This window comes from Podarcis gaigeae (assembly GCF_964106915.1).
Source record: "Podarcis gaigeae genome assembly, chromosome: 12".
Classification (NCBI taxonomy): Eukaryota; Metazoa; Chordata; class Lepidosauria; order Squamata; family Lacertidae; genus Podarcis; species Podarcis gaigeae.
In genome coordinates this window covers 32,814,597-32,958,775 of record NC_139688.1, presented here as the reverse complement: position 1 = coordinate 32,958,775, position 144,179 = coordinate 32,814,597, and the positions used below count along the sequence as shown (strand labels likewise).

At 41.9% G+C, this 144,179-nt stretch overlaps 2 protein-coding genes and 1 long non-coding RNA gene across 5 annotated transcripts in view; 2 read left to right on the top strand and 1 right to left on the bottom strand.

The window, feature by feature from the left end:
- Positions 1 to 4,952, top strand: part of SOSTDC1 (sclerostin domain containing 1) — a 5,159-nt gene extending 207 nt beyond the window's left edge. Inside the window, exons 1-2 of the mRNA XM_083705423.1 lie at positions 1 to 98; positions 3,686 to 4,952. The exon at positions 1 to 98 is cut by the window's left edge and continues 207 nt beyond it. Coding sequence (XP_083561549.1) covers positions 1 to 98; positions 3,686 to 4,101 — 514 coding nt within the window. The 3' untranslated portion in view covers positions 4,102 to 4,952. The remainder of the gene's footprint in view (positions 99 to 3,685) is intronic.
- A 3,404-nt stretch (positions 4,953 to 8,356) lies between these two features.
- Positions 8,357 to 14,764, bottom strand: LOC310828245. Its single transcript, XR_014556776.1, has 2 exons — positions 12,694 to 14,764; positions 8,357 to 9,537 (listed from the first exon to the last, which is right to left on the bottom strand). It is a non-coding gene; the product is annotated as an uncharacterized lncRNA (long non-coding RNA).
- A 10,466-nt stretch (positions 14,765 to 25,230) lies between these two features.
- Positions 25,231 to 81,773, top strand: CRPPA (CDP-L-ribitol pyrophosphorylase A). 3 transcript variants are annotated; one of them, XR_014556738.1, is made up of 11 exons: positions 25,231 to 25,770; positions 32,529 to 32,808; positions 48,209 to 48,358; positions 50,259 to 50,363; positions 52,446 to 52,491; positions 59,255 to 59,352; positions 59,954 to 60,046; positions 61,253 to 61,345; positions 62,645 to 62,767; positions 70,066 to 70,173; positions 81,304 to 81,773. XR_014556738.1 is itself a non-coding variant. In XM_083705307.1 (11 exons), the coding sequence occupies exons 1-10, from the start codon at positions 25,286 to 25,288 to the stop codon at positions 70,108 to 70,110; spliced, it is 1,518 nt and encodes a 505-aa protein (XP_083561433.1). In that variant the 5' UTR covers positions 25,231 to 25,285; the 3' UTR covers position 70,111; positions 81,304 to 81,773. The 3 variants fall into 3 exon arrangements, 2 of the variants coding, with proteins under 2 accessions (XP_083561433.1, XP_083561432.1); XM_083705307.1 differs by having other exon boundaries at positions 70,066 to 70,111; XM_083705306.1 differs by lacking the exon at positions 70,066 to 70,173 and having other exon boundaries at positions 25,238 to 25,770.
- Positions 81,774 to 144,179: the final 62,406 nt, after the last annotated feature.

The window sequence follows — 144,179 nt, the reverse complement described above, 5'->3', positions numbered from 1 at the left end:
TTCCCACGTGGTGAAACCCATTCCGGCCAGCTCCAGCAACAACAGCACCTTGAACCAAGCGAGAAATGGAGGCAGACACCCGGGATTCGACCGGACCAGTAAGTATCTGTTTGGAGTTGTACAGATGCGCTCTGTTCGTTATCCCCTCCTCAAGTACACTCCCTGCCCTTTATTTTATTTGACATACGATGTTTCAAAAGTCGAATTGTGTTTGCCATTAAGGATGCACCCCTTTAGAAGTTCTTGTGGAGAATTCCGTCTCAAGGGGGGGGGGGTCCTCCAAGCACGCTTTTAAAAATAAAAATAAAAATGAATGAGTTCTCGTGCCAAAAACGTGGCAGGCTTATTATTAGTAATTCCAAATTAGATCCAGGCTTTTTGCATTTGGGAGTTCTCTCCTGGATCTTGTGCTCATGAGTTCTGAACAGGGAGCAAAAGACCGAATATTAAATGGAGAAAAAGAGAAGTGCTTGGGTTATTTATTTTTTTCTCCTTCCAAATCGGGGGCTACTTGAGATTACCTTTCATTTCTCATAAAGCGTCTTTGTAAGGGACAAAGTACTGTAGTTCAGGAGAGACAATGCCTCTCTCTCTCTCTCTCTCTCTCTCTCTCTCTCTCTCTCTCTCTCTCTCTCAGCGGGCTTTTCAGCTAGCTCACTCGTCTGTGCCCCTTCACAAAGCTAACATTTACTTTCAGCAGCCAAGCTTTGATTTGGTTCCAGCATTTTTGTTTTTTACTTCCTGAATTAGCACTTACCTGCTTAACTCCTCTAGTCAGTGTCAACAAACAGGTTCACAACCTACCCGGGATCTCTGCTCCAACTTGCCTTTGAAAATGCCCCGCTCCCCTGATTAGGCTTTTGGCTGGAAAAAAAAAAGAGGGGCACAGTTGGGAATTTTTTTTTTCCTGGGGGGGCGGTGGTCGAGTTGACTTGAGCCATAAACCAGAACATCATTGTCTCCCAAAAGAGTAAAAAAAAGTTGATGACCACGTTTTTTAAAACAAGGAAAAAAGGCTTGCCTGCATTTCTGCTAAGTGTAGCTTAAATACACAGGAAATATCTTGTCAATGCAAGATTACATGAACAGCCCGGTATGCATTCATTGTCAGTGAACTGTCACTATGGGGGTGGGAGGGGAGCTAAAGTTGTACGCATGCAAGCACTGAAGAAGACAGACAATGCAAAGTGGTAACCACTTCCTTTCACTCACATTCCTGAGCCAGGTGCAGGATGCAAACCTGGATCAAAATTATTTGGGTGAGGAACACTGTGCAGAAATCTATTCCTCTTAAAATAGTGAGTGGGGAATAGTCGGTGAAGCTGCAGTCTCTTCAAGTAATAAATAGTCACACACACAACCTGGGTGGGGACTTCCTGCAGAATGTCACCATAGAGAGGGAATTGGTTGATGGACATGGCATGTTGGCACATTAGCAAATTCAGCTTTGCCTTACTAGAATTTGGAGAAGATCTCTTGTGCGAACCCTATTGGTGCCCTCTTGCACAAAAGAATGTCCTTGCAGAGTGTGCCTTAAGGAATACCTGCTGGTTCTTGAAAAACGGAGTTGGTTGAAAAATCCAGTGTGCATGGAGTGTTAGATTACACCTAACACCCTCCCCCCAAAAAAAGGTTTGGTAAATTTGAGTTGGCCTGTTGTGCCTATATAAGACAAACCTTTCCCATAAGCTCTTCCAGACAAATATCCCTCCATATTGAGGAGACTGCAAAAAAGCCGATATGTCTTCCTCCTCCTCCTCCTCCTCTTCTTCTTCTTCTTCTTCTTCTTCTTCTTCTTCTTCTTCTTCTTCTTCTTCTTCTTCTTCTTCTAAAATGGTCACTCAACTCTACTTGAAATCAAAGCAGCAAACATAAGTTGAAATATCATGGGCGTGACGCTTTGCTCATTAACTATAATTCTGCTTATTTGCATTGCTCTTGAATAACATTGCACAGTTTCCACTTTCTTTAAGAAAGAGAAAGCATAAGAGTGAAAGGTGTGTGTTGAAATTCATGGTGTGTGTTCATTTCAAAGGGTAATTATTAAAATAAGGAATTGTGCTTACTTCGTTGAGGGTATATCTCTGCAGATGTAAGCAGGCACAAACATGTCTGTATTTGCGGCTGGTTCAGTGCCTTGGTACAATGTCAGTTGCCTTTTTAAAAAAATGAAATAATATTGCCTCAGGTTTAGCAGTATTACCTGTTTTAAGTAAGCATACTGGCAAGCAATGTTGCAATACTGTAATACTGTCGCCTGAAGAAAACTGTGTATTTTGACAAAGAAAAATGTATAGAATACAGTTTTCTAAGAATCTTCCTCAGAGCTAGAGTTTTCCTTGAAGATGGTATGCATACATTGAGCTTTTTTGTATTGCTGTTATTTAAATCCAGCATATTAATTTCCTAAACTCCCAAAACAACACACATAAATCTTCACACTAGCTAAACAAATACTTAACATCTTGGATCAAATCCATCTTAGATCAAGATCCAGGACAATGATTTCATGCAAGTCAGGTAGATGGATGGAAGCTTTTAACACAGTATTACTTCTGATACTATCAGAAGCTGAGGCAGCTTATATACAAACAGGCCACAATTAGCAACCTACTTACTCTGGGGCAACCCCACTAGCTTTTAGACCTGCACTATTACATTACAGCTTTAGTCATTCAGTTTTGGCCCAGAACAGGGATGGGGAGCCTGTGGCCCTCCAGGCACTGTTGGACTTCAACTCTTGTCTCTTGGCCAGGCTAGCTGGGGCTGATGGGAGATGTAGTCCACCAACATCTGGAAGGTCACAGGTTCTCCACCCCTGGGCCAGAGGGAGAAGTAGAAGCCAATAATCAGTGCCTGGCCTCCATTGAGTTAGATCAGTGTTTCCCAAACTTGGGTCTCCAGCTGTTTTTGGACTACAAGTCCCATCATCCCTAGCTAACAAGACCAGAGGTCAGAGATGATGGGAATTGTAGTCCAAAAACAGCTGGAGACCCACGTTTGGGAAACACTGGGCTAGATGAAGTACACATCTATAGTGGGAAAATATACCAAATAATCACCCAGAACATCCATGAAACATCAACTGACTGCCAGGGGTCGACCTTTTCTGTGCCCCAGTTCAGACATTTGCCCAGTCTCCATGTGACTGAGGAGAAACATGCTCCTCTCATTCCTCCACCATTCAGATGGTTTAACAAGAGTTGAATGCACAATACCAGCTTCCATGGAAGCCCTGCTGACACAATTTCTCACCCTCAAAAGAGATTTGGTGCCAGTGTTATTGTGGCCGGCGTGTATGTGCAGTAAAATGTGTGTTGCAGGGAATCAAGGGAAATTACAGTGGCTGCTTGGGTGATGGGAAGTATCTTGTGATCACAGAAGTAGCTGCTGCAATACTCTGTGAATCCCTGCATGAGCAGATCCACAAACAGTTACTCTTATGAAGTTGGTTGCAGCAGCAAGGGGGAGGAGCAATAATGTAAAATATGGATGTTGACATGGACTTCCTGGCTTGCATATTACATCATCTACACATAGTGCAGCAGGAAGGAGCTCTATCCCTCTGCCACATGAAGGACATATAAACATGGGTACCAAGGCTTTGTGAGCTACTCTGATGCAAGAAATAAATGTAGGCCATTGGAATTTGAGTGTTGACCTCCATATTCTGTGCCTTTGACAGGTCGAGTTCAAGTTGGATGCCGGGAACTGAGATCCACCAAATACATTTCTGATGGCCAATGTACCAGTATAAACCCTCTGAAAGAGCTGGTGTGCGCTGGGGAGTGTCTCCCTTTGCCGGTGTTGCCTAACTGGATCGGAGGAGGCTATGGTTCCAAGTACTGGAGCAGAAGGAGCTCACAGGAGTGGCGATGTGTCAATGACAAGACCCGCACCCAAAGGATTCAGCTTCAGTGTCAAGATGGAAGTACAAGAACCTACAAAGTAACTGTCGTTACGGCTTGCAAGTGCAAGAGATACACCAGGCAACACAATGAATCCAGCCATAACTTTGAAGGAGCATCTCAAACAAAGCCCGCGCAGCATCATAAAGAGAGGAAAAGGAACAGCAAATCCATGAAGCATCCCCCAAGTTAGAACTCAGCCATGCATCTTAAAATTTGAACTTATCAATGAATTGCCTGCTTTACAGATATCACTGCCTAATGAAAACTCTATCATGTCATTGTTTGCTTCACAGCTGGGTGTACATATACTTGTGGCATTGACCAAACTCAAAAGGGCATTCTGTGCATAAGGACCTTTTTCGGGGGGGGGGGTGAGTTGAGCATCTATATTTTCAAGATGGGCTCCAGACCTGCAGCTCAATGAACTTCTTTTTACTGAAAACAAAGAGCTGTTGACATGGACATGTGATGTTTTATATTGTAGAGAGCTGCTGTTGTGTTTTTATGGGCACATGTTCTCAATCAAGTATTTAACCATGTCTCACACCTCTCATTTAAAAGAAAAGGAATGATTTGGATTTCACACCGGGGGGGGGGGCATTGTTCATGCTGATCATTTTCTTCCAAACCTTTGTATCCATAGAGTTGTAAACAAAAGCAAAATACGCATGACAGCAGCTTCAAAAGTAAATTTGAACAAAAAGCTATTTATTAATGTAATTATTTAATGAGCTTTGATGTGTTTTATATTTTTTAAGACGCCTGTTTTATGTCTCATCACTCCTCTCCCCACATGCATCAAAGTGTTTTCCTATGATTTTTGGTCAGAGTAGAATATACATTTTGTAGATAATGTAAAATAGATATTTTAACCTTTGTAGTTTCTCATTTTGGTTTTCAATTCAAGGAAGCTGAAACGTGGGAAATGTTGTGTAAATACACTGTAAAGTGCATTTGTATTTTTTTATGTGTGCGGTTAAAAAAAGTAGATCTTACTTCATATCAGTTTCATCCATTTTTAATAAAAACATATCAACAACATTGTTATTGTCCTTGGTTTAATAGCACATAAAAGAATGGTGCATCAGTGACATAAAGTAAGGGCTGTTTCTGAGTGGCAGATCACATCAGGGTACTCTGGGTTGGCACCCCATAGCTGCTGGGGTGGTGGACATGTTCAGCCACCTTCCAACATTGCTGCAGCTTACCTAGATCGGGCTGAAGCAGGGCACAGTGGCAGTGAGTCCAGGGTTGGTGAACATCAGTGGAAACGCCAGATGGGCTCTGCTGGTGCACCTACACAGCCTAGATCTTGTCACTGCCCTGTCCTGGTCCTGTCCAAATAAACTCAAGCAACACCAATTTGTAGAGGGCAGCTCCTCCTTACCACACCCAGTGCTATTGTTCAAACCACCACCAGACATTTGTGGAGGGGACATTGATTGTGGCATGGATGAAACTGCCCTTGGGCATTATACAAGAAAATAGATTCACTACTGCAAGAATCCTTTGGGCTGTGCGAAGGGACTCCCCCTGCCCCCTGCTTAATCTGTGCTGGGATTTTCCTCAACCCTCTAGAGCAGATTTGGGGAGGTTGTGCAGAGAGATTGAGAGGAAAAGGCACAAGCAGAAATCATTGCGCTAGTGTATCTATTTAGTTTCATACCATATAAGCACTCTCTTCCTGCCCCACACATCATGCATGATCACCATTGCCTAAGGGGAAGAGCAGGGTGTGCTTTCTGGGAACCCACAGAAATGCCAATGTTCAGCCCCCAGTATTCAGAGGGCTGCATAGGAAGCAGACTCTCAGAGCGTTCCCTAGCTTTCTCCCTTCGGTGACGCCACTGCAGTGTGCGGTTAGTGGCTTGAGGGAAGGGAATTGTTTTTAAGATGGTTGAAGACTGTATTATAACATAGGAATCATCTGGCCTTGGCATACAGCAGTCATCTACTGGTAAACTGGGATCTATGAGTTGACCTCAGGGTAAGTGGCAGATCAGAAAGATTTTCTGACTCTCAATTGTTTAAAAAATAGCAACAAATGAGAGGCTCCCCACTTAGGCTTCTGAAATGAAGAAAGTGTCAGAGGAAAACGGCGTGGAGTTTTGTGTGGAAGGGCTGTGGGTTCAGTTGCAAGGGGGTAGGGTGGGGGAATCCTGGGCTAAGCATGTTCTTTAATTCTAAGAGTCATAGCATATAGTAAACATACAAATGAATGTGCTCAGAAACAATCACATCTTTCTTTTGGAAAAGCAGCCCAGGGAGGACAGGGATATGCATCAGTCATGTATTCTTGTGGGGGGGGGGGGGAGAGATGGCTGTGAGTGCTCACACATGAAGTTATGGTGGCCACCAATTTGGATGTTTTTAGGTAAATTCATGTAGTATGGTGGTTACACTCTGCCTCCATGTCAGAGAGAGTATGCCTCTGTTTTGGAGACAGTATGCCTCTGAGTGCTGGGAATCACAAGTGGGAAGAGCACTCTTGAACTCAGGTCCTTCCTTTGAGGCTTCCAATAGGCAACTGGTTGGCCACTGTGATAACAGAATGTTGGAGTAGATCAGCATTTCCGAAACTTGGGTCACCAACTGTTTTGGACTACAACTCCCATCATCCCTGGCCACTGGTCCTGCTAGCTAGGGATGATGGGAGTTGTAGTCAAAAAACAGCTGGAGACCCAAGTTTCAGAAACCCTGGACTAGCTGCACCACTGGCCTTATCCAATGGGCTCTTCTTAACTTCTTAAATGTATTGTGTGGCTGTGACCCGAGACCACCACTTTGCCCCTGCGGCAAAGCAGTCAGTAGCACTCATACGGGGCTCTCTGGTTAGCTGCCTCTTGCTCTGAGGAATGGTTATTTCTTGAGAGCAAAGCACTGTGGGCAAAGGGTTACACCACTGCCACTTTGCCATGGCCAATACTGTCTAAACTTGAACAGCAGCAGCCTTTCGAGTTGAACTACTCTTAAACTACAGTAGTAGTGTGGGTGCTCTTCAAGGTCTTCTGAACCTGGAAGGACCCGACATTTCCTAGGGTCCTTTGTCAGGGAGGGAGACAATGCCAAATGAGAAGCCCTGGAGAGCCTTGACGCACTGAGACTACTGCAACAGCAGGAAAACACACACAAAAAGAGGAGGTCAGTGGTAGCTCTGCCTCATGTGTGTAGAATGTATTGTACTGGTTCAAAGAATATGATTCATTTCGCAAGCAAGCAGTCCATCCAGTAGTGTCTCGAAGCCACATTCGTTTGCAAACAGAGGAGGTGGGGCAAGCACGTCCTGCAAAAGAAATTAACACCCCATTCCAGCCATGTTGCAATTAACTAGGGAAGACATTTTCTTTATTGACATAGGCACATCATGCTTAAATACTACATGGCAACTTTATGGTCAGGTTCCAGAGATACTCAGAATGAGTTAACTGTAAAATCAGCTGTACACGATACTTGGGCAAAGTTTTGGGCACATGTGGGAACTGCCCAAGGGCTGCTAACCAACCAGACATTTCATTCGATGATTTCCTGGAGGATAAGGCTTTCATAGAAATCATAGAGATGTAGAGTTGGAAGGGACCCTGAGGATCATCTAGTCGAACCCCCTGCGATGCAGGAATATGCAGCTGTCCCATTCAGGGAACAAACTTGCAACCTTGGCATTATCAGCACCATGCTCTAACCAACACCAATGCATATTATTTTATGATAACTATATTACTTCCAGAACCAGAGGCAATATGCCTCTGAATACCAGTTGCTGGAAGCTGCAACCAGAAAGTGTGCCCTGTTTGTGAGCTTTCCATAAGCAGATTGGCCATTGTGAGAACAGAAGGTTGGACTAGATGGGCCTTTGGTCTGATCCAATAGAGCTCTTCTTATGTTCTGATGATTCTTGGTGGCTAAATAAATCTATTTTACATCATGTAAATATACTTTGTCATCATTTTAATTAATATTTAATTTATTTAAATATTTTTGACAACCTTTTAGGGCAAGGCCATCCAAAAATCTAGTAATTCAATGGGTTGGATTAAGACTACATCAGAGGTCATTTAGTCCCATTGAAAACAATGAAACAGATGTATCCATGGGACTAAAGTGTGACTAAATCAGTCTGGATCCAGCCAATATGTGATGCTAAAATGCAAAATCAGTTTGCAAAAGAGAAAAAGAAGAAAAAGGTGCTCCGTTTAAACAGCAGAATCATTCAAAGCCAAGCAATAATCTGCTGGAATATATAATAGAAAAGTCTCCTAGAAAAGAACACAATTCTTTTGTCATTTGGTTTCTAAAATATAGAGTGCCAACTATGTCTATGAACAAGGATATACACCCCCCCCCCTTAACTGATTAATCCCAGTGCTGGCATGAGTCAGCTGAAAAAGCAATATCAATCTCATTAGTGAACTGTTATCTGCTGATGAAAAATGCCTAGAGCCAAGGAGTAATCAGGGTTATATTTAATGAAAGGAAATACATTCTCCTCTGGCATGTTTGCTGTTTTGAGAGCACCATGGAAATACAGAGGAACAACATATGATGATGGTTGGAAGGAGCGAGCTACAATATCTTTAAAAGATTCCCAGTTTGGGAGACAAAGTTTGTGACATGTTTGCAACAACGATTAGAAGCTTAATTTTCATTCTGTTTCCCCTTTCAACTGCCGCCACACACACAACCTGCTAGGCATTTCTCTTCAACTGTCTTTGAAACCCAGAAATGTCAAATCCAAGTTCAGTCACAGAATAATGCTGACTTGAATAACACCCTTGGAAATACCTAAAAGATTTCTGCCTCATAAATAACCAGAGTCCTCCTCAACCTGACCTTTACATCCTTCCTGAAGAACTGCCACATTAATCATGAGCGTGTTCAACACATTCCACTCTGGGATTCTTGTTGCTACAGTGCTAACTTGGAGGATTTCAGAAACTTAGAAGGATCCGTGAGTGCTGGAAAGCATTCTCTTCTCATGATGCATTTCCTTTCCCGCAGGCCAGGCAAGGGGCTTTGATTTTAATTTCATTGACATACTTGTAAATGTAGCTCCAGGTGAAAACTTAAATTTGTCTGCAGATTTATGAGCCGGGCAGACAGTCTGTCACTAGACTTGTTCCCTTTGCTTGAACACCAGCCCCACAACAAGACTTGCCTGAGCATCTTTTTGAAAGCCATCCAGCTTTTCAAATTGTTTCACGTTTTGTCCATGTCAATTTCTTCCAAGGGATGCTGGGAGATCTTGTTGGGTCTGCAATATTAAAGTGAGCTGACTCCATTCACTTTGCAGGCTAAGGTGCAGATTGGAACACAAAAAGCTTTGGTTTTTGCACATCTTTCAATTTTTCAATACAGAACTACAAACTGATCATTCAAAAAACAAATGAATATTGAAATACAGATAAAACAAGCATTTTAGGCTACCATGCACACCAAAATATGTATTTTAGGTTAGAATAAAAATGCATATTTTATGGAGAAAATACAATGTGCATATTTCTGCTGTTGTTTTCAAAATGCAGCTTGATGTGGAAACATGCTTGAAGAGCCTGATATAAACAGAAGCAGACAGATCTGTCCATTGTCATTCCTCCTCTACATCAACCTCTGCAATCCTATGTACTCTTACCTGGAAGTAAATTAAGCACAGTGGGACTTACTTCTGTGTAAATACGCAATAGGATTGCATTGCACATTTTTTTAAAAAAAACAGCAACTCAAGACCTCTCTGTTTTCCCCTGGTATGGAGATATTTCATACTCTAATAAATGGAGAATATATCCATATTGATTACAATACTGAATTCAATTAACTTCTTGCAATGCTCCAAATTTGTTCTTAACACATTTGGGAAATAGCAGTATCTTTGCCACATGGCTGAACAGCCTGTTCTGTTTTTAAAAATCAACCAAGCTTCTCATCTTCCAGTTCCTGAAATGAGAAGCAGGGATGCCTGGAATTTGGAATGCAACTTCTTGAAATGTAGAATGCACTCAGGGGCACCAATGTGCATCAAGTAAATAAGACATTTTATACTGTAACTAATCTGGTTATAGGATGAGGCTATAGGTTCACCACAGCTACCTGATAACTATCTGCTAGGGTAACTGAACCAAGGGTGATGGGTATTGCAGAGGAGATCTTCAAAATTCCCTGGTGAGACTAGCAGTTCTGTGAGGCTGTGACTTTATAGCACAATGCACCAATATAAGAAAATGACCAGTCTATGAAATCCTTGAAAAATGTATGGTTAAAGGCTGCAGGTTTGTGTGTCCACATGTGTGCAGCCAGCACTCATGCATGCTCATATACACACTTCTGAGAGCTTTAGGATTGTTTGCTGGGAGTTATGATGTGTGTGTTAACCCATAACCTTATGCCCACAAGAAGCTCTCACACAAAGAAATAAAGAAAGCTTGATTTATTATATAAAATAGGTGTGACAGAATAGATATACAGTGGTACCTCTGGATGTGAACGGGATCCATTCCGGAGCCCCGTTCACATCCTGAAGCGAACACAACCTGCGTCTGCGCATGCGCGGGTCACGATTGGCCGCTTCCGTGCATGAGGTCATTTTGAGCGCCTGCGCATGCATGAGCGGCGAAACCTTGAAGTAACGCGTTCCGTTACTTCCAGGTCACCATGGAGCACAACCCGAAAACGCTTAACCCGAAGCTACTTCAGCCGAGGTATGACTGTATATATAAATACTACTTTAGACAGCAGAGATACAGTCGAAGCAGGTGGCAAATTACAATACATACGCACTTTAGTTAAAGAGTTAAATATTTCCTAACTATTCTATGAAGCTTACAGAAGAATGGGCATGGCAATTTTGCCATAGACTCACACTAGGAGAGGGGGGAAGGAAAGTATACCTGTCCTTAGAGTTCTGGAAAACACTGGGTAAGTTCTGTCCTGTTGGAGCTATGAGAGCTAACTGCCCTTTGAATTGAATGGGTTTTTAAATACTAATTTTCCAAGGTACACCAGTATAGATGGGAGAGGGCTGTGGACTGAGTGATTCCTGCAGTTTTCATAATCCCTTCCAGAATTTCCTGCCTAGTTCGCTTTGGTAATCCTGTTCCCATTTGCTTAACAAAAAGGGTGAAAGACTTGTGGTGGTTTGCCACGATCTGAACCTGGCTATCTCTTGTCTGCGATCTGGCTTCAGGTCTGAATCTCACTGAGGAGTTGAGTATCTTGTACTTGACAAATATATTTGCATGTGCTAACCTTTAAGCCAAGATGTGTGTGAATTCAGGAGATTCCTGGATGCTTTTTAGCAGGTGGCTGGAATCAGGCTGGTTTCATGGTTACTGGAGTTCATCATGGGGGGGGGGGGTTATGTCATATTAGAGTTACAGTGGTACCTCAGGTTAAGTACTTAATTCGTTTTGGAGGCCTGTACTTAACCTGAAACTGTTCTTAACCTGAAGCACCACTTTAGCTAATGGGGCCTCCTGCTGCTTCCATGCAGCCGGAGCACGATTTCTGTTCTCATCCTGAAGCAAAGTTCTTAACCTGAAGCACTATTTCTGGACAAAAAAATTCCTTCCAGTAGCACCTTAAAGACCAACTAAGTTAGTTCTTGGTATGAGCTTTCGTGTGCATGCACACTTCTTCAGATACACTATTTCAGATACACTATTTCTGGGTTAGCGGAGTCTGTAACCTGAAGCGTATGTAACCTGAGGTTCTACTGTATGTCAATCTTATACTTATGCCATGATCTACAGAGACAAACCGTATCAGAAATTCAGATTCACACACACCTCCCCACAAGGTATGAGTAGCACAGCAACTCATTCAATATGTGTCATTAATTCATTGGCTGAATGAGAGCTAAGGGCTTTTAAGATGGTATTCTAGAACTTTTTGGGATCAAACAGACATGATATTATTCACTCAATTAGTCACTGGCTAAATATTTTGAAAAGCCAGTAGTATATTATGGGGGGGGGGGGGCACAATCCAAACTGGGATTATGGCATGGAGGAGTCTTTAGCCATTTAACTCCAGATTGCCCCTCCCCAAACATCTTATCAATGCAGGAACAAACAGATGAGGTCCCCTCTCCCTGTGTCCCAATCCCTGTTTGGACTGAACACCTTTAATCTGCAATTTTTGCTTTTTCAGATTTGTGGGAGGTTGAGGCTCACTGGGGAAGCAGGCATTGTCCAGTGAAGGCAGGTCAAATCAGAGGGCAAACAAGAACAGGACCTTGGACAGCTCCAAGAGGGCCCTGATGGCTGAAGTGCATTCTCTTCCTAAGGCAGTTACAGGAAGATGGTCATTGAGTTGTATCCAACACTAGTCCTAATTAGAATAGACAATGAATGGGCATGGCTAGCTTAGGTCCATTAATTTTCGTTGGTCTATTCTGAGTAAAACTTAGCTGGAGACATCCTTTTGCAGGGACCTAGACCTATGGAAGTCTTATATAACTTGACAAGATATGCAGTATAACTACACTCTTCCACTTTGGAGGAGGTGACCTTGTGGCTTATTCTATTTATTTATTTATGAATGGATAACCCACACTTTCATAAAAAATATAGCAAGGCAGAGTGCAACATATAAGATAAAATCAGAAAAAGATCCATAAAACACTCCGAGTTTTGCATGTATGAGTGGGGGTGGGGGTGGGGAAAATACACAGGAGAAACAGTTATAGTTTGCTTCTAATGGTGTTCTACTCTCCTTGGCGACACTTGCAGTTATTGTTCATTTACTAATCTTATTTCAAACAACAAGTTTATTGGCTGCAAACTTTATATACCAAGGGACCTCTTCCGTGATTTTCCCCCTCTTTTCTTTTTGGCAGATCAAGTGCATTCCTTTCCTCTCTTTCTCTCTCACTTCCAAAGAAGATGAGAAACACGGTGGCCAACTGAATACTTCTGAAAGGATTAAGGATGTTCGAAGGGTGAGTAAGAGTTGCTGTAAATTTAACACACCAAAAAAAAAAAAAAGCGCCTATGAAAGAAATAATATAAATAAATAATCCTGGCTCATAATGGGAGTAATACAACTTTTGCCAGGGGCTGTTTTCCACGCAAGGATACGGGTTTTTACACATATTCCTTAAATCAGAAATGGCTCCTGAAACTGGGCCAGAAGTTTTGAAAAGATGATTCATAGTGCAATCCTATCCCTAAGGGGGTACCACTATATGGGGATAGGAACAATAGACTAGACTCTATGTGGGCATAGAGATACCCTTATGCCAGCAAAGTCTACCACCAAAGCAGCCTTTCTTCTGGCAGGATACTGTCAGCATAAGCGAGGGAAGAATGGGTGGAGCAGGAGCACAGCAGGGCATGAACAAAGGAGGAACTCCCTGCTGCTTGTGGCTTCTCTCCACCCTCTAAGAAGGCAGTGGAAGAGGTAAAGTAAATTACATACTCCCACTGAAGTCAATGGAAAAACGCAAACCACGACCCCTTTTCTCCCCACCCCACAGCTAAGACTATGCATAGGATGTATCCCTAGGATCTACCCCAAGGCTCAGGAGTTGAACTAATGCTTTCGATCCTTGGTATGTCTGAGAAGAACTGAGAAAAATACATGTCTGAAATCCTGCAGATCCTCTGCTAGCCTTTGCAGACAATGCTCAGTGAATGGGCCAGCAATCTGACCCAGGATAAGCTTCTTAGGGTGCTAAGATTCTCACAGTTGATCATGGCATACCATAATGAGTATCTGTTCAATTTGTGCTCTCAATAAGGGAATATAGATCACATATATAGCAAGACACTTGGTTGGTTGGTCGGCATCCATCCCTGACAAGACCCATGGCATAGGGATATGGAGAGCTGCCTTATATCAGCAGAAGTTTGGGAATATGTGGAATGGCGTATGGGGAATGGAAGAAAATCTAGGAAACAATACCCATATCCCCTCCCTCCCTAACAATACCTGATGAGCACCCTAGCCCCAGAAATGGTCTGCTCCAGCTGTTAAATTCTTCCAAGGAGAACTGAACAGATTGCACCCATTTCATTTCTGCTCAGTCTCACCCCATTCCCCTCGTTACACCATCCCTCATGGAACAAAAAAACTCAGGAATTACATAAAAGGTGATGGAGGTCTCCAGCAAAGCATATTCACTTTGCAAGTAGCCGGGAGAACCACCCCTGAGGTGGTTTTCTCCCTCAGCAATGAGTTAGCAGGCCAAGGGAACAACTGGGCCTTTCAAGATTTGTTTTGAACAGTCAGCCCTTAGCTGAAGAGTTCTGACGATTTGAATGGAATGCTCAAAGGTCAAATTCATGTTGGGGGTGAGCACATGCCAGTTGTGGCAGGAATGGAAGACCATTCTTTTTTTCTTTTCTTTTGAACATTTTTGCTAGGGTAGAGCCCAGAGGCATTCTGATGAAATGAAGATTAGCGGGTGGCTGCAGCCTCACCTATACCCTTTCTTCGCTGCACAGTGTGAATTGTTGCCAATGCACTGTCCTGATAAGAAAAAGGAGAAAGGGATGCTGGCAAACACCTTCAGTCCTCTGGGGCACATGGGCCCCTGCCATTTGCCCTACTAAACTTGTCTAAATTCCTTTTTTAATTGGAAGCTCCAAGCGTCGAACCTGGGTCCTTCTGCAAACGAAGTGTGAGCTCCGCCACTGAGCAATGGCCTCTTCCCAAAACAGTAGTGTAAAAGATAAGAGAAGCAAGATTTTATCAAGATCGCTAACTCAGGGTGATAAATCTTTTGGTGAACTACATTTACATTACTTGAAAGCAAAACTAAATTGTGCCAGTGACACATCAGTTCTTTAGCAAAAAAATTTAAAAGCGCAAACGTTCCCTATGCTTCTAACTAGGAACAGAGTAGCACATTCACATCAGTCATACTGCTATGATCAAACTTACTTACTAAGTGTTCAATCCACTGGGCCATTAAAAAAGCACACACAGAGATGTTTAGCAAGAAAAATAACGATCTCAATGAGTAGCAGACAAGGTAAACATCTCTTGGTTCAACCCTTTTCTTTTCCAAAAAATTCAGATATAATAGGATTTAATAAAAAGAAAACCATTTGGGTATAATTTAATTTTAATGTTTAATAATTATTTATTATTCAGCCTAATAATAATAATAATAATAATAATAATAATAATATTTTATTTATACCCCACCCTCCCCAGCCAAGGCCGGGCTCAGAGCGGCTTACAAGCAATAATAAAAACGAGATGAATGATTACAACTTAAAAACAAAAATAAAATACATTAAAATAATGGAACATTAAAATATTAAAATGTAGCCTCATTGCAGGAGGAGAAGGAAAGGAAAAAAGAAAGAGAGGGAGGGAGGGAATCAAATTGGCTCCAAGCCAAAGGCCAGGCGAACAACTCTGTCTTACAGGTCCTGCGGAAAGAAATCAGATCCTGCAGGGCCCTGGTCTCATGAGGCAGAGCGTTCCACCAGGCCAGAGCCAGAGTTGAAAAGGCCCTGGCTCTGGTTGAAGCCAATCTAACTTCCTTAGGGCCCGGGACCACTAGGGTGTTGTTATTTATGCACCTTGAGGCTCTCCGTGGGGCATACCGGGAGAGGCGGTCCCGTAGGTACGAGGGTCCTAGGCCATGAAGGGCTTTAAAGGTCAAAAGCAGCACCTTAAATCTGACCCTGTACTCCACCGGGAGCCAGTGCAGCTTGAAAAGCACTGGGTGAATATGCTCCCATGGCAGAGACCCCGTGAGGAGCCTCGCTGCAGCATTCTGTACCCGCTGGAGTTTCTGGGACAGCTTCAAGGGCAGCCCCGCGTAGAGCGAATTACAGTAGTCAAGCCTGGAGATGAATGTCACATGGATCACTGTGGCCAGGTCGGGGCGGGAAAGGTAAGGGACCAACTGCTTGATGGAAAAATGTCGCCTTGGCTGTTGCTGTAACTTGCGCCTCCATGGAAAGGGAGGTGTCAAGGATTACACCCAAACTCTTAACGGAAGGCAGTGGCACTAATTGGGCCCCTGCAAGAGAAGGGAGTTGGTCCCTCATCCCCATGCCATCCTGACCCAGCCATAGGACCTCTGTCTTCGAAGGATTTAGTTTCAATTGGCTCCCACGAAACCATCCAGCCACAGCTTCCAAGCATCTGGTCAGTGTGTTCGGGGCCGAGTCAGTGTGGCCATCCATTGACAGATAGAGCTGAGTGTCATCGGCATATTGGTGACAGCCCAGCCCAAAGCTCCGGATAATCTGGGCAAGGGGGCACATAAAGATGTTAAAAAGCATTGGGGAGAGAATTGCGCCCTGGGGCACTCCACACACCAAGGAGTGGCGTGACGACATTTCCCTCCCCAGTGCCACCCTCTGTCCCCGACCAGAGATAAAAGAGCACAACCAGTTATGGGCTATGCCCTGTATCCCCACGTCTGCGAGGCGGTGGTCCAGAAGATCATGATCGACCATGTCAAAGGCTGCTGACAAATCTAAAAGGATCTAAGTTGTTGAATAGTTAAGATCAAGCAGAGCATTTGTCTAGAATTCAATTTTTCTAGAATGTAGGACGTTTTTGTCTAGCTAGGGTGTGCTGGTAACTGTGATTATGCTTTTTGCTTACCTGGATGGAGAGATGTGTGTGGAGGATGTGTAGACTCCTCTGACTTTTGCGTGGCAGGAATGTAGACTACTGAACAAAGATAAAAGTCACATCTATTGCTCCTCCTACCTTTGTGACCAGTTCTGCTCATCACTTGCACGAGTCCCCTCGGAGATTGTACCTGAGGGAATGTGGCCCTCAGACCAAAGAAGTTTCTCCAACCCTTTTCTAGATCAATTGAGAAGTTGCTTGCTAAGCAGCAGATGTAAACAAGATGTAACTCTCAAGCTGAAGGCACCCATCAGTCACATAATGCTGGGCATTTGATTCACTTTTCTTGTCATCTAACTCAGGTAACAAAAAATATGTGTGGCACAATGCATGGCTTATGGCTTGCATTGTTTGGTGGGTCAAAAGTTGTTATTAATTAATGTCCTTCCATATTGATTTCAAAGTGATTCACAACCATATAACAAAATGCCTAGAGATAAATGTTAAACAATATAGATAATTACCCAAAGCAGAAATTTAAAGCTTTTTCATTCAGCTGGAAAAACTTCTCAAAATGAGAATGGGTGCCTGTCACATCTCAGCAGGGATGCTTTCCACAAAACAGAAACAGCTACAGTGAAGGTCCTGCTCCAAATTGTTGCAGAGGGCTTCTGATAGTTTAGGAACTTCAAGAAGAGATTCTTCTGCAGAATACAGTGAGTTACTGGGCATGTAAGAGGCAAGGCAGTCTCTTATGCAACCTGGTTCCTACTTGTCTTAAACATGAGTACCAAAACTTTGAACGTGGCCCAGAAGCATTTTAGGAGTCAGTGCGGATCCTGCAAACAAGGGGTTATATGCTAGGTTGATAGTTTACCCCAGAAGCAAGCTAGCTGCAAACACTGGATCAATCCCACATGGAAAGTATTGTAGTAACCCAACACAATTCTATCCAGCAGTGGCCATTTTAGCTGGTCATTATGTAACAGGATAAAGAGCTGATGCCCCAGTTTGCTTATTTTCGCCTTGCCTCCCTTATGTCATGCCATTTAGACTGCAAGCAGTTATGATAAAATAATAAAATAAACCATCTTGTGTGGTTTGGCAGAAAGGCGATATATAAATGCAGTAAAAATAAACAGTTTTAATTGTTTCAGCTGCCGGTTATGCAAGCACTGCTGAAGCATAAGCCTCCTGGCCAATTGCCCCCAACATGTGTTGCTTACATTGCACAACCAAGCAGCCCACCAGGCTCCCCTCCCGCCCACCACTGCCCCCCTGAGAATTGATTTTCCACATAAACATACAATAATTTGTAATGAAATGCACATGCGTGAAACTGTCACTGTTCTTTAGAGGGCTCCATTTTCTGTGAGAGTCCTATGCCCTGGATTATATTTTCAGAACTGGAATAGTAGCTTGTCTTACTTTAGATAATTTTGGAAAATCAATGCCCCCCCCCCCTTCTCCTAACACCTGCTTTTGTAAGTACAATCCTCAGCAGTAATTGACAAACAGCTGTTGTATGTTCCATGCGGCTAACTCAAAAGGCTGCACAAAAACAGCTGACCTAGACCTCAGAAGAGGCTGGTGACAAGTGCAGCGGCTTCTGGTCAGTTCAGTAGCACTCAGATGTTACCCTATAATCACTCAAGAAGAGAGGGTAACAGCATTAAACAGTAACAGAAAGAAATTACTGCCAAGCTATATGCTGTGAAATCAGTGTGAGAAATATGGAAATAAACATCTGTGCTACACTGGACCCTGCTTAAGAGCCAATGATTGCTAAGAAGTACAGGGATTAAAATGAAGTGTCAGGAATTAATAGAGACACATGGATGAGAACGTCAAACTGCATGACCAGTGCTGGATTTATGTATAGGCTAAGTAGGCTGAAGCCTAGGGCCTCTAAATCTAGGGGGCCTCCCCAGCCTACTTGCCCCCAGCAGACAGTCTCCCCTCTCCCAAAATTGCAAACCCAAGACTTCATGTGAGGGCAGGGCAACTTGGGCCCAGCAGCTATGAGACTCAGGGCCAGCCAGTGGGGACCAATTTGAAACTCTAGGGCCCAACTTGAATTTTTTTTGTGGGGCCCTAGTTCACAGCCAAAGTCTGCAGAATCTTAGAGGTATAAGTGTGCTAGGTCATTTTCACAAGGTCAGCAAAGCCCTTCAGAAATCAGACCTGTTATTGAGTTATTGTGCAAGTTTGTACAGTTCACTTCTGGATTTTTTAAAGAGAAGATTTTGATGAGCATGAGAAACAAGCAAAAGCCACCTTGCCAAATGTTGACCACAAAACAAGGAGACAAAGAGTGAGGAAACAGCAAAGAAATGACAGAAGTGCACCTGATGCCAAGTGGAGTAGCCTAGGGTCTGTCTTCATCTAAATCCAGCCCTGGAAGGGGGTCGGGGGATGGGAGAGAGGGACTGGGGTGGCAAAACTTAAGTTCTTTTATTTAGTGTATGCTTGGGGTTTTTCTGTCAGTGTCACTTGGGGAAGTTCTCTTTCTATTCACTTGTTATGTTTCCTTGATGGTGAAAGAGGTTAGGCTGACCTAGGGTGTGGTTGATCATCTTTGGCTGGCTGCAGCGGGATTTGTTTGTGTGTGGGTGAGTGGGGTTGTCAGGTTAAGTTAGCCATATTGAATCGTATGCTGTCGGTGGGTTATGAGCTCTTGATAGTGTGAGTGGGCATTGTTATCTTGGAAGATGTTGAGTAGGGCCAGTTCTGGGGTGACTTCTAGTACCTGTTTAGTTGTGTTTATTTCTGGTATGACTGTGCACACTCCTTTTCTCACTGGGTCCTCGATTACTTGGTTTGGTGGGATCTGTTGTTTCAGACACAGCAAATGTCTGAGAAGGCCCCACGTGGGATCATGGGGAGGAGGTGCGAGGAAAAAACTCTTGTAACATTGATTTCTTGGGCAACTTGGAAGGGCTGTGGTGGGATCCAGGAACGACAACTTGGAGCCCCACTGACCACTTAACTGCTCTCTTCTCCATCAGATGAGACGCTTGTGGGGTATGATAGCATCTTTTGTCGTTTGAGCATCTAACAGATCTGCCTGCCTTTGATCAGTTGTGCTTCAAGGGAAGCTCACCAGTCTCCTCTGATTCTTTAATTTTTTCCAGCCCAGATAGATGTTAACCAAAGGATCTCACAATAATCATCTCTTTGCAGGAGCAAGGAAGCACAGGAGAATCAGATGCATCACAAGAGCATCTTGGATGGGATGGCTTTCAAAGAGGGCTAGACAATTGCATGGAGGAGAGGCCTATCAAAGGAAACTAGTCGTGATGGCTATGCTCAGCCTCCCGTTGGAGTGGAACAATGCTTCTGAAAAGCACTTGCTGGAAGCAACAAACGCCTCAAACGTGTTTCACAAGGACCCCTTCCTTCCATCTGCCCCAGTACCTGAGGGTCATCACATCTCTCTAGGTATTTGGCTAGAGCAAAGTATCTGTTGGGGAAAGGCTCCCTCCCTGCAAAGAAAATGGAGGAATCAACAGGCGCCTGGCTCCCAGCCATGCTAGCACCAGTCTGGCACATGAGGGTGGGGGACACAGGAAGGAAGCATTCCTATAGTATAGGGCAGGGATGTCCAACTGGTCAATCGTGATCCACTGGCAGATCCCTGCAATGTTTTTGTTGATTGCGGTCGATTGCTGGCCACCTCCTGGCCCCGCCCCTCACCCCGCATTGTTGGAGAACTGAAGATGGAGTTTACAAACCGAGGCGATTCCCCCCCCCCCCAGCGATCCTTTTGTGAGTTGCTGTTTCTCTTTCTCCCCATTTAATAATGTGGCATTTCCCTTCCCTAAATAAGCAAAGCAACTTCAGCCTCCTGAACACCCTCTCTAAAAAAACTCAACATCTGTGACCTGAACCCCAATAAAATGGGGGTAGATCACTGCCAGTTTTTAGTTCTGTGAGTAGATCGCAGTCTCTTGGAAGTTGGCCACCCCTGGTATAGGGCACTCAATTGGCATTTCCACCTACCTGAACTGTGAGCCTTTCCCCCTTGTTCTGGACTGCCACTCTGCTAAGGAAGATGCAAGCTCTTGCTGGAAGCCACGGGTGAGGAGAGTGTTCCTAAGATTCCCAAATGTTTCAGAAGCATCTTTTTGGTCCTTTAGCTCCTTGATATAATCATAGCATGGCAGGGTTGGAAGGGATCCCAAGGGTCATCTAGTCAAACCCCCGGCAATGCAAAGATCCTGCCCACAGCCAGCCCCGGCTGGGCTCCAAACTCTAGCCTTCTGGTTACCATTGCAATTGGTTACCATTGCAATTGGTACCATTGCATGGTGTGGAGAAAGGGGAGAGAGAAATGTGTTGCTTACACTCTCATAACACTGATATGAGATCCACACCATACAGCCTTTTCAATAACTAAAGTCTAAAGGGCTGTCACATGGAGGATGGAGCAAGTTTGTTTTCTCCTGCTCCAGAGGCCCTTAGGGCCTGAAGCAGTGACTCTCCTTCCTTGGAGGTTTTTAAACAGCGCTTGGATGGCCATCAGCCATGGATCATCTAGTTGAGATTCCTTCATTCCCCGGGGTCCTTTCAAACTCTACAATTCTATGATGCTATGTTTTAAAGAGCATCCAATGTGCCTTTAAAGCACATTACTTCCCCCGAAATGATTTGTGCCACAGACCTACAATCCCCAGAACCTCTAACAAACTACAATTCCCAGGATCATTTGGGGGAAGACACCTGTTTAGAACAGGGATGAAGAACCTGCACTTTGCTCACCCCCATTTCTTAGGAACCAGGAATGGGAAGCTCAAGTGCTTCTAACAGTATGGTTATAGGAAGCAGTGTGTATAAAATACTGAATGTAATAGGGTTATTAAGGTAATTGTATCAGAATTATTATGGGAATGTCAAGGAGGGAGGGGAAAGAGAGATTGTGGAATTCTGGTGGTGAGTGATGACTGGATGAAGATTTGAAAGGGAGTTTGAATGCGAGGCAGTTGAGAGTCAGTTGAGAATGGTGGGTTCTGGAGGGGGTGGTTGGGCAACTAAATATTCAGTTTAGGATCAGTAGTCTAGTCGTCATTCTTGTAATAAAGCAGCATATAAGAGAAAGAGAAATACAGTCTCCTTTAGTGAGGGTGCAATACCTAGGATCTGGACCAAACATTGATATTTTTTGCTCTTTCCTAGTTTCATAGGTTTATGTTCAGGTTCTAATGATGTAACAGGGGTGGGGGCTCTTTAAATACTGGACCTAACCCCATTGGTTCAAAAACTGAGAGCACCGAGTAGGTTTCAGTGCATACTCCCTCCTCTCCCCAACATGTGCTTTGCACCAACATGTAACAGCAAGAGAAACCACAGATATTTATTGCTTAGACTCATTAGATATTTAGTGAACACAATAACCATACAATTCAGAGCATATTAACTTTTACTAATTATTAATTACAGTGGTACCTCGGGTTAAATAATTCGTTCTGGAGGTCCGTTCTTAACCTGAAACTGTTCTTAACCTGAAGACCACTTTAGCTAATGAGGCCTCCAGTTGCCGCTGTGCCGCCAGAGCACGATTTCTGTTCTCATCCTGAAGCAAAGTTCTTAACCCGTAGTACTATTTCTGGGTTAGCAGAGTCTGTAACCTGAAGAGTATGTAACCTGAGGTACTACTGTGCTTATTATTACACTTCTAGGAGACTGAAAACTAAACCTCCACTGCCTTGCAGCTAGTCATGAGAAAAGCTTCAGGAGTAAACCCCGAGGACGTAAGGGTGGGGAATCTGTGGTCCTCCACATGCAGTTGGACTCCAATTCCCATCAACTCCATTATTTGGAGAGCTTTTTGTTTCTACAGTGGCCATAGTGGCTTGGATAACTTGTCTTTTGTATTGTATAGGTATACAATTGCATAGGTTTTTTTACATGCTAATAATAACTTCTATTTTACTGTTGCTTGGATTCCCATGGCTTTGTTTGTTGGTTACTGAGAGCCACTGGAAATGTGGAGTGTAAATTGAAAACAACCAACTGAAAGGAAAATGAGGGGCTGAGAAAGAGAAGAAATCAGCCTGCTCATGCTCCCCCTGATAGCTTATACTGTAGTTTTCTGAAGGGCAGAATTAGGTTGGAGGATGCCATTCCCATCTCCAGAACTGCATGGCCCACCCCTATATAGCTATAAAACGCTCAGATTTGGGGTCAGCTGGCAGCCCTTTGGCACTGTATAGCAGAACAGGTAAGGCCCCAAAGTGAGAAGACATACAATGGCATTTTGTTTCAGGTCCCACTTTTAACCATAACTAAATCCTATTCTATTGCTTTCAGTGGAATTTAGTCATGGCTGATTTTTGCTAGATTCTGTCCAGGTCACTAAGTATTTCAGGTTGCAACCCTACAAGCACTTATCTAGGATGAAGCCTCAGTGAACTTAATGAGACTAACATCTGAGTAGACATGCATAGGATTGTGTTGTCAAGTAAACAAATGCATGTCCAGCATGCTATCTCTTAAGGAAGGGATACTAATCTCCACAATGTGTTATATGTGTGCATAGAATGGCAGCTATTGTTGTGGGTTAATAAATGCCTTCTTTAGTAGCTCTTTTAAAAAAGAAAGGTCCAACTGATATATAGAAGTGTTTGCAGTCACCAATTGGTTGGATAAGCAACTTGGGAAAAGGAAGCATTTAACTTCCATCTCAGTACACAATGAGCACCTTTTAGCAGACAACCAGGAACTCTCTCAAAGCTATAATTTTGCCTTGGCCTTTCAAAAAAAAATCAACAGTAGCTTATATTGTTGGGCATACAGTGAATAAGCAATTGTACTGAAATATTTAAAGACAGCTGCCATTCATTGTAGGGCACAAGGACTATTTACATATGTCAAGAGCATTTTAATGGGAAACAAAGAGGTATAGTTAGCTCTATCCCACTTCCCTAAATGTCAGTCTGGAAGTGTCATTCAGATGAATAAAAGTCAGAAACAAGAGTTTACTTCAGGGGTGGGGAGCATCCAGAATTTGCAAGATTTATTCCCATCAGCCCCAGTCAGCCTGGCCAATAGTCAAAGATGTAGTCCAGTAAGGTAGTCCAGGCTTCCTAGCAATGGTTTACATTGACATCCGAACACTGTCATCTTTTGGCAGAATTAATGGTAACCCTATGTGCTCCAGTACCTACATAAGTAGCTCTGCCTCTTGGAGTGTTATCAGTTCTCCTGCTTCAGATGTTAGGCGCTAAATGGCTCCTTAAACCAAGGTTACAGTCGCCAAAACAGAATGCCTAGTTGCCATTTTTGGACCAGACGAAATTTATTCTGCTTGTGCAGAGAAAATATAACGGATAGAGTTCTACAAGATGTGTTGCTAGTGTCTGAAAATAGTCAAGATCCAAGGATCCCCAGGCATGCACCTCAGCATGGTAGAGACATCAGGAGCTATCCTGGCATCCAGGCATCTTCTCTTGGGTGCAAGTGGCCAGTAGCCAGGTACAAAATGCGCCTGGAGAATTTCTAATGCTGAACTTGGGTAAGCTTTTTATAAATGCTAATTTATTTATTATGTTTATTTCCCATATCTCATCCAAGGAGCTAAAGATTCTCCCCTGCTTCATTTTATTTTCACAAACCTCTGAGTTACTTTAGGCTGAAAAAACAGTAGGTTGTCCATTGTCACCCAGTAAACTTTATGGCTGGGTTGACATTTGAACTCAGCAATGTCTCCCTGTTGCTAGTCAAACACTCTACTAATGTCATTAGGGTCAACTAAAAAATCACAATACAGTGAACAAGCTTTTGAAGTTCCCAGAACCACCTTACTACCTAGTGGTGTTTTATTTACCTCTAAGAATGGTATTATTCTATAATTCCTTTGGGCTTTTCAAGAATAAATTAACACAACTACTTGCTACAAGTTAACTCTGAATTAAGTTCCATTGATTTAATTTGGGTTTCCTCTGCAGCATTTATCTTGGGGACTGGTGTCTGTGATCTAGTACCCGACCCTGTTGGTGCCACTTAGCAACAATTTGCACTGATCCCAAGACAGCATTATAAAGCTAAAACCATTAGAGATCTTGGCTGCAGCTTGTGGTTAGTAAGAAGAGCTCACCTGTGATGGCCGTTTCAATCAACATGCTAACCCTGGAGTTGTCATGATCCATGGCATGGGCATAGTCAGGATTTTTTTTTGGGGGGGGCAGGCTTTATTGGTCAGTTAGTTAAGTATTTTTATTTACTTGATGGGGGTCAGCTGCCTACTCAGCTACACCCATGGGCCATGGTGACTTCCGGAAGTTGCTGGACTCCAACTCCCCTCTTCTCTAATCACTGGTCATTCTGGCTGGAACTAAAGGGAGCTGGAGTCCAGCAATATCCGAAGGGCACCACATTCTCTACCCGTGTGGACAGTGCATGTGAGGAGGCAGCACAAACGGCCAGGGAGCAGCAAAGTAGCTAGAGCACTCCTCGCACGCCATAGCTAGCCTTGTCCTGTCCTGCAACCCAGGCTACTGAATTGCAGAGTGACACAAAGCAAGTAACTGGTCTCTGTGCTGAAACATTACATATGCATCGAACTGTAGTAAAAAAACTAGGGCAACATCCTTAACGTAGACAGTCTACAAGATAACCATGTCTAGCCACAACGTCGCAGGCATTAAACTGAAGGCAGTGTGACGCCCTAGGCAGCCACGTGGCTTCCGCTTTGAATCCCAGCCCTTTTTTAAAAAATGGCAAGGCGCATGCGCAGAAAGAACGCAAGCGTCGCCCTCCCACCCTCGTTTCTAAGAGGGGCAATTTAAAGGGCCAGCCAAACCCACTTAAAAACAAAGTAAATTTAATAAAAAATAAAAAAAATGCCGGGGGCGGGAGAGGATCAACAAGTAAAAGGATGGTGGCTTGTTGAGAATATGTGGGGCAAGAGATCAATTCAACGGGGGCGAGCTATCCAGGCAGCCGGCATAGCGCGCCCGATGGTTTTTACGACTCACAGCCAGGCTTGGGGGTCAAAAGTGAGGCGGGCGGCTGCGGCTGCTCGAGACAAGCCCCTTCTCCGTCCCTGGCGCGCGCGCAACAACCTTTTCTTCCGGGGTGGTGGGGAAGGGAGAAAAGGAGCCACAATTCGGATTTCCACCATGGAGCTGCCGGTGACTGACCTCAGGGAGAGCAGTTGTGGCGGCAAGGGCTCGGAGGCGCCTCGGGAGCGACGCCCGCCGGTGTCTGTGGCGGCGGTGCTCCCCGCCGGAGGAAGCGGGGAGCGCCTGGGCGGCTGCACTCCGAAGCAGTTCTGCGCTCTGCTGGGGAGGCCGCTTGTTAGTTACACGGTGCGAGCCATGGAAAGGTAAATAGCCGCCGCCGCCTCCTCTTCCCTCACGCCAGCCTGACTTAGCGCGGCCAACGGCCTTTTCCCCTTCACCCACGCATGCGCACACGCTTTCCAGGGCTGACAGGAATGGCGCGCTTACTTCAGCCCCCCCCCCGCCTTCTGAGAGAAATAATAACTGTCAATGTGTAAAATACAAAGCAAGCAGTGTGGGTGTATGAGGGAACCCCCCCAAAAATATCGCATTTGGGCAACGTTGGGGTCGGTCACAATAAGGGTTTTTGCCAAAAATGCGGGTCATAGTCATGGCAACAGCACTTCACGCATCTGAGATTTTCAACAAGACGCAGCTCTGCCTGGAAGCTTACAATTTTACCTCCTTATAAACATTTTAAAAGGAAGGGGAGTCAGAAAATCAAATTCAGCTCTGTATTATGTGCACACGTGAAAAGACCTATTGATTTCACGAGAATTCGCTTTCAGAGTCGTGCTTACTTACCTGCTGAATACAGGGGTGTTTATTCTGATTAGACACTAGGAGTTTTGCAGCCTTGATTCCACGGCTTTATTGCTAAGATGAGGGAGATGTTCAAAGGCAAGAAGTTGGGTCACAAGCCCCACCTCTTGGATCCCTTGTCCTATGGAGCCTCAGCTAGTAAAAAGTATTTGCAGTTCTGAGTGCTCATGATCACTAATGGAAGCTTAAGCATGTGTCGTACTTATTTATCTTTTACACTTACACCCCACCTTTTTTTCTAAGGAGCTCAAGGTGGTGTACATGGTACATGTTGACTTGGAGGTCCCACTAACTTCAGGGAAGCTCTTACTGTGTTTTGAACTGCAGCTCTGGAATTTGATCCTATGCAGCTGGGTACACCTAACCTGCTTGAAATGAGTAGGACTTTTCAAAGTATTCACAGGTTTGGTCTGTAAATGATCTTGAGTATGTAGCTGTCTATATCCCAGGTCATTTCATATTCCAGGTAATTCCAAATCCTAAAGTTGTAGGTTTGATGGGAAGAAAAGAAAAATCATTGCAAGTGATGTGGTATTTTTTTTAATTAAAAAAATTGAATTGGAATAATCCCTGCGGCGGGGTGCGCTCCCGTTGTTCGGTCCCAGCGCCTGCCAACCTAGCAGTTCGAAAGCACCTCCGGGTGCAAGTAGATAAATAGGGACCGCTTACCAGCGGGAAGGTAAACGGCGTTTCCGTGTGCAGCTCTGGCTCGCCAGAGCAGCGATGTCACGCTGGCCACGTGACCCAGAAGTGTCTCCGGACAGCGCTGGCCCCCGGCCTCTTGAGTGAGATGGGCGCACCAACCCCAGAGTCTGGCAAGACTGGCCCGTACGGGCAGGGGTACCTTTACCTTTACCTTTACACTGGAAATTTTTATGATGTCCTAGGGAGTAATCTAATTTAGCATAACTGTGTTTAGTAAATAAAGTTAGTGGCATTGCCTAATATTTACTTGTAGTTGTAGTTGACATCTATTTACTGTTACTAATGAAATTATGAAATGGAAAAAATTATGTGGGGAAAATACAGCACTGAAACCCCTACATCAGTAATTGTAAGCATGTAAATAATGTGATGAACGGGGCCATAACTCTTTGGTAGATCACATATTTTGCATTCACTGGGTCACAAGTCCTTCTCCCTGTCCTGGTATGGCTGGAAAAAGAGGCCTGCCTGAAAAGTTAGAGAGACACTGTCAAAGCCCACAAAGAATAGACTCCATGCTGTTGTACTCTTCAACTCCACAGTTAATATTTTGGAATAGCTACCGTCCCCATCCTGTATTTCCCAGCTATTCATGGCAGGCCTTTATTGCTCCAGCTCCTCCAACTGTCATTTTTCCGAACTGTCAGAAATGCTGATGTCAAAGCCTATACCCAGTTGGTGTAAACAGGGAGCCCTACAGTCATGGGGCAGTACTTTAGTCTGGACTGCTTTCAGTTATGGATACCATAAAATTTGGACTGCCATGGGTGAATATATAAAATAGGAAGGTATCACTTAGATACATTATTGTGATTGGCATTAAATCTGTTCCATGGCCCTGATTACTTACAAGCATCTCCCCACTAACCTGTGTTCTGCTTGCATGGTGCTGGGAAATAAATAAATAGAATCATACTGTACCAGGAAGTGGTGGGAGAGAGTTGGAGAGTCCTCGCAGCTTACAAGGAGACCCTCCCCAGAACCTGAAGAGGGCGGAGGAAGCCCCAAAGAGACCTGTGGCACAGTGGGGTTTTGTTTACCTAATAGCTGACGTGTGGGGTAGCACAGCAGCAGCCACCACTGCCACTTTCCTGTGTGTCCTCCAACCTCCAGCTGGTCCCAGAGCTTCTACTATAGATATTTTGATCTGGGTTGGAGAGGGAACTGGAGAGCAGAAAAAAATAGACGTTTAGAGACTTTTTAGAGGGTGCTCTGCACTTTATGCAATTTTATTTACGCTTGTGGGTGAAGGATCATAACCCCTGCATAAGTGAGGGGACGCCTGTACTCTAGACTCTAGAGTATTCCATTGAGAATCAAGCCTACCCCTGTTTTGTATAGCTTTTCTCTTTATCTGCATAATCCAGTCCAGGGTTCTTAGCCCCACTAGTGCAATAGTCTTTCATTAGCTGGTCAGGACTCAAAGCTGGATTGTATCCTGACCTAAGGTGGATCAGCCCAGTGGCATTACAGCATTACTTGCATATGGAGGTAAATTAAGGATCAGTGCTGTACTGCATGTATGGGCTAATGGAGCTTCTGAGTCTGAAAAGGTTGAACATTCTGCATGAGAGTCTGTTGGAATGTTGGAAAGGAACTGGTTTATATGTGACTGAGGCCATGCATGCTGAAAATAGATTCCAGGACTGAGCCTGAAATAACATTGACTTAGGTTAAGTTTATTGTGTTTTGAAAAAACGCAGTGCATGCTTACTACCCCATCTGTTGAATTCAATCTTGCCTTCTCATGTTCATTTTTAATAACATTCTTTCTCCCCTGTTGTGTCCCATTTATGTTGCCTACCACCCTTTGTGGCTTGCCCTTAGCTTTTGTTGTTCCTCATAGACTGAATGTGTTGTCTTAATAGTTTGGCAGGTGCATAAATTGTAATTCTGCACACCACTACCCTGTGTTTGATTGTGAAGAATGATTCGGTCAGTGACCTTTTTGCCATGTGCAAATGTGCAGAAAAGAAAATGACTTGGATATTTGAAGAATGGTTGTACTCAGCAGTTTTTCAAACTGTGTTAAGGTGGGCAATGGGAATACAGAGTCAGAAAGTCCCAGGGCTTAGCCCTGGAGATTGTTTCTAATACAATGGCTGTTTATGTGAATCAATAAAGAGGTGTCTGAGTTCAGGAGTGGAGTGTTTTTCTGTTCCAGAAAGGCTTCACACTTGGGCAGAAGAGAGTACTTGCATGTGAATTTGTTTAAAGATACAAAATATACAGAAGCTGAGTTAAAAATACAGTTTTTAGAAGGGAACGGAGCGATGCTGTCACCCACACAAAATCAACATGTTGGTTTAAACTGACTGTGATGAACCCCTGCAAGTGTTCCCTATTACATGCCAATGGTGCCAGAGGAATAGATTTATCACCATTCTCTCCAACAAAACCCTGTGGTGGTAGTGGTGGAAAAACTAGTGTGTGTGGTTAACACTGACTAATATTCCATTATCTCTAATTAATGCATATGTTGGTATTTATGCATGATGAATGAGCATTGTTTTGGCACCCCAACATATGCTCATTCATTCTTAGCTGTCTTAGCCCCCCACTTGTGCCACCCTGCATGTCCCTTCTCTCTTTCCATCTGTATTGGGTCTTTCCAAGAAGCCTTCTCTGACCCCATCCTGGGTGGGTTGCTTTCATTCTTTACAGATGCCAGAGGATTACTGTGTCTTGCTTTGAGCTTTGGCAGCACTTTATACAGTGTCATGCTAACAATTTAATTGGCTCCTGCCTCAATCTCTGGGACTCATCAGCAGCTAGTACCCTTCTTAGAAAACATATGAAAAGACCCCCCCACTCCAATCATTTGTGGCTTCCTTGCTTTCCAGTATATTCTAATTGCAGACTTTCTTCCCTTTTCAATAGCTCTTTGATGGCATATTGCCCCGAACAGGCATCATCTAGTCCTTGGTCAAATTTAAAAAGGTGTCTTTAGCTGGAAAGATCAAATATCCCATCACCCCTGAAAGGGTACCAAGTGATGTACCCTTTCTGAGAGCTGGCGTCTTCTAAAATAAGGGACATCTGGAAAACATTTCAGCACAAAGTTGCAAGTTCCATTATGTTCCAGAATCTTTTTTTCTTTTCAAGGAGTTATGACCCATGATTAGCTTTGTGATATATTTGGATCTACGTCTTGATGAAGTCTGCTAAAAGACAGAAATTGATTCCATCTATTACTTTTTGCTTCTTTGAATGAAGTTATCTGCTTCATCGTCTTGATAAAACTAGTTCATGAATTCTTTCATGAGCACCACACACTGTATTCTTCCGTCTATTTCATAAGTGAAGCGAGCACTGAGTAGTACTGTATTGGGTTAAAAAATAAAAATATTGTTTGTTCTATATTCTGCCTTTTGACCTGCTTTCCAGAGCTTAATTATCACTCCTTAATATAAAACATTCAATTTAGCTTCTGTTTCAAAATAGAATGCATTCTGAAAACATGCAAATGTTGTGATACATTTTAAAGGAAAACTAACTATTTTTTTTATTATAAATATTCTCTTTTAGTGTAATTTTTGAGCTTGCATTTTGGTAGAAATAACATCTACTTAGAAGTTCAGCTCTATCCAGTGGTGGTTTTACCTTGGTGAAAAGTACTTCAGCTCATGCACGGTCCCAGTTTTCACCAATCCCCTTTACCCACATAAGGCTTCCTAAAAATATGTTTCTGAGGGTTGGGTACCATCTGGAACAGCATGGGTTATGGCACTGGCAGGAGATTTCTGCTGAAAATGGGTTCTGTGAATGAAAACACTCTCCACTACAGCAAACTCACTGGGAAGAAGGATTAATTGTTAAATCACCCTGGGAGCTGTTGCTGTGTGAGGGAAATAGGGGTCTCCTAACGTGGTTGGCGCTGTGGGTTAAACCACAGAGCCTAGGACTTGCTGATCAGAAGGTCGGCGGTTCGAATCCCTGTGACAGGGTGAGCTACCGTTGCTCAGTCCCTGCTCCTGCCAACCTAGCAGTTTGAAAGCACATCAAAGTGCAAGTAGATAAATAGGTACTGCTCCGGCGGGAAGGTAAACGGCGTTTCCGTGCACTGCTCTGGTTCGCCAGAAGCGGCTTAGTCTTGCTGGCCACATGACCCGGAAGCTGTACTCGGCCAATAAAGCAAGATGAGCACCGCAACCCCAGAGTCGGCCACGGTCAGGGGTCCATTAGGACCTTTACCTTTAACACCTCTTAGTACCCGTAGCAAACATTAAGTTCCCAGAATTGTTGGGGGGAAAGCTATGGCGATATAAAGTGATATCTCATTCTTCTTTGGTGATCACTCATAGCCATGTAAGATTGTCTTCCATGAAAACAGTGACTGTGGAGGCCAATTCTGGATCCACACGTCCTTCCACAGTGGGGACATAGTTTTCTGGGTGGGAGTTGATCATGATGAGGGTTTGCCAAATGTGCCTTCCTCTTAGCTCATTTCTCCTTATCACCCTGAGTTTGTGCATCTTCAAGGTCCACAACAGCTTTGGTAAAGGCTGTTCTCCAATTGAACACTCACAGGCCAGTGTTTCCCAGTTGTTGGTGTTTAAACAGTACAGTGGTACCTCGGGTTAAGTACTTAATTCATTCTGGAGGTCCGTTCTTAATCTGAAGCACCACTTTAGCTAATGGGGCCTCCTGCTGCTGCTGCGCCGCTGGAGCACGATTTCTGTTCTCTTCCTGAAGCAAAGTTCTTAACCCGAGGTACTATTTCTGGCTTAGTGGAGTCTGTAACCTGAAGCGTTTGTAACCTGAAGCGTATGTAACCCGAGGTACCACTGTACTATATATTTTTTTAGATTTGCCTTGAGAGAGTCTTTAAACCTCTTTTGTTGACCACCAGCATTACACTTTCCATTCTTAAGTTGGGAATAGAGTAGCTGCTTACGAAGACAGTAATCAGGCATCTGAACAACATGACCAGTCCAACTAAGTTGATGTTGAAGAATCATTGCTTTGACACTGGTGATCTTTGTTTCTTCCAGTACACGGACATTAGTTCACCTATCTGCCCCAGTCATGTGTAATTTTTTTCAGAGATACCGTTGATTGAATCGTTCAAGGATTTAAATATTTAAAGTGGTATGATACTGCTTTAAATGTATAGTGCAGATGGGGCCAAAGTTGGCAAATTCACTACAGGTTTCCCTAAGGCCATACCCTATTATACCCCAGTCATAATAGGAGAGAATCTTCTTATCCCTCTAGTAAATAGTATATGTCTAAGAATATTTTGTGTCTTAACAAATAGATTGCAGTTGTGAGTAAATTCTGGTCACAAAGTTGGTTATTTAGTTGAGTAAATGAGAAGATTTATGATTCAAAGATCTAATGTAGAAGTTTCAGTTGGGTAAAACATAGTTCACTATTGTTCTGAACATGTGAATTGTGTCTTGCTTTTTTTGCTAGTGTTCCTAAATGGCAAACAAGTAAAATTAAAGAAACACTGAAAGATACTTTTACCATTTTTTTTACATATTTAGAAAAAAAAAATACTCGAATATTTAGACATGTGCATTAAATAATTTTATTCAATGCCTTATAGAATCAAATGGATATCTGATATTGTTGTGGTGGTGTCTCCGGAGAACGTTGAAGTAATGAAGTCTATTATAAAAAAATATGGTCACAAACGAACAACAGTAGCCGAAGGTGGAATGACTCGTCATAGATCGATCTTCAATGGATTGAAAAAATTTGCAGAGAGCCACCTTCTCAGTTCACCACTTCAGAAACCAGAAGTAGTAATAATCCATGATGCCGTGAGACCATTTGTTGAGGAGGACATACTTTTTAAAGTAGTTATGGCTGCCAAAGAGCATGGGGTAAGTACTGTAAAATCACAGAACTCTAATGCTGAGATAGTAGGTGGTAACACAGAGACAACTAACAGTGCTCTGAGTTTGGATGATCTCAGTGATCAGACTGCGATATAAGGGCTCAGGCACTTCATAAGGTATCCTGGACCCAAGTTTTTAAGGGTTTTCAGTATCCTGAACCTGGCGTGGTAGGATAGGATTGGTAGGATAGAGACAGCAAGTATAGATTTTCTAGGAGAGATGTCACATGCTTTTACCATCTGACCTCACCAGCAGCCTAGCTCCTGCCTTCTGTGCCAGCTGGAGCTTCCAGACTAGGCTAAAGGGCAAAGAGCACATTACAGTAACCCAACCTTGAGTTTACCAATGCATGGACTACAGTGATCTGGTTATGGTGATCCATACAGAGAAAGACTCTGGAAATTAAGTATTCCAAGATATCCTAAAATGAGTTAAAGAACATTTAACACTTATTTAAATTTCTATGAAAAATAATGATTTCCTTTTACATTGTGTGTGTAGAGACTTCCTGGTTTCCTTTCCTTTCTTTTTCATTAAAAAAAACACAACCTGTCTGAAACTTCATACTAAATCACTCATGCAAGGAAGATGATGCTAATTTAGAGTTCAGGTTCTGCATACCATAAAGATAGCATAATTGTATGAAGTTTTAATGTTCTTAAAATGGCAATTGATCAAGTAGGATATTGCACTCCTTAATTCCACTTGTCAGTGGAATAAATTACTTTATTACATTTACTAATCAGTTTGTTATTTGCCTGAAGGATTCAAAATGTGCAACTTTCCAGACCTTCCAAATTAGGCCTTAATAAATTAATTATATGAAACAATCTCCTGATAATGTTAGAATATAATTTTGTAACCAATTAGATTCCATTTATGTTTTGAAGCAATTTATAATTAAAATTTTACATTTCTAAAACCCACTATTTTTGTTGCCAATACAAGTTGTGGAAAGTAGTGGAAACAGAAGAAGGCAGCATTCCAAAGCCCCTAGCAAGTTTTTTATTGCCAACAATTTAAACTACACCACAAAGAAAAATGCTTGCAGCATGTTTTCTTTAAATTGAACTTGTCAGTCCAGCTTGAAAGATAGAATTGAGAGACAGAGTCTCTATAATTACAACAAGTATTGAATTAAGTCTGATTCTTTCCTTACAATTATTGCTGTTTATAAGTAAAAAGTGACTCAAAAACTTTCACGTTTTCAAAAGTTAGAATTTTCCTGATTGTTTTTTGGATTTGGATTTCACATGAAACAGGCAGCCAATTGAAAGATGAGAATGATGCTTCTTCATGCTTTCAAATAAACATTTAGTGTTAAATGTGAAATTGTACATTTTGAAAATAAATATTGATTGGGGATATAACAATGTGATTAGTTTGAAAAGAGTTGACTGCCAGAATACCCAGGTGTAGAATCTAGCTTCTGTTGAGTGAGAATTCAGGATGTTGTTGTGTTTGTGTTCAGTGCCTGTGTACTTTTACTTAGACCAGGTGTATGTGTATTCTAGGGCTAGAAAAATCACCTTCAGAGTTGCCAAACTGCAGAATTACAGAATTTGGACTGAAGGATCACATAGATAAATGGAAGCTCCATTGCAGATGAGCACAGTATATAGTATATATTGGCCTTACATGGAATGGAATTGCCATGCCCATAACTTCCATGCTTTCGGTGAATGAGTTTATAAGCATCTTAGCCCCAAGTTTTCTCGATCTTATAATTTCATTGTATTTCTTAAAAGAAATTCACTGAATGACATAGATCACCTTGGAGGGAGGCATCCATCAAAATCTAACTTAATTGTGGCTCTATATTCATTAACATTTATACTGTGATTTGACGTGTTGAAAATATTTATTTATTTATTTATTTATTTATTTATTTATAGTAGTAATCTCTACATCAGTCCTCTAAGAGTATTTCTCTTAGTTTTTATTATCTTCCCGGTATATCTTGTAGTTTAAGAAGTGTACTTGGCATACTGTAATCTGTTGTTATCCTCATGTTAAGGGAGTGGAAGGTGAGACAGTGTGTCTATTGCAGCCCTAGAATGTAGTCTGCTGCAGTTATCAAAGATTGCAAATTGAGAGCATGTGACAAAGAGGTGTAAAACAGGTCACTCAAGGAAGCTAAGCTTAGCCAGAAACGGCAAATCAAGTGAAGCCATAGCACATCCTTGCACACACAGGCAAACACACAACAGCACTCTAAGGTGCTCACATGGATCTGGCAGTGTTTCACATATAAAAACAGACACAGCACTAATGTTACCTACCTCCTGACTTTTGTTCAGCCTTTTAGCCTGATGATTACCTTTTTTCAGAGGGCAGAGTGTTGCTATCAAAGGGTTAAAAGGTAGCAGAAACGCTCTAATCACTGAGCAGCTGGAGGTCATTAGGCTTCCAGGAACATGAGTTTGTATAAATAGTCTCCTGTGTGTTTGTTCTTCCCTTCCCTTTCTCCCCTTTTTGGGCGTGTTTGCTGAGATGTGTGGTTCTTCGCCAGGGTTGTTTTTTGTTTTGTAAATAAACCTTATCTTTGAGTTACAAACCGCATGCTCCAAGACTCCTCTTTGAAAAGATACTGCCTCTCCTGCCCTTCTTCAACTGCTGTGCGAAATACTCTGCTGTAGTGGGACTTGTGACGATGGAAGCGCACTGGGCATTTACATTAAACTAATTAAAGTTTAATGGGACAGGTTATGGGTGTTTGTACGTCAAGAAGGAGCTAAGGAGTGCAGTTCAGAGTGATTTATGCAAGGACTGGAGCGAAGTCAGAAGCGGTTGCCGACAACGAAAGCTTTCAAAGCAGCTTGAGTCCTGCAATGTGCCTAGAAAAGTTTTAAACAGGCACTGCGCAGTTTGTACTCGCTGGAAGACATCTTATTCCTCAAGGAGCCACCTCAGCAGCTGGGAGACGGTCTACAGGTGTGTGAGTATCGTTCCTAAGCCCCAGGGAGGATGGCAGAGTCCCAGGAAAGTTTTTCTGTCCCGTTTACGCGACTCAATGGGAAAAATTGGCAAGATTGGAAGGCTAGAGTGAGGGTTTGGTTGCAAGCAAAAGAGTTGTGGAGTTGTACTGAAGCACCGCCTTTACAGGCACCTGCAGACGCGTCTGCAGAAGACAAAGCAACAGCAGCAGCTTCACAGAAACGTGACAGGAAAGCCCAAGGTCTACTAGTTTTGGCAGTGGGACCAGAACAAATGCCTTATGTTTCTGAGTTAAAGAACACGCATGAGGTCTGGACGGTTCTGCAGCGGTTAAATTCCAGAAACACTGCGGGGGCCAAGATCCATGCTACAAGATGTTTGTTTGATTTACGTCTCCAACCGGGAGCGTGTGTGAAAGAACATATTGCCAAAATGGTGTCTGCCTTTAATCAACTAAGACAGCTGGGCATTCCTTTCTCTATGGAGCAGCAGTCATACATATTGTTGTCTTCTCTTGATAAAAGCTATGAGACTCTAGCTCTAACTTTGGAAGCTATGCCTTCAACTGAATTAACCCTTGAATACATTTCATCTCGGCTTGCAGATGAACAGGATAAAAGGCAAAGAGAAAGAGGTTTGTCTTTAAAGGGGAGTTATGCTGTGCCTAAGAGTGTTGATGCTGAGTTTGAGCACACAGTAAATGCTTTTGCAGCTAGACACTGTTTTCGCTGTGGTTCCCCTTCCCATTTAATTAGGAATTGCACACGTGAACCTGGTCAAGACAGCACCAAGGCCGTTACCCCTAGTTACCAGACAAGGAGTTCCAGGGGACGTCGAAGAAGAGGAGGAGGTCGTGGCTACTCCCACAGCACACAGCACATGGCTTCAGTAATGGCGTTGATGCAAGGGCGTGGCCAAGGCAGCAATCTACGCTGGTTGATCGACAGTGGTGCATCTCACCACCTGGTGGCGCCATCTAGTGTCCGTTTGCAGAATTGCAGACATTTGCAAACCCTTAAAGTTGTGACAATGGCAGATTCAACTAAACGTTCCTTAGAGACCGTAGGCACAGTGTTCTTGAAATGTTTGCAAACAGAAATTGATGCCTTCGTGCAAAAGGGATTGAAGGGGTGTATTTTGTCTGTGTCAGAACTTGATAGAAATGGGTTTAAAACTGTGTTTGAAAATGGGGTTTGCACTATTTCAAAGAATAACGTATCTCTTTTGCAGGTGGAATGCAGAGATGGGTTATATTATTTTGAGACAAGTCCAGATGAAGTTGAACAGGTTCATGCTGGTTGTGTGAACACGCCTACCCATAATTCTTGTGTCCATTTATGGCACCGCCGTCTGGGACATATTAATTTTCAGTATGTTAAAAGGCAACCTGAATTATCAGAAGGGTGCAAAATGAACAAATGTACTAAGTATTTGGATTGTACTGCATGCAAAAGGGCGAAGGTTCATAGATGCAGCTATCCCAGTTCAGATAGGAAATCTGACAAAGTATTCCAACTTGTGCATATGGACCTATGTGGCCCAATGCCTGTTGCTAGCATGGGAGGTTCGAGGTATGCACTGTGTCTCTCGGATGACAAAACAAAGGTTACATGGTTTTTTCCTCTCAAAACAAAAGCAGATACTGCAGAAACAGTTAAAAATTGGGTTCATGCAGTGGAACTTGAATTCGGTACTAGAGTACTTGCTTTTCAGACAGACAGAGGGTCAGAATTTACCGGGTCTGTGTTGCAGAATTTCTTTAAGAAAAAGGGAATTAAGCATCGTCTGTCTACACCTTATTCCCCCCAAGAAGGAGGCGTGGCCGAACGTAAAAATAGGGTTCTGCAAGAGTTGGCAAACTCTATGTTGTTTGATGCTAAACTCCCTCAAAGTTACTGGGCGGAAGCCTGGCAGGCGGCTACTCATATTCTGAACCAAGTATATAATTCTGTAATTGGCACTACCCCATATTTTGCTTTATATGGGAAGAAGCCCAAAATTAATTACTTTCGGGTGTTTGGATGTCCAGCCTATGTACTTATCCCAAAAGCGTTAAGGAAAAAGGGAGGTCCAAGGGCTAGGAAACTCATCTTTTGTGGGTACGAACCACACGCCAAATCTTGGAGGTTCGTGAACCCAAATGGGGATACTACAAGAGTGGTCCTCAGTAGGAGCGCTGAATTTTGTGAGCAATCTGGATGGACTCACTTACATGCTAACCCTGACATTTTGAGAGATGATTTAGGCATTTATGCTGAGAATGAAAGTCCAGAGAGTAGTGAGCCAGAAGAGGATGGTGCACATGGTTCAGATGCAGATTCTGACCAGGCACAAGGTTCTTCTCCTAAGGTAGAAAAGCCAAAATCTAGGGGTGTTCCAACATCGCCAGTCAGTAGGCCTAGCAGACAGCAAAAGCGAAGCAGGTCACCTGCAACACCAAGCCCAAGGGAGGTATCTAAACGGAGGTCTTTATCCCTAGAGGCACATCCAGGTATAAAGTCTGAGACAGATTCTGACAGCCAACGGTCAGAGGGGGCACAAGAGGAACAATTGCGCAGGTCAAATCGTGCCACAAAGGGCAAGCTGCCAGAGCGGTTTAAGGTGACAAGTGTATACGTAAATATGGCACAGTGTGAGCCAGATAGCTATATGGAGGTACAACAGCTTCCAAGCTCAGAAGCCGTTAAGTGGCAGGAAGCAATGGAAAAAGAGATGGCTTCAATGAAGTCTCTCGGTGTGTTTACAAGTACAGAGCTTCCGAAAGGGCAACAAGCTGTAGGTTGTCGATGGGTATATCGTTTAAAGCCCACAACTACTGAAGAGTTGCAATATAAAGCCCGACTAGTTGCAAAAGGGTTTTCGCAGCGCAAAGGTGTTCACTATTCTCAAATCTATGCCCCAACTTCAAGATCGGAGTCATTAAGAATGCTTTTAGCCTCTTCAGCTAAGAAGGGAAATAAGCTGTTTCATTTTGATGTCAATGTGGCTTATTTAAATGCAGACTTACAGGAGGAAGTCTATATGACACCACCACCAGGTTTTGAAGGAGACAAGCCAAACCAGGTCTGGCGCCTACACAAATCCATTTATGGGTTGAAACAGTCCGCCCGTAATTGGAATTCCTGCTTAAACGATGCTCTAGAGAGCATGGGGTTCAGAAAGAGCGCAGCAGATGCGTGTCTTTATCTAAAAGGCTCGGGATGTGAACAAGAAGCAGTCTTGATATTCGTTGACGATTTATTATACAGTGGAAAGGATGATAAACTTGCACAACAATTTGCCACAAAGCTTGGAGAAAGGTTTCAGATAAAATCACTAGGCAATGTATCTGTTTATCTAGGAGTTAAAATTCAGCAAGATGAAAATGGGAACTATTGGCTCAGCCAAGAAGCTAAGATCCAGCAGTTGCTGGAAAGGTTTAAAATGGACAACTGTGCTGGTGTTAAAACCCCAATGGAGCTAAGTTACATAAAGGATGCTCAAGCCGAGCAACAGACAGAGTTCAGTAATCCCGGGGTTTACCAGTCAGCGATAGGCAGTCTACTCCACATTGCACAGTGGACTCGGCCCGATATAACATATGCTGTCAACATGCTGTGTAGACAAGCTGAAAAACCATCAATGCATGCTTGGCAAGGAGTAAAAAGAGTTTTAAGGTATCTCCAAACTACCAAAAGGTTTCGCTTAAAACTATCATCAGAGGGCAGCACACAACTTGAATGTTGGGCCGACAGTAGTTGGGCAGATGCTGGACCAGATAGAAAATCAGTGTCAGGAATGGCGATAAAATTTGGAAATGCACTAATTGGTTGGAGATCAAGAAAGCAATCACTTATAGCTTTAAGTTCAACTGAATCTGAGTTCAATGCATTATCAGATGTATGTAGAGAACTGGAATTTTATAAGCAACTGGTACAAGAATTGTTTGGAGAATGTTCCCTACCTATCAGAGTGTGGGAAGACAATCAACCTTGTATTAAACTAGCTAAATCAGGTCAATTCAAGGCCCACACAAAACACTTGGATATCCGTTATCAAAATGTATGCCAAAGTGTAAAACAAGGTTTAATTGAACTAAAGTATTGTCCAAGCCAAGAAAATCTCGCAGACGGTTTTACGAAAGCTTTGGGTCCGCAATCTCATAAATGTTTCTGTTCAGGTTTAAATTTGAATTAAGGTTGGTACAGCTCAGTGTTACGAGCGAGAGGGGGTGTTGCTATCAAAGGGTTAAAAGGTAGCAGAAACGCTCTAATCACTGAGCAGCTGGAGGTCATTAGGCTTCCAGGAACATGAGTTTGTATAAATAGTCTCCTGTGTGTTTGTTCTTCCCTTCCCTTTCTCCCCTTTTTGGGCGTGTTTGCTGAGATGTGTGGTTCTTCGCCAGGGTTGTTTTTTGTTTTGTAAATAAACCTTATCTTTGAGTTACAAACCGCATGCTCCAAGACTCCTCTTTGAAAAGATACTGCCTCTCCTGCCCTTCTTCAACTGCTGTGCGAAATACTCTGCTGTAGTGGGACTTGTGACGATGGAAGCGCACTGGGCATTTACATTAAACTAATTAAAGTTTAATGGGACACAGAGGAGGGACCCAACTTTACCTTTGTTGTTGTTGTTTAGTCGTTTAGTCGTGTCCGACTCTTCGTGACCCCATGGACCAGAGCACGCCAGGTACTCCTGTCTTCCACTGCCTCCCGCAGTTTGGTCAAACTCATGCTGGTAGCTTCAAGAACAATGTCCAACCATCTCATCCTCTGTCGTCCCCTTCTCCTTGTGCCCTCCATCTTTCCCAACATCAGGGTCTTTTCCAGGGAGTCTTCTCTTCTCATGAGGTGGCCAACTTTACCTAGGCAACATCAATCTGGCAATGAGCATGTACTGAATTAACTTACACTTAACTTACCCCTGTAGTATCTCTTTTCTTTTACATAATTTAAACTAAAAAGGAAAAATGGAAGGTACCCCAAAATTGTAGAAAACACAGAATCCTCCTGCACTTCAATGATAAAAAATTAACTGCTTTAATTCAGTCATTTTCCTTTTTGCGCTTTCCCCCCTTTCTTTCTTTTTGGTAATGTGGCTAGCTTAAACCCTTTGCCAGGTAGATTCGCTATGCCAAGTTGCATAGTGATAGGATGAATCATCTTGATTTTATTATGAATGGAATTCTGAAACAGCTGTTTTAACTATACAGCTGCTCCTAGAGCAGCACAATAAGAAATTTATGTGTATAGATTTTGTTATACTTCAGAATGAAATTTTGTTGTTGGATATCTAATTTTGGCTGCATAGGTGACTGACATGTAAGATGAGACATAGTTTGGAGACACTGTTTCAAAACCAGCTGCACCTGCAATTACAATAGAACACCAGAACAATTGCGTAAGTGCTGCATTAAAGAAAAGGAGAGGCTTTGTCAACCTCACATAAAGATACCCTTGTGCATATGTTTAGGATGAAGTTTCTGAGAATGCTTACTAAGCTTGTGAAGACATTTTTCATCCCCTAATTAGGAATGCTGTATGTTGGTTGCAGCAGGCAAATGTGAAAAAAAAAATTGAGCAGTTGTCCACTGAATCTGTGGGACAGTTACCACTATATAGCATTCTAGTGAAAGATGGCCATTCTGCCATCCCTTCTATCAGTTGTTTATAAAATGCACTATTCCCTGGAATAAGCTCTAGATCAGATATATACTCAACCTTTTTGAGCCCAAGGGCATGTTTAGAAATCTTAGGGTGGTGTCCAACAAAGTAGTTCTGCTAGGGCATGGACTTTGGCTGTGAAACAGAATTTCACCTCTTGCTCCTCTCCCTGCACCCATCTAAATCTGTTCTGAGGTCCCCCCCCCCCCCAGATTTACACATGGGGAAAGGTGTGGAGGGAAAGTTCTGTTACGAAAGCAGAATCCTTGTGCTAGCAGAACTACTTTGATGGTTACCACCATAAGAAACTGTCATGGGTCTCACAAAATACTAGTTTCCTAGAATCACAGCTGGTGATGCTCACAACCCTCTACAACTCACCAGAAACAAAACAGACAAAAAAGCAATCAACATCCCCCAAACAGGCAATCAAATAACCCAATGGCTGCCATGTTGGGGGCCCTAGCTTTAGATCATGGTTGTCCTAGGGTGGTACACTGTTTCAGGCTACAGATGAGGGCATTTCATAAAAATAAAAAAATCACCTCTGTGAAATGCACAAACAAATCACTCGCTTAAAGTAGAAAAGAATCTATGAGGTTGTTCTTCTCCCTTCTTTTTCTGTTTGGAGAGATTTAAAACACAACAACCTTGACATGGTAGAGTTCACTCTACTACTTCATTTTGCTGAACACGTAGAATAATAACTAGATGAACTCTATAAGAGCCAGCATTTTCTGGTTGTTATGCCCGTTACTGTTTTTCAGAAAGTTAGTGCTCCGAGGACTATTTGCTCCTGGGTTGACTTCAAGAACACCACTTAATATACAGTCTCAGTGAAGGGTTTTAAAAAAATTGCTTGTGGGTGAATTTCATTGTTCTTTTAGATACTATTTGTATGACTGAAGGTTCCTTAGAAGCAAGGTTTTCTGCTGTGCTTCTTTTTTCTTAAGCTGCTTCATGGCTTGCACCGCCCCCCTCTCCAAGCCATACATGGAGGCTCCAGGGACTAGTTGAAAACATTCCTAATGCAATTAGTGCATGTCATTTCATTGAGAAGTGCAACTTTGTAACTTAAATGATCAACATCCTTAAGGCATGTGCCTTTCTTCTGATTTCTAATTTGCCTTAGTGCTATCACAAAATGAGCTACTGTGCTTGCACATACCTGCAGCAACTTGTTATCGGATAGAAAATGCAGCAAATGTTCTTGTGCAGTATTGAAAACTTAGGGAAAGCTTTCCTTCTTTCTTCACCAGTTGCAAGAGAGACAGCAAAATTGCTCTGCTTTGGTTTTGTTTGACATAGCAGAGTGGGCCCCTGCAAAATCCTTGAGTGCTCTATTGCTCCCCAAAGCTCACTGATCTCATGCAATCCTTCTCGTGCAGTATATGTTATTCGGTGTTTAAATTTTCAGGTATGCTTTGAACCTTCTAGTAATGTTTTGATTCTCTTGACTTCCTTTGTTGTTGGGCAAGAAGCCAACAAGCTGTGGGTTGAGACGGAGGAGGTCTGGTACAGCCTCTGGATCCTATTCCTGGCTTCCTTCAAATTTTAGATATTTCATTATAGTGCTCATTAGTGAAATATTATTTCCCCCAAGGCAGTCTAAAGGACTCTCCCAGTGATTCATAACTTGTGGGACACTATACACCATTCAGCTATAAAATTATGACTACCTCAAATCAGGCTGCAGAAAAACAGTTTAAGTGGTACTGTTTTTAAGTTATGACAATTCCAATGCTCTAAGAAATATTTCTTGTACTTGGACTCTCCCCTCCCCAATAACTTATTGTGCACAGAGAGCACAGTAATGATACTCATTGTAGAGTTCTAAACCTTTACAACTTCAAAATTCCTAGATGCTTCTTTTTAAAAGATAATGAAACCCTTCCTAATGGACTTTATGAACTGAAACCTATTTTTTATTCTGTACTTTCACCTTTTTAACAGGTTTATGAATCAGTGGAGCAGGTAGTATTTAAGGAGACCTGTGTTTCCGAAACTTGTTACTGTAGAAAAACTTTCAACAAAGCTTCTTTGTGCATGAAAGGATTTTGTTGGGTAAAACTAGGCTGTAAAAGCCAAAAGGAAACATTGGTTAATTTAGACTTAATACAGTAGAAAGTTGGGAACCTTGAATCCTCAGGAAATAATGCAGCTACTGACTAGAATCCAGTTTGCTTGTGTATCTGTTTTTGATAGGAATAGGAATTCTTATCTAATATGAACAGATCTTTAGAAATAAAGTTATGTAGCTTAAGAAAACCACTGTTTCTAAAGATATAATTACTGCTCCTTAAAATGAATGCTTTTAAAATTTAGGATTTGATTGTAATTTTTCTAGAGTATCTTGACAGAATCAGGACATTTCAAGAAATTAGAGGTGTCTTTGATAGAAATAACAAGTGAATAGCCCTTTGTACCTAAAAAAAATAAAAAGGATTGTTTAACTTTTTAAAAAACAATTTAAGAATTTTTAAGAAAGGGACAATTTTTTTTGGCGTCCTACACTTAAATCCACATTTGGAAAGTAACAGAGTGAGAGAGGGGGCTTGAACTAAAGCCAGAAAATTGAAGCAGGCAGAACAGCTTTGTTGACCACACAATGGCAGATGGTCAGGCTTCTAGTATATGTACCTTGTTAATCCAGAGGTGAAAACTACAGAGGTTGACATCCCTTCATTTCTGGGCTGAACTCCAGCCTTCAGTCATGAAGTTTCTAGCTCAAGCCCTAGAGTTCCTGTTGGATAGTGATTCCTTTTGCTTCCCTTCCTACAATGAAGCATTAATCATTCACTACCGAGCAAATCCCCTTCCGGTAGCTCTAAGAAGCCAATGTGGGCAAGGGGCAAGGGATTAGGCTGCTCTTCTCTAAGCACTGGTCCACATCCTCAGACCACGATAATCAAAATGATCCAGTAGAGATAGAACAGGGAGGGTTCTGGACACTTCCATTGGACTTGCTCTAACTGGTATCTGACTGTCCAAATCTGAGTGATTTTGCCCCTAGCCTAAAGTGCCTTGCAAGTATACAAAAGGCTGCTAAAGGGTGTCATAGCAATGCTCTCTTGGTCATATGGCACAAGCCCATTCACCACTTGGAAGAGCTCTGCTGGACAGCTACTATGGACATAGTGATGATGGAGAAGCTAGCTTTCTCCATTGCCATCACCGTATGCTAAGTGCCGTAATGCACTTTGGCCTGTGCTCAGTTGAAGCAGGCACATGTGTGTGGAACTTTTTATGCATAACTGTAAATTTAAGGCCAAGAGAAAAGCAGTTTTAACTGGAAATTAGGATTAGGATTTTCAGAAACATAGTAGAAACTGTGTAAAGGAAGAAATTTTGAAACAAAGACTGCAGTGCTAACCCCACCCACCTGAGAGTAAACCCCACTGAATTCAATAGAAATTACTACTTAGTAGACATCCAATTTTGTAATTATGCATTATAAATTTACATTGTGTACATTAAACCTTTGTTTTTAAAGTCTGCTTAATATGCACTATGGTGTCAGGTGTCAGGTCATTAATTCAAAGTTTGCTTTAAGCTTCTGATTATCTATTCATTTTGCATTTCGGAATAAACAGATTAAAACTTCCTTCCTGCTGACCTTATTCCAACAAGTTCTAAAACTGGCCCCTTCCAGCTGGGTAAACAGCCTTAAGGATCTAATTTGCCCTCTTCTCTTTAATTCAAAATTATGTTAAATGTTCTCTTCAGTGACTCATGACATCATTCTCGGTTTTCACAGAGTAGTTTACACAGGTTCAACAGTTCATTCTCAGCATTACAAATTAAGGAATTTAAGACTCTGGGTTGTACTGTCTTTTTTAACATTCCAAAACCACTCTAGTGTGTAACCATTCTGTCTAGGCCTGTTTTGTAGTCCCAATCGAATACCATGGACTATTTATTTATCGCCCACAAGTTTACCTTTTTACTGTACAGTGGTACCTCGGGTAAAGTACTTAATTCGTTCCAGAGGTCCGTTCTTAACCTGAAGCACCACTTTAGCTAATGGGGCCTCCTGCTGCCACTGTGCCACCGGAGCATGATTTCTGTTCATCCTGAAGCAAAGTTCTTAACCCGAGGGAATATTTCTGGGTTAGCGGAGTCTGCAACCTGAGGTACCACTGTACAAGATAGACAGACAAATCCTGGGCCAGAGTCTTGATACCAGCCACATTGGACTCCAAACAAGCACAAAGTATTGTTACCGGAAAGACAGCTCAGTTTTTGTCCCCACACTGTCATTTTGTCTTTTAGTCCTTCTTGAACATTAGTTTGTAAAGGCCAATAAAGGAGTATTTGTAGGTCCTTTGACAACCTCTCCTTGACATGGGAAAGAGAGGTTCCCATTCTTTCCCTCACTTGCCAGGGGAACTCCTGGATGCACTAAAGCCAAATCTCAATTTCTTAAATTGATCAAGTCAACGCTGCACCGTTTATCAAGCCCTGAGTTCTTGTGTGACTTTCCAGTTAGTAAAACTGGGGATGGGGAGAAGCTGTGCACCTGACTACTGAAATGAGCTGGAGAAGAATTGTGGGGAGGTGGGTTTTGAAGAATCCTAGAAGCTTCTTTCCAAGCCAGGTGTGGACAAATTTGTTGGCATCCCTGACATTTACTTGAATGGGATGGGATGGGTTTGAGGTCTTACAAAAGAGCATAATGAAAGCATCAATAACAGGCACACGAATTTTGTTTTGGTGATTAAGTTGCTGTGAAGTAATCTTGGATTTTGTTGGCTACTAAATTAGAATAGTTTTTTCTAAAATCAGTTTAACTCTAAAAGAGTAGTTTAATACAGTATCAGTTTAATGCTAAAGAGTAGCTTAATACGGTATCAGTTTAATGTTCAAATATACAACAAAATATTTTTTGGAAATAGTTGAAATATTTTAATCTCATAATTGCTGGTGGTTGCTTTATCTTTGAAGGTGGTATTCTGTAAATTTAGGGTAAGTATTCTTTTAAGACAGTTCTGCTAACAGAAGTGGTAATTACAGTATGTGGCTGAAGCATGTTGATTACTAGAGATATAATTGGTGGGAGCGCAGATGTCTGAATAGAAGTACATGTTTCTACCTGTTAAAAACATAAATACACAGGTAATTCTTCTACTTTAGTTTAGAAAATACATGTGGTTTTGAATGCCCACTAATGGAAGTTGTTTCAATGGTGTAAAATAATATTTTCTGTGCAGTAATATGTGGAAAGAGTTTGATTAATTAGGATGTGAAGACATTAATCATATTCATTTACAGAGCAATACTATCCCTGAGTTTATTTATGCCTCCTGGGCAGGGAGAGGTTCTCTTCTAAGGTCCTGTGCATTTGCTCAGCCTGAAGATACACTGGGATAGATTTCAGTCTCAATATATCACATCACTGCTGCCCTTTCCGTTGGCACCAGTACAAGGGACAAAAAGTGGGTGGAATAGGGAATGGCAAGGGAAGAGCAGAGCTTAATCAGTATTGTGTGCTTTCTCAGGTCACGCTCCTGTCTCCTTCAGTGGTGTAATATTATGCCTGTAAGTGAGGAAGTGTATTATAATGCTACCATTGTTGTCAACGGTCAGCCCTAGACAACTGCCGCGTCTCAATTTCTTTTCTGCTGCAGTAGAGGACAAGATCCCAACTAAGACATGCTTATTTTCCTAAGCATAAGTCATGACTATCTCCATGATTATTGCTGGCATTTGAAGCCAATCAGAAGGAAGTTGAGAACTGAAAATAAGACTAATTGGGTGAATAGCCAGGAGACTCTGACAATTCACCAAATGGTGTGTGTGTGAGAGAGAGAGGATGGACAAAATGAAACTAATTCTGTCAAAGTTGAATTATCAATGTTTATTGAGCAAGAGACAGATGTAAAGACTGTTGCTTAGGAGTGGTCTCTGCCTAAAGTTCAAAATACTTAATCACGCAGTACATATTCCAGTGTAGTGTTGTAGAATTGTTGGCTAAATTTAACCTATTGTGTCATAACTCTTACCTGATTGCTTGTCCTACGAATTCATTCACTACTTACCATCAACGTTTGAAACTAAGATATTTATAAGCCTATGAAGGCAACACAGCAGAATTTCACTAACCATGTTTATGAAATAGTATTAAATTAAAGTAATTTGGTTTGATTTGTAATAATTTGGAAAATTATTTAATTATTATTATTATTATTTTAAAAAGATGCCGCTAGAGTCTGAGTCATATTTAATTTGATGGCTTGGGTCATCTGATTGTTTCTCCACATTCCCATTCTCATGGTTTCAAGTATAGATCTGGATTTGGTGAAGTGGTCACATTAATACTTTGCCATTTATCCACCAGAGTATGGTTACACTCATTCCATATTTCAGAACAATCAAAATAATTTGTCAGTTGGTTCTTCAGCCTCCATAATAAAGTAAGTTTTTTGCCTCCCGTAAATAGAAGATTCTGAAAATACGATAGGTATGTGTGTGCTTTAGATAGTTTTTCACAAATATGAAAGATTGGTGCTTAACATTTTTGGGAAACGTTTTAGTGTTAATTTTCACTGTTTGCTACAACATGATAAAAATAATGCATGCAGCTGTCTATTCCCATAGTATGAGGCTCAACTTTCATCAACATCATACAGAATAGGATGTGCAATATATATCAAGAAGAGTTCAATGGCTGTCTGGATCAGGCCAACAGTGTATGTGGAAGTCAAAATATTAAATTTGCTTGGACTTGTTCTTTAAGCAGAGATTAACTAAGGTAAACATGTAAATCTGTGTTTAAAATCTCCCCCTTTTTTTTCTTGGTTCCCAAGGCAGCAGGAGCAATCTGTCCTCTTGTCTCCACTGTTATTGCTTCCTCTGCTGACGGATGTTTAGACCATTCACTAGATCGTGCCAAGTACAGAGCAAGTGAAATGCCTCAGGCTTTCTTATTTGATATAATCCATCAAGCATATCATCAGGTAAGAATTTTGGCAATTAAAAAAGAAACTTACTCTTCTCCTCACACCCCCACCCCACACCCCCATACTGTAAGAGGCAACTGACTTGCATGTGTTATTTGGGGAGTGAATTAGTAAATATTCATTTTAATAAATTATATTTTTGGTTTTTTGCCACCAAATGGTAGCATTTTGTATAATTATGTTATGTTACATAAACTTCCACACAAAATGGACAAAAAGGTTTATGTGTTGGGTGTGTACAACCTACACCAGTCTGTGTAGTTGATTCTGCAGTCAAAATGGACAAATGCTTGTTCTTCTAAGTGTGCCTTCTCTTTGTTTTGATTGGGAAAGGTGAAACCTGAAACCACCCTATGTGGGTGCATAGAAACCTCAGACTTGTGCATGGCTGGGATACAGCTTATTGCACAATGATAAAAGTCACAGCCAAGGCTCTGATCAGTTTTACCTCTGCCCACACACTCCACTGGCAGGTGGCTTCTGGAAATTTGCCCATGATGGAATTGCCCTCTGACTGAAAGAGGGACCCATTCAACCTGCCTTTAAAATAGTTTTTAAAATACTGGTTGGAGTTATCCTCTACTGAGTTTCTGAAACACAAGCTCACAGCATGACTGCTAAACCTATTTTCACATCTTGGCCACTGGATTACACACATCTAGTTTCTCTTTGGTCATGTTTGATTTTTGATGTGGTGCATCTTCCTTTCTTGTGGAAGCACACCATCTTGGTAACCAAATGTGAAGACTAACAGACCCTGCATTTAGGAGGAGGCAATCTCCTCTTTTCTGCTTGTTCCTATTGTAGCATCTCTCACAGCTACAGGAGAGTTTGACTTGGTAAACGACAGTATCAAACAAGAAATCCTGTTTGCAGGAAGCTTTAGCTTATTTCCCTCTCTTACTCCTGAAAACCAGTACTTACTGCTATCACTAAAAAAAAAAAAAAAGAGGTATTGAAATTCTGTATTTGTTCCAGGTAAACTTAACTACTGCTCACCATCTCAATCTACCTCATACTAATTTAAATTTTCCTAGTTATTTTTATCTTAAGAAACATTTTGAGGAATTTATGGACAGCTCATTTTCCTGTTGCTTTTTTGTTTTTCACCCCCCCCCCCCAGTTAAGAATGTGTAGAGGGAAAGCTACTAATTGCGACTGGTGAATTTGCATTGCTTTGAAGTATTCCAGAATGTCTCAGATGCATTACAGAAGGGATTCTACCATTTTAGTAGCTATACTGTGCTTACATAGTATAGTCAGAATTGAAAGGGCTTTAACTCTGACAATTCTCCACTGGCACAGTTAACAAAGGACAGAATTACAGAAGATCTTGGCTCAGGAAATAATCTAGCCCTTTCTTGACATAACACTTTCAGTTTATTGAGAGTAAACTGGCAAAGTTACATAATGTTAGGTTACTGTCCTGTTGCTATGAGGCATTATACTAGAAAATACATGTTTAGGAGAAGTACAGTTACAGCTGTGCAGCACAGTAGTACGGTCATGGTGTGTGCTTGCAATGTAGGCCGAATCTGAAACAGATATGATAATCTCACTATTGATGCTGTTAGCTGAGGAACTGCTATCATCATCTGATGTGGCATATAACAGTATAAAGCAGAAAATTACATGGATCAGAATGGCTTATTTGGACCTCTGCAGTGATTACCATGGTGGCACAACCTGATGTTGGCAGTAACATTTCATCACGCAAATGCAACTGATATAAGTCTATTAGCCAAACATTGACTGCACCTGGACTAGGGTGCTCAGTCAATCTGTACACAGTTGTGAATTTGTATATTTGTAAAGCTTGAGAAACAGTAATTTAAAATGCCATGTTGCATATAAATTCCGTAGGCTACAATTATTTTTGTTTCAACATTGTCTACAGTGCAGTGACTATGACCTGGATTATGGAACAGAATGTTTGCATCTGGCACTAAAATACAACAAAACAAAGGCGAAACTTATTGAAGGGCCCCCTGACTTATGGAAGGTAGGAGCAACATTTTTCTTTAGTAAATGGGAAGCTTTGGAAAGTTGATGATAGTTACATGATTGCACTTCTGGAAAAATATTGTTCAAATGCTACAAACCATGAATGCAATTTAATTATAACAAGCTGTATATCCATGCTGGAGCTTTTAAGATGCCCAACTCGCTTTTCACTGCCACAGATGAATGTAATAAATCTTCTGCAATGTAGAATTGAGATGCAGGTTGTTCCTTGAGATGCCTGTCTCATCAGCCTGATCGAGCTTTTCTTAGGAAAACCCATTCTCCTCTGGTTTTAAGTACCTAGGCAGGATTCAAGAAAGGAAGTTTATGGAAATGGCTCAACTTTGGTAGACTTCTCTTTTAGCTCATACAGAACGATACTCTTCAAATATTATTTTATATAATATTCTATTATATACACAACACATTTTGATGTGTTTATATCAAATACATCAAACATATATATTTTAATATGTTGAATAGATGTAATAATACATAAAAGCACAAGTTACAGGAGAATTCAAGCCTCCCTGTTCTCCATCCTGGCAAAGTCAGCTTCCTGGCATGTCATTCTGTCCGTGTGCTACTCCATTCCACCTGCTGAATGTGTGGATGGACAGAAGTGTCAACAGCAGCTCGAAACAAGTTTCCTGGAGGGGTTAGGGCTGGGCCAGCCAAGTATTGTTGGATCCCAAGCCACTCTCACTGCATCCTATAATCGCCTTGGTTCTATTTCAGGCCCAGTTGTCGCTTCAGCTCTAGGCTGACACAGGCTTCTCCCTCCACCACCTCCTGCGCTTGCCACCATGTAGGGGGATTTGGATTGTACCCTTAATCTCTAAAAAACAAGGATTACTACAATATCATTAAAGTATGTGACATAACTATAAATGAAATGGAGATACATTTTTTAATAAAAAAAATAGTGTATACATCTTGTGTTAAAAGAATTTCTAGGACTTATCCTTCCACTTTTTGTTATTATGTCTATGCTAAAATCATACTGTGACAACTGTTTTATATATCATTCTGTATCACTATGCAGTATATTCAGTTTATACAAGACATTTGTTACTACACACATACACAATAAATAAAATCTGTTTTGGTAATTTCTCTTTATTTTCTGGCGTCAGTTTTAAGCATGTGAGGTTCAGAGCAACCTATTCATTTCACTACCAAAACTGACATAAGAGCTCTCCTCTTTGAGGTGTCTTGTTCAAAGAACACTCCTGCTCCAAAGTACTTTTTAGATCAGAACTAGCAATACATTCAGAGTATTACAGCAAGAGGAATGTTGTTTTTTAAAATAAAAGATGTTAACTCTAGATTTTGGGAAATAATGTAATTATCATAGTAAGGGAAGCAATATAATTATCATAGTAATTTAGATGAACTTCTTGACATGAAGATATGCAAATGGTAAATTTACTATTTCACTAAAACAGAATAAAGGTGAACACTCTTAGAAAGAATATGGTAGACATATGTGGGTAAACCAAATGTAGCCATTTTAAAAAAGAATTATAAAATTAATACTGAACAGATTTTAAAGCTTAATACAAATACAGATTTGGAAGATCTTCTGATTTACATTTTTTCTCATGGCTTCTAGTGCTTTTTATACATAATTTAGATATAATTTAGATATAATTAAATATAATACAGTAACTTGGAGCAGAGCTTTCAGTATGGCTGTCCCTGTTCTGTGGAACAACATTCCTGTCAAGACACAACAGGTACCCACTATCTGCACTTTCTGGGAATAACTGAAGACCTTTTTCTCCCAACAAGCTTTCCCAGCTGAATGAATAGGTCTCTGCCTTATGCATACATTCTCTGTGTTTTTTTAAATCATATTTTGTGTTTGTGTGTGCTTTAACAGTTTATTAGTTCATCCATTAGGCTTTGTACATAGCCTTGAGATTGAAGGCTACTAAAAATAACAACAATAATAAAATGACAATTTTATGTGTTGACAGTCTTTGAGTGTGGAAAATGGTCTTTAGGTACATTTTGTGTGTGTGTGTGTGTTATTAAAAACTTGTGGAAGAACTAATTAGGTTTATCTGTCCTTTAGGTGACCTACAAGCGAGATCTGTATGCAGCTGATTCTTTAATTAAGGGTATGTGCTTGTCCTTGAGTCTGCCAGTTCATATAGTCACCAAGAAGAAACCACATTTTGTGTGTGAAAACACTAGAAATTAAAGTTGACTGGTAAAATAATAAAACCACATAAATAGCTTTAGCTTATTCCTTTAATCATGTAAAGTTGCATAAAGGAACCAGGCAAATGGAAAATAGGCCTTGGGCACTGTCTCTGATTCAAGTCAGACAATGCTGACCTTTCAACCAAAATGAAAGGGGAAAACAGAACTTCAGGAAGTACATAATCAAGACATTAGTGAGGCCTTCATTGTTCTATGTATGGGCATTGCACCAGCAGGGAGATGCAGTGTGTAAGATCCATATGGCTAGTGACAGTACACATCATAGTTGCTGCTGCACAGATTCAACTTGTATTGGCTTCTGTTTCAAGGCTCTAAAAGTGCCTTTACAGATTCTTTCTTAGTGAGAAGTGTAAACATTCACCTTGCCATCACCTTGCACCTTCACACTTCACCATGACAGATTCTCACATCTCATTTAGTGTTGCACTCCACATTTATTTGAGACAGATCTGCAGCATTAGGGCTTTGATTCCGACTGCTTTGGCAGCAAGTCCCAACTCATCAAATCCCATCTAGCACTGTATTGCCAGCTCCATCTCTTGGAGGGACCTGTCTTTGGGGTGTTAGACTACATACAGCACACAGCTTGCTAAAGTCAAAGCAGGATGTCAGTCCATGTGGAGAATCAAGGCAAGCCAAGTAGGAGAATCTAGGTTCAAAATTCAGTAACTTCCCAGGGGGCAGTGCTGTGGAGCTGGTCTAAGAGTCACAAAGGTCTGCAGCCAGGAGGAGGAAGAAGAGGAAGAAGTCCTAGCTGACTGGTTTGGATAGAAAGAGATCTCTCTTTCTGTCTCCAAACTCCTGACAAGCTGCTGCTGTTCCTCATAGGATATGGTGATAGTAATCAGTGTAGCTTCTTAAAGAAACAGTGGAAGAGAACCAACTGAGCCTGACTGAGCTGCTTTCTCATCTGCAGTGTCTGTAGGGACTTGTTCTGTGCAATTCCCTCTCCCTGCATAGGGAAACCAGCCCTGGGAGCCATTAGTCAGTGGATACACTATGGTTCTGCCACACTGCGACCTTTTATTTGCATTCTGAAAACATTTGGACCTGATTCTTCAAGTGGTTTAAATTTTAAGTCTACTACTCTGGTTTTCAGTTGAATGGCCGTCATTGAAAGTTAATCATCTGTGTGAAGGAGATACTCAAACTTCACTTACAAATTAGAAGCAAAATTGGATCCTGGCTCCTCATTTTGCATATATTTGTTCACTTAGAAGATTCACGGGAAAGTGTGATTTCTGGTGCACTTAGGTATCTAAAACAATTGTAGCTGCTTAAATATGGGGATTTCCTATGTCAAGGACTGATTTACAAATAAATACAGAACTAGTTACAATGAGCTAAAACCACACTTCATCTTGTATGTTTACCTATGTATTTAGGGATATTCTGTAAGCAAAGCAACATTGTATTTGTTGTGCAGACTTGTTTTGCCCACCCACAGCTGCTGTGCAAGCTCAGACTAACAAGTTTTAAACTGGTTAACAATGCCAAGACTAAAAAACCTGAATTTAATTTACATAAACAAACCAGTCTGAAGCGATATGGATTTTCTTATTCTCTACAATGAGCACTTCTTGGCACATGCTCTACTAGTCACTTTAGTAGAAACTAAAAATATCCAGACATCTTATGTATTCTATTTTCTTCTTTACCTTCTTCTTTTGGTACAATTGGGTAGTACATTCTGTTCAAATACTGACTCTATAAAATATTTTCTTAAGTCATTCAGATTTTTCTGCTTCTGTAGTATAAATGTTATACCAGTCAGTAATCTATGATGTCTTCACACAAAGGTACTTGACTATTAAGACTATTGAATTTTGAATACAATTTCTTCTTTTTTCTGTTCTACAAATATTTCCAACAAAGTTATCCAGCTGTAAAATATTCATTTTTCTCTGAACATCTTATGGAAGTTAATGACATTTAAATATATTTTTAATTGCTGAGAAATTATATGCTAACTTAAGTCAGTTAATTGCAGTTGATCTACACTGAGTACAGCATAGTAGGAGAGCACCCTTTGAAATTATGTGAATGACTTCAATGCATATAAAGTAACAGATGAGATTAATATAGCATATTCCCTAGGTTGCTTGAATTATTCCAGATTTGTGTGTATAGGGGAATTTGTACATAGTATAAAAGGAAATTTGTATATGTCTCAAGCCACCTTTCCTCAATTATTCCGAGCATATGCCTATACTTATTATAGCTCCTTAGGTGACATTTTACATAATGGCAACTTTCTTAGAAATGACTGTACTTAGGTAGTATAGCTGCTGTTTATAAATCAGTAGGTGTGACAACTTCAGTAACTAGCCCAGCTGCAGTCTCACTGAACCCTTGATGAGAATTATGAAAATGCAAATATTTGCACAGCAGCAACGTTACATGCCAACCCTAAATATAAATTGACCACAATGGGGCTTCTTTCCATGTAATATATTTAGGAATGGGATTTTACAATGGTATGCAAGTGTTTGAAGTTGACCCATTTCTGTAGGCTATGTTAATGCAAATGCATGCCACTGTTTTATTGATTGAATCAGTGGTTGTGAGCTTCTCCTACAGAATTAGGATTGTACATAGCCAAACTATACATCTTATCTTACAGACTGTATGATCAGGTATAATGAAAGGGGATGATATTTGGCTCTCCACAACTTGGCCAGAACTTGGATAAGAGACCACAAGAAGAATGCCATATATGTCATACCAGGGCCATGCTAATATGACATATCCATGTGTTTAAATCCAGCTTGCTTCAATCATGTAAAAAGTGAGGATGTGGGAATCCAATGTAAAAAGGGAGGTCAGTTAGGAGAGGCAGGGTTAACATTATCTTTATAGATGTGTGATCATATTAACTTTGTGATTTAATGACCTCTTATTTTGCATAATATAGTAGCTGATCAGTTTTATAATAAAGACTCTCCTCCCTGGAAGAGAGGGCAGTGGTTGTGGGCGGGAGCCCGAGCACCACCCCTAGCAGGGGGCGTTAGCCCCCTGCCTCCACCTCTCCTGGCTGGTGCCCACGCCCCTCGGCAGGCACCCAACCAGGTGCCTCCGAGGGGGCGTGCTCAGCAGCCTTTTGCTGCAGTGCCAGCCTCTCCCTGGCCTCATTCTTCGCCGTCGTCTCGTCGCAAGTCACCCACCCTCCACTCCCTTTGAGTTAGGGCTTAGGTCATTGGCCTTGCTGTGGACCTTAGGTTGGTCGCCCTGGTTGTCCAGGGGGCCTGGTAGGAGTTTTTCCATTTGGCATTAGGCCTTTTGGTTTTTTCGCCTACCTCGTAGCAATCGTCACAACTTTTGTGGTATTGGTGGGTAGGTTAGGCATTGGAATAATGTGTTGTGGTGTGTCGAAGGGCTAGGTGTGGCCATCGCCTATGCCTTCAATTTTTGGGTATTCCGTTAAAGGAATCTGACGGTCGTGTATTCTGTCCGATGCCTGCTTGGCGGGAGGCCATGGCACGACCCTCGGTGACATCAGGGGAGAGCCTATAGTTGGATTAGCATCAACAGGCTCCACCTACTGGTGAATAAACCCACTTGTTTTAGAGATCCAATGCCTAAGCCAATACCTTTTCACTGCTGTCATCAATAAAGTTGTGGCCTTTCCTTGCCACATTTAACTTTGTGATTTAATGGCCTCTTATTTTGCATAATATAGTAGCTGATCAGTTTTATAATAATCAAAGACTATTTTGTATAGCAGTACAGTGGATAAAACATTTAAACATTAACCTGGTTTAAGTATATCCATTATCAGAAGATAAGAGCTGTCCAATGGTACCTAATGGGAAGCTAAGCAAGTTAGAGTCTTACAAGTATCTGGGTGGAGAATGGCACTGCACAATTTCATGAGTGTAAAATTTGAAGGATAGCTATGTTTCAGTTCACATATTTGGTAGGTTTGGCTTTAAATGCAAACTGAATCAAATTTCTCTCCCATTCCTGTTGGTGAGCCAGGATTAGGGAGAGTTATCATAGCAAGGATGGGAAACCGGTGGCCCTCCAGAGGTCCCTGCCAGTCATCCTTGACCATTGGCCATGCTGGCTGGGGCTGGTGGGAGTTGTAGTCCTACAACATTTGGAAGGTCACAGGCTCCTCATTCCTGTGACTCTGAGCTATGACCCAGGAAATCCCTGAGCTGAATCTTGTCTCTGCCATAAAGCCACTAGGTGGTCTTAAGGGAGCCAAATTTCCGCTCAGCTACTCGTAATATGGGCATAATTATACATGGTAGTGGTTATAAGGATTGCAGTAAGATACAGAATATGAAGTACTATGACCATCTGAAAGCGCCGTGCAAACATTAAGTTGTTATTCAGTAATATTTCCCTAGACATTTGAGCAGCAGTTTACAACAAATAAATGCAAATAATACCTTGTTGTTTCCCAATGTGATTGATCAAATCACAATTAAGATATGACATTAAAGAGTTTAAAAGAAATTAGTATATCATCTGCTTTTAATTATGTGAGCAGTATTTGGTGATCTGTATTACAAATGTAATCCTACCTATGCAAATACAGCTAACAAGTTCCAAATGCTTTAGGAAAGCTTAGCTAAAGTTTTGTGCTGTAGGCAATATAAGCTGTTGATAAAGGACACATTCCATTCTTTTAAACTGAGCACTGATGTAGGTAAGAAAAATATAATGATCATTCAAGTACCAAACAATGTGGTTCCAATATGTTAAACATTTGATTCACTGTCTTCATAAAATGATTTCTTAAAGTGTAATGGTGTTCCATTTTTTATCTTTGTCTTTCTTTAACAACCAATGTTGGAAAAATAATAGAACATGTTTAATAATAAAAAAAGCATTCCTAATGCTCTTGAAGTAAAACAGGTAAGAACTTGCTGGATGTGCAGACAATGTGGCGCATGTCTGTCTCTCTCTCCCCCTTCTCATATTATTAGTCTGCAAATAGGGAAACCTCATCCTGCAGTTAGGATGACTCATTTAGAAAAGTAGTTAGAACCTGGATAGTACAAAAACATCCTGAAAAAATCTCTTTAAGGATTTCTTCCCCTAGGGCAACTATATATTTGAACCTCCAGTTGAAACATGTAAAGCTTCACTCTCCCTTTCAGGGATACCTTGAAATGTGCATTCAAAAATAGGTGAAGAATGAACCTATAATTTTTAGAACTATAGCTCTAGCTTGCACACTTGCTTGACTACTGAATTATGTGATCCCAAATTCTAGCAGTAATGAGAAATTAATGTTTAGAAATTAATATATTCACAGTGGGGCTGCCGTCAAGGAATAAATCACTTATTATGCCCTGCTTAATGCCTCATTGTGCAGCCACATGCTCCTCCATTCAAATGAACATATTCCTTTTATGTCTGTGGTATCTAACTTACCCCTAGTTGCACTTGCATTGACAGTAGCGCCCTTTCCCCCTGCTCCTTTACTGGAGGGTAGGTAGCTTCTGCTCTGCTCCCACATCACAGGAATAGAGTGTGGGTGCTCAAATCCCACTTGAATTAAGTGAGTTGTGTAACAAAGGATAATCATATATCTAAGTTTTTTATGCTAAATACACTTAGGGCTTTGCTCATTAGTATTTCTTCACATAGAATGCAATCCTAGGTAGCCAATGAACAGATGGGATGAAAAATGAGTGCACTGAAATTATTATTATTTGTTGTAGCTGGTCATATAGGGGAACAGATCAGTTATCTGGGCTGCCTGTTTTTTCAGTGATGGGATTCTATTAAAATGTCCTTTGATTATGTGAATGCTTTGCTCCTGCATGCACTGTTGGCTGCTTAATATTGCACCCAGTAGGCCAGTTCATATGCAGTGCCAAAACATAGTTATGCAATATGGGAACAAGCACACTAACTCTTCCTCTTGCACACTCTGTGTTACTTTCCTGGCTTGAGGCAAATCATAGTATGCTCTTTGCATCCCAACTGGTTGGTGCTTGCCTTCCAAACCAAAATCATAAAGCATGGTTTGAAGCTTGTTTGCAAGCCTGATTTTGGAGGGCAAATGCAAACAATTGTTTGCTGCAACAGAGGGAGTAATTAAGTGCACTGTGCAGTAGAAGGGTGCATGGAACACAAGGCTTGATCATGGGATGATAGATGTAGTGGGAGAAATGGATACACAACTACACCAACAGAAATAGAACAAAGAAAGCTTATTATATTATTAAGTTCATTTTTATTCCAGAGTTACAGTGGTTTTTGAATCGTGGTTTTTACACATGCAGTGGTTTGCCAAACAACACAAAAAAGAAAGACTAGGGAATACCCTTCCTCCCAAAGGGACCCATGGGATAAAACACTGGGCTGTTTATGGTCAGTTCTTTTTTCACAAACTTGAGCTGTCTTTGAGTTGGATAGGGATGGTATCTGTAATAGTAGCAAGGAAGTTAAATTTAACAATCCTCAGGTTGGGGGGAGGGAGTATTTTCATGGTAGTTGATGATATATCTAATCCTGTATTTACCCATATATAACCCTTGTCATAAAACCGTTTTTCCAGGTGCAGAAAACACAATTCCTCTTTCTATAAAAACAAACCTTGTCTAAAATAATTGTTTACTGAAATAAGTTAGAGAATTGATGATTATGATGATAACAACAACTGTTCCCCCCTCTGTTTTAAATTTTCTTTATTAGACACCATATCACAACAAGTTTGTGTTCTCACTAATATGAAGGAAGATGCCGTGCAAGTAGGATTTCTCCTTCATGAAACACTGAAGAGCCATGTGAAAGTAAGTACTAGATTTTGATTCTCAACATCATCAACATAAGGAGAATTCCAATGTGAAAGATATGTACAAGTATTTTTTTTTTAGCATGCCACTAAATGCAGTGGCCTCTGACAATTTTTTTTCCAAGGGGTGATTATAGCTTGGGTTGAATTGGCATCCTGAGTTGGTTTTCCTTTTAGATTCCCAGAACACATGCAGCTGATCAATCACTCCTTGTACCAGGGTATTTAATACAGTGCTTCGTTCCTTGGGTCTTATTAGAGTCAGTCAGATCAGACCAGTATTTTGAAAAGTGTTCTGTTTGGACTGGCTAAGGAGGCCTATAGCTGGGCATGAAATGAGTTTATGGCCTGGTTCCCATTAAGCCATAGTTTAGAAATTTCCCACAACGAACACTTCTGGTTCACATCAAACCATTGCGGGAGCTGGGCCTGAGTATGCTTGTTCTGCTCATGAGTATGATGATACAAAGTGTTACTTACATAGTTTAAAAGTGGTAGTTAACACATGGATTCTTCGGTGGTTTGTGGTTTAAGATGTGCAGGATAACAACATTGTTTAGGGGAGTATTCATTAATACAATCTTAATTTCCCTTTTCAGCTGGTTAAAGCTATATCAACTTCCCTTTGCAAAAATGAAAGTCATCTACAAAATATATTACTAGGACAATGCTACAACTTTATTTGCATAAATGTAAGTATTATGGAAGATCAAAGGCAGTCTCCGAGCACATATTTTAACTTTACAGCATCACTTAGATGCATTGTCCTTGGTAAAATTGGCTTCCTTACAAGCTTCATGGTCTGTTGTCAAACTGATGAAACTCAGGCCTGCAATTGTGAAGGACAGGTTTTAGTTTAACAGAGCCATATGTCATATGTAGACATCAGTTCTGTCAGTTTGATACTTGGACTGTTGACTCAGGCGGAGTAATGTTGATATTATTTTACAGCCAGATACATCCCATTTAAAATTGTATTCATATTCTTAATACATTGTAGAAAGTTATTCCTAAATTAGAACAATTATTGTCTTTTAAATTTCATTTTTTACAGTATTTCCACTATATGTACTGCTTTATGTTCATAAAGCCATAACTTTAGGGAACACGGTTAAGTACATTTGAAAGAGTATAACACACTTCACAAAATCTTTACTGCTTTTGATCCCAAAGTGTCTCTGTGATTACCTCAATTGTAATCAGTAAGACATTTTCCCCCAATCAGGCAATCCTGTTTTTTCATTAGGCTGCAACTTGGCTTGTTTGTATGAGATTATTGATTTTTATCGGAAGTTATTTATATGATTGTTAACATATTAGACAGATTGCTATTTAAAAATACATTCTTCTATTTGCTCTGCCAACACATTTCTTTGATGCACCTGCTGTGTTGCCAAGGCAGAATTTATCTCTTCTACAGTCAAGTTACATTTGTTTGTGGCTCCATAAAGGCACTTTTCTTTCCTTATGGAAAATTTCACTTAGATTATTTTTTGTCCATTACGAAACCTGAGATTCTGTAACCCTACAATGCACAGGAAAGGGGAATCCAGTTGTAATATTAGTGCAATACTACAAATGTATTGTTATTTTATTGGTCATATAGCACCACTTCAGTGGAGATCAACTTCATAAAGTACAAGGGGATAGGTCCTTCCCCTGAGGGATTTACAGTAACACAAAAAAGACAACAGAAGGAAGGGGAGAAGGTAGTAAATTAGGGAATAATATCCTTTTATTTACATTACATGTGCTTCATTTGTTACAGTAGGGTATAGGCTTGAGGGAGGTAGGCCACAGCCTCCCTGAGCAAGAAAAGTTGATAGTGTACAGTAATTAAATAAGTACATTATGCATCTTGAAAGCATTCTTCTTAACTGGAAACTTTTTTTTTTTAGGATAACCTGTCTAACTTCCAAGAAACACATCAGTTAGTAGAAATACTTGAAAACACAAATGCTTCTCTTTTATACTCTGTGGTTCTTATCTCGGTAGGTTAATATATTACATTATTATATTATAAAGTAACTTTTCTAATACATCAGACTACATATGAGATTCTGTTTTTAAGCATCAGTGTCACCTCTGTAACATGTAATAGATACCAAGTAGAGGCAAGTCAAAACTATATTATTTATTGAATACTTATTGTAAGGGTGCATGGGGTTTTAGGGGAGGGGTAGTGCCCCTGGCAGGGGACATATTGTGCTCCTTCTGGGATAGTCTGTCCACCTTTGGTCCACACCCTGCACTCAGCTCTCACCTGTGATTCCTCTACAAAAATCTAGAGTGAAGCCCTTAAGAAGGTTGGATGGTGCCCTTTACGCCTCCTTCCAGCAACTCCTGCAGCCAAGCTGGTGCCAACCATATTGCTATGTTTTCCTTTGGACCACATCAGCAAGGCTGGAAGAAGGGTCTTGTCATCTGGGCAGGCCAGGACCTCCATACACACTGCCTAGACTTGTGCCCCGGGGATGTCATTTTGGTCCTTCTAACATAGTGTTTGAGACAGATGAATGCCAACAACTTGTTGTAAAATTCCATGCTTTTCCAGATTAGGATTGTCTAATCATGTTGGTGGTGTGTATCTTGTCACCTCTAACTCCAGCTGAAATTTTAAAGGGAAATTTCTGAACCAGAATAACCTTTAAAGCAATGTACTAAAATAGTAAGCAGGGTTGGTATGGTACTTTTCTTTGATAGTATTGGAGAACCACACTATCTGCTTTGCAATTTTTTGCATGGTAAATCAGAAGTATGTTTTACTGTGTCCAGTCAAGCTTGCTCCCTAGGAAGTGCGATTATGTTTGCATCTGTTGGCCAAACTAATCCGACTGATGGTGGTGGTGTGAAGATCTGTGGCAGACCTGTCACACTTTACTAAGTCCAGGTGGCAGTGGAACCATCCTGTGGAAGCTGGTCATGTGTATCCTTTTTGCTTCCTCCCATTGACGCCAGTTGATGGGCATTAACTATGCTAGATTCAAGCTCAGTTTAGAGGCATGTCAGTGAAATAAGAGAGCTTAAGATTCTGTGGGTCTTTGGTCACTCATGATGTGCCTCTAAACCACCCCATTTTTCATTCCACCACTGGTGGAGCACCACCAGCAAAGCATCAGGAATAGGAGAAGGTTTCACTGTGATCCAGGAAGGACCTCCCTCTCTGCCAGATGTCCTTCTTTTTTTTTGCCTGCAGATACTATTATGACCATTCTTTACTTTTTTATTTGTTTCTTGGGAATTTAATTAATTTTTTAAAAATTAGTTTTTCTCTTCTCTCCCTTTGTTAGGTATACTTGGATTTCTTCGAAAATGTGTCTTTTATCAGTGCAATGCAAAGATTCGCTAAATTTGCAAAGGAAGTGGAAAAGAAAAATATTTTGCTATATGGTCTCAGTATACATTACCAAAAGGTATGTAGCAGAATGAATGTGAAGTATCTGTGAATTACCTATTTATGAATGCATTTTTGTGATCCACCTGATTTGATTTTTTTTTTAAGTTTTAAAAAACCTGAAAGGTGACAAAAATACAACAACTGATTTTTTAGATTGGAAAGGTTCCTGTCCATTTTTGTTGTTCTGCAGAATCCTTAATGTGGTTTACAGATATTAGTAATAAAAAAAGTCCCTGCCCCTATGTTTACAATCTGAGAGACTTGATGCAAGAAAAAAAAGGGTTTAGGAAGGAGGAGAAGCCTGAACATTAGGAGGAACACCTTAAAAGTGAGAGCAGTTCAAGAATGGAACTAATTACCTGGTCTACAGGAGTACAGTTCCTTCTGGCTCTGTTTATATATCACACTCTGCATTGGGGAATTGTCATTTTAAATGTCAGTCCTTGAATAATTGCCTGGAGCCATTCTTGGTGTCAAGTAAGTATAATTCCATGTATAATGCCAAGAACGTACCTTGTGTGTCATAGCAGCACTTTCTGTGCGTAAGAAACCAAGAAAGACAGATCTTCACTAAAATCTATGCTTTCAAATAAAATCAACTGCATTGCTGTTGATGACACTTGCTGCATTTTCTTGTGAAATGCATGAGGGCAAATCTACGGTGAAACAATAGTGCAGAAGCAGAGAATAAATCCTAAAAGGATCCAATATCAGCCTGACCTGATCACGTACATAGCAATATCGTCAGGGAGTGCTATAGGACTGGTTGACACATGAGGCCCTGTGTGATTACGCTGAAAGGGAAAAGGGTGTGAGGCTCAAAGCCAGGACATATGATGATATTTGTGTGGTTTATGTGAATTGGCACCTCCACATAGATGGCATATTGTCAGCTTGCTAATGCCAGAAATTGTAGCTGTATCTCACAGAATTCAGCTATGCACATACTGGATGTGTGACTACCAGTTCACAGAAATTATGCTTCCAGACAAATCCAGTTGTTACCTTGGCAGCTTGTCCACCCTCTCTTTCACAGTGAATGGTTGAAGTTCAATGCATATGTGAATCTAGTCTAAATCATTAGGTACTTGTGCCAGAGGGCCGCTGAGCTCTGGGTTTCCCTGTGAATCTCCACTGCTTTTTAAAGGGCATGTTCCTACCATTCATGCTACATGTTTGCTGCAGGAATTGTCATTTAAAGGGTGATGTCAGGGCTTACATTTAATTGTAGGTAAACTTGGTTAAGAAGAATACCGACAGCAGATGTGTAAAAGCTTTTTGAGTACATTTTTCTTTCAGTACAAACTAAAAACTGGATGCCTGATTTAGTAGTTCTTGTAAATGAAAGCTCTAGAAAGGCTAATCTCATTAAAGCTTGAAATGCTTATTCTAAAAAGGCAAAGTTTCCCTTTCTCAGTCCAATTCCAAGCGAGGGCTGTGTTTGTCATTAAAAAATTCTGATGTTTCATCAAGGGTGGTATTTTGTTTTCAATTTGTGGGAGAGCATTTAAATTTGTGGTTAATTTTTGAAATTACTTGTGTGACTACTTCAGGCATTTAAATACTGGATGATTCTTCTCTAATATTACCTTACTTTTTCTGCTTTTGGCTGGGAAAACATTGAGGATTTTTTGTTCCAGAGAGATAAATCAATTAACTGAGAGAAATGTTTTGCAAATAATCCTTCTCCAAGTGGACTTTTTAAACCTATCCCACCTTTTCTTCACAACAATCCTGTGAGGCATTTGCCGCAACATCGCCTACAGTGTTTAATGGATATCTCTCAGGCCCATATCCAATGGTTTAGGAAACATATACAGTACAGGCAACTTGCATTCTGGGACATTGTAAGCCCATTCTGCCCCCTTCTGAGGCCAAAAGCAGCACACATGTCAGTGGTCGTGTGTCAACGGGACACTCAAAATAGTCGCTGCCTATACTTTTATACAATAATGTACAGTACTTTTCTACTGAATTGTTACAGTGTGAATGAGGTCTTCTTTCAGAGTATTTCTGACTCTTATGATTCAGTGCCCACATTTACATGTCATGATAAAAAATTGTTTATGACTATAAAGAACAATCCTAGCTCAAGCGCTTCCCATTCCCTCTCCTCCTCCATTAATGTTGGAAAGCTTTGCTTCAGATTAAAGCTAACCCCTGCTTAGTTTTGTGTTCAAACCTAGCCAAACTATGGTTAACCATTGGTTATGAAGCTGATTGTTTCAACCAACTACTGTTTAGGGCTTGGCCATAACACTAAACTGTGGTTAATTGAAATTGGAAGCAAACTATTCAATCTCATCATGACTATGCTAGCAAAGAGAGGCTTTGTGCCCAAAGCTGTTAAGTGCCAGCCCACTGTTTATCATTATATGCAAACCATGAGTCACAGACTGTGGTTTGGGCAGTTACTTGGGCCATGATGCAGAGGAATGTGAGCAAGGCCAAGCAGACACATTAGCATGGCAAAACAAACCCTACTTTTCTAAATCTGTAAATTCTGGTTATTCAGGTGCTAGTTAAGAGCCCCCATCTACCTCTGGTGTGGCCATAAATCTCCATTTTAAGTGCTGCTTAATCCTTTAGGTTGGAATGACTGTTATAATTTGACATTCGGAACCTAATGTTATTTACTTGGAAGCATCTCCTGTTGATATCTGTAGCTGATACCTGCACATGTGGCAGATCACCCATGCTTAGAAATCAGTTTAATGCACTGAGAAAGTTCCATTGTATGCAGGCATGCATGTGCATAAAGTTGATTAGTGGTTCACTACAGATTTAGAAAAGTAGGGTTTGTTTTGCCATTTTATAAAGATTGTTTCCCTTGCACCTGTGCTTGCTCCTAGAAGGGGTTAATCTTCAGAATTATGAATGTAGTTTGTGGAAGAAATACATACTGGTCTGCAATTGTATTTGAGTTAGAGTGAGAAACATTTTCCTACCATATGGGTGGAAAAGAACAATCTCATAATGTATCAAATTTCCATTTTTGACAGTCTGAACCACGTATATTTGATTTTTACAATCTATCTGGAAACCTAATTTTGCTTTAGCCGTTAAATGCTTCTGTTTACTATTTCATTCCATGAAGTATGATTTTGTGCTAATTCTGAAAGGGGGTTCTTTCTGCTAAGTAGCAGCAACAGACAATATGTAAAATAAATATATTGTACTCGGTCCATAATTGCCAGCCTATAAATTCTTGAATTTTCCACCACAAATTCAAAAGGAATGCAATTACTTGCATCTGGCTTGAGTAAACCTGTGTTTACTCAATAAGATGAACATATCCTGGCAATGCTTCTGCCTTTGGTATTCTTAAGCTGCATCCTGCTAGAGAAAAAACACAGAAGACTTACATATTCACTGTGTATTGTATATTAGAAGGATTACACTGTAATCTAATATGTGCATACACCTCTGTCCTATTTACCAGTTTCTTAAATTTGTATCCTGCCTTTCCAACATTAAAATTCCAAAAAAATCAAATTACTTTTAGGCACTAAATTATTCTTTTTTAAAAAAATCTTTTTTTCTTTGCTTTTCTGTTTTATCATATCATCAATGCATACTGTATTATATAATGAGGATAATAAGAAAAATAACATAAAAATGACATATAAATAAATATTACTAGTAACATAGCTTATTCCTCCAATTTGTTTTACTTACCTAAACTTTGTCTTTAATTCCCCTTCCACTTTTTCCTTGGTTTCCTAACTGCTGTCTTTTCAACTGCGTTTTCTTACTCTTCTCTTCATTATCTTATATTATCCCACATTATAGCCTCTACTGCTGAGTATTTTTGTCAGTCTGTTACGGTTATTTTTTTGTTATAATAGTTTTCCACATACCGTATTTTTCGCCCTATAGGACGCACTCCCCCCCACAAAAAATGAAGGGGAAATGTGGGTGCATCCTATGGGGCGAATACAGGCTTTCGCTGAAGCCTGGAGAGTGAGAGGCTCTCACTCTCCAGGCTTCAAGAAGTTCTGCGTAACCCTCCGGAGCACGGCACCAAGCCACGCCGGGCTCCAGAGGGTCGTGCAGAGCTGCCTGCCCTCCTGCGGTCCGCGCAACTCTGCGCGACCCTCCGGAGCCCGGCACCAAGCTGCGCCGGGCTCTGGAGGGTCACGCAGAGCTGCCTGCATTCCGAAGCCTTGGGCGCACTGAAGAGCGCGCCTGGGCTTTGCACAGCTGTCCGCAAGCCTGGGGAGACCGGTGCGGCTCCCTAGGCTTGCGGATAGCAGGCTGTTCTGGGGGCTGGGGTCATGCCTGGGGGAGAAATAATTTTTTTTCTTTATTTCCCCCCAAAAAAACTAGGTGCGTCCTATAGGGCGGTGCCTCCTATGGGGCAAAAAATATGGTAATCTATATGTAATATCCAATCCTCTTTAAAATTCTTGTCATCTTTATCTATTTGTCATGCTGGCCAGTTCTATATATTCTAAAAGCTTAAGATGCCATTCTTTTTATGTTGGTACTTCGTCCATTTTGTGCTACCAGAACTCAAGCGTCTATGGTCGCATACATCCAAAGAGTAATTTGATTTTTTGATATTTCTGTTGTTATTATTCCCAAAAACATTTTGGGAAATGTTCTTCTAAACATTTTCTTAAGTTCATTATATATCATCTCCCAAAATTCTTTTATTATTCTACAGGACCACCATGAATGATAAAATGTACCTGATGTTTCTTTACACTTCCAACATAAGTCATCCTTAGATCTAGATTCTAGACATTTTGGCTAATTTACTTGGTGTCAAAAACCACCTGTGGATCATTTTTAAACAGTTCTCTTTTAAAGCGTAACAAGCAGTAAATCTTAGGTTTATTTTTCACAATTGTTTCCACCGCTTCAAATCAATGTTGTGACCCACATCTTGTAGGCACTAAATTATCCTTATAGTGATGAGGGTAAGTCACATTTGAGAGGTGAACACATTTTAATTGTAGTCAGTGACTGATGAAACATTGCTTTCTCCTAGCTTTTTAAAAACTTGTAGCACTATGAACTACTCTGCTGTTTCCTCTTTTTTCTTGCACATTGCCATGTTTTGTTATGCAGGGTAGTCAGATGAGGGAAGAAGAAACAAAAGAAAGTTCTGCTGTACCCCATCATTGTTCAGGAGAGTCCCTGATCCCAGTAGAGTAGATTTGGAGGGCAGAGGGTGAATTGGTGAAAATTGCCTTCGCTTTTTCATTAGTAGAGATCTCCTCTGGCTCAAAAGCTATTTCATGAATACAAGGGCATCACCGGATACAATCCATTTTACTGCATGTGATTTTTGTCTGTTTTCGGTTTTTTCAAGTTTTCAACCAGTGTGCCGTGGCACCCTAGGGTGCCTTGAATGATGGTCAGGGATGCTGCACGCAACACTGGCCTCTGTCCCTCTTTCCTTCCCTCCCTCCTCTGAGGCTGTCTTGCATCCCAAAGGCTTGTGTGGCTGTTTGTTGCAACAGCCCTGGCTACCTGCTCCCCAGGCAAATGTTTCCTCAGGGGCTGGCCAGGGAGTGCTGGATTCCAGGAGCTGAGGTGGCCTCAGAGTAAGTAAGCAAGTAGGTGAAGGAGCCTAGCCAGCCAGTCCCCCAGCCCCTGCTGTTGGGAACGGACAAACATGTGGGATGCTGGGCAGTCAGGCAGGCACCACACTGGCCTTTCTTGTGCTTGATGGGAACTGAGTGCCCGGTGTCGAAGGGGAGCCTTTCCACCATGAAGGCCCAGCGCCACCCTCTGCTGTCACTGCTACCTGCCAAGGTGAATAAGGTGCTGGCCTCAGGCTTCTAAGGCTGAAGGCAACCTCTGCCCCTGTGGGGCAGTGTGAGGAGGCACCTCTCTTTGGGGTGGGGGGCAGTGGCTCAGAGACCAGGGGCAGTGGCGGCGTCTGCCTGGAGGACTGCCAAGGAGAGGGGAGAGGAGAGGAGGCTGAGGGAACACTCCATGGGAGGGTGTTCAAAAAGGAGCGAGGGGCTGTCAGCTCTGCAGGCAAGGGGTGACATAATTGGTTCGGAGAGCGTTTCTCCACTGGGGAGCTGCAGAAAGAGTGCAGTTGGTCAAGGGAGATGTGGACTCAAAAAAGTTGAAAGCCTCTGCTCTAGCCACTCAATTTGGAAGTAGTGTTCAATCATTCTGTTATCTTAACTGCCCCTCATTTTTGGTGTAATTGAATTATTATTCATGGAGTTAGAACACAAAATCTAGGCGATGTGCGTTTAGTTTCTTTGGACTTTTGATTCACACATGTATGTAGTTGACTTCTCATCACTTAATGACTTGCAACTCAGTATGTGAATTGCTTCCTTTGAAAATTAGGGTGATGAGATGATATAAAAGCTCTCCCTCTGGAGTTTTATCTTTGAAGACTGTTTTGCAAATGCCAACCATCAATTGATACTGCAATTGCTGAGTGATGAATAACTATGTGTAATCAAGCAACTTCATAAAAGTGAAATAATGTTATGCTTTAGAACAGAATCTAGACCCAGTTATTGAACATATTTTTAGACAATTAGGATTGTTTCGCACTTAAATACTGCAGTCAGAGATACAGCCTCTTTAGGTTCGTTACAGAACACTAGAAATCTACAAAATATAAATGGCATGGGTAAGGCTGGGTTCTATCCCTTTTTGTTTGTGATATCACAGGTACAATCCACACCATGTAGCACTTCCAATAAAAACACTCGTTGAGGAAATATTAAATTTTTCCAGCAGCACAATAATTGCATTTTGAATTTCCACCTGTATGCAGGAATAATGTCTTTCAGAAACAAAGTGATATTTCAAAAAGACCATGGAAATTGTTAATATCCTGTGTTTGCACTACCACAATACCCACATTATTGTGGATTTTTTTATTGATATGAGATGCTAATAAAGGTTCTTTATTCCAAACATAAAAGGCCAGCCACAGACCAGGCATCTTATAACCAGCTCTTGAAATGAAACAAAACAAAAACCTCACCACAAATACATCAGGCCTCTTTGAAAGCTATTACAGACTTGCTGTTTTAAACATAACAGTGTATAAAGAAAACACTACATGAGTATGCTGCTAATGGAAACCAGCATGTTTGCCAAAACAAGTGAAAAGTACACACTGTGTCAACTGATTCATGATCAGAGACAAGTTGTCAAAGACAGGGCATCTGAATTACTCATTCCAAAACTGACTTAATGTATTTTGTGCTTCTTGCATTGTTTTATAAAACATAGATTCTGATGAATGTTTCAGTGTTGATTGTTATGATTCATATCTAAGAAATGGATTGCTAGTGAGGGGATAACTTCCATGCTTCTAAACAGGTCTGCAATGGTGAGACTTCTGGAGGTACACTGAGCCAGTTCTGATGTAAGTGCATGAACCATGATGAGCACTGGGTTTGAGTGCTTGCATTCTCTGGCATGTGCCAGGTGAGAAGTTCGGATACATTTGTTACTGGTTTTAAACTAAATGGAATTCCTTATTATGTCTGAACTGAGGGAACTCTAGTTAATGAACAAGCCAGGGTCATAAATCAGAGCTCATTGGGTTTGAAAGGCTGTGATAAAGACGAGTGACTAAATTTATCTTCTGTTACCAACCCTGCAGGCACCACACACCAGCAAAGGTTTTCTTTAGTGCTCCCAGAATGAGCCATAATCCTCAAATAGTTTTTTAAAGGGATTTCTAGCATTTTTAGAACTTGGGATATAAGATTAAATTTACAGACACCATTCTTCTCAACTGTTGTGAGAAATTAGCCAGTAATCTCTTATATTTGCATTTCAGGTTTTGTTTTTAATGTGCTGAAACATTCAAAATATTCCATCCATGCTGCTGAGTTTTGTGGATAGTTTGATATCAAATATGTTCAGCTACTTAAATGCCCCTCCATTATCTCTTTAATGGACAGCACTTCTGCCTTGACTTCTCAGTTTGATTCCTTTTCACAATTCATCAGTTACATCAGTTTTACAGATGGGCTTGCAGCCAGATCCCAACTCTGAAGTATGTTCTGGTGATTCCTATGGGTCTTATTCCCAAGTAAAGGAAAAACTCCATGCTGCAACAGCAGCATATATCCCCTAGTTTGCAAGACTTTGCACTAGCTGCCCATCTGTTACTGGGCCAAGTTCATGCTTTTGGTGCTAACACATAAGCCCTATACAGATGGATCACTCCCAATGAAAGAATTTTTTTTACAATCCCAAATGCAGACTTCAAAAGTTCTTTATAATCAGTTTAAAATTATTTCTTCTGCCATCTATACTATTTTACCTTCTCTGGTTCATTTCCACACATGCCCTGATTCCCTTTAGTGATCTCTCAGTAATTTGCATTGATGTAAGAAGCCTTCTATCACTCAAGCAAACATCTTTTGTGGTTTAAGCCAAAATGCTATTCTAAACCCACTCCTTCATTAATCACATACGGTGAAATGTATTTTATAACCAAAGGTAAAAAACTACACTGCTCTTTGTTTTGAGTGTAGCAAGTGTTTGCTGTGTAAATAATGTCACTAATTATAAAAGTGCCAAAACATTTTTAAAAATTGCATTCAATTGCCATATGAACAAATAATAATTATAATATAATTGGCCTTTCAAATACGTCTTATACTTGGAATGTAATGGTTAAATCAGTGGTAACTTGTATCAGAACATCAAGGCAAATGGAGCTAAATGATATAATTATTGCTTTCTACAATAGATAGGCAATAATATGCTGGTTGCGGGTGTTTCATAATGATGTACATGTAGATTTAGTAAAAAAGATGGTGTAGTATAATTATAATTAACTAAATTCAATAAAGATAAGAAGTGAGCAATTTTCCTGATACATCAGCAGTTCCTTATGCAAATTTTGGTTACATTCAATTAATTCTAGTTCTCTAAATTATATTTATTTACTTTGCATATCATTTCCAAAAAGATATGCAGTCTAACTTTCTTTCCCCAAGACAATCATGTAGGCCTGATCTGCGAACTAGCTCATAGATGTGCTTCTGGTCCCACTGAAATTGTTTCTTCTTGAACCTGAAGCTATTTCCACCAGGGAAAGGGTGGTTGTTACTATTAAAAATAATAAAGCTTATTGGATGACGGGTGGATGATGTGTGTACTAGAATGATGTGTGTACCAAATAAACACATATGAGGTATATGAGGTTGAATCCATTGAATTAGATTGTGTTTCTTTGACTTCCCTGCTGATCAAAGGTAATGTGATATTACTCAACGTTGTAAAATTTAAAATGCTGCTCATGCTGCTAACAACTCATGGACAGCAAGATGGATCATGACAAAAGTTCAGAAAAACACAACTGTATCCAATATAGCACAAGATATGGGCCACACAACTCGGTTTATTGAACCGTATGTAGGCAACTGTTTCTAGGCTGTCTATGTCTGTTTGCAGGCAGGCAAGAACAGAATTAAGAACAAAACACAGTTTCTGACTGGGGTGGGGCCTAATCATTGGCTCTCCAGACACCAATAAACTCATAAACACCCATCAGCCCCAGCCAGCATGGCCATGGTAAGGTATAATGGGAGTTGTAGTCCAGCAACATCTGGAGGGCCAAAGCCACCTCTGCTTTAGATTATTATAGGAGGTAACGCTGGAAAACATTTACAGCCTAATAAAGCCACCAATACAGTGTTCTTCCATGTACTCTGAGGTCTAGCTTACAGTGTTGATATTTCTTTGAGTAGCATATGCCACACAAAGAGAAGGGAAAGTGAGAGCAGAGTTACAAAAGAGAGATGTGGTATTGGTTAAAATGAAATAAAGTGATGGGAAGAAATGAATGTTTTTTAAAGGCCTTTAAATATGTGACCTACTTTGTGGAGTGTCCCTATGTTTCTCTGTACTTTTTGTTAAATTGTTTTCAGTTGTGCATGGTTCCATTTGCATACTGCATAATGAGCAAAATACAAAACAAACACACAAACGTATTTTATTTGTAGCAATGTGTATTTGTAGCAATGTGTTCTTCCTAAATAAAGGAAAAAAATGATACTTGTCAGTGTCCCTTGACAAGTCAGTAAATTAAAAAAAGTCACACAAACCAGTGCCTGATGGGGGAGGGGACACTTTTTTATTGTCTTACAGTTATATCTTGACATCCTTTCATCATAGTACCCAAGGCAGCATACATGTGATACCTCTTCATATGTAGCTTGTGAGAGTATCAGTTTGTCTAATTCAATTTGCTTTACCCCATGGAAAATTTTACAGCAGCAGCTAGCTCATCAATAGAAATAAAATACATTTTGTTCTTCATTGCAGATGATCCAAGGTGTCTGAACTGTAATACACAGGGCTGGGGGAATGCGGCAGTGCCTTTTTCTTTCTTTTTAGAAATTAATTTGGGAAGTCAATGGCTAAAATAGGAACATAGGAAATTGCATAGTATCAAGGGGTCCATCTAACTCAGTATTTATTGTCTCTATTAACTGACCACAGCTTTCTAGGGTTTCAGATATGGGATGTTCCCAATCCTGTCTGGAGTTGCCAGGGAGCCAAGACATCACTAAATTATTATTTTAATGTAAGAGTGGAATGTTCTAAAATGACTCTTAAAATGAGGCAGATACCATTCTACTCTTATAAGCTGTTTTAGGTGTACTTGTACAGAAAAATGGGGTATAAATAATATTAATTTGCAAACAGTTTTCTAACACTATTTTTCAGTTTAAAGAAGAATACAGCTGTATATACTGGCTAATTAAAGCTCAATGGGGTCAAAGAGATTTTAGCACCAAACTTCTCTTGGAGTTACAACCATTTTGTATTTTTTAATGGAATTGTTCTATTTATAGTCACCATTGTTATATGTTATAATTGTAAGACAGTGAGTCAATTACACAGTTGCCTGTGAAACGAGGCTGTCTAAAATAGGGGGCTCAGAAGAAACCAGAGTTCAGGAAGGGCTTACGTTATCTTTCTAGTGAAATACCTCACCAGAAACTAGATTGCTCAACTTTTTTGACCGTCACTGATTTCTCATTTTTAATCCCTGGAGCATAACTATCATATTTCTTCATCAGTCAGCAGTGGTTTTATTAATATAATTACAGTAAAAGGCAATAGATCTTCATTTTGTCCTGATTATAATTATAAATGTATTGCCAAAATTATTACATTTTATATTGACACAAGACATGCTAGTGCATGCATTCTGACAATGCAATGCTGAAAAACACATTTCTTTCTACATGAATGTGTTCATGCTGTTTAAACGGTGACCATTCTTGCTTTCCAGTTCTGATCACAGAATACATATTTCTAATGAGAGTTTCAATGCTTAGTCCCCAGAGTGGGCTTTGACTTCCTTCTTGGAGTCACCATGCACTCTTTGTCCTGCAGATGCTTTTCTGGGTTGCATCTATTTATGGCTGATATGGAGAACCTGTGGCCTCACAGATGTCAATGTATTACAGTTTCCATCATTCCTGATTAATGGACATGCTGGCTAGGGCTGATGGGAGTTGGAGTTCAACAGCCACAGCTTCCCCATCCTAGGTTCATGGAAAACTTCGTCCTGGATTATGTTGCCTGTTCTCTCTGGACCTAATGGATTCAGGGTTCAAGGACACTCTTTTTGTACCCAGCTACTCTGATTCAGTAATATTTGACATTTTTAAAACAAAATTTTAAGTGGGATTAGTAACAGAATCTTTTCAGCAATTGTGGATACAACTACAAATATCCAAACATAATTAATTTGGAAGTTTTAGGCTGCAATATTTGGTTATGTTAGGGCACAATCATTGCTCCTTGGGAAGTATGCCCTTGTGATACCTGCATTTGCATTTATAGTTTACATTTTTAGGTATATTCTTAAAATATCCCTGCACACATAGTGTGTGAAACAACCCTTGAATGCTTTTAGTTTACTGTAACATGTTGTAGATAACCCTTGTTTTATGCATCTATCATAATGGCATAAAAATATTATTTTGGCTATTCATCTCTGATAATTTTATCATTTTAGTGCCGTAAGACCATAGCACTAAATTAATGTTTGTGAGAAACCATTGACACAATGTATTGTTCTCTTTCACTATCATACCATGGAATGTAGTAGAAAAGAAATAAAACAGCCAAATAAGGAGTATGCATATACAATGTTGCTTTTTTTTGCAAGAATACCCCAGCACTCCCACACAGAATAATTACAAATAATAATGATAATGGAAATGTTTAGGATCCATAATTTCAGATAGTTCTAGGCTAAGACCTTCCAAGGTAGTCACATGCATAGTAAGACATAACATTAGACATAACATTAAAACATCTTATAAAAAAAAATCAGTCTACAAACACTGTGCTGGAAGTCAATGGCGAAGCAGGAAAGGTCTATATAACACTATGTTCCCAAACCCCTCCCCATGTTTTTTCCCTTATAGAGATCAACTATAAGGGAGTGTGGAGCCCATTTACAGCAATGGTTGAAATGGGAGCTTCAAGTAGTTCACTGCTTTTAGTTTACTATTTTTACTATGGCTTGGTTCATAAAACACCACAAGCTTTGTGTACCTGAACCATGTGAATGTGCAGGTACCTGGAGAGGAGTTGATAGTCACTTTTCTCTACACTGGTCATTCTTACTATTATGCTCTGCTAAAACCACAGTTTGGCTTCTAAACCGGGGCTCATGGTTTAGATTGCTAACCATGAGCTGTAGCCAAGAACAATCCTTATCCAGTAGAATCAAAGTTGGGGATGCTGTTCAGGCATGTAAATTGAAACCAATGGAGCTATGTAGTGTACTATGCAAATACGTCTAGTACAGACTGTTGTTGGTTGGTGCATTTTCTGTCTGCTTGAAAGCAAGTTTTATTGCTGTCTGACTATTGGAGGGGAAGCAGTTACTCATGGGTATTGTCATGTCATTTTTCTGTTTTAATCAGTAACATAGAGCATTCTTTTTAGATTATGCTGAAGCCTAGCTAGTTTTGAGGGTGAACTCCTAACAGAAAACACAAATGTACATTTTTTCCACAGAGCAATTATATATCTTTATTTAACTCTTCACCACAATTAAAAACACAAATCTGTGTGAAAGAGACAAAACAATTTTGTAGGAACAAAAGTGGAAATGAGGAAAAAAGCAAAAACAACTAGATTATCTTAGAATTTAGTTGCTACTCAATTGCCCTTGTTTGTTGGCTCTTTTTCTCCTCTCCCACTGTTTTACTTGCATTTTCAACACAATCCTATACCTATCTACTCAAAAGTAGGCCCAGTGATGCTTGCTTTCATATGCATGGGAATTCAGGCTTGTTACAGAAGATATATTTTCACTGCTATTTTTTTTATTCAGTGTTTTTCAGCACATGATTAGTTTTAATTTGAATTTTCAACAAAAGAAAGTACTGACTATGTTCCCAAGTGAGGCTACAGATGTGTTAATGTAAACCTTAGACCGCACTGTGTTTCAAGTTGTGCGTTTCATTCATATTTCTTTGGGCTTTGGTTTTAAAATAATTCAAAATAGCTGTATTTGATTAACAGAGTGAAAATGTGAAGTTTAATCTGCATTATTTAGTGAATTGAAAAAACAAACATGTAGTTTCATGGGCATAGCCAGGATTTATTTGGAGGGAGAAACAGAACCAAGTTATCTGTGATGTAATTGGTCAGTTTGTTAAGTATTTTTCTTTATTTACTTGATGGGGAGGGCAGCTGCACACATCCTTGGCTACGCCTTTTCAAAACTGTGTGGCCTCCTTCTCAAAACTGATTTGAAGCAACTAACAGTAGGAAAACCTCCAATCATGATGATTAACACTGATTTATAGAGTATAGATGAGCACTGTCACTAAGAAAGTCTTGGCTTTGTAGAGCATAATTGTACTTCGAATTATTTGTTTCAAACTCCAAATTAGTGCTGGGCAGTACAACTTTCATGAAACAAAATGGGAATTGAAAACATATTCAACTAGGATATATGGCGTTCCAGACATTTGAGAATCTAGTGTTTAGAGGACAGTGCAGAAACAGAAAAACCTGACAATCTTGGTTTAATTAAACCTCCAAAACCATGAGAACAGGGTGAAGGTGGAAAGCAAGCTGCACACAATAATTGCTGTCTGCATTGGAAATAAATTGCACGACTAACATTTCAGTAAAACAACAATGTGAAGTAGATAGCATAAGAAGCAGATTCTTAAAAAACAAAACAAAAGAGGAAACACTTTTCAGATGAGCTTTATGCAAAATTGAAAAAGGATGTTCTTGATTAAGTAGGGTTGGTGGCAAATCCTAACAGCCAAGGCCTAATGAGTAGAACACTAGTTTATTGGTTTTCTGTTTATTAGTATGCTGGTTTTTATTAATTTACTTGATGTATTGTGGCAATATCCAGAGTAGACCTGCTGAAATTAATGGACAAATTAGTCATGTCCATTAATTATTATGGGTCTTTTCTGAGTATGATTCACATTGGACATACTTCTAGGTTTTGAAGTCTGAAAGCTGAATTTGGAGGTTGTATTCTCAATATGTGTATGCATGATGGGCATAGGAAAACAGAAAATGAAAATGTTGCTTTCTTCTTGATCTGCTTCATCACAAGTAGAACACTTAATTCTTCACATGCCCTCCTGCTCTAGATAGGCAGATTCCTGATGCAGTTTGAATGGATTCTGTTTTAGATGAGATGTTAAGATGCTTGAAAACAGGAAACAATGGGGCGGTTGCACTTTCTGTTGTTTTTCTGCATCACTATCTTGTCCAAAGACATTCAGTTCAGTGAAAGTACAATACTGTAAGGTAAGGGTATAAATAAAGACAAGGGTGTATTTTTTGCAGAGGTAGAGAACCTGCAACCTTCCATATGTTGTTAGACTCCAACTCCCATCAACCCCAGTCAGTATGAACAGTAGTCGGGGATGGCAGGAATTCTAGTCCAATAGTATCTGGAAGATTGTAGTTTCTGCATTCTTGTGTTTTTGGGTAAAGAGGTTTCCTCATCACAAATATTTTGTCTGTATCCTAGAATTCATATTTTTTTGTTACGATTTGTCCACCTTTAGTGCCTCAAATTGTTAATTTACTTTCTTAGAATAGACTAGACATGCTATAAATGGATGTGAGTGAATGAGGCATATATATGAAAAAAATACCTCAATCAGTCTGGAGGGTCACAGGCTTCCTGTCCGTGATCTACATCTTAAAGGTAATTTTGCATATTTTCCTTTGTTTTCTTTTGCGTTTCCTCTTGGCATGTTCTGGGTGAATGGTTGGGTGTTTTCCAGTAGTACAAAAATGTCTAACCAGTTTTCCTTAACACAGGAGTGTGGTGGGTCTTCCAAGCCGCAAATGTAACTCCTAGCAGCCATAAAAATAGTTTACAGACTATCCTTTTTCTTCTGTCGCCAACTGACAATCTTCTGTTTATACTGATACAGATGTACTGAAAGATGGGTATTCAAAATACAATGTATGTTTTAGTACATCATCCAGATTTCCAAGGGCTTTTGGAGCAAAACCATTGTGATGATGCCACACCTCACCAGCAAAAGGAAGTGAAGTTCGTGCATCTTGATAATGCTTTCACCTTCCCAAACATGATACAGTTATAGCAGTCAGTCTCTCCCTGCCCCCTCGGTTGGAAGCAGGTGTGTTGTTGATTCTGTTAGACAGGTTATGGGATTTTATTTCAGAATTCTTTACTGAGACCACCCAAATGAAATGCCAAATGTGCTGCACAGAATACTACCTCACGTTCTTGTTAGTTCTTTGCGGCAGCTAACATCTGGGCATCTTTTAATATAGTTACACACATCTGTCAATATAAATATAAGCTTATTCTTCATTTCAGTTGAAGTGGAAGTTCAACTCACCTGAACCCAGGGTAAAAAGATACAATGGGCAATGATCCCTTGGCCTTCTGTCTCCCAGCCATTATTGTTTGCCAGTGAAATAGCATGATTTTTAAAAGTTGGCTTAACCTGTTGCAGTCAGAATCGATCAACATTCATGCCAAGACTGCCTTAACAGGGTCACCTCAGGCTGCCATGGCTTCATGACAACAGTTGGGCTGGTATGTGTTGTTACTGGGCCTATGCATTCTCCAGGGCGCATTCTGAACCTAGTATTTTTCACCTATCAGGTGGTTTGAAGGTGAGACCCTATTGTCATAGTCAGAGCCAGACTAGTAAATCTCTTTCTCATGAAATTAGGCAGACAGCAAACATTCCTCTGTGCAGAAGAGTTGGGCCCATTAAGTTTGTTCATTCTGGGAGACTTAGGAATCCCATAAATTCATGAATACCCTAGGAGTTTCCAGTTGACGTGGCTGCGCCTCTGTTAAAAACCTTGTCTCACTATGAAATCGTGACTTGTATTGGGCTGTTAACATGATTCCTCCCACTGAATTGCTCACAGTTACTCAGGAAGTTATTCAGCAGAATTTTTTTTGAAGGTTTAGTGGCCTATTGGGTGATATTTTAAAACCTTTGGAGGACTTCTATGACATGCCTGTAGACATTTTGATGATAAAATGGCTCTTATCTATTTCAACCTTGTCACCACTGTATCTAGAAACAATTAATCAATTTGTAGTTGTTGTGGCTTGATGATGTGGCTTGATGCTTGGAATGACACAGCTGACCATTTGTGGATTTGCCCTTTCCACATCTTCATTAATTACATCAAGCTATGGAATAATTACATTGAGCTGTAGAATAAGTACTATATATTTGTATAGTAGGCTATGCTTAATGCAGAGCTGGGGAGCGGCATGGGCCTGGGAAAGGTTCTGAGGGCTGGATAAAGAAGCCCAGTTTCTTTCCCTGGTCAACAAGGAGGAGGACTTTCTTGGCAATGGAACCCCGATTGTGGAATGCCTTAAAGCGGCTGAGGGCAGACCAGAGTGAAGCCTGCTCCCCTCCAGTCTGTTCCCAAGGCCCGCACACTTGTCTAGGCAATGTTGTTTTGTGTGTTGTATGTGTGGTCTCGCTTCATACAGTGGCATAGCTGAATGTATAGAATACAAGTTACTGATCACCAATAACTCTACTTGAAAACAAATATGAGACTGCTTTCCGGCAGCCTATTACCATAATCCAACTAGTATTGAAGCAAAAGTAGACATCAGTGTGTGGTATGGGCGCCCACACATAGTGAGAAACCACTCGAATCAGATGTAGTAAGTCTTCATCCGAATCCATCTGGAGCTACAAGGCATTTCTTATTTAAAAGCAGAGGGTGCGTATCTTTTTGTGGAATCAAACTTTTGTAATATGAATTTATAGACTGTATGACTGGCAAGATTCCAAAATGCTTTGTTTTCCAAATTACATTCACATGGCGCTGTAAATGTTTTGTTCTTTGGTTGGTATATTAATGCAGTAAATCATCTATTTAAATAACAGTAAAAAAAAATATTACACGCCAGGAAGATAGATTTTTCAATACAGCATTAACTGTACTAGGTTAATGGATCCTGCGGTTCAACAACAATACAGTCTACATTTTGGAGATGGGGAAGTAGATTACCACAGAATTTACGTGATACATAGGGAAGATCAATTACTAGGATTGCTGTTGCAGGTTTTACTGATGAGTAAAACAATTTTCTGTACATGTTCCATAAGCATCACACATTTGGGATGCCAGAACCATAGAGGCAGCAGTGGGTGGTCGGTAATATGAGATAATTGGTGTGGGACAAGAACAAGATCTCGGCTGCTCGTTTTGTTTTTCCTATCCTTCTGTGTTTAATGGTTTACAATATGACTAAACTTTTCAAGTATCTAAGTCTGTGATGTTTCCCGTTGTTGAATATTTGGCTTCCCTCAATGAGAATATTGAAAAGCAGGATTGTAACACTATAGAAAGAAAGTTGTATGAAAAGAAAGGCAGGAGCACTTGTAAATATGATTGACCATGACATCTTTTATTGAGTCAGTTTGCACTGCCAGTTTAATTCAGTATAAACTCCAAGAAAGGTTCTTGGCTATCAAAATATCACTGGAACGAAGTGCTCACTCACAGGTCCAGCTAGATATTAGAAAGACTGTCTGATTCTTGTTTCTATTTTTATTTGGGTTTAATGAATCCAAGCCATAAAGCAATCATTCAGAAACTAAAGGTTCTGCACATAAACATGTTGGGAACACAGCAAAAACGTTTAACAATCTGTAAATTCAAAGGATTCAAAGGATCTGTCAATAGAGGAGACCCTCTTGCACTGACCATTGTCAGTCAAAAATGTGGGAACTGAATGAAGAGTTTATTTTTTTAAAAAATAAATTTAATATTTATGTTGTGCTTTACTTGTTGTAACCTGCTCTCCACTGTATTGTGCAGAGTTATTTCTCTGCCCTGCTACCTAAGATTCTTTTTCAGTTGTAGATCTCAAAAATTGAATCTCTGGCCATCTGCAGCCAAAGGATGTCATGTGCTACTGAGATATGGGCCTATCTGCTTCCTACTTTTTCTTCCTAATTCCTACCATTTCCCCATTAATATTTTAAATTCATATTTTGATTTCCCATCCTAGAAATGAAAGCAGCTGATAATGGGTATCTTTTTGCTCTCTTTCAGGACAATTTGAAGCTTCAAGAGACCATGGATTCAGCTGCTGCTCTTATCATGGCATTAATAAGAGACAGAAATCCTGCATATGTTGGACAGCTTCTAGTAGCGTGAAAAGGAGATGTGCAGATATTACAAGGAGGGGTCAATGCAGGCTTTTTAAGATGAAATCTACCAAGAGTATATTTTGGGTGGCATTTAAATATTTAAGAGGGAGGTCTTATTTGAAATATAGCTACTATAAGGTTCAGAATGTTATGCTATGTTACCTTGAGTGCCTTTGGGCAGCGAGAACTAAGGACTATGATAAATAAGGTTGTTTGTATTCTAAAGGGATATAATTGCAGAAGCAAATTGTTTCAAAGCTGTGTGGACATGCTCTAACCAGAGTGAAGCGCTTTAAATGCAGCTATTCCACAAGGAAGTGCTAAGCATGCGTTACTATATTATTACACTGGCTAATTAAAGCTATAAGAAGAGCCCATCTAGTCCAACATTCTGTTCTCACAGGGACCAACCAGATGCCTGTTGGAAACCCAAAATCAGGATCCAAGCATAACACCACCACCCAACCCTGTGGTTTAAGGCAACCAGTATTTCCCTCACCTTCTCTCAAATAACTTTTTGGTTTAAATCAGGGGAAATCAATTATAGGTGTTATTTGAACAAAACATTTCATACTGACATTTATTAAATGGATTGTGTGTGTATTGTACTACCTTGCTGTGCTTTGAACCCCAGATAAAGAAGTAAGTGGGCTTTTCCCTCGACTTCAGATGTTCCCTTTTTCATGTGTGGAGCTGTCCCTTGCAATGAAGAAAAGAAGGAAGCCCCTCATATTTCAAAGGCATACATTACACACCCTGTGCCAGCAAGGAAAGACCAATTCCTGGTTCTGTCTCTTGTCATCACTTAACCTTAGGCCAAATCCACACTTTGCGCAGCAGAAACTCTCTTTGTGGCTACACCAGTGTTTCCTGCAACAAATATATACGTTGCAGATGACATGACCCACATCTTTAAACATCTACAGAATGTGTTGAGAAGGATGTGTTTTGTGTTTAAAGATGCTAGTATATTGTTTGCACTTCATGTGTGATAGCTACAGAAAACAATACAGTGGTACCTCAGGTTACATATGCTTCAGGCTACATACGCTTCAGGTTACACACTCCGCTAACACAGAAATAGTGCTTCAGGTTAAGAACTTTGCTTCAGGATAAGAACAGAAATCGAGCTCCGGCAGTGCGGCAGCAGCAGGAGGCCCCATTAGCTAAAGTGGTGCTTCAGGTTAAGAACAGTTTCAGGTTACGAATGGACCTCTGGAACGAATTAAGTACTTAACCTGAGGTACCACTGTATCCACAATATTTGAGCCTGCCAGGTGGAGCATCTCAAAATACCTAAGTGTAGGGCTCTTGTATTGGAGTAAATGGTTAGTGCCTCTTGCTCCTTATCTGGGAAGCCTTGTATCTTGTTAACGTAAAATATGAATGAGCAAACCCCAGTTATGTTTATGTTCTTCAACCCAACTCTTCATATAGTATGTCAGTAAATCTGTAAGGGAACTAAAACAACAATGGTTAATAAGCAGTGCACAGCTTTACATGGGTATTCATGCACAACCTCTTTGAGCGTGACAAGGAAATAAAAAGTGCTCACATTATGACCCTTGGGCCATATCCTGGGTGCAGCTTTGTATAATGCAGCTAAATATAATCAGTTACAGTAAGGCTGATTGAATCATCGAAACGTTTTTTAATGGTTATTTCAGACGCTCATGTCATTGTTGGCAAGATAATTTTTAGCACCCTCAAGGAAGTATAGTGAAGAGAACACTCAGAAATGGAGGTGAAAGAGCTGTCGTGCATGATTTGGCCATATAAACTATTATTTTACTTAAAACATTTTTATTTTGCTATTCAACCAACAAAAGATTACCAAAGGAGCTTACAAATATCAATAAGAAAGCCCTTGCCTTTAGGCTTCCAGTTTGATAGAGAGTTGTAAAAACAAACAAACATGGGATGTGAGGCTCTATATCTTTGTTATTCTCTTGTCCTTTAATAACTTTACAAAGATTTATTTGCAATTTTTTTGTTTGATATGTACAGTTGTGCTCCTTCAGTTGAGCCTCAGCAGTTTCTGCAAGGAGGCATTTACACTGAACAATTGTTCCCAACCTTTCTCAATGCTTGGGTAGGTGACAAAGAATCACGGTAGTGTTAATTTCCCTAAGGCAGTGTTTCCCAACCTTGTGCCTCCAGATGTTTTTGGCCTACAACTCCCATCATCCCTAGCTAGCAAGACCAGTGGTCAGGGATGATGGGAGTTGTAGGCCAAAAACATCTGGAGGCACAAGGTTGGGAAACACTGCCCTAAGGCATAGACTGAAATTTCAAAACAAAGCATGCGTGACTGAAACTTTGAATTAAAGTCCTTGATTTTTGCATCTCAACTCTGCCATGAATTCACTAGAGGTGTTAGGCAAGCCACTGTCTCTGTGTCCTGTCTACAGCATTGGGATAATAATACTGACCTACCGGTACCTTTCAGGGCTCCTGTTGTATGGGATAATGCTATGAATTATTATTATTATTATTATTATTATTATTATTATTATTATTATTATTAGCATCTATAGATTCAGTAACCTTTTACCTGCCAATTTTATCAAATATAGAATTTACATCATTAACATCTACCCTCAATGCCATGTTGTTGCTCTGTGACTATTCTCCTTTTTGCTTTCTGTCTAGAATATTTGTGCAAAAAGCTCCAGAATGATTTAAATTTCTTTGTACCATTCAAACCCCACGCCATTAAAAGAATATGTCTCTACATTCTATGACATCAGGGAAGAACAGTAAATGATACTAGGGCAGGCAGGCAGGTCAAATAGTAGTGTCTTCCCATGAGAACCTTAACTTTCAATTGGATTGTGCTCTTGTTCTTAATGCAGATTTAACAGCAGCAGTTGTAGTATAATAACTTACACACTGCCCCCCCAAAAAAGGCATCACAAAAAATAGATCCGAAGACAATAGATGTACATAACATTTATATATGTGTATTAATATCTAGAGATACAAATATAGAAATAACTGCTATGGCTTGCATCCAACAATGCGGGCATAGAGTTCCACTCATGCAAGAGGACTTCCTCTCTTGCCTGCACACCCTCAAAATGTGCCCCAGATTTTGCCCTCCGGAGAAGATATTGAGGGTGTGGGGAAAGCGCTGCAGGGAAGCGAAGGGGAAAGTTCTTTCACGCAAGTGGAAGTCTGCTATGCTAGTGGAATAGCAGCATTAGACACAGCCCAGTCATTCAAATAGAAATACAGTACATCTCACCATAGTAGGGAAGACTGGCCAGGTGACACATGTGCTGTCCGGGTGCCAACTCTTGATGGGCAACATCAAGGCCTTTGCTTTCCCTTCTCATGGCTATTTATATTCTAACTGGACTTCTATCTAGGCAGCCTTCCAGTTGTGGATTTCTTTAACTAGAGTCCTGCAAAGTATGATACAGGGTCATGCTAGCAGCTGGCCCCATTTTCCATTTTTTATATAAAGTATTTAATTTGGGTATAATGTTTTTAGGCATTGGGAAACAGAATGGTCAGGAATACTAACTTGTGTTGAGAACCAGTAGGAAAGGATCTAGGCTTAGCTCAGTGGTTGAACTTAAAAGCCAACATTATATATATTTGTTTAAAAACCACTTCTTACAACTTACTTTTTAAGAGAAATAGATCGAAGCATGTTGGGAACCTGATCATGCCAGAAATCCTGGGAGAAAGCCCTTTTGCTCTGGTATACCTCAGTTCAAGCAGACGCAAGATGCACTTCAAACACAGGATTACAGAAAAGAGCAGGCAATAAGAAGCAAATCTTCCATAAGCAATTCAAATCAACGCTGCACTAGAGAGAAGCAACTGTAGGCATAACCGAATATTATTATGTCATTCAAACCATTGTGTTTGGTTATGTTTACTGTTTAAAGTAACCCACCTGATTATTCCATACTCTTTTTTTGACAGTAGAATTACTTAGCTCTAATCCCAGTGGCTTCTTCTTTTAAAAAATGTATTATTGGATATTTATCCTGACTTGAAATACATGGTTTGTTGAATAAAATATTTTTTTTGGTATGACTTTGAAAGAAAGCTATTCAAAGGTATTTCCTCTTGTTTGTTTCAAGGATCACTTACCCGAACCCACTTGCTTTTGTCTCTGAATTAACTAGAAGAGATGCCAAGACTTGCAAAAGAAATAAACCCTTGATGTGATCCAGCTGATAGTATATTCTATGAGTCGCTGACCTTTATATTTATGCAGTACAATAGACTCAAGTATAAAAGTTCTATTTTTCAGTCACACATCTCGATGCTGTATTTGAGCAGTACCCCCAGGCAAAACACGGCTCTGATTTTTGCTATTCTCCCTTGGTTCTCATAATCTCTTGCAATTTCATTTTGTTACTGCTAAATTGATAAATTATTTTGATTCAGATGATAAATATAGATGTCCCCTTTAAAAAAAAAAAACTAGACGGAAGTTATTTGTGCCTGAAACAGAATTTGTCATAAAATTTCAGTAGATTTTATCAGAAACTCACAATGCTAGAGTTATTCTGAAAAGTTTTCCTTATATTGTTTCTTCTATTTTCCCCCACATCCTGCAACCAGAATTTGGACCTCTTGTGTGTCCTGTGCCTGATAAAATTTAGACAGTGCTTCTTTAATTTTAAAGCACACACATTGGCCGACTTCTCACACCACAATAAACCAGCCTGTACCAATCTGGCATCCTCCCAACTTCTCTTGCTATGAGCATGACCACTGCATGCAACTAATGGGAGCTATAGTCCAAAATATCCGGACAGCAAAGGCTGCTGTAAGCCATAGCTAATCATTTACTAATATTGCTCTGATATCCCTCTCATGGCTCCTTGCTAGCATGAAGAAGCAGCAAACCACATTGTGCAACATTTCAGTCTGTAATTGTGTGTTTGGAGCACAAAACAATTATGAACCCAGTTCTGATATAATGCGAAGTCAGCAATCGTAGTTTGTTTCTCCCGTGTGCAAATGGGGAGGAGCAAAGTGGGCAAGATCTGTACATCATAAAAAAAACACAGCAGAAACATGGGAAGCATCAGTTGAGGCAATGCATCCCTCTTGTCCAGACCCCTAGGCTGTGCCTATGCTCCTCTTGTTACTGCACTAGCAATATTGTTGCCTGCCGGAACAGAGTGCACCAATGCTCTCACCCCTATTCAACTTTAAATAAGTTAAATGTAACCAGGTATGACTAAAGGTATTTTTTTTAACCCCACTCTTTAGCCCCCACCCACCCAAGGTTCCCAGAGTGACTTACAGATCACTACATGCAAGGCAGTCCCTGCCCTCAGGCTTATATTATTTAAAAAATGGATTGGGAGGGAAGAAGGAAACGTCTTGTGCAGAACATTGACAGGGAAGACACATCTGCAGGTGGATGTTGTTGGTCCACGCAGAATTACTTCTTATGGAATGCGTATTCCAATAAACATCCCTATTTTGACCAAATTGATGCAAGAAAACACTGGCTACCTGCCTCTGTTTCCTCTGCTTCTTTGTGAACAGTTTTGGAATGGTGTGGCCAATTCTCCCAAAGGCATTTCCTCCCCATTGGTAATCCCCCCCCCCCCACAAAATGCACTCCTCATTTCAATGAAGCAAGAAGTTGACTGGCAAATACATATTTTTTCATTTCTGTGTTCCTGTTTGCGGAAGCAGGTTCTGTGCCGTGTGCCTAAAAGAAAATGAAAGCAATTAACTGCATGATAAATCAATTAGAAGTATCTTAATCCTATCCAATTGGAACCTACTAGAGCAAGTTAATACAGAGCACTCATAAATTTGTGATCCGGTGAGTCAGTCACAAGTTAGGCGTGTCCATTTCCACTGTGCCAGAGGATGAAGACGGACTCCACCTCACATCAATTGTAGAATCTTCATAACTGGAAAGCTAGTATTAATTCCACATGAGATACACATGTTTTCTTTAATTCAAAAAAGAAAATCATGTAACTAGATGTGGCAGGATAGCCTAAGACTTGCCACCCTCCTGCCCTAAGCAGGCACTAAGCCCTGGACTCACAGGGGAAGAGCGAGGAATGGTTTTCCTCCAGCAGAGCTCTAGCATGACATTCTGACTTGGGCCAATGCAGCTGACCTGCTTGCCACTTCCAGTTAGTGAAAGGGCGCTGTCAGCTATAGTAGTCCAAGAGCTAAAGGCTGCAGGGCTAGCAGTACCATTAGGCAAAGGTAGGTAACTGCCTCCAGCAACAGATTATGGAGGGCGGCAGCAGACGCTCATTCACGGTTGCTCCTCCCAACTATTGGCAAATAGAGCATTGTGTCCTAAATAGTCCTGCACATTCTTAATTCAGTTTGTTACCCAGAGGACTCGATCCAGTTGCTAATATCAAGGTAAGATTCAACTGAAGTCCAGCTGGCTTCTGTACACGAAACGGGGTGAAAAAGAGGTGCCAGAGCTCACCACGAACTTCCCCCTTCTCTTAGAACGGCAATGGTGCCCATCCTGAGAGGTGCCGGAGTTGAGCTCTAGTGAGCTCCGCCTGGGGGAAAAACGCCCTGTTGAAAGCCATTTTGCTCTCCACCTTAGAGAGTAAAATGTCTTGGGCCAGCTCTGGGAGAGAGGAAGCATAAAAGCAAAGCTGCCTTTCTCCACAGGGCACGGCAGTGCTGAATGGAGAGCCACCCATTAGCCCCTTTCAATAAGTTCCAGCAATATTGGAAAGGTGCTGGTGACAGGTGGGAAGGAATTCTGACCTGAAGCTTTCTCCATCCTTTAGCCCAAAGCAGGAGAGAGACTTCTGAGTGGGAGAGAACTAGAAGGTCCAAACCCTGATGTGATGGAGCTCAGGAGCTACCACTCCCTGCTTGCTTCTGTTCTCCCAGGAACCTTAAAACAGAGACCTCACTCTTGCCTTCAGACTCGGCCCAGGCAACCACCAGGCCAAGGGTGTTGTGTTCTTCGGCAAATAGGTGCTTGCTTCTTGACTCATTATCTGTGCCTCTAGGCCCCAGTTCCTGCAACACCCAGCCCACACAGCGTGCGTAAGAAACCAAGCTCCTTTCACCCACCTCATTTCTAACAAAGCTGACTACTGGATTGCTCAGATGCTGTTGCAAAAGAAAACGAGAATTTCTCAGTTGTCTCCACCCCACTTCCTCAGCATCTCCTCTGCATTTGTTGTGCTTTCCCATTCCACCCCCTCCTTTCCTGTCTGCTTCCTTGTGTTCCAGTTTGCCAGCCCACCCCTCTCCCCCTCCCCATTTGAAGCCCACCCTGCTTGACTTAAGCAATCCCCTCCTGCGTTCTAACCCAAGACCGTGGTCTGGCACAAGATTCCTTTCCTTGCCTGGCTGGATCAGGAACTGAGGCTGTTGGTCTTTGGCACCTCCCTGCTCTGCTTGGTGGGGCTCAGAGCAGATGTCCCTTCCCCTGCCAACCGAGTACAGATGATCAACAGCTGGTGTGGAAAGGGAGAACCCTTCACCAGGGCAGCTGCTTGTGCACCACCAGAACTTAAATCCTTAGAAACCCCCAGCCTGCCCCGCCAGGAATTCCTTTAAAATCCATTCCTGCATGTAAGAAACGGATTACAGGGCCAGCCTCAATGCACTCCAGACCTCCAACAGGCTTTTCTCTGAAAGTTGCCATAAAAACAATATTTTAAAAAGTCTTAAGGGTTGGAATTGTAATCTCTCTTCCCTCATCTTTGGTAGGGGAAAGAAAAGGGAGGAAGGAAACCAACTGTCTGTAAAGGATTTGGGGAGTGGCTGCTTAGCACCCGTTCAAGGAAATCATCCTAAGCTGGCAAAAACAAAAGGTTCCTAATGCCTTGAGTGCACAAGACAAAAGCCACCTTCTCGCTGTTTGAAAGTACAACAATCCTTCATTAATCCGGCGTGTGTTGTGTGTACCTTCAGGAAAGCTGCCACCCAGAGACTCGAGGGGCACGAGTCTCTCCTCCCCACAAAGGTTTAAAACACAAAGCTAGAATTACTGCATTTCCTGCTCTTAATAAATCAAACCAAATGGGCAGCAGTCGCAACAGTGTCTGGCAAGCGGATTTCTCAGACGAGCGTTCTCTTCCCTCCACCCTCCAAGCTGAACAGTAAACTAGTGCAAATGGCATTAAAATATTTTTAAAAAAGAAAGGCCAACCCTCTCTGCTTCAAATTTTCCGATTTTTGGTTCCAGGATTGATTTGGGCCAGGTTCCCCAAGGCCATATTTTGTCCAGAATGGGCTCTCACCTCTTTTTCAGGTGTGCAGCGGTTGTGGCCCCTCACCCTTCCCTCCATCCTTGACAGCCAGAATACATGTGTTGGGCCTGCTGTTTGGGAGTTTCCCTGGCTGGAAGGGTCACAGGGCAGGACTTCCCACCAAAAAGTTGAGTTCAGATCAAGCCAATCAGAGCCACCCTTATAGGCAATAACTTGCATGTCTCCCACCTCCAGCTGTGCAGAAATGACTTGTTTTCCATGAAGGGTGTTGAGCTCATCAAGGTAGCGGTGGCAGACGTCAAAATGCTGCGTCCTCAGTATCCAGGCCTCATAATTGTCTGGTCAGAGCTCCTTCACGGCAACAGTGGCAAGGAACAAGGCATTGCCTTGAGCGACTGAGGAACTTGGTAGTCGTGCCAACCCCCATCCTGACATCATTTGAAAATTAGGAATTATCCACTTCAGGGAATGAGTTTTGGGTGGCGGATTTGTTTGAGGGGATCTCTGGTTGGTTGCAGCTGTCGGTGGATTGGCGGCAAGGCATCTTAAAGAGCCACCACGAGTGGCCGTTAAGGCATTGGGTGGAATCCTAGCCTTCAAGATTTGGGGTGAAGTGGTGCACCACCCTGTCCTGAACTGGTGGTGTATACAGGGCACCCCGTTAGAGGGGTCTTGGTGGAAGTTTCTGTCCAGAAGCCAAGTGAGCGTGGGGCAGACCGGCCGTAGAGCTTCCAGCGGTGGCGTTAGGATGGCCACCTCATTAGATCAGCATCTTGGAGAGGAGAGCAAAGGACCATCACCCCTCCTTTGAGTTGTTTGTTGAGGGTGGGGGAATGTGCTGAGGTCATTCCACTTCTTCTGCCCATGGAAGGGCTTTTTGGAAAGGATGAGGCAGAGCTGAGAAGTGTTGTCCTTGTTTGCTTTCTTTATGCTTTGCTGCTCATGAAATGGAACAGTGAAAGGGTCTATGTAGGAACTCTTTGTAAAGGGGGAGATGTTTTGAGGGCCATTTCTCTCCTGGCTTTGCTGCCCACTGTCCTCATTGCTGAAGCGCCACATTTGCAGGCAGAAGTAAGTGTGCTGACATCCAGCAATCTTGAAATGAGAGCTGAGTCAGCCTTGGGTGACAGTCTTAGGCCCAGTTCAAGTCCCATAGCTCTGCCAGCTCTAGGGTGGTGGAGAAATCTGTCCACTTACCACCCCCCACCTTCTGCCCCAGTTGCCATGCTCAGCAGGCAAGGAATGTCCCTCCATAAAGTCCCACTCAGCTGGGCTGGGTGGTGACTTCGGTTTGCTCCCTTAGTTCCTAGAGAGGGTTTGACAGCCTAAACCATGAATATTATCTACAGGTCTGCCTGCTTTTGTCTGCTTGTTAACAAAGAAGTCATGCTCATTTGGGACACAATCCACAGAACTTATCCAATGTAAGCCTAAGATAGATGAGTGGAAGTTTCACATTTGTCTATCCAGTGGGGCCTACACAGATGATCCCAGTGGGTTGTGCCTTAGATTTTAACAGGGCTTTTTTTCTTAAAAATGTTTAGGGGTACTCTCATTTTCCTACTCATACTGAAATACTGCCCCTCAATGAGGCCAAACCTAGATTCACAAAATGTTTATCCCCGCCCCCCCCAAAAAACCTAGTGTCACGGTCCAGTTTACGGGCAGTTGAAGTCCTGGCAGAGGATGTTGGGATCGGGGGCAAGATGGCAGGGTGGAAGCAGGAACAGGAGTCAGGAAGCCAGGTGTCAGGAAGCCAAGGGTCCGAGGGTCAGGAAACCAGGAGTCAAGGGTCTGAGGGTCAGGAAGCAAGGAGTCAAGAAGCCAAACACAGCAAGGCAGGAAGCGTGTTGCTGTGGCAAAGAGCCAAAGGGAAATGCTGACCTTATATCCTTTCCTGGCTCTTGCCACCAGGTGCTGTGAGTTACCAATCAGCCTCACCTGTGCGGCCGCACCTTGCCTCTTCAGAACAAACTTAGGAAAGCCCCAGTCCTGTGAAGCCCCACCGGTCCCAGGGCCTGGCTCCCGCACGCACTCATGACACCTAGATTCACAAAATGTTTATCCCCCCTCTTCCCCCAGAAAAAAAGCACTGGATTTTAATATCAATATTGTATTCATAAATACTGTAGATTAGCATCATTTTGTCAATTAGGTGTGGCTGCTCTTCAGGGCTCCGTGCATGTTGGTCAATATTATTATTGCTTTAGAAAAGCTTCAAAAAGGAGAAGGAACACAAGGCGCTTTATTCACCTAGAAAACTTTCAGATCTGCTGTAAAATTCTATGAGTAAGATACATAACTGTTCAATGGTCCTTTCATGCCCCCTGCAGTTGGACAATTTTTAAGGGAGTGCAGTTAAAAAAAACCACATGTGGTTTTCCTCCTAATTCATTTTATTAAACATGGTTCCATGCCAAGGATTTCAAGGGAGTAAATCCACTGTGCTCTGACTCTGTATCTTATGTACTTGCTTAGGTTGCGGTTGAATTACTCACACCTGCAACTACCAGCATTGTGGTACAATAGGAACAAATTGCCCTGTATAGTACACTGGGTAATTTGCAGCAAAAGCTCAAAGAAAAATAAGATTATTTTCGCACATAATGAACTGGAGCACACTCCTGCTTCAGCTCCTGTCCTGCTTGTGGCCTTCCCATAGGCATTTAGTTGGCTAATGTAGCAAGAGTGATGGCCAGTTGTATGATCCAGAAGGTCTCTTCTCATGCTCAGTGTCTTCTGCTTCCTATCTCTGTGTTTCTTTGCTGTATGTAAGGAGATACATCTGACGCAGGTACAGATCGTCACCCTCTTCATAGGGCATCAAGGCTGAGCCAAAAGTAATGGTTAGAGCTGAGCCAGAAGCTGTATTTGAAGGTGCTGTCAGAGAGCAGTCCTCTGAAGAAGTCCTCTGCTGAAGGACTGTCTTGTCCAAGTCTGGTTTAAAGGCAGAGAACCACCAGGATGGAAAACAATGACCTTGAAGTTGTCGACCAACAGTTGGCAACCGGGCAGTAGACCCAGCAAGCATACAAGACACCAGGCCTTTCCCACTATGGTGGCTGTATTCAAAATGGTCATTGTTTCAAAATGTGCATGTATGCATCTCAGTTAGCACAGGAACATTCTGAGAACATCACTATCCACTTGGGGTTATGCATTTCCTCTTTGGGGGCAGGTATGCATTAAATGAGTGCCCTGTTTCTATTCCCACCTGTGGCAATTGAAGGTGAGAATGTCCTTGTCTTTTTTTTTTTATAATAATTTTTTTATTATTTTTACAAAACAAAAAAAAAAAACAGGGGACAAGGGTATAGGAAAAACAAACAAATCACAAACAAATACATAAAACATGACTTCCCCATACCTCCCCTTCTCTGCATCATTATTTTATAATGTGTCAGCAACCCTTCAGTCAATTTCTCTATATATTCTCATTAGGTTTCCCCCTTTAATTTACGATTTACAGCTGTAGTTCTTTGTTTCTAGCCTCTCGACATCTTAACCGTCCAGTATTTTACAGTAGTTCTTAAGGTATACTTTAAATTTTCTCCAATCTTCCTCCACCGCCTCCTTCCTCTGGTCACGGATTCTGCCGGTCATCTCTGCCAGTCCCATATATTCGATCACCTTCGTCTGCCATTCCTCCAGAGTGGGTAGTTCTTGCATCTTCCAATACTTTGCTAAAAGAATTCTTGCTGCCGTGGTTGCATACATAAAGAAAGTCTTATCCTTCTTCGGTACCAATTGGCCCACCATGCCCAGAAGAAAAGCCTCTGGTTTCTTTGGAAACGTCCATTTAAGGACTTTCTTAATTTCATTATAGATCATTTCCCAGTAGGCCTTAATTTTTGGGCAGGTCCACCAAAGGTGATAGAAGGTTCCTTCAGCTTCCTTACATTTCCAACATTTGTTATTGGGCAAATGATAGATCTTAGCAAGCTTGACTGGAGTCATGTACCACCTATAAATCATTTTCATAATATTTTCTTTCAAAGCAGTACATGCCGTGAATTTCAAACCGGTGGTCCATAACTGTTCCCAGTCAGCAAACATAATGTCATGACCAACATCTTGTGCCCATTTAATCATAGCTGATTTTACCGTTTCATCCTGTACATTCCATTTCAGCAGCAGGTTATACATTCTAGATAAGTTTTTTGTATTGGGTTCTAACAGTTCCGTTTCTAACTTTGACTTTTCACTCTGGAATCCTACTTTCCTGTCCAGCTTAAACACTTCATTTATTTGGTGGTAATGTAGCCAATCTCTAACTCTATGTTTCAATTTTTCATAGCTCTTTAATTTAAACTTTTCTCCATCCTTTTCTAACATTTCATCATATTTTAACCAATTTGAGTCCATGTTAAGTTTTTTAACTGCTTTTGCTTCCATTGGTGATAACCATCTGGGGGTTTTATTTTCCATTAAATCTTTGTATCTGATCCAGACATTATACAATGCCTTCCGTACCATATGGTTTTTAAAACTCTTATGCACTTTCACCTTGTCATACCACAAATATGCATGCCAGCCGAGGTTATTATCATAACCTTCTAGATCTAAGATGTCTGTGTCCTCAAGAAGTAGCCATTGTTTTAACCAGCAGAAAGCTGCTGCCTCATAGTAGAGCCTCAAGTCCGGCAGGGCAAACCCCCCTCTATCTTTTGCGTCTGTTAAGATCTTAAACTTAATTCTGGGCTTTTTGCCCTGCCAGACAAATTTAGATATATCTTTTTGCCACCTCTTGAAACACTCCATCTTGTCCAGAATTTGTAAAGTCTGAAACAAGAATAACACTCTCGGCAATACATTCATTTTGATAACAGCTATACGGCCTAACAAGGAAAATTTCAGTCTAGACCATATATCTAGATCCCTTTTCACTTCTGTCCAACATTTCTCATAATTGTCCTTAAATAAATTAGCATTTTTTGATGTTAAGTTTACCCCCAGATATTTAACTTTTTTAACAATTTCCAAACCCGTTACATTTTGAAATCTATCTTTTTCTTCCGGTGTCAAATTTTTCCCCAACACTTTTGTTTTTTGTCTGTTCAATTTGAATCCTGCCACTTGACCAAATATCTCAATTAGGTCCAACACTCTTTTCGTACTCTCCTCTGGCTGTTGTAATGTTAGAACTAAATCGTCTGCAAATGCCCTTAATTTATAATGTTTCGCTCCGACCTGAATACCTTTAACCAGCGGGTCCATTCTAATCATGTTTAACAAAACCTCCAGGACAGATATAAACAGGAGGGGAGACATAGGGCATCCCTGTCGTGTACCCTTTTCTATTGATATATCATCCATCACCATACCATTCACGATTAATTTTGCTTTTTGTTCTGCATATATCGCACCTATACCATTTTGAAATCTTTGGCCTACCCCCATCCCCTGGAGATTCTTCATCATAAAATTCCAACTAATATTGTCAAAGGCTTTCTCCGCATCCACAAAGATCAAAACTGCCTTTTTGTTAATGTCCGTTTCCAACAGTTCCAAAATGTCTAAAATATTTCTCACATTACTTGACATATATCTCCCTGGGAGAAAGCCTGTTTGGTCCTTATGAATCTCCCCTACTAGCACTCTTTTAAATCTTTTTGCCAGAATGTCTGCAAAAATTTTGTAATCCACATTCAACAGTGATATAGGCCTATAGTTTTTTACTTGGCTTTTGCCAGTCTCTGTCTTTGGTATAAGTGAGATGAATGCCTCTTTCCACGATTCGGGAGCCTTTTTCCCCTCCAAAATTTGATTGCAAACTTCTTTCAATGGTTGAGTCAACCATTCTTTTAACATTTTGTAATATCCTGCAGTTAAACCGTCCGGTCCTGGAGATTTCCCCAATTTCATATTCTGAATGGCACCCTCTATTTCTTGTTCTGTTATTCTCCCATTTAAGGTCATCTTATTCTGTTCTGAAATTTTTGAAAGTCCATATTTTCTGATGAATTCCTCTATTTCTTGCTCGTTTGTTGGGCCTTGCGCGTACAGTTTTTTGAAGAAGCTTTGAAAGCAATTGCTTATCTCATTTGGTCTAGTGATTATTCTTCCATCTTCTTCCAAAGATGTTACAGTATTCAGTTTTTGTCTTTTTTTCAATTGCCATGATAGCAGTTTTCCACATTTATCTGCCGATTCAAATGTCTTTTGTCTCATCTGCTTTATCTTCCATTCTATTTCTTGATTCATCAGTTCCATATATTGCATCTGATAGAATTTTATTTCTCTTAATATTTCTTGTGACTTTGGTTTAGATCTTAACTTCTTCTCTTCTTCCTTTATTTTTTCCAGGATTTTCTCTTCCCTCTCCTTTTGCTTTCTTCTCTTTAGGGAATTCTGCTGAATAAGAAAACCACGCATCACAGCTTTACTTGCATCCCAGATTGTTCTTTTCTCCACATTTGTTCTTAAATTTATCTCAAAGTATTCTCTTAAAGTTTTTTGGGCCTTCTTGTAGATTTCTTCATCTTTTAAGAGGGTGTCATTCATTCTCCATCGAAATGTTCCCGCCGTTGTTTGTTTCATTTCCATTTTTACAGCATTATGGTCGGAGCAGGTTTTTGGGCAGATTTCTATCTTAACTTTTGATGCCAGATTGCTGGAGATCCAAATTTGGTCAATTCTAGTCCACGTCATCTTTGCTTCGGAGAAAAAGGTTCCCTCTCTTTCTAGAGGGTTCCTTGTTCTCCAAATGTCTATTAAGTCCATGTTGTCGGTCATTTAAAAAAAAAGCCTTTGGTAGTCTCCCGTCCTTGGATATCACAAGTCTTTGGGCTTTGTCCATGTTTGTGGAGACTACTCCGTTCATATCACCCATCATTACAATTTTATAGTCCATAAAGTCTGATAGAGTCTCATGCAGTTTCTTGAAAAATTCTGCCTTCCCCTCATTAGGTGCATACACCCCTACTATTAGAAGTTTTTCTCCTTGTGATTGAATTTCAACTGCCAAATATCTTCCTTGCTCGTCCTTAAATATCATTTTTGGAGCCAATTTTTCTTTAATGTACATCACTACGCCTCTTTTTTTAACTTTATCTGATGATATAAATTCCAATCCTAATCTCTTATTTATCAGAAGCTTCCTGTGGGTCCTGGCTATATGTGTTTCTTGGAGGCATATTATGTCCAATTGTTCTTTTTTTAGAATGTAAAAAACTTGTTTTCTTTTTCGGGGAAGGTTCAAACCATTACAATTCCAGGTTAGTAGTTGCAGAGACATCTTTATTTATTGATGGGTATCTGTTCCTCCGACCGCACCAACTAATTGTTCTTCTTCGGTTGGTGGTGGTGAAGTAAGTCCAAATGATAGATTTGAAATGTCTGTTGGTTCTCTTAGGGTCACAGTCCCTTTTTGTAAATCCTCAAAGTTTCTTTCCAGAAACTGGTCCTTGTCCTGTATTGTTTTGATCTTTATCTTCCTCCCTTTGAAGTTGAAGGACAATCCTTGTGGGAATTCCCACCTAAATGGGATGCTATTTCCCTTCAGCAGGTCAACAAGGTCTTTAAAGTAGGTCCTTACTTGCAAGATGTAACGAGGGATGTCTTTAAAAATCTGTATCTGAGAGTTTCCTATCACCAATGCCTTCTGAAAATGTAGATTTAATATTTTGTCTCTCTCTTCTCTGGTTCTTAATGTAATTAGGCAATCCCTCGGCTTTTTGCCTTGTCTCCTGCCCAGCCGGAAGGCTGTGGTTATCTCAAAATCTTCTTCTCCTTCCCAATCCTCCAACCAAAATCCATGAATATTCTCTGTAAGGAATTCCTTTAGGTCGTCCTTTTCTTCCTCAGGGACAAGTCTCAGCTTCAGATTCTTCCCTTTTCTCTCAAGTTCCATCAAGGCCAAAGTTGCATCATGTTCACTCACTTTCCTCTCAATTGGAACAAATTTTCCTTTAAATTCCTCAACCGTACTTTGAGCACTCTCGGCTATCCTCCTCGTTTCTGTATTTTCCTGTATTAATTTATTTATGGAGTCGGTATGAGATGAAATCGTTGTTGTGTTCAGGTCTAATCTTGTTGTAAGTTCTGTCAATTTTTTGGAATTTTCTGCCAACTTCTTGGAGTTGTCTGTGGATTGCTTTGTCAATGCCTCTAGAGACTGGTTTATTTTAAGCAGTGCCTGTGTCATAGAATCCATTGATGCTGTTGTTACTCTTTCCTGTGCAGCTGGTAAGCCTGCCGTGGAGGCCCTTTTCTTTTGTGCTTGTGCTTTTGTTCTGGCCCTTGTTGATATTTCCTCCACTGGATTGCTCATAGCCAAGGTCGTTCTCACAGGAAAGGTTTAAGTGGAAAATCCCACTGTTATTTTTTCCAATGGAACAATGTCTCTCTTTCCCTCTAGAGGGAGTAAAATGTATCCCAAAAGTGAAAGTCACAAAGAAGCCTTAAGCATATATCAATACAAATCCAATAGTCCAGCACGAACTTTACTTTGTATCAAGGTAAAACAATCTTCTAAATAAGCCAAAACCGTTACTTTTTGTCAAATAGAGTCATTCACATCTACAGTCCGATTTTGACAGCTCCCTTTTGACAGTTCCCCTTTTCCGGCGATATAACTCTGATCAGGCAGCCCCTACCAGGGGGGTTTAGCGGTGAGGGGGGGGTGACTTCTCTTACTGTTTTCAGCAGGTTAATAATGTCTCTTTTTTTTCTTCTTCCCCCCCTATTCCTGCCCAAAAGGGGGGGAGGTTACTCTCTGATGTCGGGCTTGTAGTTTTAAAAAGCACTTGTCATATAAAAACAACTTGGTTTTTCGTTGCTTGATTAAACATGCAGTTTCCGGGGGGCAGACTTCCTTGATTTAATGCCTCCCGTTTTCAGCCAAATCCAAATTTTTAAGTCCCGTTAATAGTTGTTTTTTAAGTTCTTACTCACGGGTATCGATGCCAATTGTAGTTTCAGGAAGGAATCGGCGCTCTCCGTTAATGGCGACGCGGCTTCACTCTGCGGGCTGGGTAGTGACTCTCAGCACCGCGCTCACACCCGATGCCGCTCCGGAGCCTTTAAAAAGGCTCTTTCGCAGTACCGGGGGGCGCAAAGGTGCCCACCGGGTCTCCTTGTTCGCAGGCTTCAGCGCCTGCGATTTTAGGGGTCCCCCGCTCGCCGTAGCGGGTCAGACCCGAACTCGCAGAGCAGTCTCGCCTTGGAGCTCGAGGCTAAGACCGCCATTAAAACGCTGGCGCCGACCGGAAGTGAGAGAGAATGTCCTTGTCATGGCAGCTTGGCCTTGGACTTTCTCCAGAGAGAGTTCGCCTGGTGCAGCTCGTCGCCTTTTGGCACCAGGTCTTTATTTTCCTGGCTCTCTTAGATTTTTGTTTTTAAATCCAGCTTTCTGTTGCTGTTGCTCCGATATTCGTTTTTAATTTTCTTTGTTGTTTCTCATTGTAATTATTTTATTGGAAGCCCCTCTGGGCATTTGGCTTGAAGAGCATAGTCAACAAAATACATAGTTACATAGTCAACAAAATAAACATATCACTAACACTTCAAATGGAAAGGCTATGATTTGTACTTGTGGGAACCTTCCATAACTAATGTGATGCACATGCCGAGTTCAAAGGGTTCAAAATGCCCCCTGTGTGCATGGCATTGGCATCTATGGGACTTCTCTGCAGGTCCAATCCAGCAACCAAATGTGGGCTCAGATGTTGCAAGGCCTACAGAAGGTTTGCTTCCTGCGTGATAGCTTTATTTATTTATTAAGGGTTGTATCCAATGCCAGTGCTATTCAGTGAGACCCATTGATGTTAATGGACCTGACTAACTTAGGCTGGGTACACATTCTATAATAATAATAATAATAATGTATTATGTATACCCCACCCATCTGGCTGGGTTTCCCCAGCCACTCTGAGCAGCTTCCAGCAGAATATTAAAATACAATGATTCATCAAATATTAAAAGCTTTCCTACACAGGGGTGCATTCAGATGTCTTCTAAAAGTCTGATAGTTGTTTATTTCTTTGACATCTGATGGGAGAGAGTACCACAGGGCAGGCGCCACTACCAAGAAGGCCCTCTGCCTGGGTCCCTGTAACTTGGCTTCTCGCAGTGAGGGAACCACCAGAAGGCCCTTGGCGCTGGACCTCAGTGTCCGAGTAGAATGATGGGGGTGGATATGCTCCTTCAGGTGTACTGGACCGAGGCTGTTTAGGGCTTTAAAGGTCAGCACCAACACTTCAAATTATTGGCTTCAAATGCAGATAGGTTGTTCTTTTTCTCAATTCTCAATTCTGATTGAAGTTGGGCGTTTCATGGGAAGGGAGCTTCAAAATGGAGTATTCCCTAAGAAACAGCAGGATATGTGTAGATTGTGGCTAATGTGTGCATGTTGCATCCCTGTGGGAGTGCCTTGGGTGCAGACTAAACAGAAAGGTTTACACAGTCCTAGGTTCATTCATTTCAATGGGTCTGCTCTGACTAGCATGGGGTGCAAGCCAAAATTTCTATCATTTCCTTCTTCCCAGAGAAAGCCAGGTAGGCAAACAAGAAACCGGTAAAACAAAAGGATTAAATATAAATGAGAACACTTTTTTTAAAGGTTAAGGGCATATAAACATATTTTTTTTGAAACAGTCACATATCCTCACAGCAAATAAACTAAAGTTGTGCAGAACAATATCTTCCAGGCATCAAATGCTTGGGTGAACAGGTCTTTTTACAGATGACTTCTGAAAGTTAATAAGGAGGCAGTCAGTTATGTAATGGAACTAAATATGTTAGTTTGTCTACACTGCAACAATCACCCATCTCTTGCAGCGAGCAGGGATCCCAGTGCTGCCTTCACCATCAATTATGCCTTAAGGTGACTGAAGTCCAGCCATTCTGTGAAATGATGACTGAAATAGATATAGATAATCCTCGTATTCTCTGCCAGAGAACAGGATTTACTATCTGCCTTCTGCAAGTTTGTGTGAGTCATTTTCAATTTCTGTGTCTGCACTTTCCATTGTTTCGTTAAGCTCATTCCTTACCCCAAAGGAAGGTGGGATATTTTTTTGCCCAACTTTCTGCTTGTAGGACACCATTATCTGGATGACACAGACTCATTTGAAAAGATGTCATAATTAAGAGAAAGTCAGCTGCAAAACCCAGGTTGGAAAGCTTAGGTCATGGATAGGCAAACTAAGGCCCGGGGGCCAGATCCGGTCCAATCGCCTTCTAAATCCGGCCCACGGACAGTCTGAAAATCAGCATGTTTTTGCATGAGTAGAATGTGTCCTTATATTTAAAATGCACCTCTGGGTTATTTGTGGGGCCTGCCTGGTGTTTTTACATGAGTAGAATGTGTGGTTTTATTTAAAATGCATCTCTGGGTTATTTGTGGGGCATAGGAATTCATTCTTTTTTCCCTTTTCTCCAAAATATAGTCCGGCCCCACACAAGGTCTGAGGGACAGTGGACCAGCCCCCTACTGAAAAAGTTTGCAGTCCTGTGGCTTAGGTTGTGTTGTAGATGTTAGGAATAGGCCAATTGCATTCCACTGCTGTGCTAACTAGGGGGCAGCAGTAGAACTAGCCTGAATTTAAGCCACTTTTTGCTTGTCTGGATCTATAGACAAGATGTGCATCTGTTGCCTCTCTGATGTCAATGTGAGAATTAAGGCCAGTTCAGACAACTGAATCCAAGGTGACATCCTTTGCATGATGGGGAACTGGGAATGAGCTACAGAAGCATGTTTGCATAGCTGGGCCAATGTGCACAATCTTTTCCACTCCTAAAAGGGGTGGAAGGATCACACAGATTGTAGGAATGCCACTTACATATTTGCAGATGCAAATACAAAGCCTCCAAGACTTCTCCAGTGAAAATGGGGGTGTCCTATTCAACAACAACTTTACTATTTATACCCCGCCCATCTGACTGGTTGCCCCAGCCACTCTGGGCAGCTTCCAACATATATAAAAACATAAGAAAACATTAAACATTTTTTTTAAAAAAACTTCCCCTATACAGATAGAGATAGCTTGGGAGCTGGATAACTCCATACCTTACAACATTTCTCCAGTGAAAATATGGACATCCTAAGGAAAAGCAGGACATTTCAGGATCAAATCAGAAACCAGGAGGGCTTCTGTAAATCCAGGACTGTCCCTGGAAAATAGGGACGCTTGTAGGGTCTGCAAATATGTCATTTGTGTAAATACAAGAACATAAGAGGAACATAAGAGTCCTGCTGGATCAGACCAATGGCCCATCTAGTCCAGCATCCTGTTCTCACAGTGGCCAACTAGATGCAAGGGGAACGTGGTGTCAGAGATGAACACATTTCACATTACAGTCCTGGTCTTCCCTGAGTCCCCCAACGTTTGAACCAAGGTTGGGAGGGGAAGATATCACATGTAGACCTTATGGGCCTTCTGATGTATGTCCACTCTGAGAACAGAATGCTGGCCTAGATGGGGCTGATCCTGCAGATCGCTTCTTAAGTCCCCGAGATGTTTTCATGTGGTATGTTTCAAGGCCGGGTCTATCTCTCTCCTCTAGGTACAAGACGTTTCCTCTGGGCCGGATGTCTGAACCAGATCCATATCCGTGAGACTGGCTGCAGGACTGCAGCATCCAACCATCTGAGATGCATTCTCCTTAATCAAAAGAGCTCTGTGTGTTCCATCTGCGCTGCACACCCAGTCACAGGGGCCTGTGCTGCGAAGCAGGAGGAAATGTCTTATTAGCCAATAGTGCAGTTCTTCCCTTTGTCCAGCAGAGGGACCATAGTATAATAAATGATGGCTTGAAAGTAAGGGACTCCCTCCCCATCTCCTCTAGAGCTTTGCTGCAGAGCTGATTCTTTCACCCCAACCAAGGCTCAGGGATTAGCTGGAAGAGAAAATAAAGCCATACAAAACAGGTAAAGAAAATAATTGAGATCGGCAAGAAAAAAAGACGAGGGAAGTGTGAGGGAATACAAATGTACCTTCTGCACTGTAAACAGCTTGTGTTTCCTCTAAAATGTTTTTGTCAAGCTTAATGATGCATGGTGCATCTGTGCATAGCGGTCTCACTTCAACTTGATTTCCCCCTTCCTTTCAGGTTTGATCATGCCATTTGAACAGGGAATATTAATTTATACATCACTGCTTTGTCTTAGGGTTGGATTTAATCTTAACCTGTAGATGCTCACTATGAGTTTGAGAACCTAATTTAAAGCCACTTCAGGGATCAGCAAACTTTTTCAGCAGGGGGCCGGTCCACTGCGGTCCACTGTCCCTTAAACCTTGTGGAGGGCTGGACTATAATATGAAAAAAAATATGAATAAATTCCTATGCCCCACAAATAACCCAGAGATGCATTTTAAATAAAATCACACATTCTACTCATGTAAAAACACACTGATTCCTGGACCGCCCACGGGCCAGATTTAGAAGGCGATTGGGCCGGATTGGGCCCGGGGCTTAGTTTGCCTACCCATGGCCTAGTTGTTACATTTATTTATTTATTACATGTTCATCTCACACTCCCCCCAAAAGAGCTCTGGGGCAGGTGGGGACGTCCCGCTTTCCACACACAAACATTTTATCCTCATAATAGCCCTGCGAGGTAGGTGAAACCGCGACATGGTGATTGCCCAAGGTCACCCAGCAGGTGAGCTTCATGGCTGAGTGGAGATTTGAACCACAATGTGGAATTCCATAGGGCAGTGGATCCCTGCTAAAAGCAGCCTTGATGTAAATACTGATCAGCCAATCGGCAGTGGCAGGAGCCTGCTGGGATGCACACTTAAACTCCAAAAGCTGAAAATTACTTTGGGTCACTTGATGTCATTTTGATGTCAGGTGATGGTGAAAATCAGGATCTGGCCCACTGGCTAGAAAAGGTTGTTGTTCCGAAGAGAAGCCAAGGAGACCAGCAGTTGAATCTTCCTTCAACATGGGCAATGGGACAAGATGTCCCTCCACTCCCAAGGCAACTCTATCTGGCTCCTGCCCTCTGCCTGCTCAGACCAACCCCAGTGCAACAGTGATGGTCCTCCCACCAGCAGTTTGTGGCATATCTGCATTGGCTTCCTCTCTGCCTAGTCCCTTAGTTAGCGGGATTATCATAGCTGCACCACCTCTGATGTGTTAGGAGCACCTGACTCGGCAAGAGATGACTAGGCTGTTGTTGCAGCTCTGGCTCAGGAGGATGGGGAAGCAAGTTCAAGAGAAACAGCAGAGGGGAGTTGTATCTACCCCTGTCATCTGTTGCCTTTGGTGGCCACCTCACTCTACCTCCATGGTGGGGGAAGCTGGGGCTCGCTAGATGTTGTTGGACTCCAACTCCCAGCAGCCCCAGCCAGCATGGTCAATAGTCAGGGTTGATGGGAGCTGTAGTCCAGCAACATCGGAGGTCCATACCCATTCCACCTAATGTTAGGGTTGACTTCGTATGCTGACATGCACAACAGGATGTACTTGTTGAGACAACAGGGGCAGATTTTGTGTGTAGAGTAGTCTCATATGGGCACCAGAGACCCATCCATGTAACCAATTTCTAATCTGGGACATGTAATAAAATACAGGCCCAAGTTAGCTCTGCTACCTATTGCAATGAAAGTGCAAAACTATCAAAGGTTATCAGCTGCATGGACCTGGGCATATCTTTGATGAGTTTTTCTACACTCATCAAAGTAATGTAGACTCTGGTCACCCCCCCCATTAGAGGGGGGAACCCCTAAATATTGCAGTCCCCATCTCTGGTTCTCACAAACTGTAGACCAGTTCTGTATAGTAGGGATGGGGAATTAGTGGCCATCCAGATGTTTTTGGACCCCAACTTCCATCTGCCCAACCAGTATGACCCATGGCTAAGGACTATGAGAACTGGAGTCTAGCAACATCTGGAGGGTCAAATGTTCCCCATTCCTGATGTATAACTTGGTTCACACTGGACTCCTTTGCAAAATATTGACAGTGTTAATTCAGCATTTTCCGCTGCTGTCAGTGTAATTAATGTTTGAGCATTAGTTTGGAGTCATGCCTTAGGTAAGCAATCAAAGGCCCTGTTCAAAGTGTCCTAATTATTATTTAACTCCAATTAAGGCAGATGTTGACAGATAAGAAGGTAGTAAGTTCAGAGAGGCAAGAGTAAACTTGTAGCCAAGGTTTGGATGGCTATGGACACTGAATTATAAAACTTAACGAACAGGGCTGGGTACTCAGAAGACTTGAGTCTTCAGGTGAATCACTGTGGCATTTTTATAGAAGTGTTATATTCCCTTTAAGATATGGAACCCCCTTGACTTTTAAACAAGCACACATCTGGCTTTCTCAAGGCGGATGTGCTATGGGGTGCAACAGGGCATAGAAACCTCCTTTCAAAACTGGAGAGTGGAAAATGTTGAAAAGAACAAGAGATTCCACAGTGGGGGAAATGCCAAGTTGCAGTTATCTTAGAACTATAAAATTGAGCATTGCTGGGTTAGGGAAAGGCCGCAGCTAAGTGGTGAAGCAGCTGTTTTGCAGTCAGATCCCAGGATCAGTCCCCAAAAAGAGATGGGGGAATAAGCCTGTCTGAAATCCTCATGAGCGGCTGCTGGTCAGTTTAGGCAATATTGCTCTCGATGGTCTGTAGAGGGCAGTTTCCTCTCTTTCTTTCTAATGTTGGAAAGAGCCATGAAGCTAGAAAGAGCCCACTTCCACTCAGCTCAATAACAACTTTGCCATTTTACTCCACCAGGACACAGATTGCACTTTGTGTAAACAGGGAGATGGCGTACCTAGCGTGATTAAAACACTCTGCTCAACTGTGAGTACAGTCTCTTCAGCATATGCTAATAGTGGCCTTCGAGTTGATCAAAGCAGGGAACATTCCCTTTCTTGCAGGACATAACATTGCATGGGCCTTCTCCCTCAGCTGTTGACTCGGTATCACAGCCTATGCACAAACTCTCTCTCTTTCTCTCTCTCTCATAAAGATCATCCGTGATAAACAACAGGGGACATGGTGGGATAGTTGTTCATGTCTCCTGCCAGCTTGTATATGTGTTAACAGCCAATGATGTGGCTTTAATAAAGGAACTGCCTTTTGCTAGGTTTATGTCACGTCCTTTTCTTCTTCTTTACGCTATTTATTTATTGCAGAGGAACTCCTTGTTCTTCAGATAAAACGTACCGAGCCAGACTCTTATTTTTTTGTAACTGTGCCAACACTCCATGGAGTGTAAGTAGATTGAGTTGATGGGAGCTTTAGTTTAAGATACCATTTGCCTTTTAATAACTATAGATTTAGCAGATTAAGCTGATTCCTTGTGCATGGCTGTTTGCTTGTTTCCTACAGTTAGGGCGGATCTGCACACAGGGGAAAATACCACTTTAAATAAGTCATAAATTAAATCATCATAGCAAAACAACAACAAAAAACCCTCTATATAAAACCAAACAGAAAAGTTGTGTGCTCTACAGCGCCATCAGGTGCTGCATGTGTATAATGCATTTAAAGCACTGTTTTTTAACTAATGTAGCTGAGTCCTTAGTTATTACCAGCCTGTTGCTGCTCAATATCTGTAAATATCTGCAGAAAATGCATTTGTAATTAACATTGATCACAGCTGTCTATAACAGGAGAACATTCAGATAAGCCTTCAGATATTGGGAAGCACAGAAGTTGCCTTCAACCGAGTCAGACCATTGGTCCTGAAACCTTCCATTGTGGCCATCCAGATGTTTTTGGACTCCACTGCCCATCAGCCCCAACCAGCGTGGGCAATGGTGAGGGTTGATGGGAGTTGCAGCTGAGCAGCATCTGTGAGGTCACAGGTTCTCCACTCCAGCTCTGTGAGTTCCCTTTGACCTCAGCTGGACTCAAGGCCAGTTGGCATGATTAATCTGAAAATGTTAAAACTGAGGTATGGGCAGGGTGGCTTGGGACAGAGCATGGCACATTCTGAAGCATCCTTGTGACTTCCTCAGCGTCTGTATAACCTCCTTTAACCATGCCACCACATCACTGCAGAAAACAGGTGGGCAGCATATGAAGCCAATGGGGATTGCAAGGAACTGCTCATGTGCCAAACCATTGAAAGATTGACTGAAAGATGTGTCATTTTCTGCATTGAACCCCTTCAAACCCATCTTCAGAAGGCTGCAGGGGTGCCAACTTGAATAAAATATTGAAGGGGCCCTGCATGGTTGATCCCATGATGCACCACATGCACACAATTTGAATGGTAATGTCCATCAACTTGGGGACGCAGCCCCCTCATTTTTTTATTGGGAGGGGCCAAGGGACTTTAGCCCCTAGGATGAACTACAGTGGTACCTTGGAAGTCGAACAGAATCCATTCCAGAAGTCCGTTTGACTTCCAAAACGTTCGGAAACCAAGGTGTGGCTTCTGATTGGCTGCAGGAAGGTCCTGCAGCCAATCAGAAGCTGTGGAAGTTGTGTCGGACGTTCAGGTTCCAAAGAACGTTCGCAAACCGGAACACTCACTTCTGGGATTGCGGCGTTTGGGACCCAAAATGTTCGACTCGCAAGGCCTTCGACTTCTGAGGTACAGATGTACTAAGTTCATAGGCGGAAGTTTTCTGTTGCAATGCTAACACTACCTTTATTAATCCTGTGCCCTCCATAATCACTGCAACTTAATCTGAGCCTCTTGAAAGTGAGAAGAGGAAAAACGGCAACAACAACCCTTCTTCCACTTTGCACCTTTTAAAATGGTCCTGTGACTTCCACACACCCTGGCTGCGTGGAGATGCCTGCAGCCATCAGGCAAAGCCTGCCAAACCTAGGTGTTATGACCAGGCCTCGAGGGATCGCAGCCAGATGGTATTTTTTGGAGAAGACACAGTTCATTTCAGAGCAATTTGAATGAGCAGCTTTCTTTTCTTTATTACACCGCAGCATTTGGCAGCAATCCACAAGAGGCAGATTCTCCCCTCTCCAAGGAATGATCTGCCCACTCTGTCCATTTAGCAGGACATTCAGCCTGAAAACCCAGGCTCCAGCCACACATGTTGAGCAGATGTGCAATCATGTGGAGCAAAACTTTTCCTTAAAAAAAATCAAACGTCTCAGCAGTCTACAGGGGAAAATGTAGCATAACTGCTGAGAAACAGTGACACAAGATCCCCGGGTTTTGCTGTTGTTTTTTAAACAGTGAATATTGTTAAGAGAGCCTCCCCCCCTCTTTCTGATCTCTTTGGAAGTGGAATACATAACTCCTGTTTTTTGGTTGTAGAAAAATATGCATGGTAGGCTAATTGGCTCCCCCCTCCCAACTCCCAGTTCATTGAAAATAAAACCATTTTGCAAAGAAAAGATTGTATTTAACTCAGACTATCTTGGGGCCAGGCCCCTGCAGAAATCAGTGCTGGAAAACTTCCACTGGGGGGAAAAAACATGCGCACACACCCATTTTAAAGAGAGGATATCATACATATACATCCTTTCATCCCTGCCCTACAAACTTGCACGTTAAGGGAGAGAACCAGCTGTTTTTCTCATGGTGAATCAGAGTTACTTGGGGAAATCTGGCTTCCTGTTTTTATGTGGACGGCTGTACTGTTGCAAAGCCTGTTAATTTTGGTTAGGTCAGTAGAGCAAGTTTAATTATTGGAACTTTCCATTCATGTTGTATGTTGTAAGGCAATATTGCTCAGAAATCCGAGAACAGTCTACTAGCTGCATTTAAATAATCCATTATTCGTTAATAGACACGCACCTTGCAAGGATGGATCTGTTCATGACCGCAGCTGGAGCCTATCTCATCAGACATAGTGTGCAAGGCGAAATCTGTGTCTGCCGTGCTATCATGTCTATGCTGCTTGCTCCATGCGCTCACACATTTCTGGTGCCAACATAAGTTCCTCTTCCCCAATCCTAAGCTAGTTTTAGGTATGTGAAGAATGATGCGTTGAATCCATGTGAAGGATGCATCTGCACTGTATTGCATTGTGCAATTGCATTGTATTATAAGATACATCTGCATTGTATGTATGTATGTGGCCTTGTGTGCTGTCTGTCATTGTGTTTTCGGTCAAATTTTTGTTTTTATTTATTTGTTTTTAAGTTTACATACTCGCATGTCTCGGAGCAGCTCTCAACATAATAAGGTAAAGGTAAAGGTACCCCTGCCCGTACGGGCCAGTCTTGACAGACTCTGGGGTTGTGCGCCCATCTCACTTAAGAGGCCAGGGGCCAGCGCTGTCTGGAGACACTTCCGGGTCACGTGGCCAGCGTGACATCGCTGCTCTGGAGAGCCAGAGCCGCACACGGAAACGCCGTTTACCTTCCCGCTGGTAAGCAGTCCCTATTTATCTACTTGCACCCGGAGGTGCTTTCGAACTGCTAGGTTGGCAGGCGCTGGGACCGAACGACGGGAGCGCACCCCGCCACAGGGATTCGAACCGCCGACCTTTCGATCGGCAAGTCCTAGGCGCTGAGGCTTTAACCCACAGCGCCACCTGCGTCCCGACCTCAACATAATAGCACAATTTAAAAACACAAAATACATGAAAATAAAATAAAATAAAATAACAACCCAATAACGCCCCCTCCCCAACACATTTTTAAAGGGCATTGGATGTCAACCCATGAGCCCCATGTTCAATTTTTTCTAGTGAAGTATGATTTCTTTGACTGTAGTGATCTTCAGGCATTCACCTGAACACACAAGGGTTAAAATTGTGTCAAAAGCGTCCTCTTAGAACTTTGTGTATTGATCAGGGTCTTCTTTATATGCTTTTCCTGGTGCATTTAGAAGCCTCTGCACAACTGAGAGTCCCTGTTGTATAAGGGTCCTTGATTGCATGGAGGTTTCTAAATGCATCATCATCATCATCATCATCATCATCATCATCATCATCATATTTTATTTCTATTCCACCCTCCCCAGCCAAAGCCGGGCTCAGAGCAGCTAACAACAGTAAAAAAAAAGCACAATTTACATAAAATCACAGTCAGTTAATTAAAATACATTCTAAAATCAATTCAGAATCAAATTAATGGCAACCATTGGGCTAGAGTTCTATGAGGATTACAGAAGGAGGGGGTCAGACTGTGCCTTGGCCAAAGGACTGGTGGAACAGCTCTGTCTTGCAGGCCCTGCGGAGAGATGTCAAGTCCCGCAGGGCCCTAATCTCTTGTGACAGAGCATTCTACCAGATCGGGGCCACAGCCGAAAAAGCCCTGGCTCTGGTTGAGGCCAGCCTAACCTCCCTGTGGCCCCGGATCTCCAAGATGTTTTTATTTGAAGACCTTAAGGTCCTCGTGGGACATACCAGGAGAGGCGGTCCCGTAGGTACGAGGGTCCTAGGCCATATAGGGCTTTAAAGGTTAAAACTAGCACCTTAAACCTGATCCTGTACTCCACCGGGAGCCAGTGCAGCTGGTATAGCACCGGGTGAATGTGATCCCGCAGCAAGGACCCCGTAAGGAGTCTCGCCGCGGCATTCTGCACCCACTGGAGTTTCTGGGTCAGTCTCAAGGGCAGCCCCACGTAGAGTGAGTTACAATAATCAAGCCTGGAGGTGACTCTTGCGTGGATCACAGTGACTAGGTCAAGGCGAGAGAGGTAAGGAGCAGAACCTTTGCACTCAGCGTTGAAAGGTCTGAGAAGAACCTGCTCATGTGAGGACATTGGGTGGGGGTGGGGGAGATTTTTGTGTGCAGATCCTACCTCTCAACACAGTTTTAAATCTCATGTGTAGGCCTATGTGTGTCTACACTATTTTTCTCTTTATTATGGGGTTTTCAACTATCTCTTTCATGCCCCCATGAGATCAAAGCATTCATATATAAACTATATGTCTATGTCCTTTCTCGTCTTCTCTCAGTGACAGTGCCAGATTTACGTATAAGTTAAACAAGCTATAGCTTAGAGCCCCACTCTCTTGGGGGCCCCCAAAAAAATTTAAAGGAAAAAACCAACTGGATCTACATTTCCAAAATATAAGATAAAAACAAATAAAATAAAACATACATACAGCAACAGTATCTGAAGAAGTGTGCATGCACACAAAAGCTCATGCCAATAACAAACTTACGTAGTTAGTCTCTAAGGAAGGAATTTTTTTATTTTGTTTCGACTATGGCAGACCAACACGGCTACCTACCTGTGAATACAGCAACAGTGCTTCACTATTAATATACTTTTTCTTGTACAGTGGTACCTCGGGTTACTTACGCTTCAGGTTACATACACTTCAGGTTACAGACCTCAGGTTACATATGCTTCTGCTAACCCAGAAATAGTGCTTCAGTTTAAGAACTTTGCTTCAGGATGAGAACAGAAATCGTGCTCCAGCAGTGTGGCGGCAGCAGGAGGCCCCATTAGCTAAAATGGTGCTTCAGGTTAAGAACAGTTTCAGGTTAAGAACAGACCTCCAGAACGAATTAAGTACTTAACCTGAGGTACCACTGTATTTCAGTTCAACAATTACTTTGATAAAATACATATTTTGTTATGTGCAAATGGCTTTAGATACCTATTAGGTCCATAAATTGCCATATAGCATATATTCAACACAAAAAACAGGGACAATTTGTTGTTGACAAAGGACAGCTGGACATATAAAGGGCCCCATTACCTTCAGTAGCTTAGAGCCTCATCAAACCTAAATCCGGCCCTGCTCAGTGATGTTTGTTTTTAATAGCTTTTAGGTTTTATTTATTTGCAATTTACCTACAATCCAATAATGCCAGCAGGGACAGATTCCCCATTCTCATATGCAAGCTACTTTCATAGCTACTAAGACACAAGAGGAAAAAAGTGACAGGCTTGGGGAAAAGGCAAAGTTTGAAGAACTACAGGATTTTATTTTTTTTAGTGGGAGAGCATCCCAAATGGGGACTGACTGCTTCTTGTGGGAGTGGGAGTTGTGGGCAGATCGATAAACTGAAGGAAGGGGAGGAGAATGGAGTGGAGCAGCTGTAATCGCCAACAGCAGTCCATACTGCAACATTTTGTTGTTGTTTTGACTTGTAATGCTTTTTAAGGATCTTCCTCCCCACCCCACTAATTTACTTCATTTAGATCCACATTATACAGTTCCATATTGGATTGTTAGTCTCATTCAGCGCATCAACAGCTAAAGAAGGATTTCCTCCCATTTATATGTTCGCAGCTGCACACCCTTTCATAAATCCAAACTATAAACTGCTCCAGCTAGTACTAACCTGTCATAACTGTGTTTTTTCGGATGCGGCAATGTTATAGCTGGGGAAGTGTAGCCAGCATAGTTAAAGAGATTGCTTTTCTTTTATTCATATCCTTGCTCTTAATACACATTCCAAAGAAAAATATTGAGCAGCAGCAAACTGTAATAAAAGAGACCAAAAATGGCAAAAACCACTGCACTGGAGGAAGCCTACGTGAAAACTCTGGTTGTATCTTCCTGGTTACAGAAAACAAATAGAGCTGTCAAAAGTGCTTGCCAGTGAAGGCTTGCCAAATAAAATATTGCTTTATGGAGTCAGGAAAAAACTAATTTGAAAGGTTACTGTAGGTTATTTGTGGTCATGTCTTGTCCGCATAAAACATGATGTCATCTTGAAAGATCTACATTATTTTTTGTCTTATTTCTGCAAGACTTTATCTGAGAGGCTATCTCAACAGCTGCCTAAATCCACAACTTTATCTTCCTCTGAATTATTTACTGAAGTCATCCTCATCCAACAAAATGAATGGAAAACTGCAATCTAAACAGAAAGCATCCGAGTGTCTTGGAGCTAGAGAATATTGCACTTGCTATTTGAAATGGAGAGCCGCTCATTACTATTTTCTACTATGCTGAGAGCGTATGCTGCAAAATTCATTGTCATGAGCTGTTTTAATGGCTAAATGGTCAAGTGTAATAGTCATCAAGTAAAGACAGTGATGGGGGTTTTCTGGCTGATTTTCCAGATGCAGTTTCCCTATGGAAATTGGGGTGATTTTCTTGGGGGAACTTGCACTCGGAGGAAAATTGGAGGGAAACTCTGATTCCCCAAAGCCTTAGTTGGCCTGGTGTCAACTCCCACCCCAAACCAAAAAGTCTCAAACGGCCTTTCAAAGCAATCAAACCTCTTGCTCTTTTCTGAAATGGTAGAAATACTTAGGTAATGAATACTGCAGTGGAACCATCAGTTTAGGCCCCCTTAGAACTCAAGAACATCACCATGACTTTGTAATCACAGGAGAGATTTAAGCAAGCTGAGGCCATGTGGAAAACAATCATACTTCATGCCCTTTTGTGTTTTGTCTCTGCTAGGCAGGTAGGGATACAAAGAGGCTCATGGTGGGACTGGCATATGGATAATGAAGGCAGCGGCTTTTTACGTTGACACCCCTTGGCAATCTAGGCCTTGCTTGTCAACTGAGCTTCTCAATACCACTGTTTGCCTCCAAACTCCCTTTTAGTTGGACACCCTCAACTGTCTTGGAAAAACCAGAACATCCTGTTTCCCCCCAAGAGAGCATGGCAGCCATTTTGGACAATTTCACGCCACAATCTCACCCCAAAAAAGGTGCTTTGGGGGGCTGTGATATTGTACAGCACCCCGAAACTCATTTTTTGGGGTGCTGTGCCCCCAAAGTACTCTTTCAGGGCCACAATTTTGTGTGGGCCATGTGACTTGTGGAGAAGATAGCATCCTGGTTTATCATTGTGACATGTTGGAGAGTAGGCCCTTCTTGTCAGCTTTCCACTCAGGGCTCATCCTATCCCTGGGCAGAGCAAAATGTCCTCCTCAAACAGCAGATGCTGGGGTCCACCCCTGAGCTGTTGGAAGTCAGAGCCTGTGTGCTACTGAACCTGGCCTGCACCACCTGAGTTAGCCTTCTGTCCTCAGGGAAGGGAGTGGATGCTGTCTCATCACCAGTTTGGAAGTAAAAAATTAGTTGCTAATTTGTATGTCAAATTGGGAGAAGACACCATTTTGCCTTCTGTCACAATCAGCAGAATATATTGGGCTGGCCCTTACCCCTTCTCTCTATGTGGGTATCAGGAGAGACATAAGGCATGCACAGAGCATGTGGCAGAACCACAGTATCCCTTTTTCGGCCTGGCTGTGTTTACTTCCAGTTGGGCCAAAGTGTGACTCAACCGGGCTGCTTGTATTGGCTGTCTAGAGACCTCACACGGATATTTTCAAGTTGTGAGTTTGCCCTCTTGGCAACTGCAGCAGCTTGGTGGCTCTTTGTCATCATGTAATCAACCAAATACCCCATTATCTCTTTATTTAGTTGTTTCCAGCAAATGAAACCTTCAGCCAGTTACAAAAATAATACTTATTGTTTGTCCTCAAATGCATGATCTTACACTTGGTGCTATTGAATTTCATTCCATTTATATTACTCCAGTTCATGAGATCACCCAAATTCATCCTGCATAATTTCCTGCTCCTTCGCTTCATTAACAATACTGCCTAGCTTGGTGTTATCTGCAGATTCCATCAACATGCTCCTATTTCCTTCAATCAGCTTAATAATAAAACATATTGAATCAAATAGGCCATAAGTAGGCTGCTCTCCTAGAGAGTCCACTAGTTGCTTCTTCACATTAAGAAAGTTATTCGTTTACCCAAGCACAATACCTTAGTCTCTTTAACATAAGACGACTCTGGAGTTGCGGTGCTCATCTCACTTTACTGGCCGAGGCAGCTGGCAAACCAGAGCAGCACACGGAAACACTGTTTACGTTCCCGCCGGAACGGTACCTATTTATCTACTTGCACTTTGACGTGCTTTCAAACTGCTAGGTTGGCAGGAGCAGGGACCGAACAACAGGAGCTCACCCCATCATGGGGATTCGAACCGTGACCTTCTGATCAGCAAGCCCTAGGCTCTGTGGTTTAGCCCTCTTTAACATAATGCTCCTCAAACTGTAATATGGGTTCCCCTGAGAAGACACAGAACTCCAAGAAGGCAGAAGAAGATCCTGCGGCACGCTAAGCTGGAGGCACGTTCCACCTCATGGAAGCTACCTAAGCAAAACAAAGCAACTAAAATATCTGGCAACTTTTCAGTGGTGAGTTTTTGTCATTTAGATGCAGTTAAGAATTTTGAGGAGTCCCTATGAATTAAATGGGGGTGGGTGGGAGAAAACGTATCATACGTCTTTATACACAAACATTGGGCCTTCTGGCGGCTTCCTCACTGCAAGAAGTGAAGTTACAGGGAACCAGACAGAGGGCCTCCTCGGCAGTGGCGTCCTTCCCATGGAAAGCCCTCCCATCGGATGTCAAGGAGATAAAGAACTACACAACTTTTAGAAGACATCTGACGACAGCCCTGTATCGGGAAGTTTTTAATATTTGATGTTATATTATGCTTTTATGTTTGTTGGAAGTGCCCGGAATGACCGGGGCAACCCAGTATACATAATAAAATTATTATCATGATTATTCCAGAGTGAAGAAAAAGAATCATCTGCTTCTGAGGTAATTTCTCCAGAAGCCTAAACAACATCCATCATTCTTTCCCCTGCCTCTCTGGGCACTTCCAGATTTTTGGGGTGAGATTCAATCTCATAATGGTGAGCTCAGGCTGTGCCTTTCCAGTTGATTTGGGGATCTGGCCCAACAAACCTACTTCCGCCAAAGGATTAACCTTTTGTGATAAGGAAGGTGACAGGGAAATGCAGTGGAAAGTATGTGATGGCATCAGCGTTAATGGAATGTGGTCTGGCCTCCCTACAAACACAAGTCTGGCTGAATGCTCAGTAAACAGGTCCACTGAAAATGTCTCCACCTTCAATTTCCCCTACTTGTGGGCTAGCAGTGGCGTAGCGTGGGTTGTCAGCACCCGGGGCAAGGCAAGTAATTTGCGCCCCCTAACCCGTGGATTTGCACCCCCTAACCTATGGATTTGCGCCCCCTAACCCGTGGATTTGCGCCCCCTAACCCTAACCCCAGATGTTGCGCCTGATGCGGCCGGCCCTCCCTGCACCCCCCACGCTATGCCACTGTGGGCTAGACTAGGAATGACTTTGCTATTTTACATGCTATGTTGACACAGGTATTCCTCCAACCAGATTTTAATAAAAGCCCAATCAACTGTTCTTTTCCATGTTGGGAGTGCTGTGTAAGCAGCCTGTCTAAATGGCTCTTTTGCGCTGTAATTAAGCAGATAGTCTTGTTAAAAGAGTGCATACAGATTAAAGTGTTTTCCTGCAAAGCTAATTGCTTTCAACTTGAAATCCCTGGATCCACTGTAAATGTAGCACTGGAGGAAAATATTGTGGCTACTTTATCAAAGCTTGTGATTGCTTTATCATTGTTTGGATAAAGCTCAGTGGCAGAGGATGCCCTTTGCATGCAAAAGATCCCAGGCTTAATCATTGTCAACTCTAGGTAATGGACTACAAATCCCATCATCCCTGATCACTCCCCATGCTGGCTAGGGTTGCTGGGAGTTGTAGTCTAACAATATATGGAGGACAGTATGTTAACTACCCGTAGGTCAAGGATGGGAAACCTATAGTCTTCCAGATGTGATTGGGCTACTTCAGCCCACTTTTCAACCCTTGCCAGCATAGCCAATGGACACGGATGATGGGAGCTGTAGTCCAACAGCCTCTGGAGGGCCAAAGGTTCTCCAATACTGGTGTGGACAATGCTGAGTCCAGTCGACCAGTGGTCTAACCTGGACTAGGGCATCTTCCTTTTGTTTCTGCTTCAGTCCGGAGGCATGCACCTCTCATAATTGCATCTTGGCTTTCAGGAAGTCTATGAAACTGTAACTCTATAAACACAATTGCTTCTATGTTTCTGCAACTTTGTCCTCTTACCTCAAAGGGCCAGAAGAAAACCATATAAATCTGTCAGATGGTGCTAGGAAGACAGGTATTTATACAACATATTTTCTAAAGTGTGTGTGCCGCTTGGGAAAAGACTGTGGATACATTCAGCATGGAGCTACACTGTGTACCGGTACAGGAGAAGCAACACACTGACGCTGCAGGTCTTCCTCAGCAACACATTTGCGCTGCCAAGTTTCTATTACAGCACAGACACACAGGAGGACTCGCAGGTGTAGCTTTTGGCAGAACCAGCCGAGGGTTGTGTTTCAAGTAGTGCTATGTTGAAAAGGAATGGCTGCGGAATTCTGGAGCCTGTTGAGGACAAGGAGAAAATAGATGATATGATCTGGGAGGATAAAATGAATAAGTGCTGCTGCACTGCTGCGTTGACATTGTATGCACGTCCTATGCCTGTAGATATGACTGACAGGAGCTTGAGCTGACATGGGAGCCGGTATTGACAGATCTATCCATTTCAGTTCTCTCAGTTTCCCATTTCCGTACTGCAATTTGTGATTATCATTATAATTATTTTTAAATCCTTTTGAAAATTCATCAGAATACCAGTGCAAAATTCTCCTAAAAAATACAGTTTTGTATGCAATTTTGACTAATATACACATTTTAAAAAAAATTCTCCTTGTATTGTGCATTTTTTGATGTCACTTACATTCATATGTATATTAGTTAAGTGGGCAATCTTTTGTCTGTCAAGGGACACTTTCCCTTCAGGGAAATTTGTTGTGGTGCACTCCAACTAATCCAGAAATCAGCAGCTAGACTGGTGACTGGGAGCGGCTTCTGAGACCACATAACACCTGTCTTGAAAGACAATTCAGAGTGCTGGCGCTGACCTTTACAGCCCTAAACATCCTTGGTCCTGTATACCTGAAGGAGAGTCTCCACCCCATCGTTCAGCTTGGACACTGAGGTCCAGTGCCGAGGGCCTTCTGGCAGATCCCTCACTGTGAGAAGTGAAGTTACAGGGAACCAGGCAGAGGGCCTTCTTGGTAGTGGTGCCCACCCTGTGGAACACCCTCCAATCAGATGTCAAAGAAATAAAAAAACTATCTGGTGTTTAGAAGACAACTGAAGGCAGCCCTGTTTAGGGAAGTTTTTTATGACGGATGTTTTAATGTATTTTTAATCTTTTGTTGGAAGCCACCCAGAGCGGCTGGAGTAACCCAGCCAGATGGGTGGGGTATAAATAATATGTTGTTGTTGTTGTCGTTGTCGTTACTTCTTTGACTTCTGCCACCCCATATTTTCCTCTCTCTCCCTCTCCCTCCCCACCTAGAAGGACAGGGTGCATTTTATACCACTGGTGGAGATACACATTCCTTTTGCCAAAGGTCTGAAATGATATCTCTCTGAAGGCCTCACGCCAAGGGCTGCAATTTGACCATCTCAGCACTATAGGTATAAGGTTGGTTTATCAGAAAGTTAAGGAATTGTGCTTTCCATCACTAGTCAGTAACTGTGTTTTGCTTAAGTATTTCCACATGTGTTAACAAATGACTTTCATACTCACTCCCTACTATGCTAAACCTACATATTCAAGCATCCAAGATGCCTTCAATTCCTTTTTTTTTTGTTTTGACCTATCATCATAGACTACATTTATCTAGCTTAGATTCAGTTTACAGCATTCGATGTAGACTAGTCACATTTAAAAACCACACAAAACCTTTGTGTAAAAAATACAGAAGAGTTTTGTAGCAGATTTGCAAGTCAACTAAAAATTGCAAGATACGACATAACACATTTAAACTGCCCTGCTCTTCAAAGGAGCTGGGAGTGGGTGGATTTCTCATGCCATTTTATCCATATCACAATCATGCGAGGTTGGTTGGAGAGACAGAGAGATAGTGACTTGCCCAATGATCACCTAATGAGCTTCATCCTTGGGCCTCTCTTGTCCAAGTCCAATGCAGGCTTGAGAGAACTAGCATTCAAAGTGAGATGAGGAGCAAAAGAGAAAAATAACTTGGTGTTAGCTCAAGAAAGTGGCGGCACAGGGGAAGGAGGGAGCCCAGAAGAAGGAAGGCAGGCAGGCAGGCAGATCTCGAACCATGTTTCAGGGAAGCAGGGTGCCAAAAAGATGATATTAGACTCCCATTTTGCTCACTTATCAGGCCCAGTCCCTAACTGACTTTTTTCTGTGGGTTGATTGACCTGATGGATGGCATTGGGAGATTTTCTAGCCCAGCTACAAGTATATAAATTGGCTGTTGTCTTCGTTAAATATTATACCTGAAAGAAAACTACAATTGTGGGTCAGCCACTAAGAAATACATTACATATAATTGGTGTTATTTTCCTAGAAAAAGAGGTGCCGGAGCTCATCATGAACTTCTCTCTTGTTTTCTTAGAATGGCAATGACACCCACCTGAGAGGTGCCGGAACTGAGCTCCTGTGAGTTCCGGCTGAAAAAAAGCCCTGCATATAATATTCGGACCTGATATAGCTCACACCAGTAGTCTAAGGCAGGGATAGGGAAGCTGTGCAGACCCTTAAGACACTCTTGGACTCCAGCTCCCACCAGCCAAATGAGTGGGGTATAAATAATAAACGGTTGTTGTTGTTGTCATCATAATCATCATCATCTTTCACAACTGGCCATGCTGGTTGGAGCTGATGGAAGCCGGTGACTGAAAAATCCACTTTCCTGAGAGTTCCTTGATTTTTCTCCAATGGTTTGCTACACTGTCAAATCCTCATTTCATATATATGTATGAAGCAGCACAACGCAGAAGCTCTGAGGCCCTTTCTTCGTGGTGTGTGTTTAAATGTGCTCCAGGACTGCTCTCAATAGACGTTCGGGCTCACAGTGGGACACAGGTGAGGAGGTAGCAACCTCTCTTTCTCCACACTCATAAAATGAAAAAGAGAAATATGGGCCTTAGCAAATAGGTTTATGTAGCACTAGAACTCTGCGGACAAGGTTGAGTGCATGCATGAGTTCAGACTGCATAATTTTAAATAGCAGCCTCTCTTTGGTCTGCTTAACATTACACCAGATTCAACAGACAGCTTAATGGATGATGCATAGCAGCGCACGCCTCCCTTCCCCCTCTTTTCCTCCCCCCCTACCCTTTTATTGTGACTTGCTGTGTCCAGGGATTCAATTTGGTGGCCCAAGGCCAGATTTCCGCCCCTTCCCCAAGTACTGTACATTACCCTTTGTCAAGACGACCCGGTCTGTTGGAATTGTCTACCATAGTGTACAATATTTAGTCTCTTTTCCGAGTCAGCCCCCAAAAGAGTCTCAAGTACCTGAGGCAATTCAACCAAAGTGAAAAGAGTGTTGGGTTTTTTCCCTAGAATGAATGAGAAGAAAAGCAGACACTCAAGTATTTGGAAGCAGCGAAACCCACAATCCCCTTTTTGGGGGTCTGAAAAATGATTTGATGATAATACTGAGCTATATGGACCAATCACCAGACTTGATATAAGGTAGCTTCACATATGTTATATGAGTGGAGTTTCTAAAGCAGTGTTTTATAAGTGGCAACAGACCCCAAAGGGTGTCTGGCTCATTTTCAGCCCTTTGGGAGCCAGAGGCTGCATTATTTCCCCCAGGAATTGTACTTTGCTAAGGATTCTGGGAACAGTAGGATAAGCTACAGCTCTCATAATTCTTTGAGGGGAATAATGTGCTTTAAATGCCAGGACTTAGTGTGTATGCCAGGACAGATCCCAGATCATCACCCAGTGGCATGGAGGCAAAACAATAGTCTCCTGACAGTGGTGTAACTGCCACTTACTGAATTTGCTGGTTTTTTAAATATTTAATTGGGCCACAGCCCTGTATAGTATGCCAAGGTGCTATTGTGTTAACCAGCCAGTGCAGCAGGAAATACCAAACAGAAGAAGGAAAAAAGCATATAATTATTTTAAAAGACATCTCCCTGGAGAGAATTTGACTATTTCCATTGACCCAACATAAAAGTTACTTTACATTCTTTCAGGTGATTATCTTTTTGGAGATTGGTCCTTCTGGAATGACTAACACATCTATTAGTCCAATTATATTTCGGCGATAATTATACTGCAGAGTTCTTTATTATGACACCTGAGAGATCATTGGGAGAGCTGGCATACAAAAAAAAAAGGGGGGGATCTCTGGAGCTTTGGAATCAAGAGCCTGCAAGGTTATAATTTCCAGGCTTGTTACAATTCTTCAATCCAGATTTAAACTTTTATTCTTTGGTATAATCTACCGAGCCATCCCACTACTGATTGAAATGAGATGCCCTCAGACCAAATATTTGCAATTAAGATGAGGGAAATATGTCTGGTCCATATGGTTTGAAATATATTATTTCTTTGTATGATGTACAGTCAGTTATATTGGGAAACTCCAACAGGTAAAAAAGTAAGTTTTGTTTTGTTTTGTTTTGTTTTGTTTTTTAAAAAAAATCGATGAAAGTTTCATTTTCAGGTCATTGGGTCTGTCTCCCTCTACTGTTGGTCTCTCTGCCTTCTACCCTACTGGTCCTAATGGGACCAGATTGGGGAATGTTGATTTATACAGATATATGGGCAGGGCACAGAACAGAGCATTCATTTCCAAAACATTTGGAAGGCACCAGGTTTATATAGGCTGAAAAGCTGATTTATACAGATATGAAGGCAGGGTGTAGAACCTAACATTCCACAGCTGTGGAATTTGATCCCAAGTGAGATCAGGCAAACCTCAATTCCTAAATGCTTTTTAAAAAACAACCCCCCCCCCCATCTTTTTATCGTGGCAAGGAGAGGCTAACCATGACTTGGGCTGTAGAACTGGTATTGTGGTCTGGCTCCGAAATCTTGGCATTATTTCGCTGGAGTAATATCTGGCTCTGGAATACGAGGTGGGTTGTCATTATTGTATGGTTTATTCTGGCTCTCAATAAGGAAGTGGATTGTTATAAATATTTATAACGTTTTTAAGATTATATTTTATCATGCAGGTGTTGACATCTGGTGTGTAAACCACCTTGAGAAGTTTGGGGTTTTTTTGTTCTGTCTGAAAAACAATCAGTATGTCCACTAATTAACTAAATAGCAATAAAAACAACCAACAAAATCATAAAATAACAGTAGATACTAGAACATACCATCAAACAAACAGAGCAGCTACTATATCCACAGCAGTGCAGGTAATGGTAACTAAACCCACAGAGAGCCCGAATGCACTATTAACATAAATTTTTGGAGTTACATATTGTGTACATGAGCAATGGAAAGTATCATAGAATATGACAAAGATCACAGAATCTTTGGCAGCTTTCAGACATAGAGTTTATTTCATTTTATTGGCTATAATGTTAGCAGTTCTGTTCCAATTTCTAACATTCCTTTTACACTGCAGTACAGTGGTACCTTGGTTCCCGAACAGCTTGGCTCCTGAACACCTCAAACCTGGTTTGCAATTTTTTTTGGAAGCCGAACATCTGACACTGCTTCTGATTGAGTGCAGGAAGCTCCTGCAGCCAATTGGAAGCCATGCCTTGGTTTTCGAATGGTTTTGGGAGTCAAACGGAATCCTGGAATGAATTAAGTTTGAAAACCAAGGTACTGTACCTGGTTGCTTTACAGAACTGTGGTTTTTTTATTGATATGCCACCATATTGTGTTCAATTTTAAAGGGCAGAAAAAAACTCTATTTTGGGACTAATCCCAAATTTTGTTACGTGTTCAATGGTGGTGTAATCATGAGAACCACAGAAAAAAAAAAAACGAAGGAAAACTCCTGTGGTTTTCTGAGTTAACAACCTTGCAAACAGATTTTTCTCTCTCTCCCTGGAAGCAAGTAATGCTAGACTTCCTCTAGATTCCACTAGATTTCCAGAACAGGCTTTTATGTCACGTGAAAGATCACATAAAACATGAAGGGAGCACCAGGAAGACAGAATAAAGTGCCATCATCTGAATGCAGCCTTCGAGTTGGAAGGGGACTCAAAGACCATAGAATCCCACCCCACATCCCTGCAAATGCAGGAAATTCATTGCTACAAAATCCCTGAAATTGGTGGCCTTCCAGCCTCTGCTTCAAAATCTCTAGCAAAAAAGAGCTAGGCTTGCCATACGTTTGGAAACTTCCAGACATGTACAGAAATCAGATGCCTAAAATGGCATCCAGGTGGAATTTTTTGAATGTTAAGAGATTTCTGGAATTTTCCGAACGTATGACAACCCGGTTTTTTTCAGTTTTCTGTCCCCGTCCCCCCGTTTTTCTGGATTTTTTTTCCAGGGGAGGCTGTGCCCTGGTGGCAGCGGAAGTAATGAGAGGTCACTTTTCTTGACCAGTGGGAAGGAGACAGAGAAGGGAGGAAGGTGATGCAGCAGCCTAGCTGCCCCAAGCATGTTGAAAAGGGGACCCCATGCCAGGGGCATCCCATGGGCGGCTCAGTTGTGACAGTGGAGATAGCGAGACAGGGTCTGCAGGAGCTGCTGGTGCAGCCACCTTGCCCGAGTGTTGAGGTGGTGGTGTTGGTTCAGCTCACCCGCCGGATGCATGACGGCACATACCTCCTCGTGTTGTCAGGATGGGCTTCAGCCCCTCAGGGCCACCATTCCCTTCTAGCTGCAATAACGTCAAGGCAGAGATGGGGGCCAGGCAGGTAACAGTGGGGGGTGCACAGGAAAGAGTTCAAATGAGACCTGGATAGGCCTGGATAGTGAGGGAAGCAAACTGTGAGGAAGGGGAACAAAACCAGCTGTGGTAAGTTCGAGGTTGTGGGGGGAGAAAGGTGGCAGCACCTCACTACATGTTTTTGAGGGGTCGTGGGGGGGGGGGCTGAGTAGCTGGGGGGTGTAGTAGAGAAAAAAGTAAGGTGGGGGCTGTGTTGGGTTCTCTCTCTCTCTCTCTCTCTCTCTCTCTCTCTCTCTTCTTCATTTTTCTTTCACTGCTCAAAGAAGAACCAACTCCTGGAGATGCTGTGTTTGACTTTTTGTTTGTTTTTAGGGCTCCCCCCCCTCTCTCTGTGTGTGTGTTTCTGTCTGTCTCTCTGTATATATATCTACAGTGGTATCTCGGGTTACAGATGCTTCAGGTTACAGACGCTTCAGGTTACAGACTCCGCTAACCCAGAAATAGTATCTCGGGTTAAGAACTTTGCTTCAGGATGAGAACAGAAATTACGCAGTGGTAGCGGGAAGCCCCATTAGCTAAAGTGGTACCTCAGGTTAAGAACAGTTTCAGGTTAAGAACGGACCTCCAGAATGAATTAAGTTCTTAACCTGAGGTACCACTGTATGTATATATATCTATATGGCTTGCCTAAAAAGAGCCCACACACTTTCTGTGGCAATCTATTCCACCGCCAATAAATTCATGCAGTCAGGAAGTTCCTCCTAATGTTTAGGAGACCATCTTGGCTGTCTCTTCATGCAGAACCAGGTCATCAAGCCTGAGCTTCCACCATGAACCACCATTCTACCACTGGCAGACAAATTCTGTGCTTATGGTAATATTTTATTCTCTTGTTAATTATGCTGTTTTAAATGTGGTTTTTATATTTGACTTCCTTTAGTAATGTTTTCTTTTGAAATGTTTAAGATTTCTTTCTGTTAACCCTGTCGCGCTAAATGTGCATTCTGTCGTCAACCTCCTTTGCAATGTTTTATTTGAAAACTTGAAGAGAATATTTTAGTTTCCTGTTAATTATGTTGCTTTGAATGTACATTTTATATGTGACTTTTTCAGCAATGTTTTATTCTGGATTGTCCTCTTTGATGTTTTCATGTGTTGTAGACTGCTTTGAGATTCTTTTCTTAAAAATATAAAGCGGTATAGAAATGAAATGAATAATAATAATAATGTTTATTTGAAATCCTCAACAACAACAACAATATTAATAATAATTTTGTTATTTGTGCCCTGACTCTCTGACTGGGTTGCCCCAGCCACTCTGGGTAGTTTCCAACAAATATAAGAGTGTAGCAAAATGTTAAAAACTTCCCTATACAGGGCTGCCTTCATATGTCTTCTAAGAGTTGTATCATTATTTATCTCCTTGACATCTGATGGGTGGGTGTTTCACAGGGTAGGTGCTACCAAGAAGGCCCTCTTTGCAATAACTTGATTATTATGTTTATATTTTTATTTTAGTTAGATAAGCAGGCTGTAAAATGTAAACACCTGAGTTTGTCAAACTTTGGCTAGGTTTATGCAACTCAAACAGCTATTGTTTCGGAGCAAGGTGCCTGATGGTATGTCAGTTTCAGGTCTTTTTTGGGACGTGGTTTCTTTTAAAAAAATAAACAAATAAATATGAAATTGTTAATTGAAATCCCATCCAATACAGTTTTCAGCCCGTCTTGGAGTCTGAACTTCCTTAGTCACCCTGGGCAATAGATATGGTGAGCATAAATCTATTGATTTTCTGGAAGCTCCTAACATCTTACATAGGAACCAAATGCACTGCTGTTTTGTCAGGATTCAGTGTTGCCATTTTGGTTGTAGTGCATTAATTTATGCATTTAAAAGGAACAGGGCGAGCACTACGTGCTGTTTTTATGTCATGTGTAGAATCAATTTCAAACCCCGTTTCGCCACTTAACTTTTGTCAGCTTTTGGTCCTAAGCATAATCACATGCATAGGAATTTATGTATTCCAGATCAGCCCTTTTCAAAATAATGCTCTGATGCTATAACACATTGTAGCTTGCTCTGATCCTCTAATATTTATAGAGAGCATTCACGGATGTGAACAATTATCATATTATCTTTCCACCCAAACCCCCTTCTAGTGCAACTTAGCCACGTCTCTGTTAATGGGAGATAGTTTGTAAAATGTATATATTTCTCTCTCCCCCCCAAACAAAAGTCATGCACTTCAAATGCATTTTACAGCCCTCTGTGCTAGTCATTCTCACCTCATGAATTCAAAAGTGTCTTATGAATTTGGGGCTTGTTGTTGGAGGATGATCTCATCCCCCAGCTTTGCAAATTCTCTCGTTTCATTTTCCCCTGCAACTCGTTCTGTATATTTACAGCCAAAGTTTGCTGACAAGGACAAATTAGCCTGCCCCCCCTCCTTTTTATATTTTTCTATTGTGTTCCTTGCTCAAAGGCAACGTGGGGCCACGGTTTCTGCTAGGAAAGAGCCATTCTTTGTGGTGGTTACATTCATTTTATATGATTTTAGAAGTGGGACTTTACAATATTGCAGGTTGGGGGGGGGGAATCACGGCCTTTGAGGGTGACACCAGGAAAATGGCTGTTCCAACATGCCAGTTGTGGCTGCCAATTCACCTTTAACCAGTGATCTAGGAAAACTAGGCTCGATGTCTAGCCAGTCAACATGCAGTGAACTGTTAAGTCTGAGCTGTAAAGTGTGTGTGTGTATGTATTGTGGACTCAAGTAGAAGGACACTCCACCCCCATTATAGATTTATGAAACTGAAGGATTGCAATGGACCTGTTGATCTTCTAGCCACTCCATTTCACTAGGTATGTAATTCAACTCCCTAGTAGAATACTAATTCCTTACTTATAAATCATCCAGCTTGTGATATGAATTGCATTACTCATGACCCTGAAAATACCCATTGGTTGATGGATCAAGTCATGTCATAAGCAAAGCAAGAAGACACACAAAAGCTTGCGTCCTCTTAGAACAGAGAGCCACCACTCAAAAGGTGTGGAAGGCTTGATTGCCTTTCTGCTTCTCTTTTCTTAGAACTCCCCTTGGGCAACATCCATTTGCCAGCTGGATCCTGACAAGTTCCCTGCATTGGTGGTCCTTAGACATACACTATTGACAGCAGGACTGGTGTCAGGAATCATCATTACTGAACACCTCCTGAGGCCCACACAGCCTGGCAAGGGAGCCAGCATGGTGCAGTGGTTAAGAGTGGTAGACTCGTAATCTGGTGAACTAGGTTCGCTTCCCTACTCCTCCACATGCAGCTGCTGGGTGACCTTGGGCTAGTCACACTTCTCTGAAGTCTCTCAGCCTCACTCACCTCACAGAGTGTTTGTTGTGGGGGAGGAAGGGAAAGGAGAATGTTAGCTGCTTTGAGACTCCTTAGGGTAGTGATAAAACGGGATATCAAATCCAAACTCCTCCTCCTCCTCCTCCTCCTCCTCCTCCTTCCTGCTGATCCTCAGGGAATCCTGTGCCTCCTGCTGCTTGGTGTCAACTACCTTTTTGCTTGTCTTCTGCAAGCATTTGAACAATGACAAGAGCAAAAAAAGAGGACCTGTAGCAGAGGTTGGTGTGGTGAGGCTGAGCCACCTTAATCAAAACACCAGAGCTGCTGCAGTTTACTTAGACGAGACTCTAGGGCAATAGGAACAAGGGGAAAAATAAAGATCTACACCAGGATCTGCTGCCCTGTGGATGCTGCTGCCTGAGGTGATTGTCTTGCCTTGTCTCATGAGTAGGCTGGCCTTGGGTGTTGACATGCTGCTTTCTGATTTGTGTGTATTGGCAGCATTGCCAAGGACATGGGCAAAGTGTTTTGCCAGTTTCATTATATTCTCTCTAGCTTCCACATTTTCTGGGAGTGTGACTGTTGGTGTGGCAGAAACATTGGATTTCTCCGTCCCTATTCTGAAGAGAAATAATCTCTCTTTCACCTTTCACCTGTGTTGGGTCAAGTTATTGCTATATCCGATGTGTTTTGCAATTGACAGATGCAAAACCGACAACCTAAAAACCGCATGGCATTGTACAATGTCGATATTCTTCAAAGCAAACAGAAGTCTTAGGTCTTCTCATGTAGTTTCTAATAATAATAGCATTATTAATAGCAATACTAATACTAAAAATAGTATTACCAAAGAGAGTAACAACAACGACAATGTTTTGGAATTAAAATAAAAGAGTGTCACCCCCAAGAGATTAACAGCAACATCATTTGTATTGCCAAAACACTAATTAAAAAGATTTTGTTAACTTCTGTGGTGTGATGCAATAGTGCCCCTCGTTGGCTGACTGAGGTAACAAAAGTAAATGCACATTCCCCAGCATGCAGGAAAATTGGTAAAGACTCCCCCCCCCTTGACCCCCAAATCCTGGGTTTTTTTGGAAATAAGGCTTCAGGCCAGATTTAGTAGCTTTTTGTATAAAGCATCTTACAGCTTTTCTCACTAGCCACATCTCAAGTAGGATGTTGAAGGGCTGGGAAGAGTGCAGAAAAGGGGATTGGAATGTCTCCCTTACTAAGGAAGGTTACAATCTTTAGGCATTTGAGACCTTGCTACATGTAATGCTCAATGTGTTGCCTACTGTATTGTCTGGGTTTTAAAACTTAGCACATACATGGGGTGTGGGAGTCTGTTTTGAATTGGGACTCCAGTTCATAGGGAGAAGAAACTTTACTGTTTCCTCTTCTACCATGATCCTGACAAAAAAAACACCCCTGGGCAAAAAACACAATTAATGATGGGGGGGGGAATCCCCCTTCTATTACCTTCAGTGGGTTATTTTTTTCTGTTACAAATTTCAGATTGCTGGTGACTATTTCTGGTTGAACCTCCCCTCTCTGACAGGTGTGGTCCCCATTTTTTAAAAAAGATCAGGTTCTGTGAACTAAAGAATGATTGGCCCATAATCACACGGTTCATTTTTAATCACATGCGCGTGCTCCATAATTTGTTTCATGGCGGACCTGACTGCATGGAAGCTGCCAAAAGGTGGCCATTTCCTGTACAACCCCAGTGAGATAACTCTGAGGTCATGTGGAAGGAGTCAAAGACATGGCTGCGTCCCATGCCAGTGATGCCTCAATATGTGTGCGGGGTGTGTTTGTGTAAAGATGTACATTGGGCCTTGATAGTATATCAGTCTCAAAACATGTGACTAGGCGTTGACAGACTACTTGCATTCAGCACTCTCCTCTGGTGAGAAATAACCGTGAAGGCACGTCAAATCATCTGTGACTTTACTGCACATTCAAAATGGCTTTGTCATGGAAATGCAACATTTTGTGTTGAGTTTATTTCAGAAGTGTCAAAGAGGATGGCACTTGCGGCATGCCTCGTAATCAAATCAAGAAGCAGTCTAGCTGTCTAACCTTCATATTTAAGAAAAACTCAACACATAAAGCATGTTACGTATGCAAAGCAATGGGGGTTGCTTTCTAAGAAAGCAGTCTTCAGGCAAATCTGTGCGTTTTAATCTGGGAGCCATTAGAAAGTGTTGTGCTGCAGATGAAAGGAGCCAGAAAATTCCATATCATAATGCAGCTTGATCAGTAATTCATGGGGCAGGTAATCCACAATGACTTGTCGGCCCCTTTGATTTTGCACGGTTTATGGCTATTAGCAGTTTCCCCTTTCAAATTTGTTTGCCTCCATACTTCCTTTCTGACCTCTTTTTCATCATTTATGATCCAATTTGGTAGTGAAAAAACATAACTGCTGTTCAAGCGCATGGCTGTCATTCAAACCCCATTACGTTGCCAAGACGTTTGACGTTTGCGACTTCGGGGAGGGGAGAGGAACATTAAGCAGGTGTACCGAACACTAACCAGGTGCCTCTAACAATGCTTTATGGGATTCACAACTTGCCTCCAGGCTATAAACCCGTTTCAAGCTCAGTTTCCAATATAGATTGAACTTTAATATTTAGTATTCGGTGCCAGCCAAACAGAAGTTGCAAGGGTTTGTAATTTGAATACGAATTATGGGATTCAGATGCATTCAAATGATAATATGAATTTGATAAGATGTGAAGCATGTTTGGCCGGTTCTTCATCTTTGTTGCTGCCCAATTCAGCTTTAAAAGTGTTGAGAAGTGTTTTTTTCTTCTTTAAATTATTAGTATTTTAAGTGTATGCATTGAATTAAAGTGTTTTGGAATTAATATGTTTGGATAAGAGGGAGGAGGGAATTTTGGGAAGGAGAATTGAAGGGGAAACTCTTGTTAGTTGTAAGATCTTTTTTAAAAAAGAAACTCTAATAAACCATTAACAACAACAAATGTGTTGAAAACTTTTAGAAATATTGGCATGGGATCCATATTTCCATATTGTTGTTGTTGTTTAGTCATTTAGTCGTGTCTGACTCTTTGTGACCCCATGGACCAGAGCACGCCAGGCACTCCTGTCTTCCACTGCCTCCCGCAGTTTGGTCAGACTCATGTTTGTAGCTTCGAGAACACCGTCTAACCGTCTCGTCCTCTGTCGTCCCCTTCTCCTTGGGCCCTCCATCTTTCCCAGCATCAGGGTCTTTTCCATATTAGTTCACCTTTATGTTTATTATATGCACTAGGTGCATTTTATTGCTCTATACAGCATATCATGAGTAAGAGCCATGGAAGGGGGTACTGCCTAATTAATATTATTGCTAATGTTATAGCTGTGATATTAAGCCTTACTTCAAAGAAGTGATGGACAAACTATCAATTTCTGAGTTTCACAATTTTTTTATCTTAAATTCAGTTCGCCACATTTTTAGCTTTTACTACAATTTTGCCTATTAAATACAGTCATACCTTGACTTGAATGCGCTTTGGGTTGAGCACGTTCGAGTTGCGCTCCGTGGCAACCCGGAAGTAATGGAGCACGTTATGTCCAGGTTTCGCCGCTCGCGCATGCGCAGACACTCAAAATGACGTCACGCGCATGTGTGGTAGCGGCGGAACGCGACCTGCGCGTGTGCAGATGCGCCGTCGCATCTTGCGTTCCATTTGGGACGGATCCCATTCACATCCCGAGGTACCACTGTATACATTTTGGAAGCTATTTTCCATTGTAGGATGCATTTTTGTACATTTTCACATATATACATGTTTTTCTGTGTACTGTTCATTAACATGCATTTTTATAGACATGTTATACAACATTGAATTCCACCCTCTATGATATTCCAATGCAATGAGCTTTCGGGGCAACAGATTTTGTCCAATACTGCAACAACCGTCATCCGGAAGATACAATAACAACACTGCTGTCACTCTCACAGTAAACATTTAAAGACAGAAAACTTAAGATTTAGGACTGTCTGGCTTTAAAAAGGTAAAGGTAAAGGACCCCTGATAGTTAAGTCCAGTCGTGAACGACTCTGGGGTTGCGGCGCTCATCTCGCTTTCAGGCCAAGGGAGCTGATGTTTGACTACAGACAGTTTTTTTGGGTCATGTGGCCAGCATGACTAAGCCATTTCTGGCGAAACCAGAGCAGCGCACGGAAACACTGTTTACCTTTCTGCCAGAGTAGTACCTATTTATCTACTTGCACTTTGACGTGCTTTCAAACTGCTAGGTTGGCAGGAGCTGGGACCGAACAACAGGAGCTCCCCCTGTTGCAGGGATTCACACCACCGACCTTCCGATTGGCAAGCCCAAGGCTCAGTGGTTTAGACCACAGTGCCACCCGTGCTTTAACGTGGCCCTATTTGCAATAGCATAGCTGTGTTAGAAGCACATCTTGAAATATGTACAGGGGCTTGGAGGAGATAACCTGTGGCCAGAAACCTGCTTCTTTATGCCAGTGGCGGGTAGGGATGGGCAAATATAGGCATTTCAATACCTCTGATTCCACTTGCCCCAGTATTAGGTTTGGCTCTCCACAATTCTACCTAAGTCTACTTTGTGTAGGGAAAAATTACCGTGAAATTTCACCAGTATTTAGTGCAAATTTCTCCTAGTATGCACATGCTTATATTCAATTTTCCCTTATATATGCATTTTTTTTTTGCAAAGCAATTACCCACAACACAATGTGTTTTTGTACAGTATGCTATTTCCGCCTATAGATGCAGGGAGGTGGGACCAATTCGGACGGTCCACCCCTGCCACTTAATGGATCCAAATGGTTTCCAGAGAGTGGTAGGGATGCTTTATCCCATGTTGATGGCCTTTCAGCTGATTCCCTGGTGGCCCGCTGGAATGTGGAGTTAACTAGGGCTATTGACTGTTTGGCTCCGAAGCGCCCTCTCCGATTGCATGGAGTCCGGACAGCCCCGTGGTTTTCCACGGATCTGAGGGCAATGAAACAATCGTTGAGACGGCTAGAGCGCCGGTGGCGGATAACTCATTCCGAATCTGACCGGACACAGGTTAGAGCTCAACGTCGAGCCTACCAAGTGGCGATAGTGGCGATGAATAAGAATTTCTTAACCGCCTCTATTGCATCTGCAGAAAACAGTAGCAGGAGACTTTTTCAGGTGGTTCACAATTTAGTGGAACCACCTGCAACATCGGGGCCCAGTACGGGCCACACGTTCTCCTGCAATGATTTTGCAAAGTTTTTTGCAGATAAAATCGCTCAGATTCGGGAAGAAGTAGACTCCACCATGGGAGCAGGGCTGGGGCGGGAGAGTGCTAGAGTTTTGTCTAGTCAAGTTGAATGGGATCAATTCCAATCTGTTACTTCTGAGGATGTGGACAGGCTGCTTGGACGAGTGAAACCAACCACCTGTCTCCTGGATCCTTGCCCATCCTGGCTTATAAAAGCTAGCCGGGAAGGACTGAGCGATGGGCTTGGTGGGATGCTGAATGCTTCCCTCTGTGAGGGAGCCTTTCCAGACCCGCTGAAAGAGGCGGTGATTAAACCGCTTCTTAAAAAACCATCTTTAGATGCGGCCACGATGGCCAACTATCGCCCAGTCTCAAATCTTCCATTCTTGGGCAAGGTGATTGAGTGAGTGGTTGCTGAATAACTCCAGGCACGCCTGGAAGAAGTGGACCATTTGGATCCCTTCCAGTCGGGATTCAGGCCTCATCATGGGACTGAAACTGCCTTGGTCGCACTGGTTGATGATCTCCGGCGGGCTAGGGACAAAGGTGAGAGCTGTTTCCTAGTTCTGCTGGATCTCTCAGCGGCTTTTGATACCATCGACCATAACATCCTTCTGGACCGTCTTGAGGGGCTAGGAGCTGGGGGCACTGTCATACAGTGGTTCCGCTCCTTCCTCCTGGGCCGTGTTCAGAATGTGGTGGGGGGGGGGATGAGTTTTCAGACCCCTGGGCTCTCACTTGTGGGGTGCCTCAGGGTTCTGTCCTCTCCCCCATGCTTTTCAACATTTACATGCAGCCGCTGGGAGAGATCATCAGGAGGTTTGGGCTGGGCGTTCATCAGTATGCGGATGATACCCAGCTCTACCTCTCTTTTAAATCAGAACCAGTGAAGGCGGTGAAGGTCCTGTGTGAGTGTCTGGAGGCGGTTGGAGGATGGATGGCGGCTAACAGATTGAGGTTGAATCCTGACAAGACAAGTACTGTTTTGGGGGGACAGGAGGCAGGCAGGTGTCGAGGATTCCCTGGTCCTGAATGGGGTAACTGCGCCCCTGAAGGACCAGGTGCGCAGCCTGGGAGTCATTTTGGACTCACAGCTGTCCATGGAGGCACAGGTCAAATCTGTGTCCAGGGCAGCTGTTTACCAGCTCCATCTGGTATATAGGCTGAGACCCTATCTGCCTGCGGACTGTCTCGCCAGAGTGGTGCATGCTCTGGTTATCTCCCGCTTGGACTACTGCAATGCGCTCTACGTGGGGCTACCTTTGAAGGTGACTCGGAAACTACAACTAATCCAGAATGCGGCAGTTAGACTGGTGACTGGGGGCGGCCGCCGAGACCATATAACACCGGTCTTGAAAGACCTACATTGGCTCCCAGTACGTTTCTGAGCACAATTCAAAGTGTTCGTGCTGACCTTTAAAGCCCTAAATGGCCTCGGTCCAGTATACCTGAAGGAGCGTCTCCACCCCCATCGTTTTGCCCGGACGTTGAGGTCCAGCGCCGAGGGCCTTCTGGCGGTTCCCTCATTGCGAGAAGCAAAGCTACAGGGAACCAGGCAGAGGGCCTTCTCGGTAGTGGCGCCCGCCCTGTGGAATGCCCTTCCAGCAGATGTCAAAGTGATAAACAACTACCTGACATTCAGAAGACATCTTAAGGCAACTTCAGGGAAGTTTTTAACGTGTGATATTTTAGTGTATTTTTGGTTTCTATGGAAGCTGCCCAGAGTGGCTGGGGAGGCCCTACTGGGAGCCAATGTATGTCTTTCAAGACCGGTGTTATGTGGTCTTGGTGACCACACCCAGTCACCAGTCTAGCTGCCGCATTCTGGATGGCTCTGATTTGGTTTTTATGAATTGTTTTGGAAAGTGTGGATTCATTAGGTCTGCCTTTATGTGTGAACTGAAATGAATTCCTCCCCCATCCCTGGGAGTGGGAAACATATACATTCCTCCATGGACAATCTTCTGGGGATCCCATGCCCCAGTTGGCAAAGCCAGAGGCCCAAGAGTATAGAGCAATGAACCTGACCTTTGCTGCATAGGCTACATTCCAGCCATACAACCACCAGAGGTTTTAACACATAGAGAGGCTTCTGCACTCATACAAATCTCTCCACCCACCATTCAGGCAAACAAGATGCATTATCAAAGTTTATTCCAGCCAGGTAAAAGCGACCAGGGAGGGCAGAGCAAAGGGAGGTAGGGGTCTTTTCTAGGGCTGGCTAGAGCTGCCTTTAGCCTCTAGGCCTGAGGTTTTCAGGCCCAGCTATGTATACTTCTCACTGGATCAAGGACCAATGATCTCTCTCTCTTGGAGAGGAAGGAGGTGAAAGAAAGTACAAAAGTACAGTAGAGTGGAAGAGATAAGACTAGTTTCCGTTCTCACACTAGACAGTAAACACAGACATGTGATATAACAACCACACATCCAGCAATGGATGAGTGAAATGCCAACATGACCCACTGTTAGTCATAATCTGAGTAGACCTTTTAACTAACTTGAGTGCATTAATTTCAATGGGTCCACTCTGAGTAAAGTATCTTCGCTGGATGCAGCCCATCATGTTATAGGCAGAGTGGCACTGTTTTAAATTTTGTGAAAGGTAATCCGTGAGGGGTTTTTGACCTTTCAAAAATAAAAAGGTGTTTGTTGTTGTTTGCCTGAATGAAATCAGTTCTATAGCATACCGTTTTTATTAGTGCATATTTATCAATTGGAAAACATTTTTTTTAAAAAAACCCCAAAACATTTTGGTGAGTTGGCGAGAGAAAATGGCAATGTGATTTTATTTCCAGAAGCACATGATCCATCAGTCCAGAATTTACTTTTTATTATATATAGTTTCCGAAATGTCTCTTGTCATTCTTTAACTGTAATTCATTTCCTGGTTTGCCTAATAAATTATGGTGTGGCAGTTTTGCTTTTTCAAATGTTGCCTTCATTTCCTGCTTCCTCTTTTCCTTCTCTCAGTCTCCCCTTCTACATCCTTATATAGCTTGTCTCTTTTCCGAATATTATGCTTTTCTCCGTGGGCCTATATTCGTTTCCATGTACCATTTCTCACTACAGAAATGCAAAAATATATGGGATAGTACATACATCTAATGATGACAAATTGATTAGTGCTACTCAACATCTGTGCTGGCCCACTGAATTTTAATACCTGAAGTGGAGTCCAAATCCCCCCCCCACAATTTTAAATACATTAGTTATTGTATCTATCCTCCCACTGCCTTCATGGTACCCCTTGAAGCAAACTATCTCCCATTTAGCAGGATGCAGGAGCTACTAAGAATGGGAATATTTGTCAATTTCACTCAACTTCTCATTTTTCCCATCTAAATTCAGTTCTTTGCATTTCCACATCAGCTTGCGATTAAAATAATAATAATTAACCAGTGTTTCAAGGTGATATTCCTATCCCCTGTCTATTCAAATATATATTTGAATTATCTTCTCAACCTCAGGGCATTGGCAGTGAAATTCAGGTGGTTTGGTCCTGGTATGCAGAAGTTACATGTTCGGCTTTCCATTTTATGAAGATGCCAGAGCGTGACTTCACTTCAACTGTATCTCTTTTTGCATGTTGGCTGCAAAGTTCTCTGCATGGTGGAAATATTAAAGGCGGTTGATTGATCTTGACTTTTACCAGCCCTGTAGTAAAGCAAAGAAGTAACAAATGGTGTCATTGCTGAAACGGGTGAAACAATATTTTCAGTCATGGTTACAGTCAGAGGCAGAGTCTGGGGCACTGAACCAGAACCTGAAAGGGAAACCAAAATATTCAACATTCACACAGGATTCCGCACGATTGTTTTAACTCAGCTAAGTACGTTTTTGATCATGAAACCATGACCTTTCTGCTTGATGGTCCTGGTGATTTATAGGATTAACAAAAATAAGAGCAATCCATGAGTAATTTTATATACAGTGATTCAAAACACAAACACACATATATATTCTTCTTTTTTTGCCCCCCAACTCTGACATAATTGCTGCTCATGTATCCATGATTTATTTCCCAAGATTACCCATGGAGATATATTCTGGACAGATAAAAACTTAAACTTGTCCTTGTTGTGTGTGTTCATTCCTACTATCTATGCACATTTTCGGTAAATATATATTTTTATTACTTTCCTGCTGAAACTCAGGTAGAAATCTGGCAGGTAGCAGGGACCCACCATCTCAGTTTCCTGTGCCCATTCTTTCCTGTACACCTCAAAGCCAACATTGTACTTTTAATTGATTTCAAGACTCCAGAATGAGTCCAGATACAATAGCAATGTTTTGAAAGAAATCACAGGTTTATTGGTGAGTGTGCAGGGACAGTGGAAGGAAATGTTATTGCAAAGTTGCCGAATGCAATGGCAAATAAAATCTAACAGCCAGATGCAGCATTGTTCTTCATTTCCATTTCAGCCACTTCCCACTTTGAAATACAACAAGGTCTCTTGCATGCTCTTTAAACAAAAAACAAAAAACCACACACAAACATCTGGCATGTACAGCTCAAAAGCAATTGTAACATGAGCTCCATTCAGTGAAGCCAGTGTTCAGATGCAGTGATTACCTGCAAGGGAAGTCTATGCAGCTGCTCCCTGATTTTATGTTCATTTTAACGTTTAAATTCATTGTTAGGTTTACATATAAAGTAGCAGGCATAGTTTTCAAGAACAACGGAACTACTCAACAGATGATAAGTCTGAATCATTTCAGTCCACAAACAAATTTAACATGCTCAAAGAACCTTATCATTAATCAGACTACTGGTCCATCTCGTTCAATTTTGCCAGGATCTTGGACAGGGATCTAACCAGGCAGAGGGCCCTCTCAGTAGTAGCACCTGCCCTGTGGAACACCCTCCCATCAGATGTCAAAGAATTAAACTACCTGACTTTTAGAAGACATCTGAAGGCAGCTCTGTTTAGGGAAGTTTTTAATGTTTGATGTTTTATCATGTTTTTCATTTTCTGTTGGGAGCCGCCCAGAGTGGCTGGGGAAACCTAGCCAGATAGGCAGGGTATAAATTATTATTATTATTATTATTATTATTATTATTATTAGTTCTGGGAACTAAACCTGTGACCTTGTGCAGCACATGAGCTGTTCCACTGAACTAGGGGTCCTCTTCTTTAAAGTATGGATAAAGCAATCATATGTCCCTAAGTAGAAGGTCAAGCCAGTAGACTACCTCACTGAAATGGTTCTACACAATGTGCTCCTTACTCTTAAATCTTCACCCGCAGGTCCCATGGTGGGTTACAACAATTCATAATTCGACATTTAAAACAGTTTAAGCAGATTGCACCTGCAGGAATACGGTGGGCTCTGAAAACACACATCTCAGGTGTCAAGGGTCCAAAGCTATATGGTGAAGGAGTTGGACACAACTGTCTGGTGAGGCAACACAACAACTTAGGGGCTGCCACAGATAATGCCCTCTCCTATGTCACCACCACTACCCCACTGGGGAACTACCAGGGGGAACTAACAAAAGGACCCTAACTCTGTTTATCTTCCCAACTGGGAGGGTCTATAGGGAAGGAGGTGGTGTTGGGGTGCTGGTTTATTTAGGACTTTAAACACTATCATGTTCCCACCTTAGAATACACAACCCCTCTGTCTTTTTAGTACAGTGGTACCTCGGGTTACATACGCTTCAGGTTACATACACTTCAGGTTACAGACTCCGCTAACCCAGAAATATTACCTCGGGTTAAGAACTTTGCTTCAGGATGAGAACAGAAATCGTGCTCCAGTGGCGCGGCAGCAGCAGGAGGCCCCATTAGCTAAAGTGGTGCTTCAGGTTAAGAACAGTTTCAGGTTAAGAACAGACCTCCGGAATGAATTAAGTACTTAACCCGAGGTACCACTGTATTCACCTTCAGATTTTTCTTGTTCCCTTTGCAGCTTTACCTGCAATACATTCCTGTGATCTATGTAGGCAACTACTTGTTCCCATCTGACAGTTGGAGAACTTACACTGAGTTTGTATACCTAAATGAGGTATTTCTCTTTGCATACCAGGATGGAGAGAAAGAGGGCTACCAGGTCAGCTCTGCTGATGTGTTTGTAGGAAGCTGATCTTGCTGCTGTCTGACTCCTCCCCCTCTTCTGTATTTTACTATGCAGCAGCAACACAACTAGATGGTGGTCAGCTGAGCAGCACAGCCTCACTGTAAGGTTCACTCCTGCACATGATGAATATCTGGGCTATTCATCATCCCATTTTCATCTTGCTTCTGTTTACTGCTACCCTACTAGGTTATTAGTGCTACATACTGGCTCCTTCTCCATCGCTCTGAGCTTTTGCTTTTAAATGTGTGCTTCAGTGTGTGTTTTTACAAAATGGTATGGTGAACATTTGCCTCTGTGTGCATTTGGTGATGGGTTGCCCTGGACAGATGTTGTTGTTGCTGTTTGATTGATCTATTAATTTCAAGTAGCAAAACATATGCATGCAAGGAAAACAGAGCTTAGTAGTTGTTCAGAAAAGAAAGAAAAATAGCGGCTGATGGTTGTAGTTTTAGACCTTCCTGGAAAGAAAGTCAAATGAAAGTGTCTCTCCACAAGGTTCCATGGGTCTGGGGAGGATCAAAACCATGTTCAAATGTCTAAACAAAGTCAATAATAGAATAACTTGTCTTACAGAAGGTGTGAGTGCTCTCCCCACCCCACCAGATAAATATTCCTGGTTAATTTGTACAATGTCCCATACTTGTGAAATCTAGGCTTCAAAAAAGATTTGCATTGGAATGATTCTGCTCTTCTTCATTTGTAACATGTTTGGTTACAAATGTGGTTTTCAAAGTGGCTTTGAAAGGAGTCTATAATCTTCAGAAGAAGTAGCAGGTATATGCATATCTGAGTGAAAACAGCCTCCCAAAATGTTCTCCTGTATTTGTGCATTGCAAAACGGGGACAAGGTATTTCACTGTTTTTACTTATTTTTATTGTAAGCAACCTTTAAGGGCTTTTGGGGGCCAGAACAGTGGTATATCAACCAATAAATAAATCTGCGTAAGAATAAACAAAGCTCAATAAAAGGGCACACACAGACACACACAGACACACACACCCTGGGAAGATGTCAAACTGTTTCCTTGGGATGACTGGACTTCTAGAGATTGCTAATTTCAGAATGCACACAACTGCATAGGCAAGAGAATGTATGAGATTCCAGGTTTCTAAAAGCCACTTGTCCAGCAATACTAGAAAGATGGTTAAGTGGCCTCGGAATATCACAAGCCAATCAATAAAGTTTAAAAGCGCCATTGACTCTAAACCATAACAGGTCCTTGTTTGAGGAACATGCTCAAAAAACATATGTGCCTTTAAGAGGTCTTGAAAGAATTTACACCCATGGACCATTACCATTTCCAAACACCCTGCAGCTTTACCAGCCCAGCATATGCTGACTGTATATCACAGCAACCCTTTTACTAAAAGCCCTTTTGACTGGAGTGCTTTTAATACCCACTTTCTCAGCTGAGCTCAAGAGTGATTTGTTTTACATGCCACATTAATCCTTTCCACATTTTCTGGATGAGGCAACCACAATTCCACTTGTGAGGTGTTTCTACAACAGAGTTATAGGAATAAAGCAGCGGGGTCCCAGACTTGACAACTTCCCTCCAGGCAGCTGACAAAGTGGCTATCACGACCGGCCGGGTATTGCTGTTTAAAAACCAGCATTTGTGCCCAGCAGCCAGGGTGGGCCAGCCTTAGTGGTGGGCAGGAGGCCCCAATTGTCGCTGGCTCTTCTGTCACAATTAAAACCCTGCAGGGTGCTTTGTGGATTTAATGCCTGGTGAATACTTGAAGCAGATTAATAAAATCACATTTTCTTTTTTATAAGGTTGAGATGAAATGCAAGAGAGAACAGACAGGCTGAAAATGTAAATCGCAGCTTCGTAAAATCCAAGACGTTTATGCCTCACACCTACAAGACTGTAGAAAAGAGCCTTTTTTGTATAAATAGGCAATTAGCGCTCAGTACCCTGGCTTTTATTATGTGGTAATTTTACAGTTTTCGCTTTAAGGAGACACACACATACACACGTAATATCAAAGAGCAAACGAATTTCTGTTGTATCCATTTATGAGCTTTCCACATTTACAATGTTGTTACCAAAGCAGGTTGTTCAGTGTTGTCAACAGGCCCTTAGAATGGACCCGCAAATTATAAAATGGTTTTTTACATGTCAGCACTGTGCTAATTTTATTAACAAGTGCGCATTATGCTCTCTCTCTTTTTAATGTGCTAAACTGTACAACCAGCTAGAGGGCCAAAGTTATGCCTCCATCTAGATTTAATTTATTGCCCTTCCCTTGTAAAACTTAACTTGTAAGCTCAATGGTAGGAACTGGACTATAAATTTAAGTGAAACTAGTCTCACATATAACATAGGTTAAGTTTGGAATTCTGGAATGAAATCCATGTATCACATTACATATTTTACAAACCTCTCCACAGATAATGTATACAGCAGGGAAAATAAGTTGTGGGCTGAGGTTTTTATTTTTAATTAAGAGGATTTAATTTGCTTACCCTGAGCTGGACGACATCATGCCTATCAGCAGAGGCAATATTTATTTCCCAGAAGCACCTACATTTCTGGCCAACTCTCTGGTTATATGCACTGAGTAGCTATTATAAACAATTACATGGGTCTGTTGGAGGCAATATTCACAGCACAGACAGAAATTCTTCTGCTTTGGCTAGCGCTGATAACATTGCTGTAGTTATTACGAGGTATAAACAAGTGACCACAACCATAACAAGGGGTCTTAAAAAAGACCGCCTTTTGCCATCAAACGTTTTCTTTTCTGTATATATTTCATAGCACCCTTTTCCTGCCTGTGCTTTTCCCCCTGTGTGATTTATGAACTGTGCCTCCCATTCAAAGGCACACTGAACGAAGACGAACAAAAATGCAACAACAGCAAAGAGGATTGTGGAGCAGCCAGGATGGGTGAGATAAGTCTCAAATGCCAGGACCAAAATCAAACCTGTGTGAAACTTCTTCCTTACTACTACTGCTTCCTTACAACCCTATGCTATAGGGTTGATAGTTGCATCTGTCTGATAGTCCCTTAAGTAACACGGGAGAAGTCTACAGAGAGTCTGAATAACACTTTACTGAACAAACTGAAGAAAGACAGCATATAATTTGAAGGGAAAGGAAGAGAAAGGTTTTGTCTTTCGTAGGTCAGGCCTTGTACGTAGCAGGGAGACCTTCAACAAAACATACAGAGAAAGAACTCTCTCATAACTACATAACCAGAGCTCTAGAGATCATGCCCTGCAAAGCAGCTCCTTCGCCCCATTGCCCTCTGTGCATGTTGACGTTAACAAAATTAACCCTTAAGTTGCACACTGAATGATCCCTGCTCTTGCACTTCCAGCAATTTTTTTAGTGGATAGAATATGGTCCCCAGGGAGGGGGTATCCCAGATAGGAAACATCAGATTTCTCTCTCTGATGGCAGATAGAGAAAGGTCAAACTTTAGCGAGGAAGAGGTGATGTTGAATAGCTCCTCCCTGGCTCAGCGGAAATCACAACCCTTACCCTAACAACACAGGAGCTTTGACATTGGGAGATCCGGAAAGGGGAGTGTCTTGGGGGCAGATTGTGGGGGTGTCACGGGAAAACCAGAGGTAGATCAAAAGGAGGGAAATTGGTGGGGTTGCTCAAGGAAGACAACAGAGATGCACAAGAGCACTCCTTCAAACTCACTAGTGCTCTGCCAGTAAGAGGCCTGCATTAGATGTAATGGTTCATTCATCTTTGAGCTCTTTCCTATCTGCCCTCAGGACTGCAGTCTTAGGTGGTCAATATAAAGGAGAAGCTTTTCCAGCCTGATTTCTTCCTCCAGTTTCCAAACTTAATCTGATGAGGCACTATTGCAAACTTGTTAACATCATTGATCTTGCCTGAACCATGCTGAGTCAAGCCTGACCTTTGTAATAACTCTCTGGAGAGCCAGTGTGGTATAGTGATTAAGAGTGGTAGTCTCGTAATCAGGTGAACCGAGTTTGCTTCCCCACTCCTCCACATGTAGCTGTTGGGTGACCGTGGGCTAGTCATACCTCTCTGAAGTCTCTCAGCCTCACTCACCTCACAGAGTGTTTGTTATGGAGGAGGAAGGGAAAGGAGAATGTTAGCCGCTTTGAGACTCCTTCGGGTAGTGATAAAGCGGGATATCAAATCCAAACTCTTCTTCTTCTTCTCTCATAAAGGTAATTACAGCTGCCTTGCAGTGAACAATCGTCAGTATTTAAGGGCTGGTTCAGATATAATTGACACTTGCAGCAAAATAATGAGATGAAATAGTGGTAGTATTTTGAAGTTGTCAAATAGGTTCTACAATTTTAGACTGCAGTTTGGGGATCTGTTTTGAAATGTAAAAAAATAAAATTAAAAATTAAAAATGACTGCAAGTTGAAAATCACAAAAGGGAATAAGTTAGCCTTGACCCTTCTCCCTGACATACTGGTTTATTACTTGGAAGTTGTGTGCTTTTTAAAAAAATATGGGGAGCATTCAAAAATTATATTCTTGCTCATCTTGCAGTTGGGAATGGTATGCTCCTCTATTCTACGCTCTAGAACAGCAGAAAATAAGTTTGTTTCATTTTCCATGTGACAGCCCTTCAGATATTTGAAGATAGCTATCATATCTCCTCTCAGTCTTCTCTTCTCCAGGCTAAACATACCCAACTTCTTCAACCCTAGGCCTAGTTTCCAGATCCTTGATCATCTTGGTTGCCTTCCTCTGCACCCAGTCCTTCTGACCTCACAAATCAGGACAAGTAGGTTTTCCAGTTTGTGACTGATTTATTTTTAAAGTCCACATGAAAATTCACCTGCATTTTAGTGCAAATTTCTCCTTCTGTACATATTTTTGCGTAATGACCGCTCCCCACTTAAAACGGGGGGCGCCCTTTGCGGGGACGCGTGCAGCCCTGGATCTGGAGTGGCCCCATAAGCATAGGCTTTGCCTTCCCTCAGGTGGGATACCTGGAGGTCCCCGCCTACCCCAGTGAGTTGTCCAATCCCACCTGGGGGAAGCGTTGCCAGGGAAACCAGGCCAGGTAGGGGGATGGATTACCTGCCCACACAATAGAGGGTGGATCTTAATTGGTAATCCTCACTTGGCTCCAGAGCTTCTCCCACCCTACCCACCCTCAGTTAATGTCTTCTTTTGCAGGTTAACTTTTCTTCATAGGTTTTGCAGGTTAACCTGTCTCCACAGGTATGCGGGCGCTGCTACGATAAGGTCGCTGTTAAAGGGCCGGAAAGGAATTTCCCTGCATTGGCAGGTTTCGCCTTTCCCGTAGCAAAACGTCACAACTTTGGCGGTATCAGGCCTTGGGCGGAATCCTTTAGTCCATCTTCCTCTTTGCGGCGGCGATACCAGGGTTCCCCATTAAAGGGGTTTTTGAAGGGAGGCTTTGGCCGTATGCCAAAAGGTCGTCATTGCTCTCCCCTGCGGCGGCGTAACGGGGGCGGCTATCTCTGCTTGAACATATGTTCTCCAGAGCCGGCCCATCCTCCCCACACACACTGGATAACCCTGATGCTCCCTAGGTCCCCGGCTGGGGACTAGGGAGGGAGAACGCCCAATGCCTGAGCCAAGGTCTACCCACATTTGAAATTTAATAAAGTTGTGGCCAATTTAATCCCATAGCACGTTGTCTAGAGTCGTTATTCCACATGACGGGGGGGGGGCACTCGGGATCTGGGGACTCCGCCTGTCCACGCAATATACAGATTTTTGCAAAGCCATTTCCCCTAATATCATGTGTTTTGGTGTTATTTTCGTTAACACATGCACACTTCACTCCATTATATTTTTTTTTTGTTTATATTATGTGGCTGGAGAAAGGAGTGGACTTTGGTAATTTTATGTAATATGGTGCCCTGAGCAAGGCCAAATTTTGGTGCTCCCAAATGGATCTTCTCAATTATGGATCTTCTCAATTTTGCTCTCCCTTGGCTTGGTGCCCTGTGCGGTGGAACCACTCACACTGCCCTAAATCCTGTGCTGCTGGACAACTGGGCTGCAGAATAAGTGTGAGCTTTGAAGGACAGTTGTTCTTTGGTTCTCTTACTGTTTTTGAAAGTGTGCATTAGGTAAAGGTAAAGGGACCCCTGACCATTAGGTCCGGTCATGGCCGACTCTGGGGTTGCGGCGCTCATCTCGCTTTATTGGCCGAGGGGGCCGGTGTACAGCTTCCAGGTCATGTGGCCAGCATGACTAAGCTGCTTCTGGAGAACCAGAGCAGCGCACGGAAACGCCGTTTACCTTCCCGCCGGAGCGGTCCCTATTTATCTACTTGCACTTTGAGGTCCTTTCAAACTGCTAGGTTGGCAGGATCAGGGACCGAGAAACGGGAGCTCACCCTGTTGCGGGGATTTGAACAGCCGACCTTCTGATCGGCAAGTCCCAGGCTCTGTGGTTTAACCCACAGCACCACCCGAGTCCCTGTTCATTAGGTAAGGTCGCCATTAAAGGCAAAAGGAATTGAATTTTGTCCTCGGCACTGTTCAGAGGTAAAGCTCGTTCATTTCAGTGAATATCCTAATGGCATGGGACCCCAGCCTTCAGCTGACTTTTGTGTTACAATTGAACATGATCCACAACAACTGCCTGCTCTCCCCCCCCC

Bases quoted from the DNA above. Each gene is read 5' to 3' on its own strand.
- CRPPA (XM_083705306.1), top strand. From the start codon at position 25,286: ATGCCGGGGGCGGGAGAGGATCAACAAGTAAAAGGATGGTGGCTTGTT. The intron at 32,809-48,208 runs GTAAGTACTGTA...TTGGTTCCCAAG, and splicing joins TGGCTGCCAAAGAGCATGGG to GCAGCAGGAGCAATCTGTCC. The intron at 61,346-62,644 runs GTAGGTTAATAT...TCCCTTTGTTAG, and splicing joins ACTCTGTGGTTCTTATCTCG to GTATACTTGGATTTCTTCGA.